At 45.0% G+C, this 137,077-nt stretch overlaps 5 protein-coding genes across 10 annotated transcripts; 3 read left to right on the plus strand and 2 right to left on the minus strand.

The window, feature by feature from the left end:
• Positions 1-11,660: 11,660 nt before the first annotated feature.
• Trim67 (tripartite motif containing 67) lies at positions 11,661-50,531 on the plus strand. Of its 3 annotated transcripts, XR_015439419.1 has the most exons (11): positions 11,661-13,009; positions 32,335-32,430; positions 35,161-35,283; positions 35,980-36,090; positions 37,108-37,267; positions 39,730-39,875; positions 41,361-41,499; positions 42,038-42,341; positions 44,029-44,191; positions 45,133-47,014; positions 48,983-50,531. XR_015439419.1 is itself a non-coding variant. In XM_021266419.2 (10 exons), exons 1-10 carry the CDS (start codon positions 12,050-12,052, stop codon positions 45,196-45,198), a joined length of 2,268 nt encoding a protein of 755 aa, XP_021122078.2. In that variant the 5' UTR covers positions 11,661-12,049; the 3' UTR covers positions 45,199-50,531. The 3 variants fall into 3 exon arrangements, 2 of the variants coding, with proteins under 2 accessions (XP_021122078.2, XP_004854717.2); XM_021266419.2 differs by having other exon boundaries at positions 45,133-50,531; XM_004854660.3 differs by having other exon boundaries at positions 11,662-13,009; positions 37,108-37,261; positions 45,133-50,531.
• A 3,143-nt stretch (positions 50,532-53,674) lies between these two features.
• On the minus strand, positions 53,675-67,658 carry Fsaf1 (40S small subunit processome assembly factor 1). Its single transcript, XM_004854658.4, has 7 exons — positions 67,479-67,658; positions 65,652-65,992; positions 56,857-56,913; positions 55,921-56,016; positions 55,720-55,797; positions 54,966-55,018; positions 53,675-54,057 (listed from the first exon to the last, which is right to left on the minus strand). The coding sequence occupies exons 1-7, from the start codon at positions 67,570-67,572 to the stop codon at positions 53,919-53,921; spliced, it is 858 nt and encodes a 285-aa protein (XP_004854715.1). The 5' UTR covers positions 67,573-67,658; the 3' UTR covers positions 53,675-53,918.
• Positions 67,659-67,723: 65 nt separating this feature from the next.
• On the plus strand, positions 67,724-100,372 carry Gnpat (glyceronephosphate O-acyltransferase). Its single transcript, XM_004854659.4, has 16 exons — positions 67,724-67,907; positions 74,702-74,884; positions 79,271-79,447; positions 87,235-87,364; positions 89,043-89,170; positions 89,532-89,607; positions 89,866-90,017; positions 90,134-90,264; positions 91,855-92,078; positions 94,004-94,246; positions 95,676-95,755; positions 96,448-96,588; positions 97,720-97,819; positions 97,900-97,993; positions 98,575-98,636; positions 100,090-100,372. The coding sequence occupies exons 1-16, from the start codon at positions 67,830-67,832 to the stop codon at positions 100,131-100,133; spliced, it is 2,043 nt and encodes a 680-aa protein (XP_004854716.1). The 5' UTR covers positions 67,724-67,829; the 3' UTR covers positions 100,134-100,372.
• Positions 100,373-107,398: 7,026 nt separating this feature from the next.
• On the minus strand, positions 107,399-113,369 carry Exoc8 (exocyst complex component 8). Its single transcript, XM_004854657.3, has one exon. It carries the CDS (start codon positions 113,216-113,218, stop codon positions 111,062-111,064), a length of 2,157 nt encoding a protein of 718 aa, XP_004854714.1. The 5' UTR covers positions 113,219-113,369; the 3' UTR covers positions 107,399-111,061.
• Positions 113,370-113,380: 11 nt separating this feature from the next.
• On the plus strand, positions 113,381-127,555 carry Sprtn (SprT-like N-terminal domain). 4 transcript variants are annotated; one of them, XM_004854653.4, is made up of 5 exons: positions 113,393-113,976; positions 115,210-115,309; positions 120,902-121,030; positions 123,914-124,172; positions 125,630-127,555. In XM_004854653.4, the coding sequence occupies exons 1-5, from the start codon at positions 113,759-113,761 to the stop codon at positions 126,358-126,360; spliced, it is 1,437 nt and encodes a 478-aa protein (XP_004854710.1). In that variant the 5' UTR covers positions 113,393-113,758; the 3' UTR covers positions 126,361-127,555. The 4 variants fall into 4 exon arrangements, with proteins under 4 accessions (XP_087038018.1, XP_087038016.1, XP_004854710.1 ...); XM_087181891.1 differs by having other exon boundaries at positions 113,421-113,467; XM_087181890.1 differs by lacking the exon at positions 120,902-121,030 and having other exon boundaries at positions 113,392-113,976.
• The last annotated feature ends 9,522 nt before the right edge of the window (positions 127,556-137,077 follow it).

Genomic DNA, 137,077 nt, shown 5'->3' on the forward strand with positions numbered 1-137,077 from the left:
CAATGTCCCCTCTCTAATTCATGAATTCGTAATTGGTGTCTTCTCTATTTTGCTGGTCAGTTGGGCTTGCATTTTATCAGTTTTGTTGATTTTGTGTGTATTTGTGCGTGTGGGACTAGAGAATGAACCTAGGGCTTTTGCGCTGAGCCACATCCCTAGCCTAGTCATTCATTCCTTCATTCCTTCATTCATTGTTTTTTTGAGATTTGTTCTTACTATGTAGCCCAGGCTAGTCTCCTGCCTCAGCCTCCCAAGTGCTGGGATTACAGGTGTGTGCCAGCACACCTGGCTCACCTTTTTTAATTTTGAGGCAGGGTCTCACTAAATTGCTAAGTTAGCCAGGCTGAGGTTGAGCTTGTGATCAGTCCTTCTGTTTCACTCTCTCAGAGTTCTGAGACCATAGGTATGTGACACCATACCCAGCTTGTTGATCTTCTTAAAGAACTATCTTTTGGAGAATCTCAGCGGGTCCCAGCACCCAGAAGGAAGCTCCCCGCCTCCATCCCAGGCTCCTAGGGCAGTGAAGCTCAGCCTGTCCCAGCACCCGGTAGGAAACTCCCCTGCTGCCATCCCAAGCTCCTAGTGCACAGAAGGTGAGCCACGTGGGCACCAGAATCACCCCCCCCATGGAAATGAGAAAACACATAAACAGGCCTTGAAAACAGACTTCTGGATCACCTACAGCAACCCCAAAGGGAAATGAGATGGAACACTCTGGAACTCAACCACCTGGACTCTCTGAACCAGAAACAAAAGAAGATCTGGGAAAAATGAAATCAGAAATAATTACTCAGACAACAGCAAAGATTTTGCTCATGGTGCAAGACATGATTAATAAATCTAGAGAGGACACAGATAAAAAAATAGAGGATCTGAGGAACTTGATGGAATCCCAACATAGGAAACAAATGGAGTCCATAAAACAGATACAAACACATTTCCAAGAGATTAAAAACTCCATTGAAAGTCTGCATAGCAGAATGAACCAATGTGAGGATAGAATTTCACATATAGAAGATAAGATTGCAAGTAGTGAGGAGGAAAAGAAAAATTGCTTTAAAATTGTAAGGGAACATGAGAAATCAATCTAGCAGCTGCTAGGCGATGCAAAGAAGAATAACATAAGACTGATTGGAGTCAATGAAGAAAGAGGAGAGAGTGCAGATGACACAAAAAAACTGTTCACAGAAGTGATGGCAGAAAACTTCCCAAGGAGGGGAAAAGAACTTGACATACAGATAAGTGAGGCATATAGGACTCCAGCTAAGCTTAATCAAAAAAAATCTACACATAGGCATATAATAGTTAGGATTCCAGAAATCCAACAGAAGAATAAAATTCTACAAGCAGTGAGAGAAAAGAAACAAATCACATACAAAGGAAAGCCCATCAGAATCACAGCAGGCTTCTCAGTGCAAACCCTCAAGGCAAGAAGAGCTTGGAGTGATGTATTTCAAGCCCTAAAGGAAAACAGCCTCCAACCCAGATTGATGTACCCTGAAAAACTATCTTTCAAAATTGATGGGGAAATAAAATGCTTTCATGATAAAGAGCACCTCAGGAGCTTCAGGAATACCAAACCGGCACTCCAAAAAATTTTAGACAATACCCTAGGAAAAGACAATGAGGATCACAACCCCAGGAAACCCAGCAGAATGAATCCATTGGGCACGACAAATTAAACGCAAAGGGGGAAAATCCAACAAAAAGAAAAAGTCATGACAAGGCTTTTAAAACTCTTAACTTCATCTCCCTAATGAGTGTATAATTCAATCTTATTATTGTACTGATTAGTATTTTTCTGATTCTAGAATTGCACACTATTCCTTGTGCTATACTGGCTATTTATCATCTTCTTATGTCTACATTTTAATTGGGTTGTCTATTAATGAGCTCTAAGAATTCTTTATATATTCTGCTCATAGGTTATATGCATTGTAAATATGGTCTGTTTAAGGACTACTTTTCATTTTAATGATATCATTTAAAGTTCTAAATTTTGATGGAATCTCATTTATCAATTTTTTTCTTTTATACATCATGTTTTTTGTATCCTAGGTAGTTCTGGCCTACCCTGAATTCATAAATATTTCCCTTATAATTTCTTCTTAAAGTTTTATACTTTTAGGCTTTCAAATTTAGGTTCATAGATCCCTTCAAGTTATTTTCATGTATGGAAAAAAAGGGTTGAGGTTAATTTTTATATACGGATACCAGGTGTTCTAGTGCTGTTTGCTGAAGACACTATCTCTTCCTCGGCTCTTGAATTGAGTTTATATTCTATAAAATGCTAATGTTAAATAATCTTTCAAAACTCAGTGGACCACATATATGTGGTTCTATTTCTAGATTCTCTGTTTTATTCCAATGATCTATATGTCTTTCCTTACACCAACACTGCCTTGATTACTGTAGCTTTAGAAGAAGTCTTAAAATTGGGTGCTAAACATCTTCCAACACTGTTTTTGTTTTTGTTTTTGGCTTTTCTGGGTCCTTTGCACTCCTATATAACTTTTAAATTTCAATATCCAGTTCTTCATTTATAGCAAGTATACACAGACCTGAATTTTTATATATACCTTGTGTTTTCTCATCCTGCTAAATTCAAGTACAAGTTCTAGGAGCTCCTAGAGATTTCTCAGTATTTTCTCTGTAGATGATCATTTCATCTACATATAAAGATTTTGCTTCTGCCGTGCCAATCCTATCCTAGTTGTGTCATTTTATTGCCAGACTATTTTGGTTTAGACCTATGTTTCAAAGTCTAAAGGACAGATGAAGATTAGGCATATATGCCCTTGTTCCCCAGTTTAGGGAGAAAGCATTGTATCATCTCCATTCATAGAAGGAGTTTTTGTTGGAAGTATGGAGTACATGTCTTTGATCTGTTGAGAAGGTTCTGTTCTACTCCTAGTCTTCTGATAGCTTTTACCATGAACAGCTGTAGAATTTAGTCCAATACTTTTTCTCCAACTAGTGACAGGATCATATGGCTTTTTCCTTTCCTCTGTTAAAATGATGACTTTTGGGGGTGGATCTTCCAATGCTGAACCAACACTGCCATCCCTATAAGAAAACCACTTTCTATATCCTGCCAGATCTGACTTCCAATAGTTTGTTTTGTTAAACAAATTTCTATCTATGTTCATACTTTTTTCTTCTATTATCTTTATCCAGTTTTAGGATTAGCACAGTGTTGATTTCCTAAAATGAGGGGAGAAGTGTTCCTTCTTTTTTCTGCTTTAATTGTTTGATATAATTTATCAGTTAAAATGTTTATGAGCCTGCTGTTGTCATATAGGTAGGTTTTCAAGCTAGGAATATACTTTCTCTAATAGGTGCTATTCAAATTTTATATTTCCTCCAGAGTTAGTTTCATTAATTTGTCTTCCAAGGTACTTCTTAGAAGTTGTCAAATTTATTTCAAAAAAGATTTTTGTAATATGCTTTCTATGTCCTTTTAAATTCTGTAAAATCTGTGGTAATGTCTCCTAGATCTTAGTATTGTAATTTAAAAAATGTATAACTGATATTGTGTAAGAGGAAGAAAAGGTCTAAAAGAGCCGGGGAATTGGGAGGGGTAGGGGAAGGGAAAAAAGGGAAAGGAAAAAATACGAGAAGAGGAAAAAAATGGAAACAAGGTCTTTGCAAATAGGGACAGGTGGCGGGGGTTAAGGGAGGGCAAGGGAAGGGGAGAAAAATAAGAACCAAGAGACTCATGTAAAGATACAAGATCCCAATGATGAATGTAACTGTATTTTATACTGAAAATGTACCAATAAACTTAATGGGGAAAAAAAAAGATATGTCATGTACAGCTACAAATTCCCAATAATGAATGTGGTCATAATGTGTACCTAAAATGTACCAATAAACTCAATAAAAATAAAAGAATGTCCCAGATGACGTCTGTGCCACATTTATGCTGTGGTCCCCTCATCTTAGCCTGTGAGTCCCGTGGATGTGGGAATTGCGTCTGCCTCCTTCGTCAGCAAGTCTGACCCTGGAAAGCGATGATGTGGAATTAAAGGCATGAGTGACAGTTCAGCCCCACTCCTCAGTGGCCCAGCACTGCCAGGCAGCCGTGTACTTTCCCATCTCTTACTGGCACATCTGTACCGTGGGGTGCTCACTGTGAACCTGGCAGTTCTGATCTCTAAATAGTGGAAGATACAGATCAGGCACGAATCGCACACCACCAAGTTAGGGGAACAAATCTGTATGAGTGAATTTAGCTTCTGTCAGCTGCCATCCTGCTGCACAATAGAGATTTATTTCCACTCAATCAAATGTTGTTTCAGACATCACCTGGTGACCCTGCCCTCCCTCGACTCCTCCCCAGGCCGACTTCCATTCTGGAGGCTTCCCCTTTCACGTGTGTATCTGTGTGGCCCCCTCAGTCCCCAGACCCTGTCACTGACATCCTCACATTAGGATGTCCCAAGGCAGCTGGTTTCCAACCTGGCTTCTTGTCATGTGGCTCTTGGAAATTCCAACTAAAGGGCCACTTTAGACTTGGCAGTTTCCTGGGCTATGTCTGAGCCACTCAAGAAAACATTTGGGAACATGTGCAGGCATGCAGGACCCAGCTAGGTTGTCCTGGCCTGTCTGGCTGGGCACAGTATGCAGCCATTTCAGCCCCACGGTCCTCAGCCCATCTGGTCCTCCATGGAGCCTGTGGTTTTGCAGGCTCTGCCCAGACAGAAAAGCTCTGATTCCCTGGATTTTCTGATCTCCAGGACCTGCATGGAGGAGTGCGTCATCCCATATCCCTCCCACTGGGCCAGGGCGAGAATGGAGATTATGAGTCCTTCTTGGGGTCACACCAATATCTCAGCTTTCTAGTCCTCTTGTCTCTGCTTTTCTTTTCCCAGTGAGGCTTTGTTGTGCCCTACCAGCGACCTTATGATCTCTCAAAACTATTGTCTATAACATTAATTATGTTCACCGAGTAATTTTTAGCTCAGAATTTTTTAATACTCAAAATTCAGGTTTGTTTGGTTTTTTTCAATACTGAGGATTGAACCCAGGGTCTTGCCCACACTAGGCAAGCACTCTACCATTGAGCTATGTCCCCAGTCCTTTGTACTTTCTATTTGAGACAGGCTGCCCAGGCTTCTGCTGAGCTGTCCAGGCTGGCCGTGAAATGTGATCCTCCTGCCTGAGCCTCCCAAGCAGCTGGGATTATAGGCACACACCACCATTCTCAGCTCAAAACTCAGGTTTTTTGAAAATTAACTTTTCCAGGATTAGAGAAATACTTGCTGTGTTACATGCATGTTCCAACTCCCCCATGAGGAATATGACCATTATGTCCAGCAAACATGTACCAAAAGGGAGAAGGAGAAGAAGGGGATGGGGAAGAGGGAGAAGGAGAAGCAGAAAATTAACTTTTCAAATACTGTTTTTTTTATAAAAAATATTTGAGAGTCATAAAACAAGACTTGACTCTCATCCTCACTGGTTCTACTATAACGATCCTTTCTTTGCAATGGGTTAAATAGAAAGAACTTCAGATAAGGAAAAATTATTGAAAATGAAAATTATGGAAGAGATTATTGAGACGATTTAGATTAATATTTAAAAACATCCTGTTACTTGTATATAAAAGATGTATGTGTTAATTGGTCATAATTTATTTAGTATTCTCTCACTAAAAGCTTTAAGATCAATGCTCTTAACCCTTAATCTATGTAGTGTGCATACTTAAATGTCTCTTTGTTTCTTTTTTTAAATCTTGATTTTTTCAGCAAGTTCACTATTCCTGTTGTCTTTGTCTCTGACTGAGAGCTGCCTGAGGTGCTGAGCAAAGGCTGTGTTTTGCCCGGACACCATCCCTTCCTCCACAGCTTGATTTTGATGTCCTCCATCTCCCTATCACCAAGGCAGGAGGCCTCTCCCCACTGTGCTCCATACAGTCTGAGGCCAACCCAGCAGTCTCTAGTCACAAATGCCTGCTGAGAATCAGCTTTGTGGCTGCCACTGTGTCATGGCTCATGGGGCGAGGAGGTGGAGAACGAAAAGGCATAATACCTAGTGTCTAGGAGCACTCCACACGTCCACTATCCTAAATGTTTTACATGTGTTACTTCATTGAGTTGTCTCAACTGTGAGATGTGTACTGTTATAAAGAGCATGTGTGAGGCCACTTGGAGTCAGGCTTTGAAAAAAAGCTTCATTCCTGTCCAGGTGTGAACAGAGGCCAAAATCAGGGGCAGATTTCAGCAGCTAGCTGGGAAGAGCCAAATTCATTACATCCATGTGTGGATGGGCTGACATCGAGAGAGAGATGTTAGTTGCTAGCTGGGAGGGGAATTACTTGTATATAGGGCTTGAAAAGGGGGCTATGATCATAAGGAATCTTTGTGACTGAGAGTCCAAAGACTGTCAGTGCAGGTGTGCAATCACTGGATATACTCCTTCCTGAATTTTCTTTATGGCCATCTGTCCTAGTAGCCTGTTGTTTGCACAAAGCAGTCTGTTTGCTTGTTAAGGTCTCATTCAGGCCAAGCTTGACATGTACTTTTTATTATTCCTACTTTATACCCAAGGAACAGGTCTTTGAGAGCTTAAGCATCTTGCCAAGTTTTCCCAGCTGGTAAGCCGAAGAGCAAAGTTTCTGATCCATGTGTTCCACTCCCAAGCCCTCTTCCCCACCACCATGCTGCCCTAGAATTGGGGGGTTTATCTAGCTCCTCCCAAACCTGAGGGGTCCTCAAGTAGATATCAATGAAATGTGGTCGATTGAATCTTTTTTGTTTTTGAGTAACTGCTTTGAAGATAATGATACACAATATATTAACTATTGTCATTCTCTTATTATTTTATTATGATGCTTTACTTTTTCATAAAATAAAAAATAGAATGAAACTAAAAAATGTGGTCAATGTTCACAAACTTTCTACAAGTAGCTAATTAGTGACGTCTGTCATAAAGGCATGCTTTTGGTTGATGACTTGGGTAGTTACATGGTTGTGTGTGGTCATCAGCACTCTGCCATGTTACAGATGGTCTGCCAGATGGCAATGCACTCTTTCCCCCGAGGCAGAGCCCTGCCAGGAGGTGGCTGATTTAAACTATTGGAGTTTGAAGCATCTTCACACAATAGTCCACAACTTTTGCTCTGATCACCGTCATTCCCAACAAATAACTTGTTATCTACCATACAGGTACACTGTAGCTTACAAACCTTGGCGGGTTGCTCTTTGTCCTAATCTGGGATGCTGCTGGACTCACAGACTTACCAAGTACACCCCAACATCCCATCGATTTCCTGTTGAGTGGAGAGAGCAAGGACATTGCAGAGCCAGGTCCCGCTGTGGTCAGGGAGAGGAAGCTGGGAGCCAGCAAAGGGAAGGACACAGCCCATTAGAGTCGGTGGTAGGGAAGAGAGAGGGGAGGTGACATTTTACAAACCACAAAGGTCAAACTGTGGGCAGAAAACAGCACCCAACAATGGAAATGGTAAAACCAACAGTCAAGGTCAGAATCCAGGAGAAATAGAATAAGCAGAAACATCCAGAAGAGGTAACTAAAGTATCCACAAAATAAGTCTTCTTAATTGTCTGCATACATAGGTGGACGAACCTATCTTATCTTTTCTGAACCCCTCAACCTGCTAGTTTCTTGGCGGGAGGAAGACAAAATTAAAAGAAAAAATATGTATATATAGGTTGAGGGGTGTTTCATACACACGTCTTCAAGACTTTCAAGAGGCCACCTCTCTTCTCTGTCTGAATTTCTGCTTTACTCTTTACTCTCTGCCCTTTTTGGTTTTTCCAGAATACAACAGTTCCTTAATCTCTGCATTACAGGCCCACCCAGATCCCTTTTCTGGATCCCAGTTCTACATTCCGGAAAGGGAAGTTTCTGTCTGTCCAAGCCTCATCAAGTGCCCACTGTGGACTGAACTGCTGTGCCCAGCTTTGGGGTCAAGCTGTGTTGGTTTGGCTGGTGAGAACTTACCAATCTCACTATTTCCCAGGAGACACCATGTTGCTGTAGGGATTAAATTAAATCATAGAAATGAGGGCCCAGGATTTAGCTCAGTGGTTTCACCACCTGCTGCGCAAGCGCAAGGACCCAAATTCGATCCCTGGTACCAAACAAAAAAATCATAGAAATGAGAGGGTGCCATAAAGATGTAAGGTATTATTGCAACCAGGGGGAAGCACATGGAGCCCAAATCCATTTTGTAGTAATAATATTAGTTTTCTTGCATTATAAAGATATGCCGGGCACATAAAGAACCTGAAAATTGAAATCATTTTTCTGTGATTTGATTCTAAAGGCTTTTGCTTGCAAAAGAGGGAAAGGCAGGCTTTCTAAGATTAGGTCACTGACCTGCAGAGAAAGTGGGTCTCAGAATTAGGAGGTAGTTGTTTGATACTCAAAATATTAAAACAGAAGATTGTTAAGCACCAATCGAGGAGATTGAAGGGAAAGTGGCTAGATTTTAAGATTATTCTTTAAAAATCTGTTTTCTGGAAAAGAAGTCAATTTTACTTTCTAGAGAAGGTGCTTTGGGTGGCCAGTGATGATTGTTCCTCATTAATTTTGCCACAAAACTACAGGGGTTGGATGTGGCCACTTTCTTTGAGTCAAAGGGTCAAAGGCTGTATGTTTCCTGAGCTGCAGATGTCTATTCATTTCCCCGAATCCCCTCCTACATTGCAAAAATAAACTAAGTTGAAAGAAAAATATCATAATCTTTCATTTAAAATTTGTCTAGAGATACTTATACTTGAGATTTCATTATTTGTAGCAAATAAAGATTTAACTTCCATTCCACTTCAGTTTGAAATTCAAAGGGTTCTGCGGGCCATGTAAATGACTATTTTATTTCTAACTTGCTATGTTTGCTGGAGTAAATTATTTAATATATCTGTACCTTTTTTGGTGAAGGTAACACAAGTCCATCCCTTGAGTGTTCTGAGACATTAGGGGTGAAACTCACACTGGATAACATTATCCAAAGTGACTCACTCTGGTGCCTTTCTCTCCCTTAATGGCAGTGGGTTGTGGAGTGTTAATTACAAATAGTTACAACTACTCTTTCAAGGACTCCAAGTGATTGTATGAAACACCATCAATTCATCAAGAAATGTGACAGGTAAAGGTGAGAAAAGAAGTATGGGTCAATTGTAGCATATTTCTTGATTTCAGCAACATTAAAATGTAAAACTATGCACATTTTAAACTTGGGGAAATGTGATACCTATTTCCCAGGGTTGTGAGGATTAAATAAGATTACATAGGAAAATATAATTTCATACTGTTAAGTTTTACAATGCAAATATTATTACTTGCCTCACCAGCTGCTCAGCCCAGTCTTTAATAATATACTAGTAACTTGGAAAAGTAGATATGTCATCCTATGCTCAGATCCAATTTCTTTATGAAAATAATTTTTTAAAAGTGAGATATATCCTTCTTAATAACTGCTAATACACAGAGATCTAGAACCAGAAAGCAATTTAAAATTTAATGAATTCTATCCCTAAATTTTATTTATAATGGGGAAAAACTGAGGTTCAGAGGAATAAAGTGACTTTTTTTTTTTTTTGACGCCAAGGATCAAACTCAGGATCTCGTGCTTATGAGGCAGGCATGGTGCCACTGAGCTAATTCCCTGGCCCATAAAGTGGCTTTTTAATACATATAATTCATGGCATGGTGGGCACAGAATGAGGATTTTGACAAGCGTTGGTGAGTGAGTACCAAGAAACATGAGACTGACTGCCATCTCAGCCTCAAAGCAATGGCAGGGCACCAGTTCTACAGATGGGCAAAGCCTGAGCCCCCAAGACAGTACAAGGCTAAGCTGATTCAGGTCACGGAATTGGGGAGGTGTGGTGGAGGCATGTGAGAAAGGCATAGGTGTGGAATTCTGATGTATTAGGTGAACACCCTCCTCAAGGAAGACAAAGTCATGCTCAGCTGGAGCAAGGAACAGCTTCCTAAGACTTGTGTGCCCTCCAAGACCATCCACCCCCAAACCAAAGAATGTGCCTTGGTTTGAAAATGGCAAAGAGAAACAGGTGTTAGGTATATGATGACTGAGGGTCAAGAGTTGCCTCTTCCTGGTAGAAGTTAAGACCTCCACTGCAGTCACCAGAAAGTGGGGCTGGGGTGGGATCTGCTTCCCTCAGGGGATGTGCACCTGCGTTTGATTAACCCTGCCCAGCACCTCAGATATGACCCGTGGGCTCATAGCCACCTTCTCCACGGCTCGTTTCAGGCAGCACTCAGCTCACGATCCTCAGCTATGGAAGGGAGATTAGGATGGGAGCCACCATCCCCCACCTGGGGATACTGATGCTGGGTGTAATCATCGCTCCTCATGGACAGGAAGGAGAGCCAGGCCTCTTAGCCCCGCATAGCCTCCTGGCTTCCGTCTGGTGTCAGGTTGGCTGACTCTTCACTCTGAAGACCTCGGGAGCAAGCTGCTGAATAGGGGCGAAGCTGAACTGAGAATGCACAGCAAGTAGGGCGCGCGTCTGTATTTACGATGGTCACATTTGGTTCTACACATGGTTTTACAACACTCCTCTGGCAGATCAGGTGCGAGGTATGGAAAGTATCAGCAAGCCGCTGGGGCGGAGTGCCGGTGTGTGTGGGGGGGGGTGGTTCCTGACCCCAAGGTTCTGTGTGTCCCTGGGGGACGTGGACGCGCCCCTGCCTGGTGGCCTTCCTCCTGCGGGCCAGGCAGGGCTGCAGTACCCCGCACCAGAGCACGCTCGGTCCCGCGCCTGCCGCGTGGGCGCTAGGTTTCCTCTTTGTCTGGAGCACAGACTCGCGAGTGGGAAGGCGCGACTTCTGCAAGCACATCGGTCTTAAACCCAAGGTCCCAAACGTGTGCCGCCGAGCCGCTGCGCCGCAAGGCTTTGCCCGCGCGCCCGCACCACCTCGCGCGGCGAGGGAGGAGCCCCGCTGCGGACAGACGGCTGCTGGGGGCGCGGCGGGGCGCGGCGGCCTCCATTCATAAGCGCACACCTGCTCCCCGCCTCCCTGCAGGGCCCTGCGCTCGTGCCCGCGGGTCCAGAAGCGTGTCCACCCCACCCCCACCGGGCCCCCCCCCGCCGTGTGCAGCCCCCGACCCCCCCTCACCCAGCCGAGCACCCCGGGTGGAAACGTGGGACAAAATGGCCTGCTGTTGATTCATAAATAAAATCTCGCCCTTTGGCTCCGGGCTGTCCGACATTTTGTGACTTGCGGGGTTTTTTTTTTTCTTTATCATACATTTAGGAGGCTACTGTTCGTGCTGCCCATCCATTTCTGAATACCTGGCCATTTAGGGCCGGGTTTCACCCTTTTATGAGGCGAGTGGGGAGGGCGGGAGCGGCCAGGGACGAGACGGGAGACTCGGGCGGGGCAGGGTCTCCTCCCCTCTCCATCCACACGGTGTGGTGCGCAGTTATTAACCGAGACCCTCCCCGCGAAATCCTCGGGATCGCCCTGGTCTCCGGCAGCAAGAGGCGAGCCCCTATTCGCTGAGCCGACGCCTCCCCGCCCCATTCCTCTCCGCGCTGGAAATTACAACTCCGGGCGCGCGGCAGGCAGGGAGGGGGTCCCCGAGCCGGCGGCTCCCGCCCCCCCCCCCCCCCCGCGCTCCCAGCTGCGGCGTCGCGCGGCCAAGGTCAGGGGCGCCGCAGGAGCAGTGCCGCGACCGGGACGAGGTCACTGCTGGGCGCACGGACCGGTCGCTAGCGGAGGGGCAGCGTGGGGCAAGTGGGGGCGCTGTCCGCCGCCTCGCGGTGCTGGGCCAGCAGCGGCCCGCGCTGGACAGGGTGGGGCGGAGACAGAAGCAGCAGCTGAGAGAACCCAGCCCCGGGCGCCGCGCGGGCCCCGCAAGCGCAGGAGGTGAGCACGCGCCCTTCGTCCGCCCCAGTAGTCCCGGGCGGAGGCCCCAGGACCCCGAGAGGAGGCTTGCAGCAGGCGCGCGGGGGATGCCCCGTGCCCCCCGCCCCGAGGCGCCGACCCCGCCGGGCCGCCCGCCTTTGGAGTCGTGTGCGCTGCCCCGCGGCCCCGGGCTGCTCGGGCCGCGGCGATGGAGGAGGAGCTGAAGTGCCCGGTGTGCGGCGCCCTGTTTCGCGAGCCGATCATCCTGCCCTGCTCGCACAATGTCTGCCTGCCGTGCGCGCGCACCATCGCGGTGCAGACCCCGGACAACGAGCAGCACCTGCCCCCGCCGCTCCTGCTGCCCCGGGGTCCAGACCCGGACCCTGCGGCCACGGGGGGTGCGGGAGCCTCCGGGGGCGCGGTGGGGGGCGCGGCTGCAGGCGGCGGGGACCACGCGGACAAGCTGAGCCTGCACAGCGAGACTGACAGCGGCTACGGCTCCTACACGCCAAGCCTCAAGTCCCCCAATGGGGTCCGCGTGCTGCCCACGGTGCCCGCGCCCCCAGGCTCTTCTGCTGCCGCGGCCCGGGGCGCCGCCTGCTCGACTCTAGCCGCGTGTTCCTCCAGCTCCATCACCTGCCCGCAGTGCCATCGCAGCGCCTCCCTGGACCACCGTGGCCTGCGCGGCTTCCAGCGCAACCGGCTGCTGGAGGCCATCGTGCAGCGCTTCCAGCAGGGCCGCGGGCCGGCGCCGGGGGCGTCTGCGGCCCCCGCGGTGGCCGTCTGCCAGCTGTGCGACCGCACCCCGCCAGAGCCCGCGGCAGCGCTCTGCGAGCAGTGCGACGTGCTCTACTGCGCCGCCTGCCAGCTCAAGTGCCACCCGTCCCGGGGCCCCTTTGCCAAGCACCACCTGGTGCAGCCTCCGCCGCCGCCTGCGCCCCCCGAGCCGGCCCCTGTCGCCCCTGGCGCGAGCGGCGGCTGCAAGAGCCCCGGGGCCGCAGGCAGTGGCGCGGCGCGTAAGTTCCCCACGTGCCCGGAGCACGACCTGGAGAACTATAGCATGTACTGTGCCAGCTGCCGGAGCCCGGTGTGCTACGTGTGCCTGGAGGACGGCCGGCACGCCCAGCACGAGGTGAAGCCGCTGGGCGCAGCCTGGAAGCAGCACAAGGTGAGCGCTGGCGCGAGCACGGGAAGCCTCAGTTCTGCAAGGGCTGAGCGGGAACCACTCATCGTTCCTTCGTTCATTCATTCATCCTGGCATCAGTAATTTGACCAACACTCAATGAGTCGAGGCCCCTGAGACGGGTACTGCGTGTGGACAGGATAGGTGTGGAGTAAGTGGCTTACCGAGTCTCTTCCCACATGAGACTTTGTGACTCTACACAAAGTGGCCTCAATCCCAGTCTGACTAAGTCACCCTGATGGCCCTTCTTGATTAAGGCAGGCAGGACCTCCTTCCTCCTTGTGGGGGAAATATTTTTTTAAAACTTATTTTTTTAAGGTGCAAGTGTTACCATCTGGTTGCATCTGACTGGTGCCTTTCCAACCAGGTAAATCTCCTGAGATGGGAGGCTGCTCTCCAGTCCTCAAGAAGGGCTGCACTATTTTCTGTTCAGCCAGACCTCTCCCTTCCAGAGCAGAAATCCTCAACTCCTCTCCAAATGCATTCTATCCCCAGAATGCCCTGCAGCCTAGAGGGGAGATACACTTCTTCCTGAGCCCTGTTGTAGCACTAGGACAAGTGCCCCTTAGAAGGAAGCATCCTTTTTCCTAGAGACCTCTCTTGGCTGGAGCTGGGGTGGGGGAAGCTCACAGTTACAGAACCAGGTGCTTAGGGAGTGTAACCCTCAGCAGATTATGGCCGACAATGTGAACTCCTATCTGACACTGGGAAAAAGAGGATAAGCCATCAGTATTTGATCAGGCCATCATCAGGCCCTGAGACAAGGCTGGCCTCTTCTAGCTAAGATTCACCTAATTTCTGAGACAAATCGGTTAGCTGGACACCTGCACTCATCCCTGTGGAGGAAGTTAGAGTCCCTTGGTAAGGACCCTAATGCATCTTCATCCCAGAGGGCTATCATTCAATGCATTCTTTCCAGTAAACTCTAGCAGGGAAGAGGCAGAGGTCTCCAGAGGGCCCAACAGTAAATAGTGTGTGCACTTGGGTGGACAAGGGGAGCCACAGGAAAACGGAGCCATTTGCCAAGGCAACTTTGTCATCCAATTGCAAACAGGCAGAGGGCAGCACAGAAGAGACTAACTGCTCCTCGGTAGATGTCTTGTTCCTGTATATATAAAATATATAGTTATGGTGTATAGATTCATCTATTATAATGAGCATGTGTTGTTACTGTAACTTTTCCAATAAAATTAGGTGAGGGGGAGCTCAAGAACTTGGGAGGCTGAGGCAGGAGGGTATCTGTGAGTTTGAGGCCAGTCTGGGCTACATATTACGTTCAAGGCCCACCTGGACTGCACAGTGAGACCCTGTCTTCACACACACACACACACACACACGCACACACACATACACTCGCACGCGTGCACTTTAGAAATCCACCAAGGAGAGGGAAGTTTATTTAACAGATCTTAAAAAGGGAAATGTGGAGTCGAATCCCTGGTTCTAGAGCAGTGGTTCTCAATGGGGGCCAATTGGGTTGTCACGCCTCAGGGATGCTGTTAGCATCTAGTGAGCAGAGGCATGAGGTCTACTAAACATCCTACAGTATAAAGGAAAACTCTGGCAATTATCTGAAGGTCAACAGCACCTCTGATAAGAAACCCTGCTCTTCTGGGCATGGTGGTGCACACCTGTAATCCCAGCACTAGGGAGGCTGAGGCAAGATCACTGTGAGTTGTACACCAGCCTAGGCTACATGGTGAGTTCAAGGCCAGCCTGAACTGCACAGTGAGACCCTGTTTCAAAAAAACAAAGACAAAAAACCCTACCCTTCAGTTGCAACAGTCCTAGTCTAAATCTCAAGGATTGCAGTTTACTAGCTGTGTGAGTTGAGGCAATTTTAACTTTAAACTCATTGAAGTAACATCTAACTCAGATCCTCATGGAAAGCAGTAAGTATAATTCTCTATGTTTAGCCTCTAGCTCAGTACGTATTATTTTTATGGTCTTAATACTTAAAAACAGTGAGCTTGCAGAAAGCTACAGGGCAGTAGCCTGAGTGCTCTTTTGGGCTCATTGACTTGGTTACCTGGAGAAAACACCTGATTGTGACTTTTGGTATTGCTTGTGCTGAGCCCTTAAATAGCTTTGAGCTGAATGAGGATGCTTGCCTTGAATTCATTGCCATTCACTAGACATTTTGCTTTGCAGAAATTATAGCTCCTCACTTGTTTCATTGTTTAAGGGACTAGATGTCATTTTATAAATAAGGAAATCATTTGAAAAAAGACTGATTAATTAACAAGACAAGAAGTGTGGGTTCTAAACATCACACTCAGATTTCACAAGCTGTTAAAAGTTTACAGCCTAGAGGGCCAAAGCTAATTTTAGATATTGCCACTTGAACATTCAGAATAGTGAAGAGTGGAAAGCAAAGAAGGCTCAGTTGAGATTTTTGCAATTGTAAGAGTTTAAGTGTCTCGCTTGGAAAAGTGAGTTGGATAATGAGGTATGGTTTCAAGGACCAAGGTTGAGCAGGGAAAAATCAGTGGTCATCCCCAGTTTGGTATCAAAAGCAGTCTTCTATAATCACTACTCACCAAACAGCATACAGTTATGAGGAGACGTGAGAAGCACATGGATAGCTACTTAACAGTGTGGGTGGTAGCACCTGTGGGCAGTGGCACCTGGGGGAACATGACTGTGGGATTTCTTGTCTGGTGGTGCTGCTTCAGGAACTATGATGTCCTGCATCCAGTGGGAATGTGGAGATAGTTCCGAGAGACTCAGCCTCAAGGATGGATACATACTCTGCTGTTCTTTAGCAGCTGCTGCTGCTTTTCTACAAAAAGGGAACTTAGTGCTTGTTGCAAGCATCTCACTAGGTGCCGGTGATGGGAAGGGAAGTTGGAAGGGGGGGTACACAGCTTAGCTTTGGTTGGGGAGGTTGGGAGCGGGTCTGAGACCACCACGTGAGTTGCAAGAGTGGTTATTACAGGGAGATAAATGAGAACACTCCATTTCAGACTCCTACTGTGGCAGCAAGCTCTTCAGTAAACATTACAGTCTTTGGATTTTTGTCCTGGTGGTTAAAACCCTCAGAATTGGGCCAGGGATTTACCTCAGTGGCACCATGCCTGCCTCAAAAATGCAAGGTCCTGAGTTTGATCCCTGTTACCAAAAAAAAAAAACAACCCTCAGAATCCATGACAAAGCCCCACTGATACCAGCAGCCCTTCCCTGAGGTTCCTAAGTTCCAAGGGGCCTTCAGCACAGCTGGCTCTGATTCCTCTCTGGAGGAGTGGAGCTTGCCATTTGATCAGTGATTCTTAAGGGAGGAGGCCTGTACTGTATGTAATACTAAAGCCTGTTGATTATCACCTTTTAAAGCAGAGTAGAAACCTTTTGGTCTTGATTAAACACATTTTCATATGGCTCTCTTGGAAGACAATTAACTTTAACTTCTGACAGGAAGAAGTTCTGCGTGTTTTGAAAGACAGGCAAGAAGGGCAGCTTTTGCCTTTTTCTCTATTGATTATTCCAAGGCAGGGAGGCGGGGGGGTGGGGAGGTGGAGGTCACTGTGAGCTGTGACACTTCCTAGCATATCACAGAATGTCATCTGAAATTCTTGCTTCAGGGAGAACCTGAGATGCTGGGTGCAGATGGTCAGCCCTGAATTAAATGTGGATGTTGATTCCCCGCCTGAGGCTGTGGAGTGCTGGCCAGGCCTCTGGGGAGCAGAAGAGCATGCAAGAACACCTCAAAGCGCCCAGGGTGACCTAACCGGGGAGCCCCCTCCCACCTTGCAAAAGAGTGAGGGAGAGTGTGGAATGGGGAAGATGGGAACATCTGCTCTCTCTAGGCCTCCAGGCTCTGCCAAGGGCATGTGGCTTCTCTGCGCCTGGTCTGGCCTATTTTGTAAAGGAGGCATTTTAGGCTTTCGAGCCTCAGGGGAAAGTCCTTGCGATTTACAGGACATCACACGAGTGACAAAGCCAGAACATGGAGTCATAACTGTGATCATAGGGGAACTTATTTTAACATTTGGAGTTCTTATTACCCAAGTAGTAAGTACTCATTGTTAAAAATTAGAACTGCAGACATAGAAATGCAGGCTTAACTGTCATCCCTAAACTCTACAGGGAAAAAAAATTTCTAACACTTGAGAGTTTTTCCTCCTCTAATTCTACTATACTTTTATTTGACACTGCCTTTTTCTTTACAAATACAATCTAAATGTCTTTATTGATAATGAATATGTATTATTTTTGAGGGCTATATGCCATTACTTCATAAGAATTCATTTTACACCCTGATTCTACACTTTAGGCTGTTTTCACCTTTTGCTGCTATAGACATTTTTCCATTTAAATCTTTGCTTTACACTCTTAATTATTTCCTTAGGTTACATTTCTGATGTGGAATTATAATACCAAAGGTTGTGCTCACTTCAGCAGCACATATATGAAAAAAAAGGAATATCAAAGGTTACTTGACTTTAAAGCAACTAATTAATGTTTCCAAATTACCTTCCATTGAGATACCTATTTTTCTCCCAACAGGAAATTATGTCAATAATAAAAAATTCGCGTGGTTAGGAACCAAAGAGGAAACAAAAAGTAGATTGTCTTGCTTGTAGTAATTATTATTTGCTATTTTCATTACATCATTATTAGAGCTTTTTAAAAAGAGGATCACAAGTATCTAGACTTTCGTATTCTTAACTACCAGTGAACCTGCCTTCCCTGGAGAAATGATTTAACTTGTAGAGCTCTGTTGCCCCATTTCCCCTTCTGGTTTCTGAGGCACTTTGGGATGGGGTTGGGTGACCATAAAAAGCTGAAGAGAGGGAAGAACTTGGCAGTGTCTTCCAAGAGGTCTGGCCTCTCATCCTCACTGCCCTGTGCTAGATTCTGACCCCAGGCAGAGTGCTGAGAGCCACAGCAGTGGACAACCTGCTCCTCCTTACACTCCCTGGAAATCTGTTCATTCCAAGAGAGAGCCCAGATTTTCAAGAAGCTAAACCTTTAGGGCCGGGGATTTAGCTCAGTGGTTCCGCCCCCTGCCTAGCAAGCGCAAGGACCAGAGTTCAATCCCCGGTACAAAAAGAAAAAAAGAAAAGAAACTAAACCTTTCATCAACGCTGACGTTTTAAGAAAAGGAGTGCCAGGCTGGCTTCTGCTCCATCTACCCAAAATTGGCTAGGGGCCTATGGCAAAGCTACTCAGGCCCTGGGAGCTGAGCTTTCTGAGATGCCAAGGCTGCAGTGTGCCCCATCAGCCATGTCCACAAGGCCACCATCTTCAGACCACTTTGGCTGTGGCCTGCCCTGAGCTTGGACTTAGTCTAAGGCAGGTCAGTCATCCAGAAACAACTACTTGGAAAAAACCTTATGTGACATCCTTTGAAGTGCCTTTTTAGAAAACATGCATTCCTTATCACTCTGCGCAGCTGAGAATCAAAAAGTGGGACAAGAAAAAAGGCCAGACTCCCTAAATATGAATCGCTTTCCTCTTGACTTTGAAGATTTTTTTGTAGAGATATAGGGATTTAGAATTAAAGTTCACTTCAAAGACTGTGACGGGGCCACTCTCCTGTCACTAGTTACGAATATATCCCATAATGTATGAGCTGTGATTGAAATATATGGTGAGTGCTTAAAAATTTACTATAGCACAGGGCATATTGCCATGAACCTCCCTCAAAGCATTCCCCCTCACTTCAAACACACTTATCCCATTGTTCTTGCCACTTTCTGCAGCAGTTCTGGAAGTTCTTTCCTAAGTACCTTTATAAGATGTGATTTTTAAAAAAATAATGCTGAATGCTGCTGCCAAGTGCCATCCAATGGAAAGGCAGGCTCATAAAATCATGACGCTGTGTCTACCTTATTCACCAGATCTGGCACTGTGTGACTTCCGGCTCTTCCCCAGAGTCAAAATGACCACGAAAGGGAAATGTTTTGAGTTGATTCGGGACACCAAGGCAACCACTAGAGCACAATTAAAGCCACCTGTCTGCTGTTTTCACTTGGATTTTCTTTTAGCTTATCTGTGGTGTTCTAGAAAACAGCAAAGAGTGTGCTTTATCCATTCCTTCAGGGCCAGCTCAGGTGTGGCAGAGGTCAGCACATGAAAGTCAGAGGATCCAAGGAGTAAGAGAATCTTGGCAAGCACTGGGCATGGGAATGCAGCAAATCCACCTTCCTTGCTTGGAATTTCCCTCTCTGAGGAGTTCACAGCACTGACTGTGAGAGAATCCTTGTGTCTGTTTTCCAGGTTTGGCTGTTTCCCGGCAGAGATGATAAATTGCATCCTCTTCAGTTTGCAGTTGAGGAGCCTTGAGGTGAAGGGGCTTGTTCATCTTCCACAGGAAGTTGTGAAATAATTGTATAGAAAATGGCCTTTATTGTTCCTCAGTGAACATTCTGAATAACTATTAAAATACAACAGACAGGTACAGGGCCACACATCTGTAATCCCAGCTACTCAGGAGACTGAGGCAGGAGGACTGCAAATCTGAGGACAAACTGGGCTACAAAACAAGACCCTGTCTCAAAGATAGATAAATAAAAAGGCTGGAATGTAGCTCAGTGGTAAAGCCTTGCAACCATGAGGCCCTGGGATCAATCCCTAGTAACACACACGCTCACACACAAATGTGTGTGTGCAACAGAATGCTCTGTGTGTATCTGAACCCCCCAAAATGGTGTGCATGGCATTTCATGAAGAGCAATTATGTATGGGGGAAATACAGGGTCAACTGACAGCTACTCCAAAAGGACCAGCATGGGGACAAAACCTCCTTCATCCAGCTGGAACAGGGCAGCAGAGCAGGAAATCAAAGTGGGCTGTAGCTGGGGAGCCAAACGTCCTGTTTAAGGCAAATAGGACAGAGGTATTTGAGGGCTGCAGGGGGCTAAAATGTCAGGCAGGACTGCCTCTTCATTGTACATATGGCCACCAAAGGGGGACGTGGTTTAGAGGAACGAGAGGGGAGGTCAGGATCCACAAGGACAGGCAAGGTGAGATTTGGCCAGGGAATCCAGGAGTGGGGACAAGATCTGAACAGACATATCAGACCAGAACTCACTCCAGAAGGAAGGGCTTGGCTCTAGTCACATGTCATCTAAAAAACCTGTCCAGATGGTGTGCCATTTAAAAAAATTAGGTCAAGGCCATGTTAGGAAATTTAGACAAATACAATACTTGCACTTGCCAAATCTCCAGTACTTGTTATACTTCACTTTAGGTGATGTCTGCAAAGCCAGAAAATCAATGAAATATGAATAATCAGAAATGACAGTCCTCCTAAAATGGAGAACCAAGACTTAGCATTGATCAGGAGATTAGTTGTTGCATGTGCGTTGGTGTTGCCTATCAGCTGGACCACGTGTCCATGGAAGGAAAAGCAGCCTCTAGTGCTTACTATAACAACCAAAGCTGATGATGCCTCCTGCCATTGCACCCTCTTTCTGAGCTTGCCCCTCTCATGAGTATCTGCTCTCTGATCCACCTGAGTACTTAGTGAGTGTCCTTCTAGGCACCAAACCACCAAAGAATCATTATCATCCCTTGAAGGGCAAAAAATCCAGTCACAGGAAGAAGAAAATAAATGAATAGCCAAGTGAATAATTTCTGTAATGATAGATACAAAATGGAAGTAAAAATAATGTGATAAAACACTTTGGCAGCTGGGGATTTAGCTCAGTGGTTCTGCTGCCTGCCTCACAGGTGCAGGGACCCGAGTTTGATCCCCAGTACCACCAAAAAAAAAAAAAAAAAACACTTTGGCAGACTTTAGGGGGTGAATGGAAAGCAGCTCTGGGTGCCGTGTTTTCAGCTTGGACTTCAAGCTGGAGGAGGAGAAGGAGGAAGAGGAGGAGGAACTGGCCCTGTGGGCTCCAGGGCTCACACCTTTCAGGGAAGCAGGAAGTGAGAACCAGAGGTAGCAGATGTCTGGCGTGTTTGAAGAGTAGAAATGGACCAGTGTGGGTGAATAAAGGTCAGGAGCACAGAGGCTGGCAGGGGTTAGGACTCAAAGCTGGTAGGCATGGAGTTGGGTTGGATTGTGTGATGAATATGTGGGAACCACTGCAGGCCTTGAAGCTGGGGAGTGGTACTTGTTTCTTAGAAGGTAATTCTGACCTTTGTTTGGACAGGTATGTAGGGAGATAAGAGTGGAGTCAAGGAAGACTAATTAGAGGCTATTGCAGAAGATTAGACTACAAAATAAGGGAACTTGAATGAGGAGAGAGGCTCCAAAAATGGAGAGAAGCATGTGCACTCCTATCCTGCTGGGGTCCTCTCAGCTTCTTGGACTTGTGGTTTAATGTCTTTTATTAATTTTACAAAATTTTGTCTACTATCTCCTCCAATAATTGTACTCTATTTCCTCCCTCTCTCTCCTCCCCACTTCTCTCCTTCCCTCTCATCCTTCTGAGATTCCAATGTGTATGTTAGACCAGTATTTAGTATTATTCTTCCCTGGTTCCTCCCAATACTCCTTCAATTCCAGACCTATAAAATTTAGGCTTGTAACTGACTCATCCTATAGTGAGGTCATAAAATAACCTTGCCCCTCCCTATAATTTGAGTGAGCTGATGCCTCCTGTTTATAGCCAGTGTAAGCACCAAAAGTGGTATCCATCATGCGTTGAAACAAACCAGACTAGAGGGCAGACCAGAGGTTAGGATCTATATGCATCATCAGTAATGTAAGACAAAGTTGATATCTGCTGACAGATGGGTACATGTTATTTATATTTGACAAAAATGTTTAATCTGAGTCTAATCATGAGGAAACACTTATGGTAAATCAAGACTTGGGAATATTTTGTAAAACGGTAGGTCTTGATTCTTTAAAAAAATATGTCAAGGAAGAAAAAACCTGGAAGGGGCTGATTTAATTTAAAGAGTTGTTTCAACAGATGTAAGCATGACCCTTGACTGGGTTCTAGACTGTTTAAAAAGTTTATAATATTATGTATCAATACTAAAATAGTACCTGGGTATGATAATAGAAGTATGATTACATAGGAAAATGTCCTTGTTCTTGGGTGATCCAGGCCAGAAGTTACTTACTATGAATTGTAGCCCTTAAAGTGGTTAGGTAAAAAAACAAGGGAAAATATAATAACGGGACATGCTGAAACAAACCTGCCAGTATTATTCTTTACTAGAATTTAACAGAATTGTCTGTCGGTTAAAGTTCTCGGTAGAAAAGGTTTGGCAGAAAATGTTTTCCTGTATGCGATTCAGGGCCACAGTGGCTCTTCAGGCCTTGAGCCTGTGGCTCAGTAGTTAGTTTTGCTTTGCTACGTTATAGGTGGAGAGAAAGGGGGCAAAAAGGAAGTGAAGAGACTGGATAAGAAAAGAGACTCCCAGTAAGAAAAGGCAGGAAGGGATCTTATGAAGTGCATGAGGGAGTGGATTGTGAGACAGGCATCTCAGCACTTAGAGGCTGAGACAGAAGGATTGCAAGTTCAAGCCTAGCCTGGGCAACTTAGCAGTTTAGCAAGACTATGTCTCAAAAAAATAAAAAGGGCTGGGGATGTAGCTTAGTGGGAAGGCCTTGGGTTTAATCCCCAGTATTTAAAAATAAATAAGTTGATAAATAATCCCATTTTTATTAAACTCTGATTGTTCAGACTCATCAATAGCTAATAGAGACCCATGGGCTCTTCTTATTTGTAAACCATTTTTATACATCATAACACACTATATTTTGAAGGTCTGGAGAGGGCAAGAGGTATGCCTTATTTCTCTTTGTGTTCCCTGTACCCAGCAGAGCAGCCAGCACCCAGGAGGCCATGAGGAGCATTTATTGAATAAATGAATAGGACATAACACTGAAATGTATCAACATCATGAATTATTACCCCAATGCAGACCCTGCTAACTACTCTTTGACTCATGGAACGGAATAACTCACAAAGGAAGGGTCATTCCAGGGGATGGTGTGGAAAGGAGACAGGGAGGAATTGCGTATTTCCCTGGGCCCTGTTGAGGCGAGCGGTCCATCCACGCTAGCATGGTTCTCTCCCTTCCTCCTTGGTGGTGTGCGCCAGCAGCAGTGAGCTGGGAAATGCTGTGTGTGTGGTCGTGGTCTTTCCCAGATGTTGGTGGGCACTGCTTCCTCCTTTCCAGAGACCGTGCTGAGTCTGTTACTAGACCAACACACAGGAATCCTCAGTGCAATAAGGGCTGCCAAAGGCAGGCACAGGAATGCTTGCTGTGGAGACAACAGTCCTCATACGCTACCCCTTGCCAAGCAATGACCGCATGCTAAATGAAGGGATGTGTTTCACAGGTTTAATGCAGAGCATAGCACATATGAAACACTCTAAGTCACTGTTACTGACCTTATCGTGATTATTACTGTGAGGCTCAAGTCTGGGAGGTATGAGGGAAGGAGGGAAGAGGTTCTGGTTCCAGCTGTCCCACAGGGCCCTCTTCCAGTAGAGCTGAATGACGCTGTGGCAAGGCCCTTGTCCCCAGTCACAAGGAGTGGATACCAGCGGTGAGTGGTTCTGGGATTGCTTGGATCAGATTCCTGGTCTGCTGTTGACTGATATAGTGGAGACTGGATTTGAATTGGGATCAAAAAGATCTGCACCAGTTGGGTGAGGCTCATAACCTTTCTCAGCCTGTTTTCTGACATAGGTTCATATGGGCACAGGTCAGTTAGTGAGGCGCTTCTCCCAGCTTCAAGGCTTCTGCCTGCCTCCCGCTCTCGGGCTCACTCAGCACCCACTGGTGTGAGGAGGAAGAGACTGTGTAACTTGGTTCTGTTTTGTGGCTACATATAAAACAAAGTGTACTATAGAAAAAAGACAGAACTTAATTATTAGCTTACTATGATCACCAACTGAGCAGATTCAATGACAGAAATTTGCCCTCTCACAGTCCTGGGGCTGGAGGTCTGAGGTCTGAGATCCTGGTGTCGGCTGGCCCCATTCCCTGGGGGCTCTGGGGTAGGATCCAGTTCAGGCCTCTCTCCTGGATTCTGGGGACTCTCTGGATAACAGCAGTGTCATTCCAGTCTTCTTGTAGCATTCTGCCATGTGTCTAACCCTCCCTTTTATAGGGACACCAATCATAACAGCTTAGAGTCATTCTCCCCCCACACGACTTCTTATACCTGCAGCAAGCCTATTTCCATACGAGGCCCCTTCTAAGGTAATAGGGGTGAGGATGTCAACATATGAACATTTGTGGGACACAATTAACTTATAACATACAAGAACATTAATAGCTGGATCACAGTTCCTTTAGGTGGAGGAAATGAATCAAGCAGAGAGAAGCGTTTGTCCCCATCCCCTTGGAAATACTGATCCAGTGCCTTCTGGAGCCCAGCAAGGAGCTTGGAGCCAAGACTCCAGATGTGGGCTGGGGAGAATGGAGGTGGGGTGGGGTGGGGACAGTGAGGGGATGTGGGGGGGGGGGGTCCCTTGGCCTGAGCAGCACGGGTGGGGAAGAAGAGAGATGGAGGTTTCAAAACATGTCTTTTCATCCTTCGGACTTCCCTCTGAGCCCTTGTGGCCATCACCAAAAGCAAAGATGGTGAAGATAGATTTGCAATAAGAAGCACACTGTCATTGTATCAGGACATTTTTACAAGGTGAAATGCCCTGAGCCAGAAGATACTGGGAAGAGCTGGGTGGCCCTGCATTTCCTGCTGTAGAGTGGTTTAGCTTCTTCTCAAGGGTGGTGATTTCCACTTAGATCTTAGTAATATTTGAATTTTTAATAAATGATCATAGTTTTATTGTTTTTTTCTGATCATAAAACATAATACATTTTTTAAATGAAGACAATTCAAAGAAGAGGCAAAGAAAAGAATTCACCTGTATCTCACATCCCAGAAACCACTGTTAACATGAATATATATGTATATATGTTTTCTAAGATAAAACTTTTTTGTTTGTTTTTTTAGACAAGGTCTCACTGTGTAGTCCAGGCTGGCCTTGAACTTTCAAAGTTGCAATCCTCCTGCCTCAGCCTCCTGAGTGCTGGGATTACATGTGTACACACACCGTCATGCTCAGCTCTAAGATAAAGTTTTTGATGAGATCTTATGTGTGCTTTTTGGTAGAATGTTTTTCTTTCCACTAAACAAGAAGTACATGCCATAACTCCAAAAAGATAGATCCTAGACCAGGAGAGTGAGGACTTTCCCAAGAGCCCATGACTTTAAGTGGAACCAGAGGTTGCTGGGCTGCCAAGACCATGGTGCTAGATTTTATTGTTTATTCAACCATCTCCTGCCCTTCCGGCCCCATGTATGAAAGGCTGGGCCTGCCATGTGCTGGCAGTGAGCCATGAACAAGGTAATGCTGCTGTCTCAGGGGAGGCTCTGTGGCTGGTGTTTGACTGTGGGTCTTTGTCTCCACTGTGAGGCTAGGATGTCTCAAGTAGGTGCTCCTTCAGCCCGAAGGCTGGAAGGCAGATGGCATGAAACAGAGCAGCCACTGACCCACACTGAGCATTCAGTGTGAGCAAGAAGCTCCCCTGTGTTGCTGGAAGCTTCTGCCAGGAGTATGATGCCTGCTGCCACTTACACTGCTCCTCCAACTCCCCACCATCACCAGCCCAGCTTTTCTGAGCCATGCCCTGGGTAGCGGTCAAATGTTTCTGGCTTTGCCTTTGGTTGAAGACGAATGAAGAAACACTTTTTAAACCTAGAAGAGTCCTTTGTTAGGCCAATATTTAGATTTACTTTTATACTTTTTTTTCCCTTGATCCCTAAATCACAGAGAGACATTCCCAGGCATACATCCAACTGCTGGGCACATATTCACCTGAGTCCCCTTTAGACTTCTCTTCTGTATCCTGGACTTTTTCCAGCTAGTTTGATTTTGCTTAAAATCCATTTCTTCTGCCATGATGCAAAGTAGTGAAAAGATAAATCTAACATTTCCTGAGCAAGTTTAAAAGTGCTGGTTTGAGATAGCAGATATCAGGAGCGTGTTCATCTCACAGTGGCTGATGAAAGATGAGTCCTTTCTAGAGGGAGTTGCCTTGAAGTGTAAGAAGTGGAATCGCATGTCCGTCTACTATTATATCACATGTCTGGTACAAAGCTCAAGCAGAGCCATCTAAGAGGCTCTTTGATCCATTTTAGAAATTTCCCTGACATGTTATCTGACAGAAAAAAACTCACTTGTGCAACAAATATTTATTGGACATGTACTCATACATAGACGAAGCAAGGTCTTCACCTCCCAGACCAAACATGTTAATGAGAGAAAGTCAATGCATGATGACGGTAGAATGAAATAAGATGTGGGCTGCCCAGAAAGAGGCATCTCACCCAGACTGGAGTGGAGTCACACAAGACAGCTGAGGGAAGCATGGGACTGGGACCCCCCTGCAACGCAAAGGAAGGGTGCATTGGGTGGAGGAATGGCAGGTGCAAAGGCCCAGAGGTATGCAGCATGCTTCTGGGTGAAGTGTGGTTTGTATCTTGAAGGTGGGACCAAGAACTTCAACAGGAACTAAAAGGCCCAAGTCCTGAGGGGTGGGGGCATGAATTTCCTAGTGACTCTGGGCCTGGCTCTGCCAGATGAGTTCTTGAGAGTCATTGAACACTAACTAAGAAGCAGGCCAGTGCCCAAGGGTCTCTAACAATAGGGAGCCAGGTCCCATCAATCCTGCCTCTTCTTATCTCTGACTGCAGCACCAGGTCCTAGCCAAGGACTTAGTCTGGTTGGAGGTGCTGACATATCAATACTGGCAGCCTGTATATCAAGGCTGAGAGGGGGCACTGCCCTGGGCAGCCTGGGGAAAGAGGCTCTTCAGGATTCTTACATGGCTGGCATTTGGGAGTTAGAGGTGAGGTCAAGCTGTAGCAGAGAACAAGGGGGCCTCTCCACTGCTGACCCCATGGGGATCGCATGAACCCCACTTCTGCAAGTATCATTAGCCTTGCACCACGTGGCTGGCTGGCTGTGCTAAGCCTCCATACCACGAGCCCAGCTACTGTTCTTTGTGGCAAGCAAAAGAAACCAATGTGGACTTCCTTTCAAGCAAAGGAAATTTATCAGAAAAATGATACTTTTGTCCTAAGCACTTCCGAACCTATAGGAGCTTTGGAACCACAGCTGAAGTAGTGAGAAGAGAGAGCCCGTTGGAGGGCATTGATTTGTGGTGGCCCCATCCTGAGCACTCTACAGATACTAACTCACTTGAGCCCCGCAACAGCCCCCCAGTGTACCCACTGTCATGACCCCTCTTTCATGGCTGAGGGAGACGGAAGCAGGGAAAGCAAGTGACACCCCACCACCACCAAAATCACAGTCAGTAAGCTAGGATTTGAACCCAAGCTCCTGGCTCCAGAGGCTGGGGGCTAAGAAGTAGAGTCTGCAGGGCCCATAGGAGTCTGGCCAGGGAGCCAGGGAAAAGGTGCCTCATTTCCCCAGGCTCCATTCCCTTGGCTCGAGGAGGGCGCTCCCACTGGCCTAGATGAGGTATGCACCAGCCCTCATCAAAGGGGTCCACTCAACCTGTGACCCACGGCCCTAACGTGGTGGGGCTACCCCGACATTGCTCCCCGAGCATCAGTTGTGAGCTGGTCTCCCCGGGTGAACATGCATGCACAGCTGCCTCCAAGAACAGGGCCCTCAGGGTGGGCTGGATCTGGAGCTGGGGGGAGGGTACCCTGTGGCTTGGGGGACCCAGGAGATGTGGCTACTACCATCTGGTGGCGAGGTGTCTTGGTCCTACCTTCACCTGCTCCCGGGGCTTCCCCTGTCCAACTCACCCCAGTCCCAGCCCTGTGAGTGTCTCCAAATGCCCTGGGCAACCTCCCCTCCCAGGCTCAAGCTTGCTGCTCCTGTTCCCACCATGAGGGCCTTCAAGGCTCACCACCATGACTTCTGCTTGGCTGCTGGTTTATTTTGGTCATAGGTACTTGGAGCCTAGGGCTGACAGTTCAGAGAAGATGAAAAAACAAAGCTGCTTTCTGTAGCCTGGGTGCAGGGTTGCTGTGGGCAAGGTGGTTCAGCAGGGTGGGCAGGGACCTGCTAGTCTGCAGACAGAGGCAGGGAGTGGGGACATCAGAAAGTCTGTACAGTGGGACACTTGGGCCAGATCACTGGTGGCAGCTAACCTAAAGACATCTGGACCCAGACCAGAAAGGATTAGCACCCAGAAGCCATGTGCAAGGTAAGCTACGTGCCCTCAAACACTGGGTGAAAGATGACCTCACAGCCATGCTAATCATGCCCAGGGTGGGAGGACTGAGGTGTGAGTAGCTCAAGGGAAGCAGAAATAGTCCAGAGCAAAATCCGTGCACCACACGATGGTTATGGGCACGGTCTGTGTGGCAGGCATCGCACTCCCCACTGTGTGGCACACGGAGATGCTCAGGACAGAGCTCTTGGGGCAGATGGGCCACAGGGCAGGGCTGGTAGCCATCCGCCCTGCAGGTCAGGCTCTGCTCTGCTCTGGAAGCTCAGAGGGCATGTTCTGTGTGGGGCGAGGGTAGCCAGGCTGCAGGAGGGCCATGAGAGGAGGGTCTTCCCAGCTGGATGCATGTTGACAGGCAGCACTAGGCAAAGCCAAAGAGGGAGAGCAGGACTGCCACAGCCAAGGAGGAGAGGAGAGCTGAGGGTGGAGACCAAGCGGGCGGCAGCAGGGAGGGCCTTGGTGCTGAGCTGGGAGGCTGGATGTGGCTGTGCAGTGGAGGACACTGCTGTGCGGAGAAGGGAGGTGAGGAGAGCAGGTGGGAAGAGGGGAGTCAGGAGTTCGCTGAGGTGTGGGAGACGAAGGGCCCCAGAGGGACCTTTCCACAGAGACCTCTGTCGGGTGATTAGGCACTCTCACCCGTACTCCTGGGCAGGGCGAGCCCAAGACCTGCCTTTGCTCCAGTACTGGGCAGATAGTGGGGGGGGGGGGGCGCTCAACTTGTCCAACAAGGAAGGGCCTTTCAGTTCCAAAGAGTGAGGTTTCATAGGCGGGTGTTGTGTCCCCCAAATGTCGGGGGTGGTGTTCATGGCAGTCACGTAGCTACACACTGCACCAGTGTGGATTGTATTTTCTGGGCCTTACATGCCCATGGCCAGTAATTTGCCCCTTTCCAGCTCTTTTACATTTAAATAAGAATTGTTCTTAGTTAGCTTTGCGATCTTGGATATGTTTAGGTGGAAAGTGTCTAGACTTTTAGCGTGCTGACTGCCCATCAGGCAAACAACAGAACACTTTGGATGTTAGGACATCCAGTGGCAATATTATAATTTATGTGCTCCTTTGTAGTTTATACATTTCATTAGAAGATCAGCTTCTCAGAAGAGAAGTCAGACAGCACTGTTTAAGGTCTTTTGTCTCTAAAACCCTGTATTTCCACTGGGTACCCTGATGTTAGAAATCAGGGATCAAACTTTTTTTTTTTCCCATTAAGTTTACTGGTACATTTTAGGTATAAAATGCAGTTACATACATCATTGGGATCTTGTACCTTTACATAATGCATCTTGGTTCTTATTTTTTCCCCATTCCTAGCCCTCCCTTCACCCCCTCCACCCTTCCCTATTTACAAAGACTTTGTTTCCATTTTTTTCTTTTCTCATATTTTTTCTTTTCCCTTCTTTCCTTTCCCCTACCCCTCCCACTTCCCCTGATCCTTTAGACCTTTACTTCCTATTACACAGTATCAATTATACATTTTTTAAATTACAATATCAAGACCTAGGAGACATTACCACAGGTTTTACAGAATTTAAAAGGATATAGAAAGCATATTTCAAAAATCTGTTTTGAAATAAATCTGACAACTTCTAAGAAGTATTCAGGGATCAAACTTAAAAGAAGGTGATTTAGGGGCTTCTCACACAGTGGCTAGCTAGAAAAATCACCTAACAGGCTTAGAACCTGAAGACACAGGTGGGCTCCAGTGTGTGCTTTCAGGAAATTCACAGACATAGACCTGAGTTGGGATTAGGGAATGCTTGGTTAGATGACTAAGTGTAATAGTAAGAGCCTGTGACAATTACTGTTGTCATTCCCAAATTTGAGCACAAGGCTGTCACCGCAGAAGGATGTAGCATCTGCCTAGGACACACAGAGCCACGATTCAAAGCAGTCTGGCCTGGTCCTCACCCAGAATGCACTTCCAGCCCTGCCCAGAAGAAACCCCAGCTGGGCTCCTAGCTTGCCGGCTAGCCGCTCCTGGGCTGCCAGGGAAGATGGGCAGACAGGCATTAGTTTTGCCCAGTGAGAAGATTATGTGAACCCAGACTCTGGTGGGGGAGACCAGGGAGCTACCAATGGTGGGTTTGTGATTCAGGTTAAAATCCATTCAACCATAAAGGTAAATTTCACCTCCTGCCTGGGAAGGAGCTTCTCCAGGGGTGGAGAGAGGTCAATGTAGCCTGTGGGGACCTCCCTGCACAGCAGTCGGCCCTCACACTGCCCACCAAGGGCCCTCCATGGCCAGCAGATGGCAACAAAGGATCTTCATCTGGAGAACATAGGGTAGGGAGTCCCTGGGGTGCTTTGCACTTGGCAGCTAACTCTGGATGGTACCCAGAGCAGCAGAGGGAAAGTCAGGCGGAGAGTCTGCCTCTGCTGGGTGGATGCTTCGTCAGCTGAGCTGAGATGGTCCTTTCATCCAGGCTCTGCCCAAGGCTGAGGTCTCCTTGCCAAGTGGGAAGAGGTCAGCAGGCCCCAGAGAGGGCTCGGGCAGAGTAGAGCAGGCCCTGGTGTTGGGTAGCTGGCCCGCCCTCTCCCTAACTCTTGGGCAGAAGCCCACAGGCCAGGCCATCTAGGAGGCACTCATGGTGGTGAGAGATCTGCTGGGATCTGCCCCACTCAGCATGTGCCTCAAGTGATCCAGTCATTTTGCTTATTATTCACCAGGGAGTGGTGGCCTCAAACTCACAGTGATCCTCAGCCTCCTGAGTGCTGGGATTACAGGCGTTCGCCACCATGCCTGGCCAGGAAGTGATTCTTGAGCCCCTGCTTTGTGCAGGCTTTCTGGCTAGAAATGCAAAGACAAATGACAATCTCCCCATTGGGTCCTAGAGGTTAGGGGAGGCAGACCCTAATCCTCCCAGTGACCATGGTAGGAAGTGGGGCCTTTGGGAAGTACAATGGACCTTCAAGTTATGACCGGTGTGACATAACAACTTGGGTTACTTAGGTTAATGGAAGATTCACTTGCCTCTTGTTGTCCACAGCATATGCCCAGGTAAACCTTCAGACCTCAGCTGTATTGACTTATAAGCAACTTGAGTTACAACCAGCCCTTGGAAACCAATCGAGTTCGTAAGTCAAAGGGCCACTGTAGTTGGGTCCAGATGACAGACAGTGGAGCCACGTGATGAAATTGTGGCCTGCTAAGAAGAAGAGAACCAGGGCTCCTCTGCTTCCATACACCACTAAGTTCCATGTGAGAACTGGCCCAGGAGCAGAGCCCTCACCAAGAACCCAACCACACAGGCTCATTGATCTGGAAGGACTTTAGACCCAGGACTGTGAGGAACAAATGAGGTTATCAAAGCCCTGTCTAGAGTGTTCTGCTGCCTATGTGGGCCCCTGGTTGGTGGGTGCTTTGGGGGAGGGGTAGCCGTTCCTTTTTGGACACTGAGAGGCTTCATTTTGAACATCTCTGTTGTTGAAGATGGGGCCACCTGAGCCTTCTACATACCAGTGTCCCAGGCCCTGGACCCACCCAGGACGGGGAGAAAGGCCTGTGTTCCTGATGGGAGCCATGGGCCACTGGTGGCAGGTGAAACTTAAACTAAACAATATTAAAACTCCAGCTGCTCAGTCAGATTGGCCACCCTTCAGGGGCTCAAGAGTCACATGCAGGTCATGGCCACCATGTCAGACAGAGCAGATGCCAAACACTTCTGCCATCGTCCTATAGGAACCTGCCTGCCCTTCTAGAGGACCCCGTAGGAGTCCCATCCATGCAGCCTTGTCCCCTTGCAGGCACACGGGCTGCTTTTTGTCCCTTCCACCGTATGTGCATCATAGGTTTGAAGAGGGCTGTGTGGAGCTGGGTGGACAGAGCTTGCTGGGGTATGGGATTCCTAAGCACCAGTTGATGAAGGATATACTTGCCACAGGAAGAGCAGGCCAGCCAGGCCAAGGCTATGCCAGCATCGGGGGTGGGCCTTGTGCTCCTTACCTCTTTGCAGCTTTGGGGTCAGGTAGAAGAGTACAAACCAATCCACACCCACCGAGCACTGCTGGGGAACAGGTATATATTGTAGGCCCATGAGTCGGGTGTGGTCCTATCATTAAAGAAGACAGCTCACCCATGGGACTAGTTCACCCTCTCACGATCACAGGCTTTCATGATGGAATGCAAGCATGTGCCCTTCACACCAACTTCCTTAACCAACATGAAATATCTTTTTCAGGCCCAACTCTCTCAGGCCTTAAATGGAGTTTCAGACAAGGCCAAAGAGGCAAAGGAGTTCCTGGTTCAGCTCAAGAACATCCTGCAACAGATCCAGGTGAGCACATGATGGTACTGGGCATGCTCTGTGTGGTCAGTCTGTAGAACATGCAGCCATGCAGAAGGATGAGGAGCTTTGGGAAAGTGTTTCCGGCAGAGAACATTAGGGATTTAATGTGTCTTGTTGTGTACCCTTGGATGCTGAAGGTGCAGTGGCATCCATTGACATGGAAAGTGACACCTGTTGTGGAAAGGGGTTTACATGAAGCCAATTAGAAAACGTCATGCAGCAGAGAGCCAGAGAGATGTGATCCAACGCCACATGGCCATGCAGTCCTATGTGGTGATATCTGTATAGGGTGCTTTTAAACCCAATCATGCCTGTGTGACCAATGCATCCAAACATAAACGCCTCAGTTCCTAAACAAGTGTGTTTGTGGGGTACCTATGCTCCGTGCTGTACTGAGCCTAGCAAGGGCACAAAGGCCAGCAGTCTGGCTTTAGGGAGCCCTGTGTGGAGGGGAGAGAGTGCTCTCTGTGTGGACACATGTGTGGACACATAGAGACTGTCCATACAGACCAGGAGCCTATAAACCCTCCATGTATCTGGCTGGAGAAAAGAGTCTTAGGCCCCTGAATTCTTAATCAGACCATAAAAACTGTGTTAGTCAGCTTCCCATTATGCTGACAAAGTAGCTGAGATAACCAGCTTACAAGGAGGAGAGGTTTATTTTGGCAGTTTCCATCCACAATCACTTGGCCCCATTGGGCCTGGGGCATCACAAACATCATGATGGGAGCATGTGGCAGAGGAGGCTGCTCACCTCATGGTGAACAAGAAACTGACAAAATCAGGTGCATTCAGGGTGGTATGGCTGTAGATGGTGAACAAGAAACAGGGAGAGGAAGAGGATGGAGTTCTAATATCCCCTTCAAGGGCACAGTGCCAATGACATAACTTCCTCCCACTAGGCCCCACCTCCTAGGTCCCACTGCCTCCCAGTAGTGCCAGCAGACCAAGCCTTCAACACAAGAACCTCTGGGGCACATTCAAGATCCAAACTACAGGCCAGGCATGGTAGTTCACACCTATAATCCCAGCTACTCGGGAGGCTGAAGCAGGATTACAAATTGGAGGCTAGCCTGAACAACTTAGCAAGACTCATCTCAAAATAAAATTTTTAAAAAGGACTGGAGATGTAGCTCTGGGACAGAATACTGTCTATTACACACAAGGCCCTAGGTTCAATCCTCAGTACTGAAGAAAAAAGAAAAGAAACATCAAACTACAGCAAAACTCATGCCCCTAAGTAGTCAAACTCAGACTTCAGTCAGGAGTATTTAAGTCACGAAATTTCTGTCTTTTCACAAATATGAGATGCATTAGTTTGCTTAGGCTGCATCATAGACTATCAGAGATGGGGCAGCTTGAAGAACAGAAATTTATTCCTTCAGTTGTGGGGGCTGGAAGTCCAAGGTCAAGGTGTGGGCAGGGCTGGTTTCTCCTGAGGCCTTCCCTCCCTGGCTTGCAGATGGAGTCCCCTCCCAGTTCCTTCATGTGACATCCCTCATCCCTTTTCTAAGAGCACCCCAGTCAGACTGGATCCAGGTCCACCCTCATGGCCTCATTATCACTTAATGACCTGTTTAAAGAACTTCTTTCAGTACAGTCACATTCTGAGGTCCTGGGATTGAGACTTCCACACTGGTCAGCTCATAGCAAGAGCTCTGAACCCATGCTGATGTTGGACCTGGAGGATTCTTTCTTAACATCAAGAAAGACCTACTGCAAGAACAGGATTTTTTCTGTTGTTGTTTGCTTCTTGCTTCAGATTATAAAAAGCAAAAGTATGTATCATAGAAGCTTTGGAAGCCGGGCTTGGTGGTGCACACCTGTAATCCCAGAACTTGGGAGGCTGAGGCAGAAGGATCACTGAGTATTTGAGGCCAGCCTGGGCTCCATAGTGAGTTCGACGTCAGCCTGAATTACAGACTGAGATGGTGTCTCAAAAAAAAAAAAAGAAAAAACAAAAAAAGAAAGTTTTGGAAAGTAGGGAAAAAGTTCACCAACATCCTACCCATGTCACCATGTTGAGGTGAGTTGTTCCATCACTTTGAACCCAAATACATGCACACTGTGCATAGAATTATGTGGCACACAGCTCATATCCTGTCTGGGTTCTTCCTCCTCCTCCTTCTCCTTCCTCTTCCTCTTATTCTTTTCGGTTTTTTGAGACACGGTCTCAAATGTACTGGCCTTGAACTCACTATGTAGCCCAGGCTGGCTTCAAACTTGCAGTGATCCTCTTGCTTCAGCCTCCGGAGTGCTGGCGTTACAGGCGAGTGCCTCCACACCCGGCTCCTTCTTCTTTTGGTAGTACCGGGAATGGATCCCAGGGCCTCACATGTGCTAGGCAGGCGGTCTACGGCTGAGCTGTACCCCAGCACTTCTTCCTTCTTCACACTCTGTCGAGAGCACATCCTACAGCATTAACAATGCTCTGTGAGCAGGTGCACATGACAACAGAGTGTTCTGCCATGCGGATGTGTGGGGGCTCACAGGACCCCTCCCAATTCATATCCATAAGTCCACACACACCAGTGTCTGTGTCTCTGAGCCGAGCACCTCCAAAACACTCTTCATGAGATACAGTGTATTAACTACTGTCATTCTCATTATTTCATTATGAAAGTTTGTTTTATTTTTTCAGTAAAAAAAACAAACCACTCTTCTGTCTGTAGCACTCGGGACCTCAGTGTCTTCTTAACACTCTCTGCTTCCCCCAAGGAAAATGGTCTAGACTATGAGGCCTGCCTGGTGGCTCAGTGTGACGCCCTGGTGGATGCGCTGACCCGGCAGAAGGCCAAGCTGCTCACCAAGGTGACTAAGGAGAGGGAGCACAAGCTGAAGGTAGGCACCTGGTGCTCTCTGCTGAGGGGCTGAGTGAGTGCGGTGAGGCAGGCTGGCCCCATTGCACCAGAGGCCACTCCCTGCCCACGCTGTCTCCAAGCGTCCTGCTGTAGAAAAGTCAGAAGCCACTCTCCCACCTCCCCCCGCTCGTGTCTGTCAGAGGGACCCTCTCGGTCTCATCTTGCAGAGCAGGAGTGACCAGTGGCAGTGACCGACCAGGCCTAGCTCTGCTCAGGCCTCTGTCCAGTCCTCATGCAATAACACATGGGGCCGATTTCCACCAGAGGGCAGTGAGGATTACCCTTCCCCTTACACAGTGAACAGTCATAACTCTGAACTGTGGAGGGGTTGCCACTGTCCCAGGAGCTCCACCTTATGGAGGCTTGTCCCAACCAAACATGTGCACGGGTGAAGCCACTGAGCCACAGAAGCCATCTGTGAGCTCCAGAAGGGCAGAGGAAGGGGAGGAGCTGGCCACCCGCTTGGGGGTTCAGATGATGCCCTTTCTCTGCAACCCTGTCCACAGTGCAGAAGTTTGCAGTGTTGGGAAATGGGTCTATTTATTGCCCAGTAAGAGGTTGCTAGGGGTTCACGAGCAGCACTGCCTCCTCTCATTGCTGCACTGGCTCTGGCTCTTGAGGGCTGGCTACTCTTTCCCCGAGGACACGGTCACCCAGAGGACTCTCCCCATTGCAGATGGTGTGGGACCAGATCAATCACTGCACGCTGAAGCTGCGCCAGTCCACGGGCCTGATGGAGTACTGTCTGGAGGTGATCAAGGAGAACGACCCCTCGGGCTTCCTACAGGTGAGCCTGGCCACTGCAGGGGCACAGCTGGGCTTCTTCCAGCTCCTCCAACACCACTCCCCAAACCAGCCCAAGCTTGAGGCAAGATCTTTCCCTGGCTTGGAGCCAAGTTATTCTCCTTTGCTCAGTGATCCTAGAAGCTGGCTGCAACCTTAATTTTGCATCATTCATTAAACAAAAAGGTGAAATGGCATCGTCTCTAGGGACTGAGCGCTAGGCTTCAGCATTTTTCTCACAAATAGGAAAGGACAGTCTTTGCCAAATAGGCTGGACAGACTGTACAAGAAGTGAGTTAGCAGAATCCACACAGCTCATACCTCAGTGTCCAGAGTCCTGCAGGCCTGTGCAGTGACCAGCCTCCCTCAGAGACCATGCAGTCTTTCAGGGGTCATTGCTCCAGCCTCAATCTGACCTGGGGACGTGAGGAGCTCAGGAATATTGTAGCCATTCAGTCTGTTTGTGGGGAAAATGGTGAACCCCCTTGATTATTCCCCAAGACAGGTGCATGAGCTCATGGTATGGTAAGCAAAACTTCCAGCAAAAAGAGCAGCGCCATGGGTGGGACGCAGTTAGAGTTTGCAGCAGAAGCCACAGAATAACTTGGAAGAGACACAGGAGGTTGGACGTGGGAGATGCTTTTTTCACACCCTGGGACAAATGACTAGTATGTTTCATTTTGCAAACTACTAGATTTGGCAAAACAGATGTGCTTTCGCATATATTTTTTTTAAAATCACAAAAGGGTTTGGCCCAATTTCTTTGAAGAGCCGGTGCTTTTTTACATTTTATATGACCAGGCTTCTGAGCTATGATTGAAACCATGCACTGCATCTTTATGCAGCTAGAGCTGGCCAGTCCTCTACAGGCTGGGGTCACTTTATCTCTGCCATGGCTAGAAGGCACAGCCCCTCTCAGAGGTCCCCGAGCCACAGGCACAGAGCTCCAGCCCTTCCTCAACACCTGTGCTCAAGTCTTCCTACAGTTCAGACCCTCACCCTTGTGCTTCCCCTCCCCAAGATCTCCGACGCGCTGATCAAGCGTGTGCAGGTGTCTCAGGAGCAGTGGGTCAAAGGTGCCCTGGAGCCGAAGGTGTCTGCAGAGTTTGACCTGACCTTGGACAGTGAGCCGCTGCTGCAGGCCATCCACCAGCTGGACTTCCTTCAGATGAAATGTAGGGGTGAGCCTCGGTTGGCCCCAGTTCAGTCAGGGCATCTTCCCAGAGAGGCATCCAGTCTGAGGGGCAGCTTGGTGCTGGTGGGAGCCTTCGATGCCCAGGCCAGCAGAATGAGGAGGGGTGGGGATGCCAAGTCCCAGGCCTGGCTGCAGAGGCTGGGGCCATCGCCCACAGCCAGAGCTGAGCTTCCTCCTTGTAAAGTGAGGACTACTTGTCATTCAGAGACACAAGCTGGATCTGGTGGCATGAATCTGTACTCCCAACACTCTGGGAGGCTGAGACAGGAAATTTCCAAGTTTGAGCCCAGCTGAGACAACACAGCAATTCAGTGACACTCTGTCTCAACATAAAAAGGGCTGGGGATGTAGCTCACTATGAAGGTCCTGGGTTCAACCCTAGTACCACAAAACAAAACAAACAAAAAACACAGTGTCCACCCAGGCTAGGCTAGCCATGGCAGATGCTCTGGGTCCAGGGGTAAACAAATCCGCAACCCCTCAGGACTGAGCTTCTAGTCCAGATAAGGCTATAGATCATGTGCAAACAAATCCGAATACAGTGTCAGATAGTGGTAGGTACTACAAATAAAGAGCAGAGCAAGGGGCAGCAGGAGATGTGGGGGTGTATTGTGAGGTGAGGAGTAGGGAAAGAAGGAAGAAGAAGAGGGAGGAAGGGAAGGAGAGAGAAGCAACCTAAGGGAAGAGCACCTGAGGAGGCAGAGGGGTAGGAAGCACCACGGCTCTGAGGCAGGAACAAGGTTTCTGTATCCCCAGAAAAGCACCAAAGTCAGAAGTGAGAACAGAATGAGCGTGTGGGAGATGGCAGGAGCCAGGTTCAGAGAGCCGAGGGGACACACAATGAAAGGTTAACTGAAGATTCCACAATCCAGCCTTTTATGAGTTAGCAAGTGATAGTCAGAACCAGAGTCCTGTCCTCCACACTGCCTCTCAGAGCCGCCAAGAGCGTTCAGTAGGGGAAGTACAGCTATTGCCTTCAGAAGATGTGGGGGGGGGGGCACACAGGCAGATCTGTGAACCAGGAGTCCTGACTGCAGAATGTGTGATGTGGCCATTTTTAACCTAACAGCCACTTGCACACTCCCGGCTGAGTTCAATGTTTCATACCCTGTGAGGTTCAGAAGTGCCACCGCCCCCAGGTTCAAATGAGATGCAAGGCTGAGAAGCCAGAGTGGCCTGGTGGGGTGAAGGAGCTGCAGTGGAGGCACAGTTACCCCAGAAAGTGAGGGTGCTATGGGAGGAGGCTCAGGGACTCGGGTACTGCTCCTGCCTTGTGGGTCTTGAGGTTCAGAGATGAGAGCAGGAGGGGATGGAAGGGGACCAGGGGGTGAGAGTCTGGCTATGCTGAGAACATGCAAATGGTCAGATTTCACCCAGCTGGGCTGTCAGCTGACACCTGCAGGACAGTGACCTCATTCTTGGAGCCAAGTGGAAATAGGCCATTTTCCCAGCACCAATCTTGTCATTTTCCCATGTACAAAAAGGTCAGAGTGGGCTGTATCAGTTTCAGAACTCTCTTGAGCCCAGTGAATAGAGCTTGAACATACAGTGTCTCCCACTGTCAGCTTAGGCGAGCTCAGGGTACACCTGACACGAACCCTATTGCCTGGGTTGGCTGTTGGGTCCTCCAAGGCTGCTTCCCTTGTCCAGATCTAATCCTCTGACCTCTTAAAGCCCCCTCACACACACACACACACACACAAGGGTTTAAATGCATCAGTGCATTTTGTGTCAGTCAGGTCTACATCACTGTTAACAAATTCCTGAGATAATCTTTGAAAAAAATGGTTTATTTTGGCTCACAGTTAGGGAGGTTCCAGTCCATGGTTGGTTGGCCCACTGTTTGGTGATGGGGCAGCACATCATGGCCACAGTATAGTAGAGCAAAACCACTCTCCTCACACCCAAGGAGCAAAAGAAAAGAAAGGAAGGGGAAGGGGTTGGAGGCCCACAACCCTCTTCAAGGGCATGCCCACAATGATCTGATGATCTCCCACTAATCCTTACCCTTTAAAGTTGCCACCACCCCCAATAATGCCATACTGGAGACCAATCCTAACCCTAACACATGGGCCTTTGGGAGACACTTATGATCCACAGCATAGCACCCAGGCACAAGCCTCAGACTGCCTCATTTGGTCCCAGTCCCTCCAAGAGAGGGCAGCAGGCATAATGTAGTCTCTGGTATGTGCTCTGCCCTGGCCTTAGAGTCTGTACCACAGTTGTCGGTGGGCAGGTGGGAAAGAGGAGCACCTTCCTCAGGTTACTGGCTTTGAGCACAGGGCCCCATCCACAGGCCCCAGGATGTGGGACTCCCTCTAGGGCTCCTTGTACTTCCCTGTCCACTGGCAGTGGCTGCCGATGGCCAGGGAGAGAGTTCAGCCACGTTGTCCTCAGGGGCCTGTGAGAGCAGGGCACTGGGAGCTGACCCCACGGTCCCTGTCCCAGTGCCACCTGCCCCCCTGCTGCAGCTGGAGAAGTGCTGCACCCGCAACAACAGTGTCACACTGGCCTGGAGGACACCGCCCTTCACCCCCAGCCCTGCCGATGGCTATGTCCTGGAGCTGGATGACGGCGATGGGGGGCAGTTCCGGGTGAGCCCTGTGGATCCCAGGGGGTCCTGATGCATGGTGGTTGGGAGGGGAAAGGGCTAGTCTGTGCGCCTTCTCGTAACCACATGCCACCCAAGAACAGGGCTCGGCCACAAGGACCCATGGGCACAGGCAGCTGCAACTGAGTGAGATTTGTCTCAAAATAAAAAAGGCCAGAGGATGCAGCTCAGTGCAAAGGTCCTGGGTTTAATCCTCAGGACCATGTGCCAAAAACGAAAAAATTTATATATATATATATAAACATTTATATATATAAATATATATATATAAATTTTAGAGGAAGTGAGTCCCTTGGGAATCACTGAATCATGTGCGGACATAGCCCATGGGGAAGTGAGGTGATGCAGCTGGCATCAGGGACAGCAGACCTTAGGTGGGTGCAGAACTAGGTCACTCCTGTAGCGCAAGTGAAGCAGGAGGGGAAGGAGCTCTTCCCTCAGAAACCAGGAAGGAGAACAGAGAAAGACTGCAGATACTAAGAGAAGAACCCACAGAGTTCAGACACAGCCCCTCCTCCTCGAATACTGGCCAAGGCCAGGGTTCATGGGCAGCAGGGTGCAGGCACCGGAGAGGCTTTAGATGCAGATAGCTGGATTTGAAACATGGCTCCCATGTGGATTAGCTGGGATCTGGAATGAGCTTCCATCTTCTCAGGATTCTCTGTGGGTGGCCCCAGGTTGTGTGGTGATTAGGATGCTTCATGCAATGAGGGGTGCACAGCGATGACAATTAGCAATGGAGCCACAAGTGAAGAGTGAGCCCTGCCTGAGCTGGGTGTGTGGTGCACGCCTGTTATCCCAGCACTCAGGAGGATGAGGCAGGAGGATTGCCACAAGTTCAAGGCCAGCCTGGACTACATAGTGAGTTCAGGACCAGCCTGAACTACAAAGAGAGACCTTGTCTCAGAAACTAAAAAAATAAAGAGCAAGCCCTGAATGGGCAGCACTGCCTGGTGAGAACCACGCATAGCCATACGTCCTGGGGGTTAGTAGGACAAGAGGAACTTGGAAGCCAATGGCAAACAAACAAATCCATAGAAAGGAGAAATTGGGGCCCAGGGCAGGAACATCTTACCCCCTGGGGACATCTAAAAATCAGCAGCCCAGGAAGCCGAGGAGCAGAAGATGCAACATCGAGAGTGAGAGGGGATGTGGCAGTCATTGTTCCCCAGGCTCCAGAGGGTTCTGGCAGGGCTGGCCTCAGCAGAAGCAGGAGATTCTCTGGTAGTGTGGGATCCAGCTGCACAAGTGCAACCTGCCTCACTAGGACCCCTACCCTGCACCTCCCAGCCACCCAGCCAACAGTGGGGGAACCTACCCACTTGGACATGGCCTAGGCCCAGCTGTGCTGGCTGCAGTCTCCCTTATTCAGTCAGTCCTACTGGGTGATAGCACTTTGAGTGTCAATTTGCTATGAAGGATTTTCTTGGAGCCCCAGGGTCCTAATGGGCAACCTTGGCTCTTTCAGGAGGTATACGTTGGCAAGGAGACCCTGTGCACCATAGATGGGCTGCACTTCAATAGCACCTACAATGCCAGGGTCAAGGCCTTCAACTCCTCGGGTGTCGGGCCATACAGCAAGACAGTTGTCCTGCAGACGTCTGATGGTAAGCACCACGTCTCGGAGAGAGCACATAGATGAATCCTCTTTTGTCCTGAGTGCCGTGGTCATAATTTTAGAAAGCATGTCCCGCATCCTGGCCCACAATGGGCTGCAGAACAGAGAACTAAGCTTTGTGACCTTGGCCACATCACTTTACTTCTCCGTGTTTCAGTCAACCACAGAGAGGAAGGCCATCAATGTCCCCTTCTTTCTCTGTTAACAGTGTGAGTGTTTGAAAGGGTCCCAGAATGCAGAACTCCACGATGCACCTATATGTGGGACCGGGAGGCCTGAACACCTGTGTTTTTTGGCAAGGCTGTGTTCTGAAGATGAGAACATGGAGGAACACAGAGCAAGGAACATACACATGAGTGAGCGTGGGTGTGTGTGCGTTTGTGTGGTGTGTGTACACTTGCCAGGCAGAGGGCCACTGGACACTGTGTGCCCACTTTCCAGTGAAAACCAGTGAGTCCGTGTCTCAGCACATTAGAAACTGTTGGATTTCCATCTCCTGATCCTACTCTTACGTCCTCCCTTTCCAGTGGCCTGGTTCACATTTGACCCCAATTCTGGGCACCGGGACATCATTTTATCCAATGACAACCAGACAGCCACCTGCAGCAGCTATGATGACCGGGTAGTGCTGGGCACTGCCGCGTTCTCCAAGGGTGTGCACTACTGGGAGCTGCACGTGGACCGGTACGACAACCACCCAGACCCTGCCTTTGGCGTGGCCAGGGCCAGTGTAGCCAAGGACATGATGTTGGGCAAGGACGACAAGGCCTGGGCCATGTACGTGGACAACAACCGCAGCTGGTTCATGCACTGTAACTCCCACACCAACAGGTGCGTGCTGCCTCGCCCTCCCTCCCCTCCCTCCCCTCCCCGCCCTGCCTGATGTGTTCCTTCCATTTTCTTCCTCAAAGCCAGGCGTGCAGGGCCCAGGGGGTGGTGTTTTTAGGCACTTTGATCACCAGTTCCGGGTGGCTTTGACAATGACCAGGGAAGTTATCACTGGTCTGTGGCCCAGATGAGAGTGTGCGACAATGACTAGGACAGCACTCCCACAGCAGGTCTGCCGTCTTGCAGCTGGCACATGGTGGGTATTCTGCTGGGTACTGAGCTTACGGTCTTCTTTCTGGTTCTGCTTCCCTTTTCTTTGCAACCATCAAGCCAAGCCTGGGTCACTTCAGGGTGTGAGCCCTGGTTTTCCATGCAGGAAGCAGATGTTGCCATTGCTGGCCATTCACCTGGAGTGACCTCTCCCATTGTCCTCAGGGGTGAGGAGCCTCAAGGAGCAGAGTTCACTGGCCCCCGACTCTTGACAGTTGGTCCCTGAGGTTTCCTGCTCTGGGTCTACCTGCTGCTCCTACAGACAGCCGTGGGCACCTCCCCCACAGTGGGAGAGCCCAGCTTCTCTCCCAGGGCCTGCTAGTCTGGCGAGGAACTTGTGTGAAGTCCCAGGAGCCCCACCTGCTGGCTGCCAGTTTACTGTTAATCCCTTTCCCCCTAGAGGCCTGAGGGAGGGAAGCAGCTCTCTCTTTTTGCACTCTGTGCCTCGACTGCATTTTCTTACTGGCTGATTGGGCGATGCAGGCTGGCCCCTCCCTTCACCTGCAACCCGCGGAGGGGCGGAGTTCTGGCCCACCAGCTCCAAACGTGGTGAAAGTCAAGGCCGGACACTTCAGGATGGTTACTACCGCCACCCTGTGGCCAATATCCGAAGAGCACCTCCAGCCCAGTTTCAGTTCCCTTTCTGCCTGTGGGTCCTGACCCATGCCTGCCCTTGAGCACCTTCCAGAAAACCTGCCCTCTCAAGGAGCGCCTTCCTGGCCTGTCCACAAGCCCTCCTCCAGGCTTCGTGTTGTGAGCCCTTCCACTGCTCACCTTTCTGGCCCCGCTGCTCAGTTCACTCCTAACAGCACAACAGCATGCTTTTCTTATGGGGTGAATCAGCCCATGGGGAGGAGGCAAGGTCAGCCCGGCCCAGGCCCTGCTTGGAGGGTGCTCCTCCCTAACCACATGATATGGGCTCCGGGCTCCATCACTGAGGATCTCAAGGGGGGATGGCGACTCAGAGGGCTTGATTTCCAACTTGTGCCCTTCTGCCAGCCACATGCTGTAGCCTTCGTGTCTCCATCTTAGTCCAGCTCAGCATTCCCACAGCTGAAAACTGAGAAGGGGATCAAATTAGTTCTTTTCTTTGGCAAGCAAAGGCAACTTCTGTATCCATGTTGCCTGCTCCCTAGGTTCAGAGAGGACCCTGACTCTGTGGTATGCAAATCTTACATAGAGCTGGGAGGAGCTGAGCAGCCCAGTCCCCCCACCCCACGCCAGTTAAGTCTTCCTGAGTGGTCTAGTAATGCGTGCATGTACTGCCATATGCTTGGACAATCACAGAATATGCCTTGCCCCAACCCTGGGACTGGTTTTAGGTGAGGGTATCCCAACATCCTTCAAACAATTCTCCTGAGTCATGGCCTGCATCCTAGGCTGAGTGTAGTGATGGGTCTTCCTGGGTGTCTCTCTGTAGGACAGAAGGCGGCGTGTGCAAGGGGGCCACTGTGGGCGTGCTGCTGGACCTGAATAAGCACACCTTGACCTTCTTCATCAATGGACAGCAGCAGGGCCCCACAGCCTTCAGCCATGTGGATGGTGTCTTCATGCCGGCCCTCAGCCTCAACCGCAATGTGCAGGTACCTCGTGCCCAGCATGGTCTGGATGCTCCCTGCTGCCAGCCCCATACTGCTGCGCCCACTAGAGCAAGTTAGAGTCTCAAGAAGCTGGTTACCAAACAGACAGACAGAGCACAGATCCCACCTGCTGCTGCCCAGCACTCCCAGAGTGAGGGCTCTCTAGAGCGATCAGATCCCCCTTGTTCCCTCGAACCAAGCGGGACCCACTTTGAAGAAGCAGAGCTCAGTGCTGGGACCAGGCAGGGGGCCCAGCCAGAGATAAAATGAGAGTCCGAGGGTGACGGAGAAGAGCACCAAGGGGTGGCATCCTTCTCTACAGGAGTCCTCCCCTGGAGGGCATGGGGACCTGCCTTGAGCTGCTCACTGGCCCTGCATACTGATGCATCCACGGCAATCATTAACGCCTATTAGTTTTGCAAAATGTTGGGTTTCAATGTATTTTTATACATGCACATAATATATTTTGATTCTATCCATTTGCCCTATGGCCCTTCCTTTACCTCTCCCCTGTCCTCTTCTTGTGCAATAATGGTAACCTTCTACTTTCATGCCATCACTTTTTTTTTCTCTTTTTGAACTTTTGGGACAAGGTCTCACTATGTAGTCCAGTCTAGGCTTGAACTCTGTGTAGCCCAGGCTGGCCTCAAACTCACAGTGATCCTCCTGCCTCATCCTCCTGAGTACTGGGATTAGGGCATGTGCTACCATAACCAGCTTATTTTTTTTGTAAGAGTCTACAGATTAGAGAAAACGTGATACTTGTCCTTCTCAGTCTGTTGTATTTTGCTTAACATGATGATCTCCAGTTCCATCTATTTTCTTGCAAATGACAGCAATTACTTCTTGATCATTTACCAAGGATATCAGTCCATGGGGTTAGCAAGACAACCACAGGAAAGGAACGCAGGCCGCAGCCTCAGCTGTCCGGTCTTCTCTTCCAGGTCACCCTGCACACAGGATTGGAAGTGCCAACAAACCTGGGGAGGCCAAAGCTGACAGGCAACTAGCCTAGCAGCTCCTGCTGTCCAGCTGGCCTGTGACCGGGGCCTCGCTGGAAAGAGCTGCATATCCTCATGAAGCTCCGGTTACCCAAGGGGACAATGAGCAAGGAGCAAGTCCTGGGTACAGCTTAGCAGCCACTGAACATCTGGAGATGTTTTCTTTGGGGTGGGCTGCAGGCCACGCTGTGGCTGCCACGCCAGTGGAGGACACCAGTGTGTGTTTCACCTTCTTCCACCCAAATGCTACAGAGACTCAGCACGTGGGGCTTTCCTAAGGGATCAAGACCTTTGGGACATGTGTGTGCTTCCTGCTGTCTGACTGCGAAGTTGATTTTTGTTGGCGGAAAGAGGAAGGCAGACTTTGAGATTGGCACTCTGAGATGGAGCTGGGGCTGTGATGTCACCCATGCCTGAGTGTTACCCCTGCTGGCAGGTTCTTGTCTCTGCTGGGAGAAGCCATCCTTCAGCATTCTGGTTCTGGGGCCTTCAGTACATGACATGCCACTTGTAGGCCTAATTTCAGGACTGATCATAAGGGACATTAATCATTAATACTTGATTTTTGCTTCTCTCACTGAACTACTGACAACCTTTTAAAGGGCTTCCTTAGGGTCTTTATTAATCAACCAGTCGTATGCTCTCTCTCTCTCTCTCTCTCTCTCTCTCTCTCTCACACACACACACACACACACACACACACTCATGGGTTTGTGCAACAGTCGACCACATGTCATTTCCTGAGTTCTTAGTTTTTAGCCATAGATGGAAACATTGGAACTTTAATGCCTGTGACATGTCTTTGCCTGGAGGTGACTTTTCCTGGAAATGGATGCCCCAGAAGCTAACTGGAAATGTGTCCAGCTGTTCTTCTGAGCCAGGCCACACACACACTTAGAAGCACGGAAGCTGGAGACTCTCATGTCAGTCAACCTTTTGCTTTGAGACACCCCCACCACCACTATGTACTGCAGTCAGGAAAGCATTACAGATGCAAGAAGTTCCCCAATGGCAAGAGGGTGGCTCTGCTGACAGGTGGGCAGGACCTGTGAGGAAGACAGGAACTCGAGGGTAACAGCCCACACAGGTGTGCTGTGTCCCATGGGCCAGGGGGCTCTGGGGTGAGTCCTCCTCCTCCTCCTGGAAACAAGACCAGGAAGAAGTCCACATTGTCCTCCCACTCCTAGGACCTGGCCTCTGTCTCCTCCCTCATTCCCTGTGCTCTGCTCCTCTAGCTCCACCTGGAAGTCAGCTTGCTGTCACCTTTCTAAGACTCTGTTATCAATCATGTGATTTTGACACTAAGGACTGGCTCGTCCATTTGCTGGGGTGGGTTTTTGTAAGACTCGCCCATGCCCCGGCACCAACTGTGCTCCCTCAGCCGCTTTCTCATGCAGATCCTGTGCCTGTTTCTGAGGATCCACCACTAGGCTTTCAGGGCCAACCATCCTACCTCGGACTTCGCTCATGGCCCACCATCTGCACAGATGTGCCATCGGGCCAGCTGCCCAGTGTCACCAGGAGCATCGTGGTGCTATATCCTGGCCTCCATGCCAGGCCCCAGTCCCGGGCTTGACTTACCATTCTCCTTTCCTGTCTGGTGGTTTCTGGCTCTGCTTACCCTGTCTCGGAGCCCTGTCCAAGCTCTCTCAGTCACGTACAGGACCTGGCCTGCTGTCCTCAGCTGCTTGGATGCCTCCCTCATCCACTCTCCTTTAGCCTTGGCCACAGCCCCAGCTTCAGGGCCCTGGATCTACATGCAGCAGATGCCCAAAGGCTGAAGAACACAGAGAAGCCACAGCCCTCTTGGGCCAAGGAAGCCATGGTAAGGTCCACAAGTCCAGATGCCCATGGCTTTGGGAGTGTCTTCCTGTCTTGAAGAAAACAGGCCATGCCCTAGGCATGCAGGCAGTGCTGGCAAGGCTGGGCCGCAGGCAGGGCAAGGCTGTGAAGTCAAGGAAAGTCCTTGCAGTCAGCAGAGGGTCACAAGGTCACCAAAAATCACCCATCTTGAAGCAGGAGCAGTTCAGGGATGCCTGGGGGAGCCAGCAGCTAGATCAGAGGTGGTGCAGAAATACAGATGGGAATGCCCACAATTTCAGGTGGTTTGTTTTTTTTAAGCAGTGCTGGAGACCAAACCCAGGGCCCCACACATACTAGGCAAGCACCCACCACTGAGCCACATCCTAGCCCTCCAGTGGCCTCTTTAAGAACAAAGTTGCCTCAAGTCCTAAGAGGAGCAGCCAGGACAGTGCATTGGGTGGGGGCATGCCCCTTTTCTTACCTGCACCAGAGCCCAGAAGCAGTATGGCTGATACCAGGGCAGTGCCAGGCAGTCCTTCCAAGCTACCCCAGGCACAGCTCCTCTCAGGGCAAGCATGGGCCACCAAGAGAAGGGCAGGCTGACCATGCACTTGTGCTCTTGAGGGATCCGAAAAGCAAAGAAGGAACTTACCAACTCTTTAAGGCAGAAGTAGTAGAAGGGAGAGACAGGTCATGGAATTCTCATCACCACTCTGCAGTATGGACAGATGTTTGTACATAAATGAGATCAGGATGATGCTTCAGTTGGGCTGGCTGAGAATACCTTGGTGTAAATCTATCTAGCAGTTTCCATGAGAAAGGAACTCAGAGTAGCTTAAGATGTGGAGTTCCACTGTATCACAATCGATGCCTCTGTACATAGCCCCACAGTTCTTTCTTTGCTAGCAAGCCACTCTGATCAAAGTGTACTCAAGTTCATCTCTTTTAGTACTCACTGGCATCCTCCCTCATTCCGAGCATCCAGCTCCTGCTCCAAAACGGGAGGGCAGTGCCCACAGCAGCCCTTTCTTCCTTCTCTGTCCACTTTGGGACATAATGATCCCAGTTTTAGTGAACATGGGTGCTCAGCCTAAGCACTGTGACCCAGGCTGATCGCAAGGCTGTGTGTCCTCTGTAGCTGTGACAGCACCCTTAATGCCCTATGGCCCCCAGGATGGGGGTGGCATGCTTCTCAGAGAAAGCCAATGTGACACCATGGTGCTTCCCAAAAGACAGGGAGGCATTCCTCCTGAGCCCTTTCTCTGCTCAGTGCCCCTTGCTTGCTAGAGCACCTTCAGGCAGAATCAGATGCAGCACCGATGCGCACTCTCCCAGGATTCCTGCATCACTCCAGTGAAAGGCTGTCCTCCTCTCACTGTTTCAGTAACAGTGGCAGGTGGTTGCCACCTGCAGCTGGGAGGGTGGGTGACCCCTTTGGGATCTCAACATGGGAATGCTGAAGTACCCCGTAACAGGATTGGATGAAGCCAGTTTCTGACCTCTATGGTACTTTGGGGCAACCTCCAGTTAGTTGTGACAACCACATGTATCTAGAGGTTGCTGGCTATTCCTGGGGGTTGTCCCCACTGAGGACCCCAGGGTCATGCTACTGGTCTGTCATTCATCAATATTCAGAGTGATGGTAGCCTCCACTTCCGTGTTGCACTGAGACCCTGTATTACAAAGCTGCCGACTCTCATGTCAGCCCAAGACCAGGATTTACCACAAGCCTTCGGGTGGGGAAAGGGTGAGCCACAAGCAGATGCCATGGTCCCAGGTCACACATCTCTGCTCCTGGAGGATGCCTGGCACCACCCTCCTTCCTTAGAGAGGAAAAACTTACGTTTATTCCTTGGCCACTAGAAACAACAGACTTTTTAATGAGTCTGTGGTCTTCAGCAGGTTATAAAAATTAATCAGATATTTCTAGAACATATTCAAAGTCTGTGCTGATCCTGGGAAATCTCAGGACTTTTTTTTTTTTTTTAAGTGGGCCTGTAGCTGTTGTCACTGACAGGAATCCTGGCAGCTTAGGAAACAGGCTGCAGAAAGATGCAGGTGGGCTCGGCACAGAATGATGCACTGACCACACAACAGGTGCAGCCCTCAAGATGCTTACCTCTCTTAACCTGGCTTTGACATTGGTTCATGGCATGGGTCGGGGCAAATCTCTGAATCTTTCTATGCCTCAGTATCCCCACCTGCACATGGGACTAGTCACAATAACCTACCTCCTCTTCTGTCTTGTGAGGATCATGGAATAGCACTTTTTGAAGAAAAAAAAAACCTTGCAGTCTCTCAAGTCTAGGCCAGTGGCTCACATTCGACGGATCAAAGCTGTGTGGTGATTTTCTACAGTCCTCTGACCACATGTCTTCCATCTAAGTCTCCTTGAACCACGACAAGTATTGACTACACAGCTGTCTGGCTGGAGGAGGTAGAAGAGGCATTTAAGACAGCTGTCACATGACCACAGACAGTAACATCCCAAGTGTTGCATTCCCAAGGAGGTCTGGGTTAATGGTGCTCTGTTCAAGTGCAGGGAAGATGCTGTCACCAATTTCGTAGCTTCAAGCAGAAGCCCCCACCAAGCCAAGGAGACATTAAGGTGGCATTCTGCCTCCCTGGTCACTAAGTCCTGGTGTCCAAGAGCTCCCTCACCCACAAGCTCTCTGTAGAAAGCAGAGAGCTCATGACTGCTGGGACTTCACTTTCTGAGCTATTAAGGGAGAAGTCTCAATGGATGATGTTGACTTCAATTGGACAGAGTTGGGAGTTGACTGCAGGGAAGTCTCAACTGGAAGCAACACTATTCTTTCAAGAGGCACAGCTCATGGTGGGCACAGCCTCCAACCTAGTCCTAGGAAAGGCCCTGAGGCTTGTGGGCCAATAAAGTGGGCACAGGGCACCAGGCCAGGGCCCTGGGCAAGGCTTCGGGGCTGCTGGTGACCATGAGAGCAGGACTTGGGGGGTGCCTGTTCCATGAGACAGGCCTGGGACAGCCATTCCAATCCCTCCCACTGGAGTCTGGACTTCATGAGCCGCACAGGGTCTCAGCACTGGAAGGGGCAAGCAGACAAAGCGGAAATGTAAATGCATGATGTAGAATTGCTGCCTTCACACTACACTGTTGTATTAAGCATGAGGTGTTTGTTTAACATTGGCAAAGGAATTTAACAAGAAAAAAGCTGTGTCCTTATTTTGGCTGTCGACAAACCTTCCATTTTCCTGCCTTTCTTTGCCCCTGCTTCCCACCCTCCCCATCACATCACTTTGTCCCTCGTGGTTGGTGTTTGGTGGCACATCTTGGTCCTGTGGCTGTTCATGTTCCACGGAAAACACAGAGGGGTGGGGAGTGGTGAGGCAAGTAATTTTTTCTAATTTTTGTATTGGTATCCACAAGCGTTTGTATTTTTTGAATTGCAAACACTGTGTTTTGTGGTCTTTGGGGGTTGGTTGCACTTTCTGTATTACCTTTTGAAAAACTTGAGTTTTATCAGTCTTAAGCAGACTTGAAATAAATTCTTTTGACACTGCCAGCAACTGGAAGACAGGTGTTGTCTGTGATGGTAGTTCAGAGGCACTTGTGCCTTTTTGCTGGACAAGTGGGGAGTGGGAAGCGGGAAGCGGGGGTGGCCTTTCACCTAGGAGGGCCACTAGGTGGGTGCTGTGAGTAGCGGACCACTGTGGTTTTGCTTTGTCTGCCCACAAAATCTTGAGGTGTGGATATATATGGCTCTAAATTGTAAGGCAACACTTCCAACAGTGGGGAGGTCATGGAATTCATTTCTACAAAAGTACCAAAGCTGGACATATGAACAGTCAACACATGGTTAAGGTAAATCCACAAATGAAAAATGTATTTGTGTTCCAAACAGTAACAGCTGTGGGGAACCATCCAGGAGACTCACCGGCCCTTTGGCCACATGGAGTGAAACCAGATGTGTCCGACCTGGATACTCTGTCCCTCACTGCCTTCTCACAAGGTCCTCGTTAACAGCCAGCTGACATCCTAACATGTACCCACTGATCACCGGGTGGGCTTAGCTACGGAAGCTGCAGGTCAGGACTCCAGGGAAGCAGGCTGAGATTAGAGTGTGGGTGTTTCTTGGTGGTGCTCTTGGGATCAGCACCCATGGGAGGCAAGAGGAGGAGAGAAGGGACAGAGAAAAACATCAAGACCCAGTGAAGTCCCTGGCCAGCTCAGCTTTGGTGTTCCCCTGAGCTGGAGTGAGAGGACTGAGCTTTGAGTTCTCCCATCCATTACAGACACCCAGGAAAGGGATGGAGCAATCCCTAAAGATGCTAACAGCCAAGGGCCTCTCCCCCAGGACACACTGCTCCTGGACTCACACGTTCTTCCCCACACATCTTCCCTGCCACCCAGGGTGAGGACAGCTGGGCAGCAGATGCTGGATGCCCAGCTTCCTGTGGCTGACATATCTTCTCCCACATCCTATATACCACTGGGCCTCAGGGGCCAGCACAAGGCCCACAGCACAGATACAGGTGAGTAAACCAGCGAGTTAGCTCACCCAAGACCAGGGCCAAGTTCCTTGTTTCCAGGAAATCTCCCCAGATTTGCTCAGCTGATCTGTCTCTTCAGGGCTGTTCATGGCCCTTTTGTATATAGCCCTGGACGGGGAAGGACTCTGCTTTGGGAAGACCTAGCATGACCTCTGAGTTATAATTGGTATCAGAAAGGACAGGGTGAAAAATGTTCATTCTCATCTGTCCCTGAAGGATAGTATTGGGTACACAGAGATGAAGGCTGAGATCTTTGGTGGAGAAAAGTCAGCCACACCAAAAGATGGTGCAAGTGCAGTGTGGGGCAGCCAGGCTAGCAGCTGGTCACAAGCAGGGGAATCTGGGAACTCCAAACGGGTGGCATCATGGGTGAGGAGTCTGCTCTCTGCCCTTTAGGCTGATTCTATGACAAACACACACTGCCTTACATCATGGTCCCGAGGGGCAATGAGTGACAGAGGTGAGAGCTCCTGCAGGTATGTAACAGTGCTTTGCTCCGCTGGCTGTCTAAGGAGTTGGCAACGAAGCCATTTCCTGGCCTATTCATTGTGTGCCAAGGCCACGGTTCTATAGGCCTTCTGTCTAGCCTGCCTCCCCACCCCTGGCCACAAATGCCATATGTCCTACAGAGCTGTGTGGACTGAATGGTGCAATGTGTGAAGGCAGGAAACACTGCCAAGGGCAGATGGCAACACAAATGGTCAGAGCGCATCTCCCCTGGGCACTGAGGCCCAGGTCCCCTCCCTTTGTACCAAAGGCCAGACCTCACAGGTGACCCCAAATTCCTCCCGATGACTTTCTAACAACCACTTCTCTCAGCTGCTGACCTTGCTGGAAGAAAACTCACCAACAGAAAATAAGGAGCACTGGCTTAAGCTTTACCTTTAGTCCTTAAAATATACAGTTGTGTTTATTATTTTTGTCATTAAAACTCTAAGTGCTTTTAGAATACCCAGTTTTCAGAAAATTGGGGTTTTTTGGCAATGGGAATTGAACTCAGGACCCTGTGCTTTTGAGGCAGGCGGCAGAACCACTGAGCTAAATCCCCAGCCCTGAAAATTGCTTTTTAAATATTTACACAATAAAAAGTAGAAACAGAAACAAGCACAGTAGTTTATAACTGGAATTTGCATGGTTTTCCAAAATGGATTGGGCTGGGGATCTGGTCCAGCCTGGCCAAGGGCTCAGTTGTCCAAGCCATCAAGGGTCACTGGAGAGAGGGGTGAGAGGGCTAGGCAAGGTGAGGCCCCCCAACTCCAGCCTCTTTGACGGCAAGACAGAGTTCGACCCATCTAATACCTCCTCTGATAGGTCCTTTCTAGTTCCTACGATTTTTTTCCCAGCATTTTCTGTCATGTTTAAGATCTACTTTTTTTTTTGAGACAGGGTCTCACTAGGTACAGGATGGCTTTAAACCTGCTATGCAGCTCATGCTGGCCTTGAATTCATAGATTCTCCTGTCTCAGTCTCCTAACAGACATGTACTACCACACACAGCTTACACTTTTTTAAAACATTACTCTTATAAAGTGCCAAAATATACTTCCTAGTGAACTCTGCCTTTTGTAAAAGTCTGGAAATCAAAGTCTAGATTTTGTGCTGGCACTATTCAATTTTGTGAGTTTCTCATTTGGCAATGCTTTCAGAGCCAACTCAAAGTCACATAACACAGTCTGTCATTTACAACTTCTTGGATTTTTTTTTTTTGGTATAGGAATCGAACTTAGGACCTTGCGCTTATGAGACAGGTGCGACACCACTGAGGTAAATCCCCAGCCTTTCTTGAATTTTTTGACAAAAACTTATTTTCTAGGCTGGAATCTGATATTTGTAGCAATGAAGTAAAAAGGTCAGGCTGGGCACTGTGGTATATGCTTATAATCCTAGCTACTCAGAAGGGTGAGGTAAGATGACTATAGATTTGAGGCCACCCTGAGCAATTTAGCAGACACTATCTCAAATTAAAAACAAAAACAAAAAAGGACTAGGATGTACCTCGGTGGTAGAGCAGCCAAATATACTATAAAAGCTGTGTTTATTTATACACGTTAAGAAAAAGTACATTTTATACTAATAGGTTGAAAATTAAAACTGCTTTTCAAAAAAATAACAAATCATGTTCTTAGTTCTTTCATGATCCAATAACATTAAGTCATTAAAAATATTAAAAAGTAATTTAATGTTAATTACTAGCATTTATAAGACAGTAAAATTAAGAAAAATGGTATGACAAGCAAACTTGCCCAGCACCAGTGCATGGAAATTGGGAGTGAGGCCTGCTCACTTGGCGAGCAGTGCAGCTCCTCGAGGCTCGTTTGGTCTTCCTCAACTGGAGAGGCAGTGAGAGTCTCGAACTGGACAGGTCCAGCGCCATTCCTCTTTTTATCTGACAAAGTACTTCATTTAGCCACTCTGGAAGAATTTATTTTCTTGATATCAAATGGGCTCAGAATCAAGGTCCCATTTTTGAATTTTCCAACCTGTCCGACCTGTCCACTTGACAAAATACTGGGAGCCGGCTTCTTCTTTTTAGATTTCCTACATTCAAGGTGAGAAAAAGGAATCATGCAGTTAGGTGTAGGAAAAAGCACTTCAGGCCACCACAGGCTGCCTGGCCCTCCTGCCTCAGGCCCTTTGCAGGAGGAATGATCTTTCCAGGCTGTTCTTTCCCTCTACACAGTTCTCCACCTGGATGTCACCTCCCTCTAAGTGATTCCTAGCTCTCTACCAGTCATCTCCTCTCAAGACTCTGTTCCAGCCTCTTCACAGGACTTGCCAGTACCTAAGGTCACCCTGCTTGTCTATCTGTCTGCTTTCCTAAAGCCAGCCTTGGTGGACAAGGGTCCCCTCAGTGTGACCACAGCTGTACCAACACCTATACAATATCACCCATGTGCCCAGCACACTGCAGGCACTGGACAGACAGACAACCTGTCAATGTGGCCATAATGAATAATCACTTTCTGGCATGGACAAGTGCACAAGGGGTCTAAGGAAAAGGCTAAGGCAGAGAGTCTACTCTTCTAAAGCAGAAGCTGGAAGAGAGGAGGAGGCACCTGAATGGAAGCTAAGAAACAGGCACAAGGCAACGAACGGCTGGAATCAGTGTTCCTTACTGAATCTCACGACGCTCAGCTGTCTACAGAATGGCAAAGATGGGCAACACAGACCTGCTGTGTGGTACACCAGTGACAACACTCAACTTCTCCACTGGTCACCTGACACATGTGGTCTCTGACAACCAGAGATTGCAGAAGATTACAAGTTCAGTTTTGAGGCTGTTTGGTCTTTGGAAATTTACTAAAAGCTACCTTCCTCTTACAGACTTGATCAGGACACCAAGGCAGAGAAGCCCTCTACCAGCTGGAACCAAACACGAGACACTGGGTCAGAACTAGGAGGCTCAAGCCAGGCAGTCAGCCCCGGCACCTGCAGATATCACTCACCTATCTTCCTGTTCTCTCCTCTTCTTTTTCTTGAAAATATCTGCATCCTGGGCCTGATTTCAGAATTGAAGATAAATAAATGCGTCAGTAGTGGATAATGGAGATTCATAAAAGGGCAAGAGGTTTGTGACCAAAGCCACCAACATACCACTTATTTTACTAATTTTTTCAAGTGGGAATTAAATATACAGTTTCAAAGACTCATCTTAAAACCCTTTCAATAATGCAAAAGGCGGGCTGGGGATTTAGCTCAGTGGTATCTCACCTGATTCGCAAGCACAAGGTCCTGAGTTTTATCCTTAGTACCAAAAAAAAAACAAAAAAAAAGACAAAGAAAAAAAGCACCAAAAAGACCATTCCGGATAAGACTGACAGTCTTATGCTGAAAAGCCAGGTCACTTCCATTTCAGATGTAAAGAAGGGAGTGTCACATCAATTGTTTGTGGTTTTTCATAGGCCTTTGTGTGCTTTACCGTGTGAAATGTACAAAACGAAGAGGCACTGGAAAGCACCCAGCACTTCCTGAGAGAAGCTTGCTACTCCAAAGCTGCCCTTTCCTGTCAATATGCTAGATTCTTCGGCTGGTATCACAAGATGCAGCTGACGCGAAGTGCAGGGAATTTCCCATGCAACTCTGTGCTCTGACTTTTTTGTGGACAGTGGCCTCCATCCAGCATGTCACTGTGGCTGGCTGCATCCATCTTCCTGTTCTATTGACCAGAGTAAAGAATAGACTACAGCATATTATACCTACCACTCTCTTCTCTTCTTCCTTTTTTTCTTTGATTTGCTCCTGCAAAACCTTGTAATTCACGTAACTATTTTTGGGAGGCTAAAATGAAGGAATAAGAACATATATCATTATATTTTGTTCCACAAAAATGTCCCCATGTCCCCTGTGCTGCCCTGGACACCCCCTACCCTGCACCCGCCTGCCACAGAAGGTGCCTCTCACCTCAGCACCCAGCATGATGGCTCGTTCCCGTTCCAGGACTCTTTCTTTTCCTTTCCCGTAGCCTGTGATCCCAAACCGGTGCACTTCCAACCGAGCCTGAGAATACGAAACAGAGTCCAGCCCCAGTGCGTCCCAGTGGTACCACAGAAGAGGCATACCGCCAGGTAACACACTCCAGACATACAGTACCACCCCAAAAGCAAGGGTAATGTATCTGCTGCGGTGTGGCTGAAGGACTGCAGTGGAGGCTCTCCTTCCACACCATCATTACCCTTCTCCTTGGTTTGACAACCAAAGCCAAGAATTACCTCTGCACAAGTTAGAGACAGAGCTAAGAAGAGCTGTGCAGTATCCTAGGATGCTCTGTCCAACAAGCCATCATCCAGAAAGGCAATGGTTTCAGCTGAACAGCACCTTGCAGACACACCCACCTCCACTTCAACCCATGGGTCACAGCAGTTCATAGGCAGACCGCATGTTCAGAAGGAAGAGAGCATTACCAAAACCCACACTCTTGGTTGTTGAATTACCTTCTCCTGTTCTTTTCTGTTGTGGTTACGTATTTTTAAAACCTGCTACAATGCAGAAGATATCCCTGCCTTTTTATCAGCAATGATAAGATAATATAATTGCTACTATGGCTGGAAAATTGTAATGTATTAAATGAGTGTGATAGTTAAGTCAATGTGGTGAGATTTCACTTAGCCATTTCTTTAGCCATTAGACATGTAAAATATTTGGGATTTTTTTTGTGCTATAAATAAATCTGTAGCCAGGAATGTAGCTCAGCGGCACAACACCTGCCTGGCCAGTGCAAGGCCGAGTTCAATTCCCGGTACAAAAAAATAAATAAATCTGCAAAAGTATTATAAATTTTATAAATTTAGTAAACATCTAAATTAATTATAGGTAATATAACAATCTCAAAATACATACCTTTTCTAGGTTAAATTCTTGAATACTTGTGTCTTTCTCTTGGATACAAGTTTTAGTCTGCAAAGAAAAAAATTCCTACTAACATTATCTGTTTAAAAAAAAAAAAGGGTTGGGCCGGGGATTTAGCTCAGTGGTTCCACCACCCGCCTTGCAAGCCCAAGGTCCTGAGCTCAATCTCCAGTACCAAAAAAAAAAAATTAAATTAAATTAAATTTAAAAAAAGGGCCAAGGATTTAGTTCAGTGGTGCCATGCCTACCTCGCCAAGTGCAAGGTCCTGAGTTAAATCCCTGGTACTGGAAAAAAATAAATAAAATAAAATCATCTGTTAACATATCATTATAGATTGATCACCAACAGAATGACATATTTTCAAAACCCTCACCCCCATTGGACTGGCTACTACGAAAAAAACAGGAAATAACAAGTATTGGCCAGAAGGTGGAAAAACTGGAGCCTCTGCTCTACTGGGGGGAAGGGAAAATGGTACCGCTGCTGTGGAAAACTGTATGGCAGTTTCTCAAAAATTAAAAACAAAATTACTATACAGTTGAGGACTTCCACTTCTGGGTATACACAGAGCTGAAGACAGGGGTTTTTTTGGTACTGGGGATCAAATTCAGGACCTTGCGCTTGCGAGGCAGGCGCGGTGCCACTGAGCCAAACTCCCGGCCCTGAAGACAGGGTTTTGAAGAGATCTGTACACCTATGTCCAAGGCAGCACTGTTATAATACTTAACTGTGAAGCAACCCAAATGTCTACCGGTAGGTACATAGGTAAACACCATGGTGCATCTACACAAAGAGGTGTTACTTAGCCTTTGTAGAAAGGAAACTCTGAGCCAGGCACACACCTATAATCCCAGCACTCTGGGAGGCTGAGGCACAAGTTCAAGCCCACCCTGCCCAACCTAGTGACTTAGCGAGACCCTGTTTCAAAATTTGAATGTAAAAAGAAAAAAGGGTTGGGGATGTAGCTCAGTGCAAAGGCCCTGGCTCTGACCCCCAGTACTGCAAAAAAGAAAAAAAAAAATCTCAGCTGGAGGATGGTTCAGGAGGAGAGCAACTGCCTAGCATATGCAAAGCCCTGGGTTCCATCCCCAGCACCACAAAACAACAACAAAAAAGGAAATTCTGAAATAAACTACAACATCAACAGACCTTAAAGGCCTTATGCTACATGAAAAAGCCAGTCACAAAAGAGCAAATATTGTTACAATTCCACTTACACAAGGCACCTGGTATAGGCATATTCTCAGACAGAAAGTAGCACAGAGGCCGCCAGGGGCTGGCACACCACAAAGCTGTGAGGGGTTTGTCCTTTTTACCCACCCCAGAAAGTCTTCTATTCCGTCACTTGGAAAAACTCTCATATTTACTTTGAACTTCAGATATCTTTTTCATTAGCATGTACATCTAATCTATTTAAGATAATGAACAGTAAGATACTTTTTCCTTTTTTTAGCAGTATTGGGGATTGAATCCCCAGTACTAAGCTACATCACTAGCCTTTTTTCTCAACTTTTTTGTTTTTTGGTACCAGGGATCAAACTCAGGACTGTGCGCTTGCGAGGCAGGTGGTGAAACCACTGAGCTAAATCCCCAACCCCTTAACTGCTTTTAAAACAAGCTCTTGTTAAGGTACTCAAGTTGGGCTCGAAGTTGTAATCCTCCTGCCTCAGCCTCTGAGAGTCCTAGAAGCAAGACACTTTTGAAGGATTAAATGTTACTAATATCTGGGTCATAACTAAAACTTCAAAATACAAATTTAATATACAAAACAACAAACCAAAACATCCCTGTATACTGCCAGGAGATTGCCAGAATCCTGTGTGGCTGGCTAACTACTCCCTCTGGAGTTGAATTTTCTTTCAGGCACACTGCATATCCAGCAATCCTAGGGACGTCTCAGATGCTCCTGCTGATATGTTGCCAGGAGACTGGCATGAGAACAGAGCCATTTATGAAGGAACAATCACTGGGGTAAAATTCCCGTGACAGCTAGAGACCCCTGGGCCCCTCAGAAGAGGGGCAGTGGCCAGCCTTTGAGAGTCCCTGCTTTCCCCAACAGAAACCCCATAGCATACCCAGTCCCTGCACCACTGTCCAGTTGCCCTGGCTGTGGGGACACCAGGCTGGGGCCTGCTAGACCAAACGCAGGGCAGGGCCTGGGGGGGCCTGTCTGGCCTGGACACAGACACCTTGATGTCCACATTCCTGAACATTTTGCCAGAAACATCCTAAGTTTTGTAGCCGTCAATGTGTTTCTGTGAAAGGGCCTAAGGTCTAGATCCTGGAATATACCAAATGCAAACATTTTTCCAGGGAAAAATATCTTGGCTAATTACTTTGTGGATGCTGTCTATTAGCATGATTCCAATACTGTCTTTTATTTATTTATTTTTCCTTTGTCACCCTGGGGGTTGAACTCAGGACCTTTACACTGAGTTACATCTCCAGCCTCCAGACTGGGTCTTGCTAAATTGCCTCGGCTGGGCTCAAATTTGGTGATCCTCCTGCTTCAGCCTCCTGGAGTCCTGGGATTACACTGGGCTCTAACTTTTCACTGATAGCTTTAACATCACTTCAGGGTGTTATTCATAATACACTCCCCACTTCAGAAACCATGGTGAGAGGCATTACCGTCAATCTTGGGAAATGGCTTCCCTGCCTGCTTGATGTTAGTCAAGCCTATGTGTTCTCTGGCCAAGGAATGTGAGCAATGGGGATATCTGCCTCCTTGCACACTGAGCCCTTCAGAGCCATTCACTACTTAGTGAAGGAAGGGGCCTGTGGCCAGATGTTAGCACCCATCACGATGGTCACAAAGGCAAGAAATGGCCCAGATATGGAATACAGAAAAAACTCTTACCTTTTAAACCACTGAGATGTAAGCTACAGCCTGACCCAGCAGTGGAGAACCTATGGCACACGTTACTGTGTTTCTCTTTAAGACAAAAGATGTTAATGTACGAGTTGTTTTTTTCTAAACTAATACCTCAGTATTCAGGTTTAACTGTAGTGCTGGCACTTTGTGATCAATAAGTGGGTTTTGGGTTGCAGTTTGACACTTGGTCTCTAAAAGGTTCACCGTTATGGTCCTAACCTATCCTAATTCATCTGGCCATTCCGTCCCATACAAGGGAGAGAGAAATGTTGGGAGATTTGGACAACTTGTATGGTAGGCAAGGAAAAAGGAGGAAAGCTATAAAAAGAGAGTTTGGGAGAAGAGTAGGGGCAAGGGACAAAGATAAGCCGACCTCCAGCATCAGCAAACCTGTTTATGAGCTGACTTGCTGATCAAGAACATCTTTTTTTTCTTCCACAGCTTGGATTTTTCTTTAATCTATTAATTACAATGTCAAACCTGTCTCTGATCAAAGCAGTGAAGTAAACACTTTTTAAAACCACAGGCAGGGGCTGGGGATTTAGCTCAGTGGTTCCGCCGCCTGCCTTGCAAGCACAAGGTCCCAAGTTTGATCCCCGGCACCAGAAAAAGAAACAACAACAATAAAAAAAACCACAGGCAATTTTAGGAATATTAAAAGTTTGTTTACACTTTGAGTATAAATTGCCTCAACTACTGTACTTTTTTCCTAACACCAATTTGACTCCCAACTGGGGAGTGTGGTACAGAGAGAGAGGGTGACACTGGGGCCTGGGGGTGGGAGTGGGGTAAGGACAGCACCAGGGTGGCAAGTGCCTGCATGTAGTCAGCACTGTCTGACAATAATGTCTTATCTGGTGATGATTCTGGTTCCTCATACTTTCTTATTCAAAGCACAAAGAGTCTATACCTGATCTCTGTGGAGCAGTTAAGTACATTGCCTTGAAGCCAGAATCCATGAGGTTGAACCTGAACTTTGGCACTTACATCCTTTATCTGGATGCCTTAGGATCAGATTCCAGCTTTGAACTTTAAAGATGTCTTCACACTTTTACAATGGCAGTACTGAGTAGTACTGAATTTATATGCCACTTCTAATAGGCTGCAAGCCAGCAACCCATAAACACATACATGGATATTTCTGCAGAAACCTCTATGAATAGTCACCTCAAAGGTGATGAACAAAGTCTCAAGTTTTTCTGCCAAATATATCTGTACAATCTTAAAAAGAATACAACCAATGTCATCTATGGCACTCTGAGTATTTTGAGTTGCAAATATTGTACTGTGGGGCTGATGTTTAACTGCAAGCAAGTAACATTATTTTTCTTTGACCCAACTCCTCTGTGCAATGAAGCCAGGTCACAGGAATAGGAGGCTTAAGTGAGATGCTGGGTGGGTTATCAGATATGGATAACCAGTATGGGTACACAGCAGGCACCCCCAAACAACAGCAGCTCCTGCACCTGAAGCCACCTTCATGCTTGGTCCAGGTCAGACACAGGAGCCCCTTCAGAGCTGCAGCCCACCATTCTGTTCTTCCCATTACAGTATACATATGCTTCCTGTGCCTTTTAATTTAGGCCATGAAGGAACAGGTTCCTAAAACAGGGCAGTGAATGAGCTGTGCTAAGATGGACCGATGCTGGGGGTAGAGGGGGGACTGACCCAAGCCCCAAGGGCCAGGCAACACTTGGATCACCTCAGGTTGTACCTGGTGCTTTTAATGCTTGAAGAGGTTAAGAATAAGCCAGGCTTGAGTTCAAGCCTAGCCTGGACAACTTAGTGAGACTCTGTCTCAAAATAAAGCTAAAATGGATGGGGATGTAGCTCAGTTCAATTCCCAGGACTGTAATGGGGGCGACAGGGTGTGTGTGGGGGGGATAAGAATGTTCTTTCTCCCAGGCAATCCTGCACCTATTACAGAGTGAGTTTGCCAGGAATTTAGCTCAGTGGTTCCACCACCTGCCTCACAAGCGCAAGGAACCGAGTTCGATCCCCAGTACCAAAAAAAATAAAAACAGTGAGTTTATGCACTCCTTCCTCAAGTCCAGGCTGCCTCATTTCACATCTGGACCACTGCACCAAACCCTCACTCAGCCCCCTCATGCCTTTTTATTTATTTATTTTTGAGACAGGGTCTCACTATGTAGTTCAGGGAGGTCTTGAATTCACTATGTAGCCCAGGCTGGCTTCAAACTTGTGGCAATCCTCCTGCCTCAGCCTCCTGAGTGCTGGGATTACAGGCGTGCACCACCATGCATGGCCCCCTCATAGTTCTTGCTGTTGCTGGCCTACAACCTAATTCTTTCAGAAAGATAAAGACCACTTCTTGCCCTCACTTAAAATTCTCTAGTGGCTTCTCATTATTTACAGCTGGAAGGCCTCACCACTGCCTTTTAGGTCTGACAAAGGCTGGTCTTGTCTGCATCAGCTCACACTGCTGTCCCCTCCTGCTGGTCTCCCAGCTCCCTGTACTAGTCAGGTGTTTCAAACCCTGCTGGGAAGGCTGTTTGCCCTTGCCTGTGTCATTCTTCCCTGTCTCTTTCTAGAACCATTTAACAGGGCATTTGCCTGAATGGGACCTCTTCAGATACTTCCTTGACCACTTGACAGTGCTGCTACGTGCAGAACCCCAACGGTTTCCTTTAGAATGTTTGCAACTCTTTAAAATTATAACTTATCTGTGGCTTTGCCTGATGGAAATGCACACTCCACAAGGACAAAGACCTACACCTATTCGATGCAGTGTCTCTAAGGACTGACAAATGGGAAGCACCCAATTATTGGTGGGGTAGAGGAATAAATAAGTGATCCTTTACTTAGTATTTCTTGTGAAACTATGTCTATAGACATAGACACTCATTAAAAGTGAGACATGACCAGGAAATTCATCTGTAGGCTAAACATTTGGAATGAGTAAAATATTTAAATAAACAGTAGCCACGTTCTCAGACAAGCTCACAACAACCTGTTACAATGCACAACCCAGTGTCACACAGAACTTATGGCTCAAGTAAGCACTGGGAGAAGGAGGTCATTTTCTGTGTTCAGGCAGGACAAGTTAGCTGGACTGCTGTCCAATTCATCACCACCTCTCCCTTCCCATGTTCTTTCTGAAAATGACCGGCTGACTCCAAGATTATTCAATGGAGGCCATCATTATGTTATCACACATTTCGGCCAACACCAGGTCTGTCTGAACTGTCCTACAATGGCTTACATATTTTCAGAACAAGGACCAACATACTCTCCCACATTATCCAAACTCTTAGCACAGCACTGAATTCTAATCAGCCCCAACTGACTTCCCTTTACCTGGAATCCTACCTTCAGGAGGTACCACAGCAGCCAGCACCACATTCATTTGCACCTACTCACATGCCAAAATCCCAACACCTCAAAGTCTTCCTGTGGACAAATATACTTTTACTGGGTCCACATTTCCTTTCTTTTTTTCTTTCTTTTTTTTTGGACCTTGCATTTGCCAGGCAGGGACAGCACCACTGAGCTACATCCCAGCCCCTACACATTTTCAAAGGATAAATTTTTTAAAAAGGCAGGGCCCCAGGGATTTAGCTCAGTGGCTCTGCGCCTACCTCACAAGCACAAAGTCCTGAGTTTGATCCCTGGTACCCAAAAAATAATAAAATAAATACAATATAAATAAAAAGAAGGGCAAAGCATCAAGGACAAATGGAAAATTTCTTTAGGCTCAAAAGATTCAAAATGCAGAAAAAGCTGAGGTTCCTGAGAAAACCCAACTACAAGGAAAGCTGCTCACTTGGGGCAGGAAGAAAAAGACAATTTGACAGCCTGCCCCAGATGTTCTATTACCAAGACAACCGGGAAATGCACTCATTCAACACTAACTTTATTTCTGCCCTTTCTATTAGTAAGAAAACTTGCCCTTCCAAGTGAGTGTAAGAGGAAACCAAAGCCTGAGACACTCAAGGTGATGAGGGAGGATGCCCAGATACTTCCTACTGGTGTAATACTCCAGAATTACACTGCAACACAGTCTTTCTCATCTTTTTTGCATCATGGCATGCCCAGAAAATGATAGTATCTGTACAGTACTCTGGGGTAACAAGAGGTGGTCAGCTTGAAGGCTCTGGCTATTGTGTCCCAAGGGCTATTTTTTGGCCCACGTGTAACAGATCCCAGTGACCCAGTATTTGTAGCAGAAGAGTTGGGAAGCTGACTCGGAATCCTAAAATAAAGGCAGATATTATTAGATTGTTCTAATAATCTTCAAGGAAAAGATGTTAGTGAGCTAGATATGAAGTGCTACCTGCATTCTAGAGGAGTACATAGGTGGTTTCTAAAACAACAAGGATGTGGCATAATACTGGGCACTAACATGAATTCATACAATTCATAAGGAACAATACCTTAACTACCTCTGTAGTGGGTGGCACTGTGGCTTCCAAAAGATGCAGCCATGTCCTAGTCTCTAAAACTTGTGAATGTGACCGTATTTGAAAAAAAATCTCTAGAGTATATGTACATTAAGGATCTCTAGCTGAGATCATCCTGGATTTAAGAGTGAGCCCTAAAACCCAATGACAAGTGTCCTAATCAGAAAGAGGCAGAGAGAAATAGGAGACTCTGACCTATCGGGATGAACACCAGTTAACGATAAGGCAGAGATAGTGGTTATGGAGCCACAAGCCAAGGGATGATTGGAATCACCTCTTGTCAAAGGAGCAAGGAAGGATTCTCTCCTAAAGGCCTGAGGGAGCATAGCTCTACCAACACCTTGACTCTGACTTCTGGCCTCTAGAACTACAAGGCAATAAATCTCTGTTGTTTTAAGTCACCAAGTTTGTGGTAATTTGTTATAGCAGCCTCAGAAACTACAGTGGTACCTTGGTTCATGAACTTAATTCGTTTTACGATTTTGGGGAAAATGGCTGTGGTTGTGTCTGTCACTTAATGAGGAGTTTGTGAATGGAAGCGAAATTTTGTCGAACGGTTTTGAGAACTGAATTGTTTGCAAACAGAAGCATTCACGAAACAAGGTATTACTATAATAGAATCCTCATTTTTTTTTTTTTTTTTTTACAGATAAAGGTTTATAATACTTAGGACAATGCTAAAGAGAAATGGGATATTTAGATTTTAGCAATGAATGTGATGAAGCCATTAGGATATTTTGGTGGGGGAAAAAGTTTGGAGGAGCAACTACACTTCCTCTGTGGACTGAATTTTTGGTCAGATTTACACATTCAGTCTGACACAGACTTCTAATCAGGAAAATCAAATTGCTTTTCCAACAGAATCTAAATTCCTTCAGAGTGAAGATTACTGTACATTTTGTTCATTGCTATATCCCAGTGCCTAGAAAAATGGCCACCACATGGGCTGGAGATTTAGCTCAGCAGAACCACGCCTGCCTTGCAAGTGCAAGGTCCTGAGTTTGATCCCCAGTACATCCCCAAAAAAGAAAGAAAAATGGCCAGCACATAGTAAGAATGTCTTGCTCCAAGGACAAACAAACACAAGGCTCAGCAATGGGAAAGCAAAAGCAGAGCAGGCCTGGGTTTATCAAACCCTGAAACTCCCAAGACAGTCCTGTTTCTACGATTTCCTGATCACTGGCTCCTGAAGCAGACTCTTCTGCAGATCAGTGTTTCTGCATACATGAGGTCTTGAGCCACTGCTATACCAAATCTACCTGGTATTTACATCAACAAGATTTACAATGAACACCTGATTTTCTCTGGAGGGCTAGAACTTGATAACTAACATCAGTCTATCTGCCTGTGTGGGTGATAAGAACTATGTGCTAAGCCCTGTGAGATATTTAGCAAATCCTCGGGCACTCCTGATACAGTCTATAAAAGCAGTCCCTAAGACCACATCAGGGGATCTCAACATACACAAACAAGCCAACCAGTGCATTACCTTCGTGTATTCATCTTGATCTGGCTTCAGTTTTCTTTTTTTATTTCTGCTGTGAAATTCTACCACTTCCACTTGCTCCCTGTTGTTTTGCAGGGGAGAGGGTGATCCTGTAGCAGCAGAGACTTCTGCTTCTGAAGGGGAATCGTGGGAGGTGACTACAGGAGCACAGTTCAGCTCTTCTCTCAGTTTCCTGAAAAAGCTGGAAGCACTCTTTTTCTTGCCTCTTGTGAGAGAACCAGCCAGGGTTCTCTCTGCTGCCACAGCCACTGTAACTCCATCTCTCTTCCTACTGTCTCTCTTCTTTCTGATTCTCTTCTGTTCTGTTTCATCTTCTTTCTCTCCTGTTTGTTCAAACACAAAAAGGAAAACAAGTATTTTCAGTTTTAGCTAATACCAATATCAAATCATATGAATGCACTTATAGCCACAGCTATAAGCACCCAGAAGTACACCCAAAGACATAAATTATTTATTTTTCATGTAAGGTGTATTTCCAATTTATAAAATCCAAAATACTGCCATCTTTTCCTAGGTAAGATTTACGTCCTTGACCTTTATTGGCACAATTACGCTAGTCCTCACCTTAGTCTTTCCTCAAAGTATCACCATGGCAACAGTCCCCAGGATTGGGAATCTCAGTTGGCTCATCCTTTGCATTAAAAACAACTGCTACTGAAGCCAGTGTTTCAACACTTTCTAAGGCTGAGGGTATGTGTAATGGTCTTCCTATTTTCCTTCAGTTATGAGTTAAGGAGAATCTAAGATGATTGGTTTAATATGAGTATCTTTTTTTTCCTACTAAACATCCACATCCACTCTTCTGTTTCATTTACTCAAACTCTAATCAATCACCTGAAAGCTCTCCCCATTATTCACCGACAGAACAAACACAAGAGCTCTCTAAACATCAGTCTTTTACACAATAAACACTTATTAAGAGGCAACAAAAACTTTGGCACTAGAAATATTAAAGTGAGTAGACCCAGTACAGGCCTTCAGAGCTCTTAGCATAACGTTTTCCAACCTGTGTGGACATAAACTGTATGTAGAATTTTTCAGAACAGTCTCTCTTCCTCTAGATTTTAATTTCCTCAAGGTCAGTGACTTGATGAGGTCTTTTCTGTTCTCCAACATTTCCAAGGGTGTCACGATGCTCTGTCACAAGGCAAGTCAGCACAGGATACAGGGCTAGACTGTGAGAGCTGGAACCTAAGCTTTCCAAGTTACCGTAGCAAGCTTTTTAAAACTCTAGAGTTCATTTCTACACTTGCAGTGATGAGATTAATGACGGTCTCTACAGGAACAATCAGAAAGTTGTTCTGAGAATCACGGGGTAAATACATAAAAAGCATGTAGTATACTGTAAGATCTTCCTCCTTTAAGCTGTCATTCTTACTGTGTAGGCGAGTTTAAAATTTTGAGCAAAACAAAGCTGCGTGTGTAGCATCACTGTGAATCTAAGAAGTGTGTTTGCTTCTACAAAACACGAACGTCCATATCAGCTCTTCAGAATACGAAAGACCGTCCTGCTAAAGGGCCAGGCATTTGCCAATCTTCAATGATGAGCTTTATTACTTTCCTTTCCCTTAGTAAGATAAGCGAAGGAGGCTGAACGGTCGGCCAACTTGGCAGGGGGTAAGGATGGGGGCTGGTGAGGCCAATGTATTGGCCAAGGGCCCGGGAGCCCAGAAGGCCTGGTGACCACGAGTACTGCGGAGGCTGAGCCCAGCCGCGGGGGGGAGGGGGGGGTCGGTCGCTGCGTCCGCAGTCCTCCGCGCAGTTCCCAGGCAGCCTCGCATCTGGGCCAGGACACTGGCCCTCACTCACCCACGTCGTAGAGAGTCTGCAACAGGGCGTCCAAGAGCTTCTCAGTGCACTCAGGCGCCTCACAACCTGGCTCTGGCAGCCTCTCTGGCGCCATAGGGAGAGTACTGACACCAGCTCCGGCCCACGTCCCGGTACTTCCGTTTCCGGCTCCGCGTGTGCGCGGGCGCCACAGAGCCCCGCGCGGCTTCCGTCCTAGTTAAAATGGCGACGCCTGGGGTCCCGAGCGGCGGCTATAGGTGCCGCCACTCTGGGCGAGGTCAGGCCGCCCCGCGCGGAAGAACCGCCCCCAGCGGCTGCACTGCCGCTGCGTAGCAGAGGATCCCAGGCCCCGCCCTGGACGGCAACCGCACCATGGACTCTCCGCGCCTTGCTAACTCCCACTTCTCCGCCAGCTCCACCAGTCCCAGCGCAGTAGTGCTCCTCTACGCGGTAGGCTCCGGGGAGGTCGAGGCCCGGGGCAAAGCCTTGGGGAAAAACCCCTCCTCCGTCCCCGGCTCATTGCCCCTGGCCCAGAGAAGTGGTCCCGATACCCCGGTTAGGTGCGCGTCTTGGTTTCCACGGCAACGCTGTGCCGCTAAGCTCCTCTGTAAACGCGCGTTGCTTTTGCAAGTTTTCTCCAGTGGTAGTTCTTTGGCTCCTTTCCACTCGTTTGTCCCTTTCTTCCCCTCAAACCCTAAGCCTCTGGACACATGAATGTAAGAGGAGAATTGGAGGCTCTGGTATTTGGCGAGGGCGTGTCTGGCACACGGAGAAACTGCGGGTCACACCCAGCCGGCATGGCCCGCGGCTCCACATCCTCTTTCGATGCTGTGACATTATTGGGAGAAAAGTATGCAGTTTATGAGTGAGGGTAGAGGTTTTGAGTCTCTAGGACGATTTAGAACTTCTGAAAGCTTTTATTGACTGCTTTTGTCTTCTTTTCATCATTGCACTTTTTCCACAAGTCATTTTGGAAGACAGACAACCAATGCCATTCAGCCTCCCTCCAACTTACTTTCTCACCCCCAAACCCTTCTTCCTCTTTTGGTTTTAACGGCCCCTCCCCACACACAGGAGAACGTTGGTCACTCAGTTCTCATGAAGAAATTGCAAGGTGGAAGGTTTGTATCTCTTGGGATTGCACAGTGCTGGGGCAACAGATCAGGTTTTGTTGTTTTTAAACTACTGGATTAATTTTTATCTACTTTAGGAGGAAATAAAGAATGCATTTTAAAGGCATATTTCCACGTCCAGGCAGTCAGCATCTCCAAAGCCTTACTCTCTCTCATTAACCTCGTCACCCAACAGTTCTTTGGTGGAAAGATTTCACCTTTGTTATCTAACTGCCACTCCAGAACAAGCATGAGAGGAAGGAGGCTGTACAGATTCCACTCAAATTAAGTTGCTTTTTTGGTCCTAAACTGGTTTATGAATTGATTGGAATTTTCCTGTTGTATATTAAACAAAGGACTTGATTTTTTACTTTCCCCTTTGATGATTCTTGAATGAACAGACTGTTGTCCACTTTTTCATGTGAAAGCCTAAGGCAATGGCATGGGAACCCTCTCCTTTCCAGCGTTGTGACTGCCTAGCCTTACTTTATGATAACCTTTTCTTACCACTTCAAGCTGCCCTTCCATCCTCACCCACACAATTATTGTGTAATACTTTCTGTCTAATCTGAAAGTAGTACTTTAGAGATATTTAAGATACTAACGATTGCAGCACATATTAGGAGTGCCTACAGTCTCCTAGTTACTATACTCAATGTCTAAAATACTTAAAGGAGTTGCAGATCCAGCCCTTACCTTTAAGGACACAAAAGTCATAAAAGTAAACAAATAATTACAAGTAAATGGTGTAAGGGCAGTGCTGAAGCGTGCACAACATGTGGGAGTAAAGAGAAGCAGTACCTGGTTTGTTTTGGGATCAGAGAAGAGTTCTAAGAAAAGATGCTACTGAACTCAATTTTTGAAGTGTGAATGGTAGATGAGGGAGACATTGATGTAAGGAAAACACTTGCACATGTGCAGGAACTGGTTAAGGGGGTATGGGAGGCAAAACTAAGAAAATAGGCAAAGGATTTTTCCTAAAGGAGTTTTATATATCACCTTTGCACACCCTTAAGGATAAAATTTTAGTTTTATAGGAAACCATTCATACTTAGAACATCTAAGGCTACTAGATATTTGTCATGATTATCTATGTAAGTAATCGCTCTTACTTTAGTAGAGATTGTTGAAAGACAAATCAGGATGAGGAAGAAATCTGATGGATAACCATGAAGATCAAGTAGGACACTGTTGCACATGTCCAGAAAAATGACAGAAGGCTAAAGTAAGGCTGTGGTGGTGAGGCTGGGAAGAAGGAAGGTCAGTGAATATTTCTTTGGTACTTAGGACAGTAAGTCATCAGCCCTTGGAACCAGTTTGATGTGGTGGCTAAGAAAAGTTTTCTGAAGTTGACTGTTGAGTTTCTGATGTTGCCTTTTGATAGGAAGGAAGAGGAGCAGGTTTAGTCGGGTAATATAACACTATCTACTTGGGATGTGTTCAGATTGAGATATGAGATTTTTAACTTGGGGGGGGGTATCATGTATGGATTAGTCATATCTTAAGTGTTGGAGAATAGAGTTGGAAATATGGCACCAGACCAAAAGAGGAAGGTATGGCCTGAATAGATTCGGCAGACATCAGCAAATAGGTTGCATCTGAAGCCATAGATGTGCTTGAAATTTTCCAGTGAGACATGGGATGAAAAGAAGCCCTGGCACAGTAACCCAGATTCTGGACCCCTGTTAGAGTCAGAATGAAAGGTCCAGTACCTTACAGTGCCCCATAAGACTCCACAGGATCTGTTGCTACTCTGACTGTGCTCATCTCGCCATTGAGCTTCTGTCAGCCTGGGCTTCTACTTCTCAGCAAACATGCTCTCTCCCCAGAGTGCTCATTGTCCTCATTGTGTGACACAGTGTGTTTTCCCAGAATATTGCATTGCTAGCTCTTTCTGTTACTAATATCCCAGCTCACATATCATCTCCTCAGCAGCCGTTCAGTCTAAAATAGCTCCAATCACATCCGCATTAGGTGCCCCATTCTGTTTGTGTTACCTTCCCAGTGGCTTGCTACATCAGTCTTGTACTGGCCTGCTGGAGCAGTTAATAAACCTTCATGAAATTTGCAAGCATATTGTTAAAATACAGCTATTATTAAAAATCAAAGTTGAAGTCAGTGCAGTGGTGCATGCCTGTAATCCCAGTACTTTGGGAAGCTGAGGCAGGATGATCACAAGTTCAAGCCCAGCCTAGGCTTGAACCCTGTCTCAAAATAAAAAAATAGGGGCCGAGGATTTAGCTCAGAGGTTCCGCCACCTGCCTTGCAAACGCAAGGACCCGAGTTCGATCCCCGTACCAAAAAAATAAAATAAAATAAAAAAGAAAAAGGGCTGGGTGTGTAGCTCAGAGCAAAAGCCCTGGGTTAATTCACCAATATTGCCCCCCTATAAAAGATTAAGATACATAAATTTAGTTAAATTGTATTAAAAACAAAAGTAAATAGCACCCAAAACTTATAATTTCCTAATTATTTTGCTAAATTTTACCATCATCTGCCCTGGGAGGCTGTATATCAAACTAGAAGGTGGAGCTCCTATATAGCTCCTATATAACCTTGTGCGGCGGTACAAGTTTCCCAACTCTGACGGGTGAGGTCCTGCTGTACCCTGAAGTTGCCATATGGGAGTACATATTCTACAGAACGTGGCACATGCTATAAGGCAGGGCTCTGCTGTGGCAACTCTGAAGGGTTGAACACTGATGAGCACACTACTGGTGGTATCATTAAATGAACTGACCTGGTTTTTGTGTTGTCTGCCCTTCCTTAAGGGGTTGTAGCTCTTAGTGCAGTACCTGCCTGCCTGCCTTGTGTGTGCTGTATGCCAAGTGCCTCAATTGCTTTCTCTTCTTGGGGACACAATACTGGATACCCACAGCTTAGAGGAGGAGAGGCTTATTTTGCCTCACATTTTTAGTATATAGCCCACTGGCTTCCAGGCGGGAAGGGTTGGCCGAGAAGACATGGCAGAGGAGAGGTGCTCAAGGGGTGGTGAACAGGAAGCAGAGTGAAAGGAGGATCAGGGTGGCAGGGGAGGACCTTCCAGGCCATTCTCCCCAGGATCCACTCTTTCTGACAGGACCCCACCTTCTAACAGCAAGTCAGCTATAAGCCCCCATAGTCCAGCACCTTCCAAAAGCCCCGCCAATGAGTGCATGAGGCTCTTGGGGGCTGTCCAGATCTAAACCATAACACTCAGCATATAGACCAGTGCCTGGTCCGCTCATGTTTACAGTGACTCTGTGGATGGGAATGGATCCTCCAGGGCAGTTAAGAGAGAGGCTTGAGGAAGGGGTTGTCTGGCCTCCAGTGGGGAGAGGCCTGCTGTACAAATTGAGACCAAGAGAGGTATTTCAGCTAACTGTGCCTTTCTACTTGGGCTGTCCTTTGTGTTGTGTTCCTGAGTGAGTCGCCACGCAAGTGTATGTGCTCCATGACACCAAGTACTTCTCCAGCATGTATGGAGAAGGTCAGTTAATAAGCCCTTAACCCAGTCCTGCCTGCAATAGGGATCACTTGAAGTACATTAAAAAAAATTCTGATGCCCAGGCACTGCTCACAGACCTGATTTACCAGGAACCTCTAGAAGTGGGATCTAGGATCAGTATTTTTGAAAAGTACCCCCAGTTATTTTAATGTACAACTTGGATTGGACATTGGATTAGAGCCACATTGGAGAAGTTTTGTGTTTTATCCTGTGAATATCGGAGAGCCATCATCAGTAGAATTCAAAACGTAGCTTCATTCGGTAATTGATTTTTTTATTCTACAATGACTGAGTTCCTACTGGGAATAAAAGGTACAAAAATACGTAAGACCTATTACCTACCTGGATAAGAAGTTCACAGTCCCTTACAGAAGGCACCAAATACAACTTTAATGAAGTGTTTTAGATTACCATCTTGAAAATCCAATTATTGAGGGTTGGTAAAGACTTAGAGGAGAGGATGGCCAGTTCACTGTAGGTAAAGGGGAGAGTCAGGGAATGGTACGCAGAAGAAGGAATACAACTGATGAGTGATGGCTGAGTGTTTTCCAGGTGAACAGTGGAGAAAGACATTTGTAAAAGCTCTCTCTCAACAGCTGGTACCACCATGCACTGGTAATTCATAACAGAGACTGTCTGTCTTGATTGCCACTACATCCCCTGTACAAATTACAGTGCCGCACATACAATACTGCGCAAATGTTTATGAATGAATGCTCTTCTCAGAGGGAGCAGCTTGAACAGAGATCTGAGAGCCCAGAAATGGCGTAACTTGCTTATGGAGCTGCAGGTGTTTGCATAGTGAGACATAGGAGGAGGGCCTGGTAGCAGGAGATCATGAAAAGCCTGGAGTTGTGGCTAAGAGGTGTGAACTTTGGAAGTAACAGGGAGTCATGGAAGGATCGCTGATGATTATATCTCGCAAGCTTTCTCAAAACACACATATCTGCTACTCTCCCTTACAGGTTCTTGCTTGTCTGGGGACTCTCCTCTTTGTATTCCCTGCCAAATCTGATCCTTTTCTCCTTCCATTCTCAGAATCACTAAATGGGAAGTTTTTAACGTCTCTTTTAGCTTTCAGTTTGTTGCAGTCCAAGTTTGAGATGCTATAATTACATATGATATTACTTTATTAATGATACTCATGAAATTTGGGAAGATTCTGTGACCTTATAAGACCTTATAAACAAGAGTATGTGATTGGTTATAATGGCTGCAGCTTTACACAAAAATTGCACCAACATGGCCAGATGTTGGAACAATAAAGAAGAAACAGACTGTTTCCTCAAGATAATTGCTTTGTGTGTGTGTGTGTGTGTGTGTGTGTGTGTGTGTGTGTGTGATACTGGGGATCGAACCCAGGGCCTTCACACTGATCTACATCGCCAGCCATCTTTATGTTTTATTTTGAGACAGGGTCTTGCTAAGTTTCCCAGGCTGGACTCAAACTTGCAATCCTGCCGCAGCCTCCCAAAGTGCTGGGATTACAAGTGTGCACCACCACACCTGGCTGGATAATTGCACTTAGTAGAGAGACAGATGCAGACAATGACTGTGCATGGGATGCACAGTGTAACAGATGTGGTGGAAGGTAAAGAAACCCTGATGAGGGGTGACTGAGTCCTGTGGAGCTCAGGAGAACCTTCACAGAAGAGTGCTGCATAAGCAGGGACACAGAAATGAAGGGAGGGTGGGGTTTCCAGGCAGATGTGGAAAGGCTTAGGGAAATGGCAGCAAGGAAGCATACTGGGACCATGCCATCCACTTGCCCACATGTTGTGAGCCTTGGCGGCATTACCTGGCACTACAAGTGGCCTGAATCTTATTCTGAAGGAAGTGGGAGTCATTCAGGTATTTTAAGCAGGGAATAATTTGATCAAAATTATGATTTGAAAAAAACAGGATGGCAGTGTGCAAGATCAAGTGAAAGGGTGAAGGTGAAGAGACCAGCAGGAAGGCTATTGTGGTAAAGAGCACAGACTGGGAGCCAGGCCGGGCAGTGCACACCTGTGATCCCAGCACTCTGGCTAAGGCAGGAGAATCACTGTAGACTTCTTAGAGGAACTGGTGTGGGAGCATTTCCTTCTTGAGCAATTTTGCCTTTTGTTTGCATCATGTGGGCTTACTTTATTTGATGTAATAAGGAGGTCTGATTTGTGTTTTGACTTAAATTTTAAAGCTAAGTGGTAGACAAATTTGTCAGTGAGGTACATAAACCTTTTAAAATTGATTAAATTACTCTAGAACTTAATGTCTTGTTCTCCGCTGTTTTTCTAAATTTTTACAAAGACAGTAATCGGAAATGTGACTGTAATGCAATATCATTATATTGCTCCTAATAATTGATACATTTCTTTTTCTTGGTATATGAAAATCTAACATCACAACACTTGGCTCTTGTTCAGATGCTGTAGGACAGTGTTTTTCTGGACAAATAATGTTAATGTATGAGATGTTTTTTCTAAACTAAAACCTCTCTATTCAGGTTTGGGTTGCAGTTTGGGGACTCGGTCTCTAAAAAGTTCACCATCACTGTTATAGAATAAAAGTTTTGGCAAAGGTAAAACCTTACCAATGTAATCTCCAGTCTGCCCTTATTTATTTTACAATACAGGCTCATTACTTTCATTTTGCCTTATCCACAGAAAGAGCTCAAAAAATGGGACGAATTTGAAGATATGTTAGAGGAGAGGAAGCATGTCAGTGACTTGAAATTTGCGATGAAATGCTACACACCTCTTGTCTATAAGGGTATTACTCCTTGCAAACCAAGTGATATTAAAGGTAGTGTTCTCAGTTCTGAAGAGATTCATTATGTCATTAAACAGGTAAGTGAGTCCTTCAGCCCCAGCCAGACATTTTCATTGTCACCAGTTCCTTCCGGTTTCCCTGAATTTATTTTGTAATCTCAAATATACCTTTTTTTTTTTTTACCTTCAGCACTTTGATCAAACACCTACCATACCCATGATGTGTGTTCACTCCCTTGCTGGGCACCAGAGAGCTAACCTTGTATAGTTGGTCACAGCATGTAGTCCAGTAGAGAAGTTACCCTGAAATATGATACAAGACATGCTAGTGAGAGCCCAAGGTGCAAGGGGTAGTCATTATTTACTACTGAAGTTAATTTGCTGTAGGGAGTCAGGGGAGTGGTTTTGTTTTTAAAAGAGGCCAGAGAAATGATTCTGGGTTTTTCAGGTGAAGTAGGTGAAGAGTTCCTAGCATGGCAAGTCACTTATTCCCATGGTTTCAACCTTCCACATAAGAATTACTTGGGAGCTTTAAAAATCTCTGCACCTGTGTCTCACCCCTGTGGGTTAAATTAAAAATGTCAGAGAGAGCCTGCATGAGTAGTTTCACAAAAGCCCAGACAATTCCAAAGTATAGTAATGTTTGGGAGCCACTGGCTTGTTTTCAAGACTAGAGCTAAGGAAGAACATGCATTTTCACAGTACTGAAAGCAGTTCAGTGTGACCAGTCCAAAGCACAAAGCAGGGGTTTGGAGAGGTGTGCAGAGCCTTTCATGAAAGGCTCTGTAAACCACTTAGAGGAACTGGATTTTCTCCTACCTATTGTGCAAAACCACCAAGAGCTTTGAAGATAGAGGGTGACATGATCACCCTCTTGCAGTGATCTCCAGGTGCCATCATGATAGCCTGGAGTGGGATGTGGTCATAGGAACAGAGAAATAGGCTTCTGTAGTTTGAGATATGGAGTCAGCCTTACTTAGTGATGGGGTGGGTGTGGGAAGTGAAGGAAAGAATTAAGGATGATAAAGCCATTCACTACGTAGGAACTTGGGGGAGCAGGTTTGGGAGGAAAGCAGTTTCTAGGATGTATGATTTCAAGACCTCAGAAGGGAGGTTCTGTAGGCAGGATTAGAGCTTTCTGATGGGCAGCCCTCCATGTCCAGGTGCTTATACAACCATAGGTCCCCAGGTGATGGGCCTTAGCCACCTGGCCTGATACTTGGCCCCTCCCAGGTCCCCACCTGCCTGGCTGTAGTTTCTGAGAATGCCTGGCTTCAGTTTGTTAGCCATGGGTTCCCATTGCTCCACGGCACTGTTTCCTCTCTGGACAGAAGAGAACATAGTCTCTAACAAGCTCCTCTAAGAAATATGGGCTGGGGATTTAGCTCAGTGGTGCTGCCACCTGCCTTGCAAGCACAAGGTCCTGAGTTTGATCCTCAGTACCAAAAAAAAAAAAAAAAAGAAAAGAAAAGAAATATGTATTCCCCTCTTTTTCTTTCTGTGTTTGTTTGTTTTGTTTGTCCTCTGTGAATGGTATAGAGGAAGGCACATGTGCTACTCGTGTGTTTTTATAAAAGAAAGAAGGGACACATTCAGAAATGCAGTGTCCTCATTTAGCTGCCCTGCTGCTTTGGTTGGTTGTGGAGATGCAACTTATTCACCCTCACTGTAGACAGAGCTGCTGCTCCTAGCCTCACCTGTGGATTGCTCCTGTCTCTGGTGGGTTCACATGTGCTTGGCACAGGGCTGTAGATGTCCACTCGTGCCGAAGTCATCTCAAAGCTTATTTCTGACCTCATGGAATCTATTGGCTTCTGGCTGATGCAGAGGAGGACAGAGCTCAGTCTTCTCTGGTGTGCATGCCCTGGGGTGTATGTGTAGAGACCTTGCTTTTTAAACTTTTAACTGAGTTTAATGCAGCTTATGGCCTCAGGAAAATTCTCCTACCTCTGCCTTCTGATTTCACTCTTGTTTTGAACATTTTGCCCTGTGCTCCTACTCCCTTTGATTTAATTGGCCTTTAGTATCATGGAGAAGCTATCAGTTTTCTCTGGTTAGGCTTACTTGTAAGTGAAGTCAAATTTCCTCATCACTAAAGTCACCTGGAGAACTTCTGTCAAACATTAACTATGGAGCTGGGGATGTAGCTCAGTAGTATAGTGCTTGCCTAGTGTGTACATGGTCCTGGGTTCAATCCCCAACACTGCAAAAAAAATAAATCCTTAAAAAGTTAACTACAGTCATGCACTGCTTAAGAACTGGTCCTGTGTTCTGAGATATGAATCGGTAGCCAATTTCATCATTGTAGGAACAACATAGGATGTACTTATATGGACATGGATGATATAGCTTCCTACACTCCTGGACTGTGTGGTACAGATATGGCACAGCCTATTGTCCATGAGGAACAAAACAATGTGAGATTAAATCAAACACAAGAGAAAATAATACAACCAAGAGACCTGATTAGATATGAGATGTATGAGGGTGTCTCAAGCCAAACAGCATACTGCTTGTTTTTTGTTTTGTTTTGTTTTATCTGTGGTGCTAGGAATAGAGTCCAGGTCCTCACACATGCTAAGCAAGTTCTCTACTACTGAGCTATACCCCTAGCCCCATGCATACTCTTTTATAGTATCCTTTTAAAAAATAATTAGTACTTCATTCACTTCTTCCTCATAATCTATAAACAGGGCCAGTGTTCCCAGTGCTTTATTGCTACTGAACTATACACTGAAAAATGGTTAAAATGGTAAATTTTATGCTAGGTATATTTTAGCATAGTTTTTAAAAAGTAGGATGATAATAAAAACAAAAACAGATCCAAAACTTGCTGCCTAGAAAAGACTTTTGGCTTTAACTGATAGCTTCCCTCTCATTCAGACTTTCAGTTATCCTGTGGCCACTGTCTTGGTTTCCCACCTCCTTGTTTGTTCACTCTTCAGGACAAGTAGATTGGTTATGGATTCGTTTCTGACTATACTAAGAAGCATTTCCCTGCCACTGCCACCATTGCTGTTTCAGGCAACCTTCAAGTCAAGTGAAGGAGCACAGATAAGAGGAAACAGTTTGTCCCAAGCTCTCCAGCTTGAGCCTTGGAAGATAAGGAGCTAGAAAGGAGAAGTGGTTGCGCAACATTTGAGAATGTACCAAATACTGTGAGATTGTTCACTTTATTTATTTTTTTTTTTTTGAGACAGGGTCCTGTGTAGTTCAGGATGGCTGTGTACCCACTAAGTAGATTGACCTCAAACTCGGGGCAATCCTCCTGCCCCAGCCTCTCAAGTGCTGGGATTATAGGCGTGTGCCACCATGCCCAGCAGTGTTCACTTGAAATGGTTAATTTTACAGTGCATGAATTTTATCTCAAAGGGAAAAAGATCACTTCCCTTTTTTTTTGGTACCAGCGATCAAACTCAGGACCTTGCAGTTTTGAGGCAGGCATGATACCACTGAGCTAAATCCCCGTCCCACTTCCTTGACTGTATAAAACTGGGCACCAACCTTCTGTCCTCTGATCTTTGTGCACATCCTAACACAGAGCATTCTTTGGGAAGCACAGATACTGTACTATTTTTCCCAGAGATGCCTCTGCTTTCTGAAGTGCTCCTTTAGAGGATAATGAAAAAGGTCAAATCAGGCTTCCCTGAGGATGTAAGCTGTGACTTGTTCCTCCTCAGACCCTTGATAGCCCTAGCACATAGCATATGCTTGTTCTCATTTCAAAAGATGTGGTGGGCCAGGGATTTAGCTCAGTGGTTCTGCCGTCTGCCTTGAAAGTGCAAGGTCCTGAGTTCGATCCCCAGTACCCCCCCAAAAAAAGACATAGTATGCCATGTGAATAAGCAAAGCTCCAGCCAGATTGGTGGCATACCCTATAATCCCAGCACTTGGAGGCTGAGGCAGGAGGATCACCACAAGTTCAAGGCCAGCCTAAACTACTGTCTCAGCCCCCGCAAAAAAAGTTCTATTGTGAGATCTGCGATCACTGATTACCCTTTGGATTTGGGAAGTTTAGTGCCAGTGACCTGGACATCTGATAAAAGCTTGAGTTGGTTACTTCACATAACCTTCATTTTTGATGCAGGGATTACCTTGTAACAGCATCAGACAGGTAAGGTGTGGCAGCAATCCATGGGCAGGAATTGCCGAGTTTAGGATTCTAGAGCATGGGCAGCAACCCATTTTAGAGTTTGGATGTAAAATTATTTCAATCAAATGGAAAGGAAAGATGTTTTCTTAACTCTAAAATGGAAAGGCGATTCTTTTTTAATTTCTAACCTTTAAACCTGCCCATGTAGGATCATTTATCTGTTGTTTTGGAAAATAAATTATGTTATTTTAAATCAAGAAGAAACACCATCTTTGAGTTATGTAATATTGGTCTATTTCGAACTAGTCAGGTCTGAATAAAAAGTTCCAATCTCTGTTCTTCGGATTTATCACTGCTTCCCTTTCCTTCAGCTTTCCAAGGAGTCCTCTCAACCCATCGATATCCTCCGAGAAGAAGCTTCTGAAATCTTGGATGAAATGAGTCACAAACTGCGTGTGGGAGCCATTCGATTTTTTGCCTTTGCCTTGAGCAAAATATTTAAACAAATTTTCTCAAAAGTGTGTGTGAATGAAGAAGGTATTCAGAAAGTAAGTATTGATTCAGCTCCTCTAGGGATACTCAAGTTAAGGTCATCTGTCTCATTTGGCAGTAAATGCTTAGGTCCGGATCTTTTTGTATGTGTTTCCTGATGATTTTTGAATAGCAGGCCATTCCTTTCTCAGCAGCCCTTAAGATTGAACAATGCTGTCTCAGTGTTAGGCTTGGGTGCCCTTTGGCAGAAATGCCCCGAGGCTGCTGCATTTTTCTCCATGCTTCATGCATCCAGTCAGGAGCTTGTGGAGTCTGTCTCTATGTTACTTGATGATGTTCATGATTATACACTGGTGCCATCTGCTGGACTTCTCCATTGTAAAGTTACTACTTTTCCTCCGTAATTAATTATCTTGTGGAGAGACACTTTGAAAATAGTTCAGTATCCTGTTTTTTATCCCACCTGCCCCACTACTTTTGCATCTGCTGATGATTTTTGCTCAAATCAGCTGTTACTCTGATTGCCTGAAGATAATTCCCCCACTCCTATTGTTTTTTTTTTAATTATTGCATGTTTGTAGCACATAATGATTACATTCATCTTGAGGAGTTGGTACATGTACATAATACATCTTAATTCTTTTTTTAATTCCCTTTCCTCTTCTCAATCCCCCCTACTCCTGTTGTTTACTAGCTTGCTTTTTACTATAAGGAAAAGCTTTCTCTGTGAACAGTATTCATTTCTGTGTTGTTTTTTCCTTTGGCACCAGGGATTGAACTCTGGACCTTGCACTTGCGAGGCAGGTGCAGCGCCACTGAGCTAAATTCCTGGCCCTCATTTCTACGTTTTAATGCTTGTTTTCTTCTAGGTAGGAAAGCACCTACCTTCATTTATTTGCCTTCTTCCTCATGCCTCCTCCTGCTCCTCCTCCTCCTCCTCCTCCTCCTTCTCCTTCTCCTCCTTCTCCTTCTTCTTTCTCTTCCTCTTCCTCTTCTTTTTTTTTTTTTTTGGTGGTGGTGGTGGTGCTGGGGATTAAATTGAGGATCTTTGCCCTGAGCTACATCCCAGCCCTTTTTAAGAATATTTTATTTGGGTGCTTGTTCTTGCTAAACTAAGTTGCGCAGTCTGAGTTTGATCTCTTGAAACTCGTGGTCCAGCCTTCCAGCATGCTGGGATTACAGGTGCATGCCACCATGCCCAGTTCCTTACAACATTTAAAATTTTTATTCAGTCATCTACTTTCCTATCAAGTATTTCTTTCTCCTGTGACTCTTTGATATTACCAACTCACTCTCTGGATCTGTCAGAGAATATTCAGTATAGTGTTTGGGAACAAGAAATATTGGCCATCTCTGTCTTAACTGATCACAAATTATCTATCTTCACTAGTTATGTTTAGAGGTCAGAAAAAAAAGGTAGTACCTGGTATCAGCAACTATATCTGAAATCGATGGCCTAAAGAATATATCTGGAGTTCAAGGTGGCAGCAGAACCAGTGGCCGAGCACAGCAGCTGTGGCAGTGGCAGTAACTGCAGGGAGCCAAGGAGGAGCACAGCCAAGATGTGTTTGTCTAGGAAGCCAGTGAGACCTCTGTTAGTGTCAGAGATAAGCCAGCACCCAGCTGTCACAGACTCATGTTTCTGAAATGACCTAGAAGCAGGATTTGAGCATCTTACTAAAACTGAATTCCCATGCTTTTGACTCCCAAGTGGAATATTGCTTAGAAGATACACAGCCTGGTAGCAAAGCTTGGGAACCACTGCCAGTGGCTGGCTGATTGGCCTTAACAAGAGGCTTTGAAATAAAGGAAGAAACTCTATTTTTGGGAGAATTTAAGAAACACTAGTGCACAAGAACCCAAGTTCGATCCCTGGTACCAAAAAAAAAAAAAACCACTAGTTACAGGTAATTGTCCTATCAGCTATTAAAAGCTGAAAAAATTTTGGTACCACCGCTCCCAGCTCAGAGGAGGAGGCTTCTGGGCCACCGTAGCACTGCTTCCAGCTCAGAGGAGGAGGCTTCCCGATCACCGCTCCCAGCGCAGAGGAAGTGAGCAGCGCAGTTGCCAGCAGCACACACACACACACACACACACACACACACACACCCCTGTCAAAATGAGAAGGCACATAAACAAGTCTCAAAACCAGACTTCCAGATCACCTACAGCAGCCCCAAAGGGAAACAAGATGGAACACTCTGAGATTCAACCATCTGAACTCCCTGAACTCCCTCCCAACAAAAGAGGATCTGGAAAAAATGAAATCAGAAGTAATTTCTCAGATAACAGCAGAGATTGTGCTTATAGTGCAAGACATGATTAATAAATCTAGACAGGAGCTGAGGAACATGATGGAATCCCAACATAGGAAACAAATGGAATCCATAAAACAGATGCAAACAGATTTCCAGGAGATGGAAAACTACATTGAAAGTCTACACAGCAGAATGGGCCAATGTGAGGACAGAATTTCAGATATAGAAGATAAGATTGCAATTAGTGACCAGGAAAAGAAAAATTACTTTAAAATTGTAAAGGACTACGAGAAATCAATTCAGCAGCTGCTAGATGATACACAGAAGAATAACATAAGACTGATTGGAGTCAATGAAGAAACCGGAGAGAGTGCAGATGACATAAAAAACTGTTCACAGAAGTACTGGCAGAAAACTTCCCAAGCAGGGGAAAACAACTTGACACACAGATAATTGAGGCATGTAGGACTCCAACTAGCCTTGATCAAAAATAATCTGCATATAGGCATATAATTGTTAAGATTCCAGAAACCCAACAGAAGAACAAAGTTCTACAAGCAGTAGAAAAGAAACAAATCACATGCAAAGGAAAGCCCATCAGAATCACAGCAGACTTCTCAACGCGAACCCTCAAGGCAAGAAGAGTTTGGAGTGATGTATTTCAAACCCTAAAGGAAAACAGCCTCCAACCCAGATTGATGTACCCTGCAAAACTCTCTTTCAAAATTGATGGAGAAATAAGACACTTTCATGTCAAAGAGCACCTTAGGAACTTCATGAAAACCAAACCAGCACTCTAAAAAATTTTAGACAATATCCTAGGAAAAGACAATGAGGATCTCAACCCCAGGAAGCCCAGCAAAATGAATCTGTAGGGTGGGACAAGAAATTAAATGTAAAGGGGGAGAATCCCAACAAAAAGAAAAAGTCATGACAATAATAAGTCAATGCATATCAGTTATGACCATCAATGTTAATGGTCTCAATGCACCAATCAAAAGAAATAGACTGGCAGCATGGGTCAGGACCAATATCCAACAATATGCTGCATACAAGAAACACATTTAATTCAAAATGAAACTCATAGACTGAACGTTAATGGGTGGAAAATAATACTCCATGCAACAGGAACCTGAAAAAAAACAGGAGTAGCTACCCTCTTTGCAGATCAAGTGGATTTCAAACCAACACTAATAGAGACAAAGAAAGACACTACATCCTTTTAAGGGAACAATCCAAGAGGAAGCGATGACAATCATAAATATATATACACCAAACGCTGGTGCACCCAACTATATAAAACAAATACGGACATGAAAAGTCATATATACACTAATACAATAGTAGTGGGGGACCTAAATACCCCACTTTCACAGATAGATCAACTAGACAAAAAATAAGTAATGAAATACTAGAACTCAATCAAACACTTGAACAAATGAGCTTAAGAGATGTTTACATGGTGTTCCACCTCACAATCAGAATACACATTCTTTTCAGCTGCACATGGGAAGTTCTTCAAAATAGACCACATACTCACTCATAGAACATGTTTAAGTAAGTGCAAAGGAATTGAAGTTATCCCCTGTATATTATCAGACCATAGTGTGATGAAATTGGAGATCCATAGCAAAAGAAATGGAAAAATTTCATAAATATGTGGAAATTGAACAGCACACTTCTGAATAACCAATGGGTCACAGAGGAAATTAAAGAAGAAATCAGACAGTTCCTTCAATTAAATGACAATGACAGTACAACATATCAGAATCTATGGGACACAATGAAGGCAGTCTTACGAGGGAAATTCATAGCAGTGAATACTCGTATTAGGAAAACAGAGCGAACCCAATTAAACAACCTGATGTTGAACCTCAACCTTCTAGAAAAAGAAGAGCAGGACAAACACAAAGCTCATACAAGGGAGGAAATTATAAAGATCAGAGAGGAAATCAATTCAATGGAGACTAAGAACGATACAAAAAAATCAATGAAGCCAAGAGTTGGTTCTTCGAAAGAATAAATAAAATTGACACACCCTTAGTGAACCTTATCAGAAAAAGGAAAGAAAAGGCCCAAATCCATGCAATTAGGAATGAAAAGGGTGAACTTACAATGGACCCAGCAGAAATCCAGAGGATTATCAATACCTCCTTCAAAAACATACACCGATAAGACGGAAAACACGGAAGAAGTGGACAGATTCCTAGATAAGTATGAATTACCAAAGTTGAACAAAGAAGACCTAAAAATTCTAACCAACCCAATATCAAATCAATGAAATTGAAAATGTAATTAAAAACTTACCAACTAAGAAAAGCCTGGGTCCTGATGGCTTCACTGCCGAATTCTGCAAGACATTTAGAGAGGAACTACTGCCACTACTGTTTAAACTCTTCTTAAACTAAAAGTGAAGCAATACTCATGAATTCATTCCTGGAAGCAAGCACCACCTTGATCCCCAAAGCAGAGAAAGACCCAACTGAAAAAGAGAACTATGGGCCAATCTCACTAATGAACATAGATGCAGAAATCCTTAATAAGATACTGGCAAATAGAATGCAGAAGATCATCAAGAAGATCATACATCCTGACCAAGTGAGATTTATCCCAGGGATGCAGGGGTGGTTCAACATACGCAAATCAATAAATGTAATACACTATATCAATAGAGCCAAGGACAAAAACCATATGATCATCTCAATAGATGCAGGAAAATCATTTGACAAAATCCAACATGCATTTATGATAAAAACCCTACAAAAACTTGGAATAGACGGTCTCTACCTCAATCTGATAAAAACCATCTATGAAAAACCAGTAGCCAATATCATACTAAATGGTCAAAACCTGAAATCCTTCATACTACAATCAGGAACAAGACAAGGATGTCCACTATCACCACTCCTGTTCAATATATTCTTGGAAACATTAGCCACGGCAATTAGACAAGAGAAAGAAATAAAAGGAATAAAGATAGGAAATGAAGTCAAATTGTCATTATTTGCAGATGACGTGATACTCTATATAGAAAACCCCAAGAACTCCACCAAAAGTCTCCTAGACTTAATAACCAGATTCAGTAAGGTAGCTGGATACAAGGTCAACAAACAAAAATCAATAGCTTTCCTCTACATGAACAACAGACTCACTGAGAAATAGAGCAAACAATTCCTTTCACAATAGCACCCAAAGAACTGAAATACCTACGAATCAACCTAACAAAAGAAATCAAAGACCTCTGAAAACTATAGCACTCTGAAAAGAGATTGAAGATATCAGAAAATGGAAAGACATCCGCTGCTCCTGGGTAGGATCAACATAGTGAAAATGGCCATACTTCCAAAACTGCTGTATAGATTCAGTCTAATCCCAATTGAAATCCCAGCAGCATACTTCATGGACCTCGAGAAAACAATCCACAACTTCATTTGGACCAGGATTCCCAGAATAGCAAAAGCAATTCTAGGTAACAGACATGTCAGGGGGTATTATAAGCCCCAACTTGAAACTATACTACAAAGCTACTGTGATAAAAACAGCATGGTACTGGCAAAGAAATAGACCTGAGGACCAGTGGAACAAATTAGAAGATGCAGAAACAACTCCAGACACAAACAGCCACCTCATCTTCAACAAAGCCAAACACCCTCACTGGAGGAAAGATAGCCTCTTCAATATATGGTGCTGGAAGATTTGGGTTTCACCTTGCCAAAGATTAAAACTAGACCTATATCTCTCACCATGCACTAAACTAAAATCGAAATGGATTAAAGATCCAAATATTAAAATAGAAACACTGAACCAGCTGGAACAGAGGTTAGGTAGAACTGTTGAAAACATTGGTGTAGGAAAAGATTTTATGAACAAAACCTCAGTTGCCTGTGAACTAGCACAAACAATCAACAAGTGAGATCTCTTCTTACTAAAAAGCTTCTGCACAGCAAGAGAAACCACCAACAGATTGAAGAGACAACCTACAATATGGGAAAAAATTTTCACCAGCTGTCCCTCAGACAAAGGTCTGCTATCTAGAATCTATAAAGAACTTCGAAAAAATCAGACCTCCCAAATTTAAAGACCCAATCCAAAAATGGGCATCTGAAATGAACAGACATTTCTCAGACACAGAAGTAGAAATAGCAAATAAACATGAAAAAGTGTTCAACATCACTGGTCATTCAAGAAATGCGAATGAAAACTGTGCTGAGATTCCACCTCATCCCAGAAAGAATGGCTGCTGTCATGAAATCAACCAATAACAAATGCTGGCGGGGCTGTGGGGAAAGAGGAACTCTGCTCCACTGCTGGTGGGAGTGTAGACTGGTGCAACCACTGTGGAAATCTGTATGGAGATACCTCAAAGAACTAGGACTGGAAGTCCCATTTGACCCAGCTATTCCCCTTCTGAGTTTCTTCCCCAAAGAATTAAAAGAATCATACCACAGTGACATATGTGCACCCATGTACATAGCAGCACAGTTTGTAATAGATAAAACTTGGAAGCAGCCCAAATGCCCATCAATTGGAGACTGGATAAAGAAAGTGTGATTTTTAAAAAATAAAATGGAGTACTACTTAGCCATAAAAAATGAAAAATTAGAAACATTTATAGCTAAGTGGATACACATTGAGGCAATACTCAAGTGAAATAAATAGGACACGTGTAAATACTGAATAGTTTCTCTGGTGTGAGAAACTGAAAGTGTAAATGAGTAAATGGTATAATAGATAATGTGAAATAGGAAGATAAGGGAAAGGGGAAGGGGAAGTGGGAGGGTAGGGGAAAGGAAAGAAGGGAATGGAATTAATATAAGAAAATGGAAACCAAGTCTTTGTAAATAGGGAGGAATGGAGGGGTTGAAGGGAGGGCAGGGGCAGGGGGAAAGAATAATAACCAAAAGAGATTATACAAAGGTGCAAATTTCCAATGATGAGTGTCATTATATTGTATACCTAAAATGTGCCAGTAAAATAAAATTTAAAAATATATATATCTGGAATCTCTAGTGTATCTCTCCCAGCTCTGTTATGTCCATTTTCCCTGACAGGGAATCCAGCATGTACCAGACCTCCCATTTTGTCTAATAATTTATCTTTTTCTTTTTTTAACCTTCCCCAAGAGAAGCATTGTTCTCTTCTATTACAAGGATTCCGGCCAGACAGTGATTAACAGTTGGCTTTCTAAGTTGGACTGACTTAAACTCCATCCTTGGCTCTACCACTCATTGGGTATATAATCATTTGATAAATAAGGAAACTAAGGCTGAGGCCTTTTTATAAACTTATGGTATTAATACACTTAAGATGGCTGATATGTGGAATGAGTACCCAATTAATATATGTTAGTGATCATTGTTATTATTCTGATCCATAAAAATTAGCTTTTTTAATATCCTTGAACTGAGTGAAATTATTTAAGAACCCTGAAATAATACTTATATTTTGTCAAAGCAAACTAAGTGTGTACATGCAGTAGGGAAGGCAGAACACAGACCCATTCTTCTGGCTTCTGATTTGAGAGATGATTTTAATAACATGACAACTGAAATGATTTTTTTAAAAAATGCAACATCTGTTTTAAGCTGCAGCGTGCTATCCAGGAGTACCCTGTTGTCCTGCTGCCCAGCCATCGCAGTTACATTGATTTCCTGATGCTGTCCTTCCTTCTGTTCAGCTATGATTTGCCTGTGCCTGTGATAGCAGCAGGGATGGGTACGTACTGCTCTTCTGCTTTTATGACTGTATATCCTGAAATCCTCACTGCTGCTGCTCAGACTCTGCTGTGGTGGTTGAAGATGATGTTGGAAACAGCCCCTCATCTTCCACAATGGTCTGAGTAGGGCACATCAGTGCTTCACTTCCTGAAGTGTCTAGGCGGCTGGAGACAGGCATAGAGCACATAGGTTTGAAAAATGAGACTGCTACCCATGTATATTTCCTGCCCTTTGATTTAGGTAGGGACATAGCTATCACTAGGTAATCTCAATTTTTAAAATATAGTTTTATTGTGGTAAATACATATAACTACAATTTATCTTTTTTTTCCACAGTACTAGGTATTGTGTGTATTGAACCCACAGTCTTCTCACTGAGCTACATCTGCAGCCCTTTAATTTTTTTTTTTTTTTTTTTGACACAGGGTCTTGCTAAGTAACTAAGTTGCCCAGGCTGAGCTCAAACTTGCAGTCTTCCTGCTTCAGCCTCCTAGAATACTGAGATCACCTACGTACATCATTACGTAAATTTTATCTGGCTTAAATTTTACCATCCTAGCCATTGTTAAGTGTATATATATGTGTAGTTCATTATTATTAAGTACATTCATATTGCTATGCAGCCATCACTTTATCCCTAAAACTCTGTTCATCTCACAAAACTGAAACTCTGCCTATTAAACAGTATCTTCCCACTCTCTTCTTCCCCCTGCCCCAGGCACCCACTGTTCTGTCTCTGTGAATTTGACTGCATGACATACTTCATATAAGCATCTATAGAATCACCAGCATTTGTCCTTTTGTGACTTGTGTATTTCACTGAGTAGAATGTCTTTAAGGTTCCTCCATGTAGTGTGTGTTAAATATCCCATTCCATGGATGGACCATATAATGTTTATCCAATCATCCATTAGATACTAGGATTGCTTCTGGGTTTTGGCTATTACAGATAACCCTGCTGTGAACCTGGAAGTACACATACCTATTCAAGACCCTACTTTCAGTATTTTTAGGTATATACAAAAGAACAAAACTGTTGGATCTCATCGTAACTGTATTTTTACTTTTTGGAAGAACCATTGCTTTTCCCACAGCAACTACAGTTTTACATTCCCACCAACAGCTCACCAGTGTTTGAATTTCTTTGCCTCCTTGCCAACACTTGTTACTTTATGTTCTTCTCTTAAAAAAAAAAAAAAAGCCATTCTAATGTATGTGACGTGTTATATCATTGTACTTTTGATTTGTATTTCCCTGACGATTAGTGATACTGAGCATCATTTTGGTGGTTTTTGGCCATTCATGTGTCTTCTTTAGACAAGTGTCTATTCAAGTCCATTGTCCATTTTTAAATTACATTGTTTAGTATTCTTGTTGTTGAGTTGTGGATTTCTTCATATTTTGTGGATATGTACCCCTTACCAGATAAATGATTTGCAAATATTGCCATCCCATGGGAGTAGTAGGAGGTAACCTCCCAGCAGGCGCTTGGCCCACAGAGTCCCTTCTTTTCCATAATTCTATTGTGTATCTCTTTTTATGGATTTAATCTCAGGAAGTATAACTATTAAAAATGTAGAGGTCGTCTCACATACATGAAATGTTCTTAATAATTTTCAATCTTTATGGAACGTCTCAGTGTCTACAAATAAACATTAAGCCTTGTTTTGTTTTAGACTTCCTGGGGATGAAGGTTATTGGGGAGCTGCTGAGGATGTCGGGTGCCTTCTTCATGCGTCGTACCTTTGGGGGCGATAAACTCTACTGGGCCGTGTTCTCCGAATATGTGAAGACTATGTTGCGGGTAATTACCAAGTACTTTTAAGCTATATTTGCTTTCTACTGAGGTTTACCTATTTAAATTCTGAACTTCTGAATAGACTACTTAGTTTTTCCACCTCGAGAAATATTCCAAACCTCAGCAGTGTAGTGAATCTGTGTGACTCTCTTGTTTAAGTCTCACTGTGAGCTGCATCTTTTCAGAGGACGGGGAGGGTGGTTATAAAAAAAAAGCAAAAGAAGCATTTCTGGGGCGGCAGCTCAATTGTGGAGCACTTGCCTTACATGTGTCAGGCTAGGTCACAGCCCCAGCACCAGAAAAGAAAGCATGTGCCATTTTGAGTGGAGGCAATGTTTTGTGTTTTGTTTCTGTTTTCTCTTTAAAGAATGGTTATGCTCCTGTTGAATTTTTCCTCGAAGGGACAAGGAGCCGCTCTGCCAAGACATTGACTCCTAAATTGGGTAGGTTACTTTCAAATTGGAAAGAAAAATAGAAACCCAAAGACTGAGTATGGTGTCATTCTAGCTGCTAAATAGAACTGGATACTTTTTTTTTTTTTTACAAGATATTCTTTTCTTTGTAAGTATAACTTTCTTAAAGGGTAACTTTATGGGTTTAGGATATGATACATACTTTTGATATCTTTCTACTAATGTGCCCTTATGTGCTCTGTCTGCTCTTTGATGTGTATGATAAAACGTTTCTCCCTGTGTTTACAGGTCTCCTGAATATTGTGATGGAACCATTTTTTAAAAGAGAAGTTTTTGATACCTACCTTGTCCCAATTAGCATCAGTTATGATAAAGTATTGGAAGAAACTCTTTATGCCTGTGAGCTTCTAGGAGTTCCTAAGCCAAAAGAATCCACAACTGTACGTGAGGATAGCCAGACTTGATTTTCTTTGAGTGTAGAGAATATCTTAACTTACACTTCAGCTAACTTACAAATGTACTCCTTTTTGTATTTTTCCCCCTGTTGTGATACTAGGGATTGTTGAAAGCCAGAAGGATTCTCTCTGAACACTTTGGAAGCATCCATGTATACTTTGGAGACCCTATATCACTTCGATCTCTGGCAGCGGGGAGGATGAGTCGGAGCCCATATAACTTGGGTCCAAGGTGCAAGGCCTATGTTATAATACCCAACACAGAAATGGATTAAAACCTAAAAGTGCGAATTGTGACTGTTGAGTTGACAGATCTAAAGTTGAACCTTCCTTACCTGAGATCACACAGCACATTGTCAGGGAAGCTGTATCATTTCATTTTCAGCAGTAGAACGCTTCAGTGAAAGAAGAACTGTGTGGGCCAGATGTGGTGGTACAGACATAATCCCAGCACTCAGGAGGCTGAGGCAGGAGGATCATAAGTTGGAGGCCAGCCCAGGCTACATAGTGAGATGTCTTGAAAAAATAAAACAACCCAAAACAACACACATACACACACACACACACACACACACACACACACACACAAACTGAGGAACTGTGTTTGCAAAAAATAAAAAATTGATTAGATGTAGGATATGTATGTCAATAAGCAAAGTCAGACAATGACCATCCTCCTTAAAGGAACTAATTTAACAGTGGGAAGAAATAATTCCATTATTAACAAGTACATGTCCAGGAATGGTTGAGCACTGCTGTAGGCCAACTAGTGTCCTGAGTACTGCTCTGCTCTGCTCTGCTCTTCTCTTTCTCTCTTTTCACTATAGTTCAGGCTTGTCTTGAACTCACTGTGTAGCCAGGGTGGGCTTGGACTTGGGTAATCTTCTTGCCTCAGCCTCCCGAGTGCTGAGATCACAGGTATGTGCCACCACACCCAGTTCTGAGTACTGTTTTTGATCACAGAACGCAGTACGTAATGATAAGGAATGGGACTGAGTACCTGCTCATGAGAAAATATATTAGGTCTGCTCAGGATGCAGGGTACAGATACACAGATGCATTTGAGTTTTCTTGTTTTAGAGAGGCACACTGGGGAAGTAAGGGAGAAAAACAGTTGGCCAGAGCCTGCGTGTGGCAGTGTTGTCCTGATTCACCTGTAGCTCTCATGGCTGTCTGACAGCAGTGTGCCTCACTAATGGCCTCCTTTCCTCTCTCAGAGGTAGGTGTTGGCTTTCTACCGCCACAGGCTGTCTCTAAATGTCACTTTGCCTTGGCCAAGTACCCTAGTGTAAGGCACCCACATCAGCAGTTTTTGCATCAAGCTGCCTTCTTGGGTAGCTGCTTTTGGGTCCTTTGTGTCTACCTTCTGAGCTGATGACCCATTCATGCAATGCTGTCAGATGGGTGCGTTGGTCTTTGGCAGGTGCTCTGAAGCCTCTGAAGGGGGCAGCATGCTGGGCAGCTGTGCGGTCTGTCCATTGCAGCGTCACTGTTAAGTGCAGCCTCAAGTAGAGACCGTGTTCCACACTAGAATTCTGGACAGTCATTGGTTGTCCTGGGGGAGACACAGATGGGGTATGACCTATTTATAAAGCAACAAGTTTTTACTCAGAGGTGGGAATTAACAGTATTTCTTTCCACATCTCCAGAGCATTCCCTGGAAGTATGTGAACAGGTTACACAGTCGTGAGGCAAGGGAACCCCTGCGTGTGGCCTGAGAGCTTCTGGTTGGCAGAGACATGAAAAGCCTTTTAGGGCCTATCTCCTGCCCAGCATGTGGTTGGCAGAGGAGTCATTTGTGCTTCTGTGCTCTTCCTTTCAGATATGTCCCGCAGAAACCATCTGAGGAAATGCACTCCTTTGTCACTGAAGTTGCCTACAGAATGCAGCTTCTGCAAATTGAAAACCTTATCCTGAGCCCGTGGGTCCTGATAGTAGCTGTTCTGCTTCAGAACCGCTCATCCATGGACTTTGACACCTTGGTGGAGAAGACCCTGTGGCTGAAGGCCTTGACCCAGGCATTTGGCGGGTTCCTGTGGTGGCCGGGTATGTAGGTGGATGTGGGCAACATGCAGGCCTGCCTTTTCACCTCTAAATCTGAGAACATTGTGCAAAACCTAAATTAGACTTGAGCAAAGCATTGTTCACAGAGGAAGGACGTTCATCTGCTTTTATCACTGGTAGGCGTGGAACCCTTCGTGTTGATGATTTGAGAAAAATTGTTTATAAATCATTTCTCCTCTTGAGATTAAACACCTTGAGGAGGAAGCTGCTATCTCATAGGAACGTAGCAGATTGAAGAATAACAACACGAATCCTTCCCTGCATGCCCACCCCTTTTTAAACCATGTTACATTTGCAGCCTATTTGCCTCACTGGGGAGAAAGGATTAAATGGTTGGTCTTAGAGATTTATACACATCTCTGATGATAACAACTTGGTAAAAACCTTGTCAGAATCATGAATACTGCGCTTGGAATTTTTTCTAGGAATATGACAGTACTGCAGTGCTTGGAATATGACAGTAACTAGCTTAAGTTGTTTTCAATCTCTGATTTAAAACAATATAGGCTCTAGTTGGAAATGCATGTTTTTTAAAACTAGATAATGAGCCGGGTATGGTGGTACATGTCTCTAATCCCAGCACTCGGGAGGCAGAGACAGGAGAATTGCCGTGAGTTCAAGGCTAGCCTGGGCTGCATGTGAGTTCAAGTCCAGTCTGAACTACAAAGTGAAACCCTGTCTCAAAAATAAAAAAAGACTAGATAATGACTTATAATCAAGCATTTACTGTTTGTTCATCAAGCCTACACAAACACCTCTCTGAACTGGGTCTTGCCAGGATGCAGAGGCATACAACATGGGATTCCTGTTCCCACGTGTGCATAGAGAATGGGTCTGGGATTTCCTGAGAACACTGTGGGCTAAGGGCCCATACTCAGAAAGATTTCAGAACTGACTTTGACCCCATCTCAATGGAAAAGAAGCTCTTTAGGAAGATGGAGGAGTGAATTCTGCTTCATGCAGGGATTAGTAAGTAAGAGATGGTGGGAGAGCACCAGGTATTCTGTGCCTTGCAGGTGGTATGGGGGCATAGGAGGATAGAACCAAAGGATGTGGACATCAGCTGGATTGCACAGGCCTTGGATCTGGGCTGAAATGTGTAGTTTAGGGGAACCGATGATGTATTTTAATCAGGAAGAAACCATGTTATGTGTCCTTAGAAATTTAATATGTGAAATGGTGCTGTTAAAATGTTCTTCATGGGGCTGGGGGCATAACTCAGTGGTAGAGCACTTACCTAGCTTGTATGAGGTCCTGGGCTCAATCCCCAGTATTGCCAAAACATAAAAGAAAACAAAAATAAAATGTCCTTCATGTATAGTATCCTGACTCAGTTGGTAGAGACCAATACTGTAGGGAACAGGGGAAGGGGACGTTACCAGAACCTCTGCAGTGAGTCCTACTCTCCTGCGAGCCACGGCAGCGCATGGCGAATTACAGGAAAGGTAGAAAAATGAGACTGAGAAGAAGCTGAGCTTTGGGTCTGATCAGTGCTGCTCTGCGCAGCAAAGACAAAGACCCCCTCGCTTGTAGCACCTTTTATTCAGTACATGGGGAAACAGATGTAACAAGTGAAATGCAGAGTTCAGTACTTCACATTGGGATAAACAAGGTGTAACAAAAGACTGGGGGGCAGTGGAAATCTAAGAACGATGAGGAACTCTGCAGATGAAGATTTGGTTCCTCCCTGGCATCTCCTGCAGATGTGGTCTTGTCCTGGAGCATTACTGAGGTCTCAGTTGTGACCCAAGGCCAAAATGCAATTATGCCTGGAATGTCATGGCTGGCCTGTAGGCAGGAGAACTAGGCCTACTCAAATGATTTTTCCCTAGAATTATGTAGCATTGCTCCCAACACAATACCCTACAGAGACCTGTCTCATTCAAATGTACTGTCTTTGTGTGCAGATAATGAACCTGCTGAAGAAGTTGTCCAATCCAGCATTCTTCTGCATTCCAACCTTGCCAGCCTTGTCAAAGACCAAGTGATTCTGAAAGTGGACTCTGGAGACTCAGAAGTGGTCAATGGACTTGTTTTCCAGCACATCACTCTCCTTATGTGCTCAGCTTATAGGAACCAGTTGCTCAACATCTTTGTCCGTCCTTCCTTAGTAGCTTTAGCCTTGCAGATGACACCTGGGTTCAGGAAAGGTAACTTTCAGGAATGTGACCTTGAATTTCAGAAGAAGCCTGGCTTTTCAGTTCCATGAAAGGAGCAGTGTTTGCAGTCCCATAATGTGCAGCCACATCTGTGCAGCCTACATACCAGCAAAGAATGGAACTTTTACACTCAGAAGAAGTTAGGTTTGTTGCCTAAATACATGGCCATCTGCTTAGAGTTTTAGAATTGCAGAGTGCTATGGCCCGTGCCTGTAGTCCCACCTACTTGAAGGCTAAGGTGGGAGAATCTCTTGAGCCCAGAGTTCCAGGCCAGCCTGGGCAACATAGCAAGACCCTATCTCAAATTTAAGAACAATTTTAGAATTGTAAGAACCTAGATTCTCTAAACCTCTCCTTTTAGGAAGGGCACAAAGAGTTGTGTAATTCTCAGAGAAAGTCCTGGCATGTGAGCACAGTTGCCCATTTCCTGGTCAGACACTTTCTGCTATAACAGCACTTCATCCACAGAGTTAACCGGGGGCCAGCACCCCAGCAGAACACCAGTACTCCTGTACTCCTGTCATACAGTGGAGTTCTGGTCCCATGGAGTGGGAATGAGTGAAGCACAGTTTTTGCCAGCAGGGGCCTGTAGTCAAGGCCAGGAGTTCCTACCCAGGCCTGCATTACAATCACTGGACTGGGCCCCACCTCAGAGTTCTCCTTCAGTTGGACTAGATTGAGGGCCACACCTTGGTGTTTTGATTTTCAAAGCTCCACGGGTGACTCTTAAGAAAAAGTGCTAAAAATATAGTTAAAGCCGTAAGAAATAAGAATATAGAGGGAAACCAGGAAATCAGTTCCTTCCCTTTTCTTCTGGGAGCCTTGATGTAAGGGAAAGGGAAGCCCTGGGCTTCTGAGGACTGGTGTCTTGCTCATTACCAGGCTGACTGACAAGAGGGCTGCTTGTAATGTAGATTCAACCTTCAAACAATGCTAGGTTGCAGTTTGCTCTGTAGGTCATATTTGAATTGACTTTTTTTTTTTTTTTTGGTTTTTTGAAACAGGGTTTCACTGTGTGGTTCAGGCTGGCCTTGAACCCACTATGTAGCCCAGGCTGGCCTCAAACTTGCAGCAGTCTTCCTGTCTCAGCCTCCTGAGTGCTGGGATTACAGGCATGCATCACCACTCTTGACTCAAATTGATCTTAGTAATTCCGATACTCCAGGAAGCTAAGGCAAAAAGATTGCAAGTTCGACCTCAGTCTGGGTGACTTAGTATGATCCTGTCTCAAAGCAAAAAAAAAAAAAAACTGTATAGGGGTGTAGTTCACTGCAAAGGCCCTGGGTTCAATCTCCAGCACCATTTAAAAAAAAAAAAAAAAAGTTTTTGATGACTACATTTTAGGTTTCATGAACTCCCTGGTACTCCTTGAAAGTTTAAAAAGCTATATTGTAATGTTATGTAATGAATTTATTTTCAGAGGATGTCTACAGTTGCTTTCGCTTCCTATGCAGTGTCTTCTCAGATGAGTTCATCTTCCTTCCAGGAAACACACTAAGGGTGAGTCCTGACCACACAGGGAAGTGGGCCACTCTGTGCATTCTGGAAATTAGGGATTATTTAGGAATCATTTGGTGAGAGGTCACTTTTCAAACCCCCAGCACAACTACTGTAAAGAAACTACAGCTGTTTTAATAAAAATCAGTACTTTCTTGTTAACAGCACACTGGAACATGTCAGCCAGGCAGGTGCCTTTGACTGGTCCTACCCACAGTGTGGCCTACTAAGGGGTGTGCAGGCTCCTCAACCCAGTGTGCTGCTGGGCTGTTGGGGCAGGCAGTGGCAGAATAGACAGAAAGTGGTACAGGATTTTGTGTGCTGTGTTAGGGAGAGCAGGTTTTATTTTATCCCGTGAGGAGTGAGGATAGTTTGCCAAAGGTTCTTGAGCAAAAGCACAATCCTCAATGTCTTTAGGACTGTTGTGTACACTTCCTATTTAAATTTAAGGTGCATGTCAATGTGGAGTGAAAGTTCATCACACATGTTGTGGTTTCATAAATGTTTTATGTTTAAGGCTCGGCATTTTGAATGTTACAGTGTTGCAACAGACACTTCTCTGGCTTCAGTAAGCAGCCAGATAGGAGTCATGGGATTAGCTGGCGTTCTCAGGTGGGGGCTGCATGTATTGAGATCAGCATGTGCCTGTGAATCCAAATTTGTGGGTATGTCATGCTTCCCCTCTTTCCTTCCAGGACTTTGAAGAAGGCTGTTACCTGCTTTGTAAAAGTGAGACCATACAGGTGACCATGAAGGACATCCTTGTTACAGAGAAAGGAAATGGTGTGTTAGAATTTCTAGTAGGACTTTTTAAACCTTTTGTGGAATGTTACCAGGTATGAAAATTTGGCAAGTTATCCTTTGTGCCCTCTATATCAAATGTGTTAATAAGACTTTCCACCCTGTGCTTATTTCTGGTCTGAAGGGGAAGTATCTACTCCAGGTGAATGGTGAAACTAGTTTGATGAATACCGTGAATGATTTCACCTCTTAAGTGTACAAAGGAAGAGGTTTGATCCTTCACAGACCCAGGAGAATAACAGCTAGTAAGGCCTTGAAGGAGTATTCATGTAACCAGGTACAGGGAAACACTTGTTACACTGTCTTAGGTCTCTCCTTCTTAGTATGTAGCAAATTTGCTATAGAGTAGGCATATATATAGTCATATGTCTTTATTATTTATATATTATTTATGTTACTAAGTTCCAATGTTGAAAAAGAAAGAAAAAGTTCAAAAAAGAAAAAGTTCAAATGTAAGTATCATAAGAGCTTGGCAGAGCTCTGAGGAGTAGGTACAGAAAGGGAATGATGGATATGCCCAGCAGGATTTCATGCCAGGACTCAGAGGGAGGGCAGGAATTTGAATGTAAACTGTGGGAGCCACATACATTGGTGTGAAGAGAACTCTGTGTTTCTCCCTTCCATCTGTGTGCACATTGGCTGTGGGCAGTGGATCAGCCTCGTGACACAGTGACACTTCTGGCCCATGAGATGACCCCTCCTTGCATAAAGTCTGTCACTCAGTAGACACTTGATAAATGTTAGTTCTACATTTAATCACCTTTCTTAGTGGAAATTGCCCAGTGTTTTAGGGCTTAGTGCTTTATTAGGTATATTTAGAGGAAAAGACCAAATTATAAACATCAACCTCCTCACTTCTCAAGTAGCGTAAGATGTATGAAGCTGCTCTCATATTAGCTTATACCCGAGAAAGATGAGCAACTTTAATATAATAAGTGTTGCTATTATTTAAAACTTTTTTTCTAATTTAAAAAGTAATAAAAACTCAAAAAGATGTCTTTAAAATTCTGCAGCTTTTCTCTGCTCAAACCTTGCAGGGTCTGCATTCTGTTCCATTATGATATGTTAGGTTTTTTAAGAGGGCAATATAAAGTTATTTGCTATTCTCTTATATTTGGCCACCTTTTTTTCTTCTCTGTTCTTCTCATCCTTTTTTAAAAAATCAGATAATTTGCAAATACCTCTTGCATGAAGAAGAGGACCACTTCACTGAGAAATACTACTTGGCTGCAGTTAGAAAATTCACAGATCAGCTTCTTGATCAAGGTCAGTCATGCCTCTGTTGGTGGTGATTTTTTTCTGTTGAGAACAAAAATGATCCCTTAATTCTTCCTCCCCCACTTCAGGTACCTCTCAGTGTTACGATGTTTTATCTTCAGATGTGCAGAAAAATGCCTTGGCTGCTTTCGTGAGACTCAATGTGGTGGAGAAGAAAAAGATGTAAGTACGATGGAGGACCCACAGGTGCTGACAGGGCAAGGACAGTAGGTGACACTGGAGCACAAAATCCAGAGGGATGTGGGGACAGACCCTTGGGACAGGCCGTGCTATCTATGCTTTACCTCCTTGTCTCCTGGTGTGTTAGTCAATGTCATCACCCTGGACCCCTTGGACAGTTACAAATGAAAATGAAACCAAAGCAAGGAAGAAAGTATGATAGGCCAATGACTTAGCTTTTATCTAATACTGAAATGTATAGATTAATTACGGGGAAGATTTTTGAGAAATGTGCGTGTGTGTGTGTGTGTGTGTATGTGCGCGCGTGTGTGTATATACAAACAGATGTTTTCCTAATTGAGTGAATGTAACCATGATAAAACTTACTGTGTAGACTTGTGCAGCAATAGGCCTTGTGTGGTCATAGGCATGCAAGACCTTTTACCCATTTCAGGGTAGCTGGAGAAAGACTATGTGCAAGGAGCTCGCTGAGGTGTATGCAGTCAGGAACAAAAAACAGTATTGAAAAGCTGTCTTTTGACCCTGGTTTATGCAGTAACAAAGCTTGTTGTTCTTTCCTCCAGAAATAATGACTACATATACAGTGTGAATGAACCTGCCATGAGCAAATTAGAAGAGATGCTTGGTAAGTGTGTGGCTTAATAAAATATGATGAGTTTTCACCTATGTTTATTAGTATGTATTAAAATGGGAAAGCAAACTCTGGCACTAAATACTTTATCAATACAAGCAATAGAGTTCTGATATAAACAAGACTATTAATATAGTCTAGAGGGCCGGGCATTTAGCTCAGTGGTTCTGCCATCTGGCTCACAAGCACAAGGACCCAAGTTTGATCCCCAGTACCAAAAAAAAAAAAAAAAAAAAAAAAAACAGAACAAAACAAAAAAATATATATAGTCTAGAATTTCCTGAAGGAACTGGATAGAAACTGCAAGGAAAATTAAACAAGAAGCCCAAAGCAGCCAGTGTGCTGCAAAACAGAGGTTCACTTCCAGGCTTCACTGATGGGAGCCAGACCCTTCCCTCCAGTCATGGTGCAGACGCCTCTCATTCTGCTCCTGATTCCTGCCCTTGTTGCCATTCTTGGGTCCTTTCTCTTCCAGGTGAGGAGTTGGAGTCAGAGTTGTATCACACAGACTTTCTGAACTCAGAATTAGGGGTGACAGCACATCCTTGGGAGAATAGTTTAACCTTCACTCTTCTCTAGACCCTGTCAGCCTGTAAGAAATCAGTCACCCCAGCAAAGGCAAGGTATTTGTTTTGTGTACATGGGAGTCAAGAGCCTTGACATGAATGGAGAGATGAATGGTCAGAAGTCAAGAACACTTCTTGTAGGAGTGATGGGGCCATTTTAGAAGAGGAGATGTTAATATTTAAAACAAATGATTATCTATTGATTATATTGAATAAGCACTATATCATTAAGAGGATATTCTTACAATTAATATTTTTGCACCTGAACTTAATTCAGGACATTTATTAAAGCTTCATGGATGAGCTGTGAGTAGGTAGGTGTCTGCAAGGGTTGGGAAAACCAGAACTGGGAATATGGAGGAAGAATGGTCAAAGAGGAAGGCCAGAAGGGCAGTTGCACCACTGATATGGACAGGAGAGATGAAGTACAAGACTTTGTGAAAGACAGTGTGTAAGTCAAAATCCCAGCTTTCCATTTATATCATGCCTGAAATCTGAGTGTGTAACCTAAAAATTCAACTTCAGATTTGGAAGGGAGGGGCATATAGCTAAACAGTGTCATTCAGCAAGGGTGACAGAATTAGCTTTTCCATGGCTGGAAGCAGATGTGAGTATGAATGTACTAGAACACACTAGACTTCAGGTCCCGAAGCACAACAGCAGTTGGCTCCTGGTTCTGCCTTGCCAGTCCTATGATGGGCATACCATTACCTCTGGGCATCTGCTGTCTTTCTCCATGGTGGACTGGTGTGCCCGCTGGTGCTGATCAGCCTGCAAAGCTCTGCAAAGCATTGATGTCCTTCGTGGGCTGTTGCTTAAGAGTTGCACAAGGAAGGACAAAATCAGTGTCATTTCTTGAGCTGTCTCTTTGTTTGTCTTAGGTTGTAAAACACCAATAGGAAAACCGGCCACTGCAAAACTTTAATAATCACCAAGCAGTTATGGAAAATTTGGATACATAATTACTGTTACAAAGGACTCACTGCTTCAAACAGGGACATAATGGAAGAGACACATCTTGTGCTCTGCAAGACTTTGTGATCTGCAGACTGAGTGGAGGAATCGATTGGTGTGAGCCATCAGGGTAATCTTCGAACCATGACAGTTAATGGTGTTTGTGTCCACTCTGTGTGTGTTTTAAAATAAAACAGTCTTTTGAAAATGTGTTTGGAAAAGCAGTTTCCATTTCACTAATACTTTTCAACTTCTTACATGTTTTTTGTTTGTTTGTTTGTTTGTTTGTTTTTGGTACCAGGGATGGAACTCGAGTCCTTACGTTTGCAAGGCAGTCAGTAGAACCACTGAGCTAAATCCCCGCCCCTCTGGCCCCTCTTGCGTTGTTTTGAACTTTTGTGCTGACTACTGTGAAAAAGCACATTGACACTAGACGCTCCTACTATTCAAGGAGAAGTAAGCTGGCGCAGTGGTGCACGCCTATAATCCCAGCACTGAGGCGGGAGGATTCCAAGTTCGCTGCACTAACAGTACTGTATAAACGTAGCTTTAGGCTGTGTGTAGAAGGTTTATATGGAGCAAGGTGTATATGTTCATACTTGTGTTGGTCAGCTTGATGATATCTCATTATGGATATGCAGATATTTGAAAACCTAAAAAATATCAAAAATCAAAAGCAGTTTTGGTCCCAAGCATTTCAGATAAGGAACACTCAACCTGTATTTTATTTGTTGTTGTGGCTTTGTTTTGGTACTGGGGATCGAACTCAGGACCTTGTGCTTGTGAGGCAGGCTCTAGAACCACTGAGCTAAATCCCCAGCAAGTAGTTTTCAGAATTTGTTTGTTTGTTTTTTTCTTGGTACCAGGCATCAAACGGGTCCTTGCGCTTTCATTGCGCTTTCAAGATCGCAGCGTAACCACTGAGCTAAATCCCCAGCCCTCAACCTGTATTTTACATTCTTACCATTCTTGCTTTAATTAAAGTAATCTTAAGGACAAGTCTCACCCACATATGTAATAAGCTTTAAATTTTGCCATCCAGTGGCCTTCAGTTAACAAAATTGAATTAGTCAAAATATGTGCAACAGAAATGCTATATGACTTATTGTAAATGTGGGAAACACTCAGGGAAGAGAACACTGGGACCTGGCAGTGAGCCACTTGACATGGAAACCAAGTACTGAATTGAGCAAAATGGGGTATGCAAAGAAAATAATGATCAAAGGTCGTAGGTCCTAGAGGACCTGAAAGATTCCTCAAAAAAACTACAAATAGAAATTCAGGGGTGGGGGATTTACCTCAGTGGTTTCACCGCCTGCTGCGCAAGTGCAAGGGCCCGAGTTTGATCCCCGGTACCAAAAGAAAAAAAAAAAAAGAAATTCAATTCAGCTTAGCTGTACTTCTTTGAGTACCTTCCTGAAAGAATTAAAGACATCGTATTACAATAGTACCCATGTTTAGAGCAGCATAGTTCACAGTAAATTATGGAAGGAGCCTATATGCTCATCAACAGATGAGTGGATAAAGAAGTGTGCCAAAGGCTGGGCATGGTGGTACACGCCTGCAATCCCAGCACTTGGCAGGCTGAGGCAGGAGGATCACTGAGTTCGAGGCCAGCCTGGGCTACATAGTGAGACCCTGTCTCAAAAAACCAAAAGAAAAGTGTTATATATATATATACACAATGGAGTACTTACTTACCCATAAGGAAAGATAAATTTGAGTCATTTGTAGGAAAATGGATGGATCTTGAGATCATAATACTAAGTAAAATTAATCAGACACAGAAAGTTAACTATCACATGGTTTTCGTGACCCAGGAGGAACCAAAAATATAAATAAAGACTAAAATAGAAGTGGTAGGAAACAGGGAAGTAGACTCTGGAGATGGGAAGGGGCTCTGGGGAAGGAAGGAGGGAAGGGAGTAAAAATGATCAAGATGCAATATGTATATGTACCAGTTCCCCAAGATGAGCTTAATTATGTATCACAAACATTAAAAATCAAATTATTTTTTAAAAATGGGTCAAGTGACTGGAACAAGAGTCATGGATAGTGAAATAAAAGAGAAAGGCTTCAGCACATTAATTGGAGGATGTATCAAATCAGTCACTAGCAGCTGGGGTCAATCCTTGTAAGACATTGGAATTGGAATCAAAGTGCTAAAGAATGTCACTGAAAAGCTCAAAATGTGGTTCAGGAATACCTACTTCTGAATTCTCTGAAATGTGTGTTTGTTCTAGAGGCCAGGCCATCCATCTTTTCTGCACAATCACATTGAAAAGCCCGTGTGTTAGGCTTCGCATTGGGAACAGACACCCCTTTAGGGCTGTGCTTGAGGCTGGGGAAGCCAGGGAGGATTCTTATCTGTGGAGATTAACCAAAAACTGAATCACTTGATCAGTGTACCTGCATGGAATGCTGCCCCACAGCCACTCAAGTGCTGCCTGCCAGGCAGAGCAGACTGCAAGTCTCGGACAGTTGCTTTACACATGTGTTGGGGGGTGGGGTGAGACAGGATTTCACTATGTAGCCTAGGCTGGCCTTGAACTTGTGCCAGTCCTCCTGCCTCAGCCTTCCGAGTGCTGGGATTGCAGGCTCGCCACCACACCTGGTTTAGATGTGCTTTTGAAAGAGTCCCAGACACCCAATTTGGTCACCTTTCTCCCCCATGACATGTCTTGTACTTGTGCATATCGAAGACTAAGATGATCTTTGATTTTTGACCTGTTTGTAACAAATGTCAGGTTTGAACAAAGACCGGAGTTTGGGTGCAAGTGGCTAGATTTGTCTCTGGCCAGCTCATGTTAAGAGCCAGGCAAGCAAGCACGTGGGTTGACTGGGGTGTGGGGAAGATCTAATGAGGCTTTGAGCTCCAGGAGGTGGTGCAGAAGGCTTACTACCTTCTCAGTCTCTTCCTCAACCATTGTTCCAAGACACTGTGAGTAAACCTGAAGCCTTTGTGAAAGCAGAGCTGCTTCCTAGGAAATAGGTACTGGCTTCAAAGCAGTGCCCACTGCACACCCGCCCCACCCCACACCCACAGCTTTAAACTACACTGCTGACTTATACTTGCAAAGCCTCAGCTTCCTTATCCATAAAACAGGATGACTGCAGTAACCACCTCTGGAGGTAGTTGAGAGGATTGAACATGGTGTAGGGGTCAGTGCTGCTATGATGAAATATCTGAGGCTGGGTCATTTATAAATAATGAGTGTTATTTTTTACATTTCTGAAGGTTGGGAAACCCTTGTTCAAGGCACCAGTAGGTCTGGTGTCTGGTGAAGTTCTGCCCTCTCCTCAGGAGGCCCCTTGCCACAATCCTCTGGAAGAAAAAGCTCTATCCTCACACAGAAGAAGAGACTCTGTGCCTAAACTAGTTTGCTGCAGCCCTTCTATAAAGCACTGAGCCTGTCTTCATGGTCTAATCACCTCTTAAAACCCTCACCTTAAAATACTACCACAGTGGGGATTAAGATTAAACAGATGAATTTGAGGATCCTCCTGGCTTGCCTCCCTAGTAGCTGGGATTATAGGTGTGTGCCACCATGTCTGGCTCTCCTGTCTGGATTTCGAAAAATGTTTTTCAAATTATTCTTCTGAAGTCAGAGCCATTCTGAACACAAAACTACTTGCTTTCTTGGAAAGATCTAATCTCTAGTTTCTGGAATTTCAGGTGATATGCTTTCTGTGGGTCTTTTTAAGTCCTTCTGGGCCCTCAACAGACCTTTTTAATAAGTTTGTATCCTCCAGTGCTGGGAAACGTTCTTGTATTGTTTATTATTGATCCTTTCTATTTTTTTTTCTCCAGTACTGGAGATTGAACCCAGGGCCTTCACACTGAGCTACATCTTTAGCCTCTTTTGTTTTTAAATTTTGAGATACTTAGTTGCCAAGTTACCCAGACTAGACTTGAACTTGCAATCCTCCTGCCTCAGCCTCCCAGCATTATTGGGCTTACAGCCCTGCACCACCACACCCATTTTCCATTCTTTATTGATAATATTTATGTTACTTTATTTTTGTGCCTTTTGGTTATTTTATAGCACCTTGTTTTTATTTCATGGATACAATTTTTGTCTGATAGTACTTAGAATTTTGTGGACTTTTTCTTCATCTCTTGCAATAATCACTTCAACTGGGGGGTTGCCTTAAAGTTAGGTGTTTCCCCCCATATGTCTAATGACCTTTGCTGCCTTTTATCTTTAGGAGTGAGAAACTAGCAGCTGACTGTCACTAGCTTTGCATGGGTGGCTTCCCATGCAGTGGGCTGTAACAGGTAGGCAACCAGGACAGGGACTTGGCGGTTTTGCTGTGAGTTCCAAACTGAAGTGTACTTGAGCCTTTTCTCTTTGGCCAGTCAGTCTCTCCAGAGAGGCATCTCCCGCCTCCTGCCTGAAATAAGTCGCTGCCAGCATTTGTGGGGTGAAGGTCCTACCCAAAGCCTGTGTCCAACCATGCTCCATCACTTACCCTCTGCAGAAGGTAGCCCCAGTCTTCCGGAGGGAGCAGAACCGCTGCCTGGGTGGCTGTTCTGCTTTGCTCTAGAGTATCCCCCCAAAAGCCCTTGTGTTAAAGGCGTGATCTTCATCCTGTGGTGCCATTGAGATAAGAGTGGAACCTTTAGGAGGGGGCCTAGGTCTTAAGATGGGAGCATTGCTTTAAAGAGGACATTGGGATCTTTGCCTTCTCCTCTCTGCTTCCAGGCCATCATGAGGTGGGCAGCTCTGCCCCACCTCACACTCCCATGATGTCCTGCCTTGCTCCAGGCCTCAAAACATTGCAATGAGCCCAAGGGGGACTGAGACCTCTGAGAGTGAGCTAGAATTAATCTTTTTCCTCCTTCTTAGTTGATTCTCTTGGGTGTTTTGTCCCTGTAGTGGGAAGCTAACAGTAGGTGAGTGGGTGGGTGAGTGAGCTGACACCAGCTGCTTCTAGCATGGACTTGGCATTAAAATGGCACCTCAGATCAGTGGGGAGAAGGATGATTCAACAATGTGACAACTTGCTATTTGTGGGGAAGTGGGATGCTGACATTATTGTTTACTCTCAAATGAATGAGAAATGGAGCAAAACGTCAAATGTTACAATAAATAAATTACAAGAAAAATACGTATTTTTTGGTTTTGTTGAGACAGGGTCTCCCTCTATAGTTCAGGCTGGCCTTGAACTCATCATGTAGCTCAAGCTGGCCTTGATCTCAGGGCGATCCTCCTGCCTCAGCCTCCCAAGTGCTGGGATTACAGGTGTACACCACAATTCCCAGCAAGAAAAACATTTTAAGACTGAAGAGTGAACAAGGCCTTTCTTAGCCTGACACAAAACACAAGTCACAAAGGAAAAAGCCCAGACCAGGGATGTAGCTCAGCAGCATAGTGCCTGCCTGACAAGCTCGAGGTCCTTAGTTCGATCCCCACTACCAAAAAGGAGAAAACTCCAGACAAGTCTGGTTTCATAAATGATTAAAACTTACCACACTGTGAAAATAAATAAATGAACATATAAACAAAATGGCAGTGCTCACTTTGGCAGCACATATACTAAAATATAAACAAGTGACAAACTAAGAAAAATCTATGCAATAAATTCCAAAATCAGAACACAAAGATAATACAAGAATGGTAAAAGACAGTTTATTGAATAGAAAAGGAAATACCAAGTTTCTCAACCACACTCAAAAATAAAAATGAGACTTTTCACAGAAAAGGACTAGTAAAAATAGGACCTTTATTATTAAGTATTTTTATGAGCATTCATAAAAAGTACAGTAGTATTTCCTTATACTGTTGGGGAGAATATAAAAATGGTACAACTCTTCTGATGATCAATCTGACCTAAATTTTAAAAGTACAATTTAGCAGAACAATGTCTAACCATGTATCTTTGATGTATTCACATGCATACACGTATGTACACACATACACTTACCTATATGTATGGAGGTTCTTCTGGAATTTTTTGTAATCACAAAAACCTGAAGTCAACAAAATAATTGTAAAATGCAGAATTATAATTTATCCATTCACTGATTGAAGACCATTCTATCATAGAAAAAAATATGAGGTGTAGTATTGATGTGAAATGTAGTCTTAAAAATTCTGAATTGCTAAGTGAATAAAAGCAAGATCTTGAACTGTATTGTATAGTATGACCCAATTTCTGGGGAAAAATGCACATGAAACTCTTACCAAGGGTTACCTCTGGGGAGGGCAATTGTGGGCAGGTTCAGTGTGGGTGGGGGCTTTGATTCTTCACACCTGGTCAGATTGAGGCTCTCTCAGGCAGCTTCCCCATGCTCTGATGTCCTTTCAAGCAGGTTTCCTCATGTGACACCTCCATTGCCATAGGTTTTTGCTCATGGCGTGCTCTTCCTTTCTCTTTGTAGGTCTGTTTTGTCCATTCTTTAAGAACCAGCCCAAGTACCAGTACTTCAGGACTAGTACTTTCATGAGAACTTCCCAAACTCCTCAAATTATACTACTGTCTTCCCCCTCAGTATTCTTGCTGTACACAGCTGAGTAATTATTCAATTTTTACCTGTTGACTTTCTCCAATTTTCAAGCATCTTAAGAGGAGAAAACATGTGTGACTTTATTTTGTGCTCCCTGCCCTCACACTTCAGTCACTGTGAAGGACAGCACTCAATACTTATAAATAGGCTACTGCTTCCTCCATATATACATGTTACTTTAAAAAAGCAGAACTAGGCCAGGTATTTAGCTCAGTGACCTGCACCTGCCTGGCAAGTGCAAGGTCCTGAGTTCAATCCCCAGTACCAAAAAATAAAAAATAAAAAGTAAAAAAGCAGTATCTTGACATTTAGCTCCTTGGTCTTGAGGCCTTCATTTGTTTTGTTTATTTAGGGATGGGCAGATGGAATAAAGTTGATTTTTCTAAGGGTAAATTCACATTTTATACATCTGGAATTTCCCATTCAAGAGAATCCCTAAAAAACTGAGATCTGGGCTGGGGATTTAGCTCAGTGGTTCTGGCACCTGGCTCGCAAGCGTGAGGACCCGAGTTCAATCCCCAGTACCAAAAAAAAAAAACAACAACTGAGATCTCATTTATTCACAATTCTTTCAGTAAGCAGAATGCTTATTTAAATTAGCTAACAGCTTTCTATCCTCCCCACATAAATAAAAGGAAAAAACCCCACAAAGAATATTTTAGCAATAGGAACACAAGAATGTTAAATCCTTATTAGTGAACATCGATATAACAGTGTAATATCAATTTTTATCCAGTGTAAGAACATTTTAAAGCTTTATTTTATAAAACATTTCAGAGTTCCTTATAACAGCATATCAAAAGTGAAATCTACATATATTGATTTAATACTCCATGTTAAGACCCAAACTCCCAATCCTAGGTAAGAGGTCAAGTTGCAAGATACAAGTAATGAAAATTAAACTATAGGTAGTATTTTAAACAAAAAAAAAATTAGCAACTTTTTAGCACTTAAGTAAAATGAAGCTTTAATCAAAAAGACTTAATTCCACAGTGTCTTTTTTCCAAGCAGTAATTAATCATATCAAGCCTGTGATCCTAAGCTCCAGTGACAGGTATGCTTGAAGCAAACAACATAATTCTAAGTGGTATTCAGCATGTACTATATTTCTGGATTTGATTTTAGAACTTATTCTGGAGTCTAATGAGACAATGACTAGAGAGAAGAGCTCTGAACCACCACCCCCCAGCATTAACTTTTTATGTCCAGCACAGGGGCACATTACAAGATTTAATCAACTTCTCACACTGACTGATTCACCAAAGCATACTTCAGCTACAGTTGTCATTAAGGAACACACCAATTCTTAACAGAAGAAAATTCTGTACTTCCAGTTTTAAAAAGCAGTTTTATGAAGAAGCAACCATTTATATATCTGAGAATACATATTTAAGTTTTCACAACTCCATGCCTTAAGAGGAACTTTCGGAACTATCATTTTGCAGACTCTGTGCCATATATTTACACAGTTCAAAATTTCTACAATATATTAGAAATGGTAAATGGCACAAAATAATCATAATAATCAAAATTTTATAATATTCAAGTTTTCAGTGATCTTTAAAAAAGTATAACTGTCTTTGTTCAGCTAAGATATCCAATTATGGTATATAGAAAATCCTAGATATGTGAAAAAAATTAGTTAAAGAAAATCCTGGGCCAGGGATTTAGCTCAGTGGTTCCGCCACCAGCCTCGAAAGTGCAAGGACCCGAGTTCGATCTCTGGTACCAAAAAAAAAAAAAGAAAATTCTAATACCTTTCAACTTTTTATTTATATTGTTTTTGTGGTACTGGGAATTGAACCAAGGGCCTTCACACTGAGCTATATCCCTAGCAGTTTTATTTTTTATTTTGAGATAAGGTCTCACTAAGTCACTAAATCGCCCAAGCTGGACTTTTAACTTGGAATCCTCCTGCCTCAACCTCCCAGAGTAGTGAGATTATTGGCAAACTCTTTCCCATGGCCCTTCTGACTTTTTAAATATGGATAACTTGCCGGAGATTTAGCTCAGTGGTGCCGCTGCCTGTCTCGCAAGCGGAAGGTTCCGAGTTCGATCCCTGATACCAAAAAAAAAAAAGTATACATTTAAATATGGATAGCTTAAAATGAATTACAAGTTCTGGGCCGGGGATTTAGCTCAGTGGTTTTGGGCCTGCTGCGCAAGCGCAAGGACCGGAGTTCAATCCCCAGTACCAGAAAAAAAAAAAAAGAATTACAAGTTCGAGCCCAGTCTGGCCAATTTTGCAAGACCCTGTCTCAAAATTTTAAAAAAGGGCTGGGGATGTAGTTCAGTACAAAGGCCCTTGGTTCAATCCCAGTATGGGGTGGGGAGGGGAAGACAGCTAAAAAGAAAAGTGCTAGTCTGGCATCTGAGTAATTAAAAAGTTATAACCCCGAGTCACTACTCCGAATCCACTTTAGGTTTCACATAATTTTCAGTCTTAATACCATTATTTTTATTCAGATAAATGACCTTTAGAAATCATGGGTATCACAAATGGCACTTAAGGAAAAGAATCACAAGATGCAAAAAAAAAAAAAATCACAAGATGCTAGGGGAAAAAGAAACAAATCTCAGCAAGAACAGTTCTTTCAAATGAAGAATGTTAATACACAATGGAAGCACAGTTTAGAAATTCTGGGAAGCTAACGTTTCTTATTTGTTTTACTAAGCAATATGAATTAAACATTATAATCTGAAGTCCTTTTAAACCCAAAGCATTCACAAGAAAATGGGCCAGGCATGATGGTATGCCTGTAATCCCAGCACTCAGGAGGCTGAAGCAAGAGGATCACTGTGAGTTCAAGACCAACCAGGACTACATAGTAAGTTCAAGGCCACCCTGAACTACATAGTAAGACCTTGTCTCAAAAAAGAAAATGTATGGCGCTGGGGATTTAGCTCAGTGGTTCTGGCGCTTGCCTTGCAAGCGCAAGGTCCCAAGTTTGATCCCTGGTACCAAAAAATAAAAAAAGAAAATGCAGCACAGCGCATTCTAGGAGTCACAAAAAGTTTCTTCTTGCCTGAGACTTGGGTATATGGGTCTCATTTCTGTTCTCTTACTTTGTCACAAAGAGAACCCAATACAAATCTCCACTTAAAGTAGTCATTTTTGAGAACAGTAGGATCTAGGGCTAGGGATTTAGCTCAGTGGTTCCACTGCCTGCTTTGCAAGCGCAAAGTCCCAAGTTTGATCCCCGGTCCAAAAAAAAAAACCAGTAGGATCTGCATTTTTTTCTAACTTCTCATCCATCCAGACCCTGAGATCTACATAAAGATTTCAATGGAAACTTTTTTCACTTGCCTGCAGACTGAGCTACTATATAACCTACCCTGAAGGGATGGAGGCCTGAAAGTCACTGGCTACTACCAAGGTTCCTCAATGTGTCCTGTTTTTATTATTACTTTTATTTAATATGACAAAGACAAAAGCTCCAGCTAGAAATTTATATATTTCAGAAATACGCCCCCCGGGGGGGGGCTTTACCATTTCCAATTTCAAAGTAGATGCTTCCAAATCAAACAGTATCAAGCTGCTAATTAGCAACTGAAAATAATCAGCTATTCAAATTATGGAAATGCTTGAGGTGGTTTTTCTGTTTATTTTTGTTTTCCCCCTTAGCACTGGGGATAGAGCTCAGGGGTGCTCTACTACTGAACTACAACTCCAACTTTTTTTTTTTTAGATAGGGTCTCACTAAATTGCCTGGCCTGGCCTTGGCCCTAAACTTGCAATCCTCAGCCTTACCCTTTCCAGTAACTGGGATTACTGGCACGGGCCACCATGCCTCCAGCTCCTGGTTTTCATGAAAGCTTCCTCTTATATTTTATAAGGATGGGAGTATATGACATCCACACACAGCTAGTTTCAAGAAATAGTTCTTTTGAGTAAAATTTATCCTAAAACAAATTTTTCCAACTCCTTTTTTTCCAAATTGTTCAATGACAACAATTGTTTAAGGACAACAAATATATGAGGCAGGGTCTGAGATGGCACTGTACCCTTTAAGAAAACTAACACTTTAGTGGACTGGGAAACTTCACAACATAAACTATGTATTTATAGACTTTTTTCTTGGTGCTGCATAATATGAGAAAATATGTTTTGACTCAAAGATAAGCTACAGTACTGCAGTGTAACATGTTCATTAAAGAATCAGCATAATTTAAAAGAAAAGCATAGATAGTATGTTGTAATAATTCTGATATTTTCATTATTTGACTTAAATTACCATATCTTTTTTCTCCTTTTGATTTTACATTTCTTAGAAGGCATTTTTAAATTTTTGAGCTGTTTGAAACAATCATGGATACACTAATGTAATAACATAAATATAAATAACACATAAGCAATATTTATGCACACACATGAGCAGACCCAAACATCAGACCACTGAAGTTGTACTCTCAGGGTTCACACGCATGAGTCTAGAGGTGTTTCTCAGGTCCTGGAGCTGCTTGGCAGGTTTCCCCACACCTTCCTCAAACCTCTTCTCCACCACAGGAAGGACTGTTTCGTACAGAAAGGATGCGTTCTGCCTGATAAAAGCCTTCTTCTCTGGATCCTGCTCACACCGCAGACTGTAATCCACATGCTGAACAGCAACCAGGATGATTTCCACCAGGCTTTCGAGAAGCACCATGTGCAGCTCAGGGAAATACAGCTTCAGCGCCTCTTCCAGAAAGCCCATAGTCTGCTTGGTAAAGGCAACCACTGTGTAGCTCAAGTTCACCCAGCAGTCATCGCCTGTGTACTGCTCAAAGTTACTGACCCCACAACTCCTCATCTCTTCCTTGAGCTTGCTCAAGGCCTCAGGAGTCATCAGGTTCATCCGCCTCCACATCTCCTCCGAGTTGCGGTGTTTGGTGGCTTCAATGATGATCTCCTTGTAGCTGTGCAACGCCCCCTGGATGTCTTTCACCAGCAGAGCATGGATGATGAAGGTGAGGTCCAGCCCAATTTCCCCCAGCTGCTGGCAGTGCTCCTTGGCCACCTTCACACACTCTGCTGCTGTGGAGAGGCTCTCCTTGCTGTCAAACACTTGCTTGCTGAAAGCATCCACAAACATGCCCATGGCTGACCTTGCCCAGACCACAAAAGCAGAGTAGCAGCCACTATCTGTGCCTGCAAAGTCCGTCTCGAATTCCCTTGCAGTCTCCAGCAGGCTGGTGAAGAAGACATGGCAGAGCTTGTGAATGTAGAGGAGAGTGGCCCCTTCAATGCGGAGCTGCCGTATTGCAGTGTGCACAGCTGCTGCCCTGTTTCTCAAAAACAGCTCACATGCCTTTGTGCACTGGCCCAGCCGGATTAGCTGAGAAACTGCCCTTCGAGTGGCCTTGGGGCCACCTCTCAATGAGCGATCTGGGGAGAGTTCAAACATGAGCACCTCAGTGAGCTGCCTTACACGCTCATCCACTTTGGCCCTGAGTTCTTTCACAGGAGGTGAGCTGGGCTTGTCTTCTAAGTAGTGGTTCAGCTTGTCCAGAAGATCAACAGCTCCCTCAAAGTCCCTCTGGGCAATACAGACATCCAGGTCTTCCGGCAGCTCCTGGATCCACTCCACTGAGAGGTCCACCTTCTCTTCCTCTACCTCAGGAACAGCCGGCTCTTCATCGTCATCCTCCTCAAATGGGTTGCTGGCCTTGGCAGTCACTTGTGGGGGCCCTCGTGGGGCCGCTGCCTCCTCCTGCTCCCTCCTCCTCTTCTCGCTAAGGGCCCTCTTGGTTTCCTCCAGCACTTCCAGCCACTCCCGTTTGATTTTGGCATTTTCTGCCTGAAAAATTCGGCTCTCAGGGAACATGAGCAACTTGAACATGTCCTTCATGGGTGGGTTGTCCTTGACATTGACCACAGCCAGGCCGTCCAGCTGGTACAGCGCGTTGTAGCGGTACATGCCCCGTCGCTGGGGCAGCCAGGTGGCCACCAGCAGACAGTCGTTCATGAGGAAGCCGTGCACTCGCTGCAGCTGAGCCATGTTGTCCGCCTCATACTCCACTAGGTCCCCGTTGTACACCAGGTACTGCCCAGGCGTCTCCAGCAGGTGCCTGCAGCCCTCCACCTTCTCCAGGAGCGTGGTCAGCGTGCGCTGCTTGCCCTCCTCGCCGGCGCTGGGGCTGTCGCGCGGGGCGCCCGCTGGCCCCGGCAGGAAGCCGGCCTGGCCACGTCGGCGGTCCCGGGCACCCGCGCCTGGTGCGTCCTCGCCAGAGGCGGCCCCCGCCGCAGTGGCGGGCAGCAGAGCCAGCGGGATGCTCTCTAGGCTGCTCTTCTGCTCGGTCAGCAGGTGGCTAAGCTGGTACATTTCGCTCTCCAGGTAGGAGATCTCCCGAGCCGTCTCGATGAACTGCCGATAGTTCTGGTAGACGTTGCGCTTCAGGTTCTGCGCAGTCTCCTCCGCCAGAGCCTGCACCCGTTGCCGGTGCTCTTGCAGGTCGCGGTCCCCGTCCGACTGCTGCGACAGCTGCTTCACGTACAGACGCGCCTCGAAGCCCCCCGATTCCAGCTGTCGCCGCAGGCGGCTCGCCCCGCTGTCCGACAAGGCCATCGCCCTTGCAGCGCCAGCCTCCACAGTCACTGTCACTGGCCGCCGTCTGACCCCACCCAAACCCCGCGGAACCCGGAGGTTGACGGCGCAGAACGTGAGCAAGACGAGGACGCCTGCGCCAAGAACGGGCGTCGGACACTGCGCCTGCGCCGGGGCCAAACGTCGCGCGCAGTGACGGCACAGTAGACTGGCGTCGCACACTGCGCCTGCGCTGGACTTGAGTGCGGTTGTGACACCAGCGCGGAAACGGTAACGGACTAAGGCGCGTGCGCATCGCTGTGGAACTAGGAGCCGGCTGGGATCTGCGCCTAGCCGGAGCGTGACATAGGGCGTGAGACTATCAGTGAGGAGTAAAGGCGGTAGCCGGTTTTGTGGGACCCTACCCGGCCACTGCCTGCGGTCGGCGTTGTGCTGCCTTTCGCTGCGAAGCCCCCGCATCCTAGTGCTTATGTTCCGGACGAGCCCGCGCTCGCCCTGAAGTGGGGCCCGAGGTCTCATGAAGCCGGTGTAGTCGAGGGTGTGAAGGGAACTGGCAGCGCGATGGATGAGGACCTGACGGTCGCGCTGCGGCTGCAGGAAGAGTGGGATGCGCGGGCCGCCAAGCGCGCAGCGCGGGAGACCCTGTCGCTGGTGGACCCGTCCTGGGAACTGTTGGACCCCAACCCGAACCTGCAGGGCCTATTCGTGCAGTTCAACGACTGCTTTTTCTGGGGTCGGCTGGGGGCCGTGGAGGTGAAGTGGAGCCCGCGCATGACGCTGTGAGTGAGCCTGCGCGCCGCCCGTATGGTCGGAATGCTGGTCGATGGTGCCCCTCCTCTTTTCCCTGGGGCCTCCGGAAAGGAGGCCCCCCGGGGTCCTTGAGGGCTTGGCCGGAGGACACCGTGACGAGGAGTGTGCTGGAACCAGCCCCAACAGTACCAGGACCCAGAGTCCCCCCAGGACATCTGGACCTTACTCTTAGGACCTGGCCCTGAGAGTGTGGAGACCCAGGATTCCTCAGGACATGTGGACCTGATTCCTAGGACCCTGCCTCAAGAGGACCAGGACCCAGGAACTTCAGAACTATGGATCTCATTCCTAGACCCCTACTTTGAGAGTGTCAAAACCGAGATTCCCTAGGTCTAGTGGACCTGACCCTTAAGACCGGCCCCGAGAGTGCAAGGACCCAAGGTCCCTCAAGACGTGTGAACACCTAGGACTCAATCCCGAGAGTGTGCTGGACTTAGGGGACCCTCAGTGAGGATGCTATTCAAGACTAGGGTCCCTTTTTTACCCTCTTAAGTTTTTGAAACAGTAACGTGCCCCAGCATATGAATGAAGTTAGGGTTGAGGTGTTCTGTGGTGTCACACGGGGCGTGGTTTGAAACTATACAGAACAAGCTACAGTAAGGGAGGCTATCAAATTGTTCTTAGAGTACAGTTCTTCATTCAGGTGTGCCATCGCAGCTATGGTTTACTGCTGCTGCTGACTGGCTGGGGAGGAGATTGGGTCCCTGGGGTGACCGTCCTCTTTGAGCACTGCAGCTGTTAGAGTAAGGGCAGCCACAATAATGGCAGCAGCCTCTTTACTGGAGCGCGGTGCAAGTTCTGCTCCCAAGAAGATGGACACTTAAGAAAGCTATCTGAAAAAATATATATAAATAAATAAATAATCTTTCAAAACTCAAAAAAAAAAAAAGAAAGCTATCTGAGCTAGCTGTGGTAGTGCACTCCTGTAATCCTGGGAGGTTCAGGCAAGAGCATCGATCACAGTTTGAGCCCAGCTTGAGCAACTTAGAGGCTTAGCAAGACCCTGTCTCAAGAAAAGGGGGGCTGGAGATATAGCTCCTTCCAAAGGCCCTGGGTTCAATCCCCAGCATGGGGGAGGGGGGACACATGGGGGCAGGATCCTCTTAGTCTGAACTGCCAGAGGAGGAGTAAAGATTTGCTTTTCTATCTGTTTCTCTTTCATGTGTATTTGGTAAATGTAACACATTGTAATTGTTTTCCAGGTGTGCTGGGATTTGCAGCTATGAAGGCCGTGGCGGAATGTGTTCCATCCGTATCAGTGAACCCCTTTTAAAGTTCAGACCAAGAAAAGATCTTGTAGAGGTATTCTTTTTATAAGCTTGATTCTTAGCTCAGTAATTTATAGTCAGTCTTCTGTGAATAAATCTGTATGTTTTTTTAAAATTGCTTTTCCCTTAATACAAACTTGAATTGTGGAGCAAATAATAAATACCTTGTATAGTTATAATGCTGCAAAGCTAAGAAAGGCTGTCAGGCATATTCACTCATTTAATCTCTACATCAGCCATGTTTATGTTCACTGTGGGTTATCTTCATTTTTATAGATGAGGAAATTAAAGTTCAGAGAGGTTAAGTAACTTGTTTAAGTTACATATTTAGAAGCAGAGAAAAACTTAGGATCTGAGTGCTCCCGTTGACACATACAAATTTGGATTATCCACTGTTTGACCACCACACTGCTGCCCTCCCAGGACACCTACCTGAGCTGGCAGCAGAAGTAGTCTGGAGGTACACTTCACTGTAGAGCTGACCTAGTTTACTCCAGATTGGGTTTAGTTGATACCTGAAAGTCTCCAAGATGCATCCAGTGTAACTTGTCCTGCCCCAGTTCTATCACTTGAAAAATTTGCACAAGACAGCACAGGGATGGTAGAAATTGTCTGCATTAGGTAGAAATTGCTTAAAACATGCTAGGAAATCTGAGGAATGGAACTTTAAAGGATAATAATAGGTAATGGATTTCACAACAATGACATAGTTAACACTATTCAGTCGTACACATAAAAGCATACAAGGTCAGCCTTTGGTTAAAATCAGGCGTCGCACCTGTTCTGATCAGTTGAATGTCTTGATATGTGCACTATCCAAAGGCAGTATGTTAAATGGAATTTTGAAGCAGAAAGCTTGCTCTGTCTACTCCGTGCATTGACTTCATATTGCAGTACCCCCAGGAATGGTCTGCCCCATCCCATGAGAAAAAGAAGTGATTATGATAATTTTATGTTACATGTTTTATACTACAGTTTAAAAAGAATAAAGAGATACTAGATGTAAAATGGTATATTAGAAACATTTGATTAATGAAACACAAGGACCGAAGGACAAAGTTGATGTGACCTAAAGAAAAAGACATAAACACTAATTATATTTAATGTGGACGACTATTTTGTTAGAGATATTTGACTAGATTAAAAGAGGCATACTTAACAGTAAACACATGTATGTTAGATTTGAAGGGATAGAAAAATGCATATCACGAGCTGGGGATTTAGCTCCGTGGTTCTGCTGCCTGTGTCGCAAGCACAAGGTCCTGAGTTCAATCCCTGGTACCAAAAAAAAGAAAAACATGCATATCGTCCAAATACAATGGAAAGCTATTGCATCTCTATTAGTATCAGACCAAATAATTTCAAGGAAAGAAGTTTTACTAGGAAAAAAAGGGACATTTTTATAACGTTAAACTATTGAACAAAATACATAATGACCCTAAATGTAATAATATAGCTTTTAAATATATAGACAGGAAGTAAATTAACAGAAACAACTAGTCCACAATTATGGTTGCAGACATTAATACAACCCTTTTAGTAATTTGATGAATTCGTCGAAAAAAATAATATGCATAAAACAAAAAAATTAAACATGATTAACCAAATCACCCTTACCAGGAAGCTTAATAGATGAGGAGTTGCTTAAGGAATATGTACTGATTAAGCACGTGAACATTTTTTTTTTTTTTTTGAGAAAGGGTCTCATTGTGTAGTCTGGGCTGACCTTGAACTTGAGACAATTCCCCCTGCTTCAGCCTCCAAGTGCTGGGATTACAGGCATGTGCGCTATCACACCTGGTTCAGTTTTTTTTTTAAGTAGTGGTTGAGAGAATAAAAGTGTGTGGTAATGGTTTCAAGTGAGCATTTCCTATTGGCAGGAAGTTGCAATATTAAATCGAGCAAGAATAGGAGGGAAATTCTAGTCTATAAAGCATTAACTGAATCATAAAAATGAGATTCATGAAAGGAAAAGACTATCTGGCTTAGGAAGTCAAGAAAAGCCTTATAAATTTAGATTTTATAATGGCCACCACCACCACTCCTACCACTCGTTCTTTATTGAGCACCTTTTCTATACCAGACTTTGGACTAGCTCAACTGTAGCCTTTGCCATAGCCCTAACTAAATATTAGCACATCCTACTTTAGGAATGAGGAGCAAAGTGTAACCTGTCCCATGACACAGGCTTAATTAATAATCCTTACTTTTCAGTTTCCCTAACTCACTGCTGCTCAGCTTTGTCATACTGCCCTACAACTTATTCTTGCCAGTTGAACCTAGAAAGCTGAGGCCTAGAGTCCTACTAGACTCCTGACAAGTAGAGATAGGAGAAAAGACTACTCCTGGCTGGAGGAGTAAGAGTAACTTGGAAGGTCAGAAAACTTGTGACATATTTAGGACCAGAATTTATTACAAGCGTAATGGGAAACAGGTATGCTATCTAGAGCCTCAAATCTAGCCTCAATGTGGATACTGGTAGATATAAAAATATTGCCTTGTGCTATTTGCAAGATGTTTAAATTGAGGGCCAAGGGTTTAGCTTAGTGGTGCCACCACCTGCTTTGCAAGCGCAAGGTCCTGAGTTAGATCCCTGGTACCCCCCCCCCCCCGCAAAAAAGATGTTTACATTGAACCAAAAGTTATGAACCTAAAGTTATTTCTCCTTGGGCTGGGCATTTAGCTCATTGGTTTGGCTCCCTGCCTCACAAGCTCAAGGGCCCAAGTTCAATCCCTGGTACCAAAAAAAAAAATTGTTTCTCCTTTGTGAGAAACAGATTGTTGAGAAGCTTTTGAAATGTAGAATAGCCTTTCTTGAATTTGAGTTTTCTGAATAGAGTGACATTGACATTGACTCAAAAAATAATGTTCCTTTTAAGAAGTGCAGTTGATAATTTTTTTTTTTTTTTTTTGGTACTGGGGATCGAACTCGGGACCTTGCACTTGTGAGGCAGGCAGCAGAACCACCGAGCTAAATTCCCGGCCCGCAGTTGATAATTTTAAAGTGGGTATTTTCTCAATGACCAATTGAAAATATTTGATTCTCATGTATTTTTAAGCATAATTTTATAGGGCTAAAATTTATTTGTGCTATTCAGTCTTGTTCTTCTGAGGGAAATTTCTTTTTTTTTTTTTTTTTTTTTTGCCACTGTCAGAGATTGAACCCAGAGGTTCATTCCTGCCAGGCAAGTGCTTGCTCACTGAGCTACATCCTCAGCCCCACAAATTCTTTTTTTAAAAAAATTACTGATGATCGTAGCAGTTACAGGAGCCTGGTGTGGTAGCGCATGACTAATGCCAACTACTAGGGAGGCTGAGGTAGGAGAATTACAAATTTGAGGCCACTCAGGCAACTTAATGAGACCCTATTTCACTTAAAAGGGCCAGGGATATAGCTGAATGGTAGAGGGCGCTGCTTAGTAAACCCTAGTATTCCATGCACGTGCACACTCCTACACATATTATTCAGAATTATGGAAAATATGCTTTCGGGCCAGGGATTTAGCTTAGTGGTTCCACCACCTGGCCCATAAGCACAAAGAGCTGAGTTCATCCCCGGTACAAGAAAGGAGGCGGGGAGGAGAGAGAAAATATATGCTTTTGAAGATCTTTATGGTCTGTTTGTTTGCTTGCTTGTTTGTGATGGAGATGGACTTCAGGCCCTTGGGAATGCTAGGCAAGCACTCTGCCACTGAGCCATACCTTCAGCCTGGTTTTTTGGAGTTTTTTTCGTTCCAATATTAGTATATGTGCTGCTGAAGCAAGCACAAGTTTTTATTTTTCAAAAAGACAATATTCGTACTTTTTTAAAACATAAAAACTCAAGGAACCTTAAGAGCATTTGTTAATTTGTTGTATAAACTTTTATGTGGAGTAATTATTACTATTTTTTGTACCGGGGATCAAACTCAGGACCTTGTACTTCCAAGGCAGGCACGGTGCCACTGAGCTAAATCCCTGGCCCTGGAGTAATTATTTTTATTATCTTAAACTTTTGCATGATTCGGAACTCTAAAACTATAGAAGGGAAATATAGAGAGAAATCTTGTTCTATATCTGTCTTTCTCTATTCTCCCTACCTGTTATAGGAATTATTAGTTTCTTATTTCTTTTTTCTGCTTTGCAAGTATTTATATCTACTTTTATTCCCTTTTCCTGTAACACATTTCTTGTACAGAATTCAATGTGGTTTTTCTGTTTTCATTAAAACAGTACACTCTGTAGCTTTCTCCACATCCTTTTCTAGAGATCTTTTTTTTGAGGGGGGGGTGGTTGAGACAGATCTCTCTATGTAGCCCAGGCTGGCTTTGAAATCACAGCGATCCTCCAGTGTCTGGAGAGCTGGGATTATAGATATGTGGCACCATGGCCAACTTCTAGAGATCTTTCTCATTCTTTTTATGGCTGTGTTGAATTTTGTTTTGTGGGTGTACATTCAGCCAGGGTCCTCTTGGTAAATACTTGAGGTCCTCTTGGTAAATACTTGATGAATACTTGAGGTCCTTTATAAACAATGCCACAGTGAATGCACCTGTACATAAGCCTTTCATGCTTATCTAGGGATTGCTGGCATAAAGTGGTAAATGTATTTGTAATTTTGTTAAATGCTGTGAAGTTCTCCACAGCGGTTGTGCCATTTTGTACTTCCACCAGCCGTATATGCAGATGTTCATTTTCCCTTAGCTTTACTAACAGTGTCATTCTCTGGTTTTACCAATCTTGATGAACAAGACATGGTATCCTAGTGTTTTAACTTGCCTTTCTCTTTTTTATAAATTAGGTTGAACATTTTAATATGTTTATGGGTCATTTATACTTCTTTTTCTGTGAACTCCAGGACATTTTAAACTGACTATTTATCTTTATTTTTGTAGTACAGGGGATTGAACCCATTAAGAATCCCTTTTTATTTTTATTTTGATACAGGGTCTTGGTAAATCACTTAAGTTCCCCAGGCTGAACTTGAACATGTGATTTTCCTGCCTTAGCCTCCTAGAGTGCTGGGATTGCAGGTGTGCACCACTGTGCCTGGCTTATCTGTTTTTCTTTTTAAGAGACAGGGTTTTTCTATGTTTTCCAGGCTATTCTTGAACTCCTGGGCTCAAATGATCTTCCACAGACTCCCAGGTAGCTGAAAGTACAGGTGGATGCCATGATACCCAGCTTTTTCCCACTTTAAAACTGAACTGTTGGGCCAGGGATTTAGCTCAGTGGTGCCTCTGCCTGCCTCACAAGCGCAAGGTCCTGAATTTGATGCCCAGTGCCAAAAAAAACTGAACTGTTTATCATTTTCCTGTTGACATTTGAGCTCTTTATAGTACATTCAGATTTAATAGCCTGTGCTATGTGTTGCACACATAATCATCTGTCTTTTTACTTACAGTGTTTTTCCCATCAGAATTTAAGTTTTTATGTAGGTGAATTTACTGATCTTTTCTTCTAGATTTTGCTTTGTATTCAATAAGGTCTTCTAGGAGCAGAGAATTGTTTATCCAGGATCTTCAGAGTTTTGGATATTTACAAAGTTTTGTGAATATATGCTTATAGATGTTTAAGACCATAAGTAGAGTAATAAAAAGCATTCTTATTTCCAGAAGTGCTATAACAAAATTGTTTTCTGTTTCAGACTCTCTTGCATGAAATGATACATGCCTATTTATTTATCACTAATAATGATAAAGACCGGGAAGGACATGGTCCAGAGTTTTGTAAACATATGCATCGAATCAATCGCCTGACTGGAGCCAATATTACGGTATATAAAGTCTCAGATGTTTATGGTATTTAGTAGTTATTTATTCAGTAACTTCTGAGATTTAATTAAAAATAGGGAACTGGCTAGGTACAGTGGCTCATACCTGTAATCCTAGCTACTTCAGAGGCTAACATAGGAGGATTTCAATTGAGGCCAGCCAGGCCAGCCTGTCTAAAAGGGCTGGGATCATATCTCAGTGTGAAGGCCCTAGGGTTCAATCCCCAATACTGCAAAAAAGAAAGGAAAAAAATGTATATAATAAAAATGGTTAGGGATGTAACTCAGTGGTAGAGCTCTCTGGGTTTGATCCCAGTACTTGTGGGTGTGTATTGGAGTAGATAAAAACAAATACCTTTGAGAATTTTCAGCAGTGAACAAGAAGCCTAAGGAAGCTAATTGGCTTTCCACGCCCACACATTAGAACAGTAGAGTCTAGGTAGGTAAACATTTCAGGCATAGTTAATTCAGGCCTGCAGTACTGGGCTCTTGTGACAACTTCTTCACTTGGTTTTCTTATTGTAGTCTCCTTGAATGCATCCTGTATTCTGCTACCATTCAGAAGTCTTTTTGATTCCTATCTCTGCATAGTCATAGGAGGTAGCAAAGCCTGCGGTTAAGAAGACTTAAGTAACAAGTTACTTGGGTTCATATCCTATCTTGCTCTGCTAATGATTTTCCTGAATCTATCCAGTGTTTCTCTGCCTTATCTTACTCACCTGCAACTAGGGGTAATAACAGTGCCTGCCTGAAGGATCCTTGTGAGGAGGTAGGATTAAAGAAGAAACACGTAAACATTTTTGTACAGCTTGAATACTAATTAAATATGAGTGTGTGTCAATCACTGTATTCATTTTATTAAATAACCTGACTGTTCTTTTTTCTTGTCTCCCCCAACCCCTTAATTGTGTCCTGCTTTTTGTTAACTGACCTTTGGACCTCCCTGCCTTTCCTCATAAGTACCACAAGGCTCAGTATCTTTCCAGTGGGACCAAACTTTCTTCCTCTGAGTCCTCCCAGCAAAGAGGTTCACTTTTTTTTTTTTTTTGGTACCAGGGATCGAACTCGGGACCTTGCACTTGCGAGTCAGGCTGTGAAACCACTGAGCTAAATCCCCGGCCCAAGTATCTGTATTTTTATTTAGGGGAGGTTTTGTGGAATGAGCAGCCCTTATTAGTGTAGCTTATGTCCCGTTGTATCAAGCTACCTAGAGCAATTTCATTGTATGATACACCATTAAAAACCTTATGCCCAAGTTGTAGGAGTCATAGGAGTTGGAAACAAATCAGATTCAATTCCCTGCCCTTTTTTGCTAAAGAATTACTAAGTGAAAAGTTTGGATACAGTAGAGAGGGCAGCATTTACATGCCTCTGCCCTAAAATTTAATGTCCTTCACTCCTTTCTGCCCCTAGTATAATTTGTACTTACATGCATGCCAAGTAATAGAAATTTTTATGATGGAGAGCTAGCATAAAACTAGTGTTACAGAAGAAAGCTTACCATTCTTTCTTAAAGAATATTTTATTAGAAAGTTAAAACTGCTGGGGATTTAGCTCAGTGGTTCTGGCGCCTGCCTTGCAAGCGCAAGGTCCCAAGTTCAATCCCCAGTACCAAAAACAAAAAAAAAACCCCAGAAAATTAATACTTTTTGATTAGAAAAATGATATATATGTAGGTGCTCCTTATTTTTATACCAATAATAATATTCCACTGAGAAGGTTCCACATAGTGATTTAGGAGTAGTGATTTTCATAATTAATTGTTTTAGTACAGGAGGTTGAACCTTGCCCCCCTTTCATCCTGAGCACGAGCTCTTCACTGTGCTGCAGCCCAACAGGAGTAATTTTCAGCCTTGTGCATGCCTCACTGCTGAGGTGCTTGAGGGTGCTGACTCTCTCCGCCAGAACTTTTTCTTTCTTGGTTTTTGCTCAGGTTCTAAGTAAGACATTATCTAGAGCTAGAAAGCAAAATAAGTCATGTCACATAAGAACTGAAAAGCATATTTACAGAGAACTTTGATTCAGTACGTGGTGTTTTCTAGTGGCTCAGTCAGCAGATATGTTCCCCATGCCCACCACTGATCACTGGTGACCCAGCATGAAAACATTCAAATTCTGTTAAGAGAAATAGCAGTGAACAGCTACAGTATTACCCCCTAAAGCTCACTGTTGAGACACAGGCAGAGCTTTGAGACTCTGGAAAGCGAGCACAGTAGAGGCTTCACTGGCAAAGATGCTGTGTTAGGTCAGGCATTGACAGGAGTTTGGTCCTTCAGAGCTGTTGGTATTGTTACTGATAGGGAACTTTTAAGTTTAGCAGAAGGAATGATTCTTTTCGTTTTCTCTTTTTGTTTTTATTTTCAGTGTCAGGATCAAACCTAGAGCTTCACATACAGGAGGCAACCACTCCATCACTGAGCTACATCCCCAACCAGGGAATGATTCTTACAGTGTTGTATTAGATCTTGTCTTCATCCTAATTTTTTATTATTTTAATATTTTATTTCTGAAGCATTCAGCATTTATAGAGTTGTGGCTTTTTTCAAAAAAAAATTATCTCACATTCTATCTTTACAGTTTAGAAAGTATTAAATTAACTGCTACTGTCTCCTATTAAAATGCACTTCTAGCTGGGGATTTAGCTCAGTGGTTCCACTGCCTGCCTCACAAGCACAAGGTCCCAGGTTCAATCCCCGGTACCAAAAAAAAAAAAAAAAAAAAGAAAAATGCACTTCTGAACTTCTAAATATATTAGCTTTCTTTCCCCAGGAGCTTTTCAGAAATCTCTGGGAAATGGAAAGTTACAAAAAACACTGCTTATGTGAAGTATTTCCCTTACAATTGCTAACTTGCTTACTGAATGCTGAAACCTCCCTCTCTACCCAGGTACACCACACATTTCACAGTGAGGTGGAGGAGTACCGCCGACACTGGTGGCGCTGCAATGGGCCATGTCAGCACAAACAGCCATATTACGGCTATGTGAAACGTGCCACCAACAGGGCACCCTCTGCACATGACTCCTGGTGGGCTGAGCACCAGAAAGCCTGTGGAGGCACTTACATAAAAATCAAGGAACCAGAAAATTACTCCAAAAAAGGAAAAGGAAAGACAAAGCAGCCTGTATCAACAGTGGAGAATAAAGGTACTTTTACACATACTCTTCTATCTTTTCTGTGACCATAGCCAATGTAAACAGTACTGCCCCTCTGGAGAACTGGTATCAAAGTAAGCCGGAGCGCTGTTTGTAGTGGAGAAGTATTCAAGTGTAGCTTTGAGGGAAAATTCCATTGTCCATGAAGTGATGCTAGGAAAATATATTTTGCTTTATGTAGAAGTAAGAGAATAGCCAGGGATTTAGCTCAGTGGTTCCGTAGCCTGCCTCACAAGCACAAGGACCCGAGTTCGATCCCTGGTACCAAAAAAGCAAAAAATACGTATATTTTTGGAGGTTGCCTGTTTAAAATGAAACGAGTTGGGGCCAGGGATTTGGCTCAGTGGTTTCACCGCCTGCTGGGCAAGCGCAAGGTCCGAAGTTCAATCCCCGGTACCAAAAATAAATAAATAAAATAAAATGAAATGAGTCAAAGACACACTGTGGAACACATTGGTGACAGTGGCAGTGGTCGATGATAGTGAGTCCTGTATTGAGAAAGGGTTCAAAGACTCCAGGTGCCAGGGGCTGACACTGACAGCCTACTCCATGTAGTCAAGACCGAGAGATGTTGGGTAGGCCTACCCTTGAAATTGCAATTTTTGAAAAATTGCCTCAAGTGAAATGCAAATCCAATAAAGCAAAGTTTTCAAGCTGGAAAAAAAAAAAAAGTGAAAGTATAAAGTTCCCATGACAGTATTTGAGCTAGAGTTCCTTTCCCTGTCTTGACTTTGCTGAGTAGTTAGGAAATAGAAAGCAAAGAGATTATTAACATAAAAGTAGCAATTCAAGTAATTCCTGAAATGTAAGTCCTAACTATACTTCTTCCTATCGGTTGGGTTCTGTCCATGTGCTCACTGGGAGGAGAATGGGAAGGGATATGACATATATTTGTTAGTATTTCATCTTTAGGCTCTTCCCCTCTCCTGTGGAGCTCAGAGTCACCGTCTTTTGAGGAGCTAACAGGTTGATGTAGTTGATGTTCCTTCCCTTAGGAAGTGTCATTTGGTGCAGTAGGGCCCATGAATGCAAGCTGTGTTTCCCAAATCTGAAATGCTCAGTATAGTCAGGGAGCCATAGAAACTTCTGTGTGAGGGGCTGGATCTTGTTCTGTGAATAGGAAGAACGACAATGAGGTAGCAGGTTTTTCCCTTCTGGAGTTAAATATAGAGGAAAGAAACCCCTTTTGGAGGAGTCATTGTTTCTTGGGTATTGTTCTTTGGCATGATAAGGTTTTTTTTATCTGAATGAGAGGACTCTGCGTTTATTCTTTCAATACCAGAGATCTGACTTCCCAGGATGACCTTCTCCCATTGATGAGTAATTACTGTATGGCTCTTAAGTTAGAAAGAAATATTTTCTTCATTTTGAGAAGACTGTGCATTACTTAGTGTTTGTTACTGCATTAATGTTGAGTCTAGGAAAAGTCTTATTTGCTTCTTTTGCAGATAAGCCCAATAGAAGTGAGGCACAACCGCTAATCCCTTTCAGTGGGAAAGGGTATGTTCTGGAAGAGGTGAGGAATCCATCTTCATCTGGGAAATCGATTGCCTCACGTGCCATCAATGAATCCCAAGATCTTTTAAGTCAGGACAATTCAGCATGTGCTATAAGATCTGATTCTACCATCGAGGTGAAATTCAAACAGAATGGTTCAAGTGAAAACTCTCCTCATCAAGTCCCTCCTGTACACCAAAGTGTCCTAAGCACCTACTTTCCCAGAGTCTCAGTTGTCAACCTAAAGTCTTTCAGAAGTGTGAACGGATCCCAATTGAAAAATGGAACCATTGGTGACATCACTAAACACTCAGTCTCTTCTAATTCTCAAAGGAAGGTTCCATCTTCTAAGACATCCCTGAGAAATCCCTCCCAAGTGATGGCCTCGGCATCTGTAACTGCATCCCAGTATGGACATGGGTCCAAAGACAAGTTCCCAGCCAAACGACCCAGGCTAGAAGACAAAAGCATTTTTGACACCTTTATGAAGAAAGAACAACTACAAAGTGATAGGAGTGAGCCAAATAGTAGTTCACACTTTACAGCTACAACTCAGAGTTCCAGCAGCTTACGCAGTCAGAGTCAGCTGGTCAGCTGTCCAGTGTGTCAGACTGACGTTGTGGAGTCACAGATTAACGAGCACCTAGACCACTGCCTGGAAGGTAGTGCCATCAGTGTTTAGAAGCTGAAAAGTCTGAAAAACGAATCTCACCTGCTGCCTCTATTTTCACACAAATAAATGGCCAGCTGGTAGAGAAGTTCTGGTTGACACTAAGTCTGAAGGTTAGGATCCAGTTCACACACCAGCACAAATGTTCTATTGTATTTATACATATGGGAGATTGTAGTTAACAGTATTTGCTTCTCCAGCTGGGCATGGTGGCACTCCTATGGTCCCAACTACTCAGGAGGCTAAGATGGGAGTTTGAGATCAGCCTGAGCAACGTATGCCCCATTTTTTTTAAAACAAAAATTTTTTTTACATGTCAGAGTGCTACATTCACTCTTGCCTTACTTGCACTGTAGGCCAGGGTTTATTCTGCATGGATAATTTTAAGTACTTTTATTTTTTCTTGCTCTTGAAGATCTTTACATGTGTTAATCTTTTTATTTGTACAATTTCTGTTAGCAATCTTGTCAAGTATTTGGTTAAGTTGAATATTTCTTTAAGTAATAGTATTAAAACATACTTCCCTGGACTGATGTTCATCTTCACAGTGTCAAACTTACCAAAAACAATTTGGAGTGCAAAGTGGAAAAGTTCTTTTAGAGTATTCAAGGTTTTTGTCTTTCTAATTTTGCCCAAAAGCTTAGGAAATGAATTTTCTATATTTCAAAGAATTTTTTCTGTTTCACCCTTAACTAGAGTTGGCAGCAGATTTTAGGTGAAAATAGATAAACAAAATAGTAAAATAAGTAAATTTATTTTGGAGTATTACTAATGACAATAGCCATTATAATTCTGTAGGCCACATTCCATATCCAGTTTAATTTTCTATTAGTACTGTATTTAGCAAAATGAGTGGTTAAAGCTGAGTGCTGGCAAGTAACTGGTATGTGTAGCATAACAAAGTTGCCTAGTTCATGGGAGTCAAAAATATCTGCCAAACAGTATTTCAAACCTTCAGCCAAAATTGAAAACCATTATAATAAAAGGAATACCATTTATGCACTTAAAAATGTATTCTTTTTGCAAATGCAATCACTCCTTTCTGTGTTCCAGCAAAGGGACAAAGATATTTGGATCCATTTACTTCTTGCCCATAGCTGTACTATTTGCCAGAACCTTAGTTGTTCAGTTGTCCTTTTTCTTTGTTGGAATATAATTTGTATGTGGTAAGGTACACAAGTCTGAATAAAGTCAGAGTAAATTTGCATAGAGTTTACCTGTGTGACTTAAAAATTAAAACCTTTGTCTTGCTCAGGGAGACTTCCCTGTGCTTGCCTTTTTCTGGCCAGTGCCCACCATGCTCACCATCCCCAAGAGCACAACTATTTTCATCTGTTACCAAAGGTTAGTTTTAGCCTATTTTTCAAGCTTTATAAAGTATCTTTGTTGGTGTATGTAGCAGTTCATTTTCATTGCTCTGTAGTATTTGTGTGAATATAGAATGGTTTATCCATTGTAAGATTAATGAACGTTTAAACGGTTCTCAGTTTGGGGCTGTTAGAAATAATGCTGCTAAGAACATCCCCTAGTCCTGTTGGGAATACACACGGATTGGCTTGCTGGGTCACAGGGTGTATCTATGTAGCCTTAGTAAATACTGCTAGTTTACACTCATCCTAGCAGTGCCTGAGCCTTTCCAGTTGTTCAGCATTCTTAACATTGTTTTTACCCTGTCTTAATTGGATGAAGTTTTGATATTAAAGCATAAAGTTAAAAAAAATAGTATATAGATAAATGACTATTAAAATATGTTTTTTAAATATATACTGTTAACATCAGTTTAACAAGTGCAATAAATATATTTTTAGTAAAACCAAAATTTTGAGTCTGTGAAGTGTATTATCTTTAGGGAGCATGACAGCCAGCCTAGTGGGGGAGACAGGCTGATGAACCTCAGTGAGCACTTGGTGAGCGCTCTGACAAGGGTTTCTGCCTAGTGCTGTGGAAGAGCCTGAGGACAGACCATTGTGTGTAGCCCAGGACATCGGGGGACAGTGCTGGAGCAGACCCTGTCCAAGTCAAGTCCACTGTGAATGGAGTTAGGTTGGTGAAAGGTGGGAAGGGCCTAGCAGAGCACATGCAGATGAGGGACTCTGCTATTAAAGGAAGCGTGGGTAACCTGGGGATTTAGCTCAGTGGTTACACCACCTGCCTCTCAAGCGCAGGGACTCGGTGGCCTTTTGTTGCCTTATCTTCACATGCTTCAACGATTATGTGACCAATATCAAGCAAATCAGCTACGGTAGTATCTAGCTAATCAGCTATAAGACAAGTCAGCTACAATCGTATCTAGCAAATCAGTTACAGTAGCATCATACAGTGCAAGTTGGGTGTTAACATACCATGAGAACCAATTATGTGCCTTAACCCTAGAGAAGAAATCCACAATTATACTGTAAATATGAAGACAATCCTAGTATTGACCCACCCACAGCTATTTGAGCTAAATATGACAGCTATATCTCCTCTAATAGTAGAAAAGCATTCAAAAGTGATTTTATAGGGTCAACTACAGTGGTACTTCAGTTCTCAAACACTTTTGTTTGCAAAGAATTTGGGTCACAAACAGAATTGGTTTTGAGTTTGATCCCCAGTACCAAAAAAAAGGAAGCATGGGTAAAATGCAAGGGGTGAGAGGGCAGAAAGACTGCAGGCAGAACTGACCTGGCCAAGAGAAGTTTGAGGGCAGGCACCATACACTGTGCGATCCTGATCAAGAGCACCTGGTGACTCAGGTACCCCTTGGCAAGGCTCACATGCCGGCCAGACTTGTTGCAAAGCTCTAGGGCAGGCTGGATGGAGGACAGATGTAGGAAGCATGGAGACACACAGTAGGGATGAGAGGGCTGCTGGCAAGAAAATAGTGTCTGTTGAAAACTTACACCCTAAGAACGGTTACTCCCCTAAATCTGAGTCGTAGCTATCAATTTGTTTTTTTGGTTTTGCTTCTATTTTTCCCCTTTAGAGCAAACTTAATGATCTTAATAGCAGAGCTGGTGATTCTGGCCCCTCCTTTTGAGATGATAGGCCACGGACTGTTTCTATAAAAACCTGGTGTTTTTAAATCAGCATTATCTATTCCCTAGCAAAACAAACTTTAGAAAACCTTGTTATGCTTTTGTAGACTGCAAGTTTATATCCTAACTAGAAATTCTAAGTTGGTTAGGGAAACTACTACAACAAAAGCCTCATAGCATTCCATTGTGCCAAAGCCTAAGGGATTTTTAAATCAAAATGTTTCAATGTGAAACAGTTGATGGAGGACAGGTGCCCAGGTGGCCCTGCAGTGTGGCGCCTGTTATTGTGGTCTCTGTGGTGTATGGATCCTGGTGCTTAAGTGGTTTGCCTTTGTTCTTACTCTCAACATTCTTCCTTGAGGCTTTTTTTTTTTTTTTTTTTTGGCACCGGGGATCAAACTCAGGACCTTGCACTTGCCAGGCAGGTGCCGGAACCACTGAGCTAAATCCCGGGCCCATTCCTTGAGGCTTTTGTTGCCTTCTTGGCAAATTGTCATTGATCACCAGCAAGTCCACCAGATGAAGTGAAATTCTTTATACGGTTATGTTAAAAGTGACTTGAAAGCTGAAGTTAGCAGGGAAGGATGCATTGTGCTCTAGCTTTATTTCTCTAATATACCACTAGCATGAGGAATTGCATGGTCACACACTTCATCATCACCTATCTTTTGGGCTGCAAAAAAGACGTGAGGACCTTCTTCAGGGACTTGAGAACGCAGTTACCGCACAGGGCTGCTGTGCCTGCCCTGACTTCCTCTTACTGGACGCCAGGTGGCGCCCCTGGTGGGTGAAGTCTGAAAAACTGAAGGTAAAGCAAGCTTGAGGAGAGAAACCAGCCCACAACTGCACATCAGCCCTAGAAGGGAGAGAGCTGGCCAGGACCTCAGTCCTGTGAGAAGATCCAGAGGTCAAGAAAGTGTGCTTGCCCAGTGAAACAGACTGGTCTCAGGGCACCATCTTCTCCCCACACTGGCCTTCATATGCCACCCTTCACTCTGATGACCAGCATCACAGTCTGATGAAGGGAAAACCCAGCCCACAGTGTGGCTAAACAAGTGTCCTCAACATGAATGTGCTTGCCAAGGCAGGACTGCGTTCTGCTGGTCCTTGAATCACACCGCTCCTCCTTTGCCCAGGTGTAATGCTCCTTGCTCTGGCCAGTCCAGGTAATCTGAAGTCCCTCTAGAACATAGAGTGTCCTTTGCCTTTCCTCAGAGGCCTGAGAGAGGAATGGGCCTTCTAGATTCCTGGTGGTAATTCCTTTTAGATGTAGTGACTGGAGTGTCAACACATTTGTTTTTTGTGACTCTAAATATTTTGAAAAATCAGCTCACCATTTCTAGTCTTAGTTTCTTTAGATGTAATCTGGAAACAATAATTGTGTCCTCTAGATTGCTGGTGAAGGAGAATGAAATGCAATGTGTTTCTCAAGTTCCACAGTTATCTAGCCATTTGCAAAAACAGAAACACTGACACTGTGTACCTCTTGGAAAAGTGGAAGTGTACTTCAAGCTAGAAAACCCTAAGAACCAAATCATTTTTGGATAACAAGCATTCCTTGGAAACCAAATATATGAAAATCTGGATTTACATGAAAGAAACAATTTTTTTCAAATGAGATTCCACATAGGTTGTTTTTAAATGTGTGTGCACAGCTTTAAAATAGCTCTATAAATTCATGTGCATACATACTTATCTACAACCAATGGGTTTTTTTTTGTTTTTGTGTGTGTGTGTGTGTGTGTGTGTGTGTGTGTGTTTTGTACCGGGGATTGAACTCAGGTCCTTGTGCTTGCACAGCAGGCAGCAAGACCACTGAGCTAAATCCCCAGCCCATACATACTTATCTAAATGGTTTCATTTATAAAGATGAACCAGAATTGACCTTAGTTGCAGTCTTAATACCAAACACATACATGGTCCCTGTGGTGGGATCTGCAGCCAAGAATTCAGCCTCTTGACCTGACGGGAAGCATCCACATCTCTGTGTGCGTAGATCGCTATGGCGCATGTCACAGTTCACACGTGTCTGTCCTGCTTCCTAGCCACACCCAACTATTTTGTTCTCTTCACTGCTTCTTTTCCATGCCATTTATTATATTTAAAATTGAATCTATTCTTCCTTGGTCATTTTGTAGCTTAAACTCAATTTTAAATAATTTTGTCTTTTTCAATTTCTTTGCTGACTTATTGGGACTGGATATTGTTAGTGTTTTGCCTTATGGTTCAGAATTTTTATCAGCTCTGATTGTCATTTTGCATTTACAGATGTTGTCTTCCCTTTTTTGCTCATGTTGGAAAGGTTTGTTTCCCTTGTCTTGCACAAGCAGCCAGGTCTGCAGGAGGGGTAAAAGGGGCTTCTGTGGCCCACTGGGCCAGAGTCAGCATGTTTTGTTGGTGGACAAAATGCAGTTTTTCCAGACATGGCGCTTTGGTAAATGAGATGGGGAGATTGGAGTCTCCTTCAATTCTGTACTTTTCTCTGTAGGACCCTTGCTTCCTTCTTTCACTTTATCACCAAGAAGAGATATCATGTCCCCTTCCAAGAACAGCACCTTCTCCAGACAGCCATCTCCAACTTTGTGACCCTTCAAGCTCCTGCCTCTGGGTGCCCTGGTTGGTCAGCACTCCACATGCCAGTGTCAGACGCACCAAGATTTCCATCGTGCACACTGGGGCCCCTAATTTTCTTCCCTATGTATTGCCACTGCTAAGTCCCTCTTGCTGTCATCTCTTTGCAGTATGCTCTCCACCACCCTCACTTTTTTTTTTTTTCCTGGTATTGGGTACGGGACCCAGGGCCACGTGTGTGCTGGGCACCTACTCTTCCTGCTGACCCACACCCCAGCTTCTTGTGACACGTAGGCCGTGACTGGCTCCAGTGTCAGTGCCACCCCTCTGCTTATGTTTAAGCAGCTGTCTTCTCTGTGGCTCCGTTATGGCACAGGCACAGGCAGTCAGTGACCTTGCTCTTTGGTATGGTTTTGGAAGATCAGGACAGAGATTTAAATTGAGGGAGCAGCCCAGACTCTCAGGAGAGCCAGGAGCCCAGGAGCTTCTCTCCTACACAAGAACACACGGACAGGGCCACCAGGCACTTAGGGAAACTCACATGAAAAGATAAAAGCTAAACTAAAAATAGCTAAATACTGTACCCGTTACAAAGAAGTTTGTTTTTGTGAAAAAAAACTAGAAAACAAGAAAGAGCTCTTGAAAATTATAACCCTTTTTGTAGACATGAAGCTCTTACTGCTTAATTATCTATTATCCCATAGAAAATAGATGTCCCCTAGCAAAAACCAAGATCCACAGTACGTGGGAAAGATCAGACCAGGTTTTAACTATAGACAGGTTGACCACATAGTTGGTTAACAGGAACTCCAGAAAGAGAGCAGAGAATGGAGGTGAGGAGTAAAAAATGAAGAAAATCAAGAGATGCCCCAAACAGCACTGCAGCTGAGAATATGCACACATTACAGCACACTGGGAAACCAGAGCCCTGGGGGTAAGGATATTCTGTAACCTTCCCCATAGAAAAAGCAGGGAACATGTAAAGAATCAGGGAGAGGGACACCTGGTTTCTCAGCATGCACACACAGGAACAACCAATGAGGCAGTGCCTTCAGAATCTGAGGATAGTTAAGTCCTCAACTCAAGTTCCATACTCAGCCAAGTTACCAACTGTGGTAGTAAAATTTAGATACTGGTATGAGAACATTTAGTAGCTACAGGAAAAATTAGAGGCACAATGAGGAAGTAAACCAAGAGAGGACACAAGATCAAGAAAACTGGAGAGCCAACAATGGGAGAGAAGGGAGTCCAGGGAAACAGCTGTGTCCCAGGCTGAAAGGACTGGCCCCTGGAGGCACAGGTTTGGGCCTCCCATAGGACCCCAAAGAAAACACACTATGTCTGGGGATTTAACCTCAGTGGCACTGTGCCTGCCTTGCAAGCACAAGGTCCTGAGTTTGATCCCCAGTACCAACGCCCCTCCCCCCAAAAAGAAAACACACTAACGGGGAAGTAAGTTGTGGAAGAAAACAAAACCCATCGTGGTGGACTATACACCTGGCCTTTGTGCAGCACAGTCACAATGGAAACATTGTTGGCCAGACATTAAGGACAGCATAATCAAAGAGTGGGTGGACAAGTGGAGTCATGCCTGTGTGCATGAGGCGTGAACCCTGTGGTCTATTGGTTTGGGTGGCAAGTGAGCAGATAAGGCCTAGTCCTGGGAAGCTAAGACCAAAAGAATTGTTGAGGAGTTGAAACTTGTTGTCTTTAAAGGAGAATGTGAGATTACTGGACTTTTGGGATTTTTCAACCTGTACAGAATAAGTTGATTTAGTTATTTAAAATTGTCAGGTTCCCATCCTGGTGCCTGCCACTGCCAAGCTGTTACAGTTATTTCCTGGCCCTAATTGTGGATGGAGATGAAATCTGCTGGCTGCTTGATACACTTGGAGAAATGATATGTATGGGTTTTTTGTAAAACACAGGAACATGCCAACTTCCCCAAAGTCACAGTCTCCATGAGATGAGGCCTCCTCCAGCCTCCCTGACCCTGTGACATCCTGTCCGAGCAGACACCCTCACTCAGCCATGTGGCTACATGGTTATCCCTATCTGGTGCAGAGCCTTCTATCCCTGTGGACTCTGTGTAGGATCCCATCCCTGGCTTGTGTGGGTATCCTCTAACATCTCATAACCCAGTGGGTATCGGGGGTGTCACTGTATTTCAGGTGAACCAAGCCCCTGAGTGATCATGAACTGAATCTGCAGCAGACCATGCAGAATCCAGGGGCTCTATCTGTAACCTCAGAGGTGCAAAACATATCTTTGAAGCAACAGAGATTGGATATGGAGATGATGGGAGTGGTGAACAGCACACACAGAAAACAGACCCTATGAGATTTGGTGTCCAGATACTGGAATATAGCAACATAAGGAAGAGAAGGGAAGTGGGCTCCCAGACCCAGAAAGGATCTGAAGCAAAAATTGAAGCCCATGTTAGAGCAAAGAGGATTTCAATGAAGAAAGAAGTGGCAAGCAGTGCCCTGAGCCCTGACTCACTTCATGGGAAAGGTGGCTTGAACCTGCAGATGCACAGTGACTACTGGAGACCTTAAAGGCCTCCAAAGAGAAACACACCAGTGGAACAGAACTTTGGACACAGCAGTCTGCAGTAACTGGTGAGTTAATCGGGTTCAGATGGTCCCCAGGAAAGGGCAATTGGCTGGTAGCCACTTGGAGAGGGGACAACTGAGCTCAGAACTCAGAGCAGTTGTGACATGGCTCCATCAGGGTGATGCTGAACCAAGTTCAAGTTGGCAGGAGATCAAGGAGCCAAGTTCAAGTAAGCAGGAGCTACATGGGAGTGTTGCAGGCTGAACAAACTAGGCTCCAGCATGAGCTTCAGAACTAAAGGTGCAGGCTTGCTGGGATTATCCACTACCCCAACTTAAATCTATGGCTGGCTTGTTGGGATTAATCAATACAGATCTGGACTCCGTCTGCCCACTTTGTCTACCAGTGACAGCAGAGACATGCCTTGAAGTGGACTTTTGGGTTGTCCTTATGTATGTGTGAACACTTTCTAGTTTTTTGTTGTTGTCATTCTCTTGTTTTTATTTCTTCCTTCTCTCTTTGCCATCATCACCAGTTTCCCAAAGTTTGTGTATCTTTCTTTGTCTTCTAGCCTTGCTTGTAATCTCTTCGTCTTCTATTTATCTACTTTTCCCTCAAACCCCTTTTAAATTTTCTCCCAAGGGAAAATTCGCCATACTGAGGACACAATTACTGTATACAATTTTCTGGATTATTTTATATAACCACAAATCTAGTGCATATAGTTAAAGATGGCAAATTAATATTTAATCAGTTTGTCATTTTCTAGGCTGTGTTTGATGCTATTATTATTGCTGATTGTACTAGCCAAGGTGACATAATTTGGGGGGGGGGCTACCGAGGATTGAACTCAGGACCTTGCGCTTCCAAGGCAGGTGGTGGAACCACTGAGCTAAATCCCCAGCCCTGACATAATTGCTTGAATCAGTTGTTCTTCCTGGTATGCCAAGATGAGATTGCCTAAGGGTCATAAATGATACTACAGGCCAGTGCCAAAGAACCAGGGGCTAGGTCAAATAGGCAGCAACTTCTCATCCCCAATAAATTGAAAGGGTAGGATTTGGGGGTGGGGGACGGTACTAGGGATCAAACTGAGGATGTTGCGTTTGCAAGGCAGGCTTGGCACCACTGAGCTAAATCCCCTGCCCAGGGGTAGGATCTTGCATCAGAGTCAAAACCCCAAAGCCAGCTACACCTAGAAGACATCTCTGAGAAGTAGTCATTTCCTAAGGATTCTAAATACAGTGGACCCTCAAGTTATGACTGAATTCACATACTAACAACTTGGGTTAATTAGGTTAATGGAAGATTCGTCTGCCTCTTGTTATCTATAGTATGTACCCAGGTAAACAACCCAGGAATTAAACTAAAAAAGAAAAGAAAATGAGAAGACACTTAAGCAAGATGCAACCCCAGACTTCCAGCTCACCAGGGGGCAATGAAGGGGAACTATTTGAAAGCCAGTGGAAGTAACAAATCAGATGAATGAGGTTCTAGAAAAACTCAAATCAGAAATAATTTTTCAGATATCTACAGAGATGGTGACCATAATGAAAAACTTGGTCAGTGACTCTAGAGCAGACACAGATAAAAAAAGGGGAGCTCAGGGCCAGGGATTTAGCTCAGTGGTTCCAGTGCCTGCCTTTCAAGCACAAGGTCCTGAGTTCGATCCCTGGTGCCAAAAAAAAAAAAAAAAGGAGGAGCTCAGGAAAATAATGGAAACCATGAATGCCCAACACGGGAAAGAAAGGGAATCCATGAAACAGATACAAACAAATATCTGGGAGATTAAAAATTCCACTGAAAGTATGTGCAGCCGAATGAGCCAATGTGAAGACAGAACATCAGATCTAGAGGACAGGTTTGTGGTTAGAGATCATGAAAATAAAGATTTCTTTAAAATAGCTAGGGACCAAAAAAAATTCAACAGCTGCTAGATGATGTAAAGAAGAATAACATAAGATTGATCAAAGTCTATTAAAAAGCAGGAGATATTGCAAGTGACATAAAAACCTGTTCACATAAGGGCAGGACTTCCTAAGCAGGGAAAAAGAATTTGACATACAGGTAAGTGAGGCATATAGAATTCCAATGAGCCATGATTAAAAAAAAAAAAAAATCTACTCCAAGGGATCTAATAGTCAAGATTCCAGAAAATCAACACAACAGAATATTAAAAGCTGTTAGAGAAAAGAAACAAATCACCTATGAAGGAAAGCCCTTTAGAAACACAGCAGACTTCTCAACACAACCTCTCAAGAAGTATTTCATGCCCTAAAAGAAAACAACCTCCAATCCAGATTGATGTACCCTGCAAACTATCTTTCAAAACAGATGGAGAAATAAGATACTTCTACGACAAGAACACCCTAAGAAATTTATGACCAGCAAACCAGCTCTCCAAAATGTTCTGAAGGACATTCTAGACTACAACTCCATGAACCCCAACAGAATGAGTCCACCAAGAAAAGCAAGCAATTAAACAGAAAGGGGAAAACAAGGGAACCAACAATAGGAAAATAACATGACATGGATAAGTCAATACATATCAGTTATAACCATCAATGAAAATGGTCTCAATTCAC

This window comes from Heterocephalus glaber, unplaced genomic scaffold (assembly GCF_053883595.1).
Source record: "Heterocephalus glaber isolate CG9 unplaced genomic scaffold, H.glaber_assembly_v1.0 deba00001472, whole genome shotgun sequence".
Taxonomy (NCBI): domain Eukaryota; kingdom Metazoa; phylum Chordata; class Mammalia; order Rodentia; family Bathyergidae; genus Heterocephalus; species Heterocephalus glaber.

Coding starts and splice junctions, on each gene's coding strand:
- Trim67 (XM_021266419.2), top strand. CDS start 12,050: ATGGAGGAGGAGCTGAAGTGCCCGGTGTGCGGCGCCCTGTTTCGCGAG. Junction 36,091..37,107: donor ACCCCTCGGGCTTCCTACAG/GTGAGCCTGGCC, acceptor CCCCTCCCCAAG/ATCTCCGACGCGCTGATCAA. Junction 37,268..39,729: donor CCTTCAGATGAAATGTAGGG/GTGAGCCTCGGT, acceptor TCCCTGTCCCAG/TGCCACCTGCCCCCCTGCTG.
- Fsaf1 (XM_004854658.4), bottom strand. CDS start 67,572: ATGGCGCCAGAGAGGCTGCCAGAGCCAGGTTGTGAGGCGCCTGAGTGC. Junction 55,798..55,920: donor CCATCATGCTGGGTGCTGAG/GTGAGAGGCACC, acceptor CCTTCATTTTAG/CCTCCCAAAAATAGTTACGT. Junction 54,058..54,965: donor AGGAGAGAACAGGAAGATAG/GTGAGTGATATC, acceptor CCTTGAATGTAG/GAAATCTAAAAAGAAGAAGC.
- Gnpat (XM_004854659.4), top strand. CDS start 67,830: ATGGACTCTCCGCGCCTTGCTAACTCCCACTTCTCCGCCAGCTCCACC. Junction 74,885..79,270: donor TTCATTATGTCATTAAACAG/GTAAGTGAGTCC, acceptor CCTTTCCTTCAG/CTTTCCAAGGAGTCCTCTCA. Junction 92,079..94,003: donor CGGGTTCCTGTGGTGGCCGG/GTATGTAGGTGG, acceptor CTTTGTGTGCAG/ATAATGAACCTGCTGAAGAA.
- Exoc8 (XM_004854657.3), bottom strand. CDS start 113,218: ATGGCCTTGTCGGACAGCGGGGCGAGCCGCCTGCGGCGACAGCTGGAA.
- Sprtn (XM_004854653.4), top strand. CDS start 113,759: ATGGATGAGGACCTGACGGTCGCGCTGCGGCTGCAGGAAGAGTGGGAT. Junction 121,031..123,913: donor TGACTGGAGCCAATATTACG/GTATATAAAGTC, acceptor CTCTCTACCCAG/GTACACCACACATTTCACAG. Junction 124,173..125,629: donor ATCAACAGTGGAGAATAAAG/GTACTTTTACAC, acceptor CTTCTTTTGCAG/ATAAGCCCAATAGAAGTGAG.